Below are 144,179 nucleotides of genomic sequence, written 5' to 3'. Positions count from 1 at the left end.
TGCCCAGTTTGGTTTGTTGGTCTTAGCTGCCTAGGTTAGGCTACACTAGTCAGGCTCATCTTTTTAAGTTACACTTTATTATCTTATTGCATGTTGTTTCTTTTTTTATTATTTTATTTTGTATAATTTGTTTTTGTGTTGCATTTCATTTTAATTTTTAGCTAGTTTATTCTTTCATTGAATTTTATTTTTTATTTTTTTAGATTATTTTCTTTTTTCTTTTCTTATTTCCTTTAACTATTTTTATTGCATTTTAGTTTTCCTTCATGCAGTCTGCTGTGAGTGCTCCATTTTCATGCATTTTCTCTTTCTCCATTTTCATTTTATCTTATTTTATAAAAAAATGTATTCTCTTGTTGCATTTTATTTCCCATTTTTTAAATTATTTTATTTTCATATTGCATTTTATTTCCCTATTTTTATTTTATTCTCATCTTGCATTTTATTTTCTTATGTTTTTAATTATTTTATTTTTGTATTGCATTGTATTTTTGTTACTTCACTGTTATTGCATTTTATTTTCTTATTTTTATTTTTTAGATTATTTTCTTTTTCTTTTCTTATTTCCTTTAACTATTTTTATTGCATTTTAGTTTTCCTTCATGCAGTCTGCTGTGAGTGCTCCATTTTCATGCATTTTCTCTTTCTCCATTTTCATTTTATCTTATTTTATAAAAAAATGTATTCTCTTGTTGCATTTTATTTCCCATTTTTAAATTATTTTATTTTCATATTGCATTTTATTTCCTATTTTTATTTTATTCTCATCTTGCATTTTATTTTCTTATGTTTTTAATTATTTTATTTTTGTATTGCATTGTATTTTTTGTTACTTCACTGTTATTGCATTTTATTTTTTTTTTTTTTTCTTATTGCATGTTATTTCCTCATTTAATTAATTGATTTCATTTTCATATTGCAATTTTATTTTCTAATTTTAAATTATTTTATTCTCTAATTGAATTTTATTTTATAATTTATCATTTTATTTTTGTATTGCATCTTTTTTTGTGACTTCACACTTTTTGTTATTGCATTTTATTTTATTTTATTTTTCATTATTTCTTTTTTATTGCATGTAAGATTTATTTTCTCATTTTTAAATTATTTTATTCTCGTATTGCATTTTAAATTATTTTCATATTGCATTTCATTTTCTTATTTTTTTTTTATTATTTTTGCATTGCATTGCATTTTCTTAATTAGTTATTTCATTCTCTTATTGCACATTTTCTTTTTTTTATTTAATTTTCATGTTGTGTTTTATTTTCTCTTTTTTTGTTATTTCATTCTCTTAATGCATTTTATTTTCTCCATTAGTTTCTCCATTTTCATTTTGTTTTTTTATTTGATTTTCTTATTGGTTTTTATTTTGCTTCATGCAGTCTGCTGAGCTACTCCATTCGGCCCGGTCTTTTTAAGTGCCCGCTGTACAACACAATGGCAGGAAGTGTTAATAAAAAGCTGCATGGATTGACCAAACTCGGTAAGGACGCTCATGTGGGCTCCCCGCCGTGCTCGGAGCTCTGTGTCTTGGCACGTCATGTGTCCATTCACTATCTACGCCACTCCACTTTGATTCATATGTTTGGCTGCGGATCCATTCTGCCGGACTGGACAAAGAAAGGAAACTGGGCTGACATTAGGCAATCCGTTATACATCCTTCTGAGGCTTTTGGGACTCTAGCATGTCTTGCCTTTCCCAAACTGTGGGTCTTTAAATCTGAATCAAAGGTTATCAGCCTGGCAGAGTACAGTAAACGCCTGTGCCTTTCTATTCCGGTAATTACCTCGGCGGGAGTCTACCACAATGTATGTGAGAGCTGTTTCAATACCAAGACAATGCCATCATATCGCTCTTGCCTTTCTCTATGTGTTTCTCACCGTTCATTGTTTTGCAATCTCTTTCTGACAGCTTTGAGAGGTCAGCTAAAGCACAACACTCTTAGGTTTAAAACAAAGTATTTGAAGGACTTTGTATTGAATTTGGTTCTCTTTGATGTCAGATTTTAGTTTGTGCAAAGCAGGGTTGTGTGCTGTCCAGATTTAAGATTTAAAAAAAATGCCCAGTTTGGTTTATTGGTCTTAGCTAGGCCTAGGTTAGGCCACACCGGTCAGGCTGATCTCTCATTGCATTTTATTTTCTTACTCCTTGTTATATTTCATTTTCTTTTTGGCCGTTGCATTTTATTGTCTTATTTTTAAGTTATATATTATTCTCTTCATGCATTTTATTTTCGTATTCTTTGCTGTTTTATTATTTTATGACATTTTATTGTCTTGTTTTTAAGTTATTTTTTTCTCATTGAATTTTTCTTTGCTTATTGTATTTTATTTCCTGATTTTTAAATTATTTAATGTTTGTCATTTTATTTTCTTATTTTTTATTTTATTCTCTTGTTTTTTTTTAGATATTTTATTCTCTTACTGTCTAATATTTAAGGTATATATTTATTTCTCTTAATAATAAAAAAGAAAATTAAATCTCTTGGGAGTTTTGTTTTTAGATATTTTATTATTTATTTTCTATTTTTACTTATTTTATTTTCTATTTTTACTTATTTTATTTTCTTATTTCATCAATCAATTTTTTGTATTGCATTTTATGTTCTTTTTTTTTTTTTGCTATATTTTATTCTTTTATTACATTTTATATTCTCATTCTTTTAGTTCTATTTTGTTTTCTTCTTCATAATGTTGTATGACAGCACTTCTCGAACACACTTTTAAAAAGTGCTATAGAAATGAAGCTTTACTTAATGGGAAACATGCAGGTAGCCAAACCTCAGGTTGGTTTAATCCAGTCTTTCAGCAGTGTAATGCTTCTAATTCTCCATTTTTGGCAGTCAGTATGTTCATATTAACACGTGGCTCTCTCTGGCTCCTCTGTTCATTGTCCTATTGAGGTGAGGTGAACATATTTTTAAGGGTTACTAATGGGTCAATGCGTTTGAAATGAAATAAGTAACTGAGTTTATTAGTCCCAATATATTTCTCTGGCTGTATGTGGAGCTGTACAGCGCAGAAACATAAACCTGACAAAAGCAAAACCACTCTATCACTGCAAAAAACAAAAGCTCCTAGATTTGAGTGTAGTGGAGGATCTCCAGTGCATAATTTAGCTTTGTTTAGATCTAATATCCTGATGGATAGGGATGGAAAACGCAGTCAGAATCGCGGAATTCACTGTATCATGTGGAATGTCACGGAATTTGTAGGTCTGTACACTTAAATCAAATATGGACTTGTGTCTGTGAATATATAACCACAAAATGACTGTTAAAATTTGAATCCTGCATGTTCTGCGTGTCTCTGTGTGAATGAATGGCACAGACATGCGGTTTCATTTACACAAACTGAAGCATGTCATATATTATTATTATTATTATTATTGATTAGACATGCTTTTGAATTATTAAAATGTAATTAAACCATCAAAATTGAATCCAGAAAAATTAAAACGGAAAATACAGAATTTGGAAAATATAAAGGGGAATTTGAGGAAAAATAAAACATATTTTATAGGGACCTAAACATGTATTTTTTGTTGAATTCTTGTTGTTAAATTGTATGAGTTTCATGATTTCAATTAATCAGACATGCTTGTTGACTACTAAAATTTAATCTAACCATTAAAACGAAGTCCAGAAAAATTAAAAAGAAAAAAAATGGAATTTGAAAAAAAAAAAAAAAAAAATGAAACTTGGGGGACAAATTAAATGGAATTTGGGAAAAGATAAAACAGATTTCATAGGGCCCTACATGATGGAGCTTGAGTCAACAGGCCGTTTCATGCGCCACGTTATCTGATCTGTATGTTTTCTAATGTATAGTCATTTAGAAACCAGAACAAAACAGAAGGAAGTTTCAGGGCCCCAGAAGACTTTCCAAAACACTACGATTCTTTCCAAAACAGCGTTTTTTCATTTCACACAGCTCACACACAGATACATGAAAGTGTCTCGCACGCTGCCGTCTCTCTGGGTTTGGGTTTGTGTGTGTGTGTGTGTTGGCTTGCTGTGGTTTACCACTCCTTGTGTTACACTGCATTACTTCGCTTCAACAATACGTTCAAGGCCAGGCCTCCTTTCTCTCTATAGACCCGTCACAAAACACTGAGCGAGTCGCAGGGAAACTCGATCCCGACTCCACCCTCGAAATTATACGCTACCAGCCACGACAACAATAACAGCCAGTGTGTTTTTCTGTCTTTAACGAGATCTGCGCGTCAGACCTGTGGCCGCCACATACGAGCGGGGGCAGTGTTTGTGTTTTTGTGTGTTCGAGTCACATGACTGGACTGTTTACTTGGCGTCTTTCAAAAAAGAGGAATCGGTGGTTATTTAGGTTGAAGGAAGACCAAAAATTACAATTCGGTCATTTTCTATTTTAGTGTCGTTTACGCTTGTAGATTACCAGTGAGTAATGACTTAACCAATGACATGAGCTCTGAATTTGTACTGAGGCAGCAAACAGAAAATTTAAATATAAAGAATTAGAATTTAAATGAACTGGAATTTAAAGGGAGTCAGAGAAGCAAAGTTTGCAAGACAGTCTTTACACGTTGACATGACAAATCATTTTTGGCGATTGAAAGTTTTGAAAAAAGTTTTAAACAGACAAAGAAAGAAATAGATTTTAAAGAAATAGAAATAGATTTGTTTGTATATATTTCAATAGATAGTTTAGTTAGTTATTTCAGCAGACAGGCAGTCACATGGACAGAGAGCGATAGATAGATAGATAGATAGATAGATAGAAAGATAGATAGATAGATAGATAGATAGATAGATAGATAGATAGATAGATAGATAGATAGATAGATAGATAGATAGAAAGATAGATAGATAGATAGATAGAATTTAAAAAAATTCTAAAACAAATACATATATATATATATATATATATATATATATATATAAAGTAATAATAACAAATATATTCTCTGCATTTCTTTTCTTCTCCAGTTTGCTTCCTAATCTAGTTGTGTATTACAACTATTGTTGGCTCTTTGACAAATTTATTTATTCCTCTTTTGTAAATTGTTTTAAATAAATGTGTGTATTATATGCATAAATAAAATTGTACAGTTCAGTAGATTCCTTTTCCTGTCTTTCCCATTCCAACTGCAGTTCAGCTTCCTGTGTCTTGTGGACAGATTCAGTTCAAATTCACTCTCCTGAACTTCTTCAACGCTGCCTGAAATATCAAAGTTCGTGTCGGCCAATCAGAACGGAGTAAAGCTGATGACATGCATTTGGGGATGTTGTATGAGAGAATGTGATGATGTGGTAAAAAGCTTCAGACTTTATGACCCAGGCGAGTCCACCGAGAGAAGCCCTAATGGCAGGGTACATGCAGGGGGCTGTGGTGTGTGTGTGTGTGTGTGTGTGTGTGCGTGCGTGCGTGTGCGTGTGTGGAGGGGGTTGATGAGCCACAGTGGAGCCACTCTGGAGAAGTGAAATCACTGTAATAAGAGGGTAGTGGTTTGGCAAAGTCACACACACACACACACACACACAAGTGCGAGGTGAGGCAGGATCTTTGCCCTCTGCTCTGTTTAATTCTCACTACAGTCTTCTGACTCATTTTGGCGGGTGTTTCTGGAGTCACGCCTGAGATCATCAACTTGCAAACACTGGTTTATGAGCTGTAGCTGAGAGGAAGATTTTTATTTTTCCTTTAAAAATCTTCACAAACATGTCCTGTATTCATTTATTTGTTTTTAGATTTTTGGTTATATAATTTAGCTATTTATTCCTTAGTTTGTTGTGTAATTTGATTATTTCATAGATAATTAGTTATATAATTTAGCTATTTATTCCTTAGTTATTTAAAGTTAATTTCATAGTTACAGTAGTTATATATTTTTATTTATTTCATAGGTAGTTAGTTGTTGTATAATTTATTTCATAGGTAGTTAGTTGTTGTATAATTTATTTCATAGGTAGTTAGATGTTATATAATTTATTTCATAGATAGTTATATAATGTGTTTATTTCATAGAGAGCTACTGTATATAATATATTTTATAGATGGACAGTTATATAGTTTATTTCATAGATAATTAGTTATATAATTTATTTCATGGATAGTTATATAATGTATTACTTATTTTATAGTTAGTTATATAATGTGTTTATTTCATAGTTAGTTATATAATGTGTTTATTTCATAGAGAGCTACTGTATATAATATATTTTATAGATGGACAGTTATATAGTTTATTTCATAGAGAGCTACAGTGGGTACGGAAAGTATTCAGACCCTCTTAAATTTTTCACTCTTTTTATATTGCAGCCATTTGCTAAAATCATTTAAGTTCATTTTTTCCTCATTAATGTACACACAGCACCCCATATTGACAGAAAAACACAGAATTGTTGACATTTTTGCAGATTTATTAAAAAGAAAAACTGTAATATCACATGGTCCTAAGTATTCAGACCCTCTTAAATTTTTCACTCTTTTATATTGCAGCCATTTGCTAAAATCATTTAAGTTCATTTTTTCCTCATTAATGTACACACAGCACCCCATATTGACAGAAAAACACAGAATTGTTGACATTTTTGCAGATTTATTAAAAAGAAAAACTGTAATATCACATGGTCCTAAGTATTCAGACCCTCTTAAATTTTTCACTCTTTTATATTGCAGCCATTTGCTAAAATCATTTAAGTTCATTTTTTCCTCATTAATGTACACACAGCACCCCATATTGACAGAAAAACACAGAATTGTTGACATTTTTGCAGATTTATTAAAAAGAAAAACTGTAATATCACATGGTCCTAAGTATTCAGACCCTCTTAAATTTTTCACTCTTTTATATTGCAGCCATTTGCTAAAATCATTTAAGTTCATTTTTTCCTCATTAATGTACACACAGCACCCCATATTGACAGAAAAACACAGAATTGTTGACATTTTTGCAGATTTATTAAAAAGAAAAACTGTAATATCACATGGTCCTAAGTATTCAGACCCTCTTAAATTTTTCACTCTTTTTATATTGCAGCCATTTGCTAAAATCATTTAAGTTCATTTTTTCCTCATTAATGTACACACAGCACCCCATATTGACAGAAAAACACAGAATTGTTGACATTTTTGCAGATTTATTAAAAAGAAAAACTGTAATATCACATGGTCCTAAGTATTCAGACCCTCTTAAATTTTTCACTCTTTTATATTGCAGCCATTTGCTAAAATCATTTAAGTTCATTTTTTCCTCATTAATGTACACACAGCACCCCATATTGACAGAAAAACACAGAATTGTTGACATTTTTGCAGATTTATTAAAAAGAAAAACTGTAATATCACATGGTCCTAAGTATTCAGACCCTCTTAAATTTTTCACTCTTTTATATTGCAGCCATTTGCTAAAATCATTTAAGTTCATTTTTTCCTCATTAATGTACACACAGCACCCCATATTGACAGAAAAACACAGAATTGTTGACATTTTTGCAGATTTATTAAAAAGAAAAACTGTAATATCACATGGTCCTAAGTATTCAGACCCTCTTAAATTTTTCACTCTTTTTATATTGCAGCCATTTGCTAAAATCATTTAAGTTCATTTTTTCCTCATTAATGTACACACAGCACCCCATATTGACAGAAAAACACAGAATTGTTGACATTTTTGCAGATTTATTAAAAAGAAAAACTGTAATATCACATGGTCCTAAGTATTCAGACCCTTTGCTCAGTATTTAGTAGAAGCACCCTTTGATCTAATACAGCCATGAGTCTTTTTGGGAAAGATGCAACAAGTTTTCACACCTGGATTTGGGATCCTCTGCCATTCCTCCTTGCAGATCCTCTCCAGTTCTGTCAGGTTGGATGGTAAACGTTGGTGGACAGCCATTTTAGGTCTCTCCAGAGATGCTCAATTGGGTTTAAGTCAGGGCTCTGGCTGGGCCATTCAAGAACAGTCACGGAGTTGTTGTGAAGCCACTCCTTCGTTATTTTAGCTGTGTGCTTAGGGTCATTGTCTAGTTGGAAGGTAAACCTTCGGCCCAGTCTGAGGTCCTGAGCACTCTGGAGAAGGTTTTTGTCCAGGATATCCCTGTACTTGGCCGCATTCATCTTTCCCTCGATTGCAACCAGTCGTCCTGTCCCTGCAGCTGAAAACACCCCACAGCATGATGCTGCCACCACCATGCTTCACTGTTGGGACTGTATTGGACAGGTGATGAGCAGTGCCTGGTTTTCTCCACACATACCGCTTAGAACTTTTTGGCTTTAATTCTATCTTGGTCTCATCAGACCAGAGAATCTTATACAGGTGTCTTTTAGCAAACTCCATGCGGGCTTTCATGTGTCTTGCACTGAAGAGAGGCTTCCATCGGGCCACTCTGCCATAAAGCCCCGACTGGTGGAGGGCTGCAGTGATGGTTGACTTTCTACAACTTTCTCCCATCTCCCGACTGCATCTCTGGAGCTCAGCCACAGTGATCTTTGGGTTCTTCTTTACCTCTCTCACCAAGGCTCTTCTCCCCCGATAGCTCAGTTTGGCCGGACGGCCAGCTCTAGGAAGGGTTCTGGTCGTCCCAAACGTCTTCCATTTAAGGATTATGGAGGCCACTGTGCTCTTAGGAACCTTAAGTGCAGCAGAAATTTTTTTGTAACCTTGGTCAGATCTGTGCCTTGCCACAATTCTGTCTCTGAGCTCTTCAGGCAGTTCCTTTGACCTCATGATTCTCATTTGCTCTGACATGCACTGTGAGCTGTAAGGTCTTATATAGACAGGTGTGTGGCTTTCCTAATCAAGTCCAATCAGTATAATCAAACACAGCTGGACTCAAATGAAGGTGTAGAACCATCTCAAGGATGATCAGAAGAAATGGACAGCACCTGAGGGTCTGAATACTTAGGACCATGTGATATTTCAGTTTTTCTTTTTTAATAAATCTGCAAAAATGTCAACAATTCTGTGTTTTTCTGTCAATATGGGGTGCTGTGTGTACATTAATGAGGAAAAAAAATGAACTTAAATGATTTTAGCAAATGGCTGCAATATAACAAAGAGTGAAAAATTTAAGGGGGTCTGAATACTTTCCGTACCCACTGTATATAATATATTTTATAGATGGACAGTTATATAGTTTATTTCATAGATATATAGTTATGTAATTTATTTAATAAATAGATAGTTCCCTATCGAATGGGAACTCGCACTGCGTCCCCTAGAGGACACTTTGGGGAACACCCTCAGCGGGACCGGTGTCTGAAGTGCATGTGCAACACGACAATGAACTTGACATTGGCCTATGACGTGTTACTAGTGCGACCATGAGTATAAAAGGGCACCTGTAGAACACGTCATCAGCTTCTTGTCTTCAGGAGCCGTTTGTTTGTGTGCTGTGTGGAGCAGAACTTGAGAAAAGAGAACGAAAAGTGATGAGTGAGCGCAGTTTTAAAAGATGTGTCCCACCGTGCGAAAGGTACATCACACCTAGCGACTCACATGAGCTTTGTGTAGTGTGCCTGGGGGCGCAGCATGCACGGTCGGCTCTTGAGGGGGCCGGCTGTGCTCACTGTGCTCGTTTCACAGTGAAGCAGCTGCGCTCCCGCTTGGCTCTGTTTACAGAGGACGGAAGCCAAGCGTCTGCGCCTCGTGGTGCTGGACCCGCTGCTGCCGAGGCAGAGCGCCGTCTGCACTCATGGGGCTCGCAGTTAGATCTGGCCGATGAGCTTGGGACGGGTCTCTCCCTATCCCAATCCTCGGTCGCCAGCTCTGTTGCTCTCGAACCGAATCTGGAAGCCCGGTCCGCGGTTTCTTCCGATCTGGCAGAGAGCATGTTACTCGGCTGGTCCAGCTCCGAGGAGATAGACGTGACAGGAGTCGAGGCGGACGCTACATCACAAACCGCCTCCTCCTCGTCACCCGCGTATGGGGAACTCCTGGACGTCATGGCCCGCGCAACTGCCAGGTTAACCCTGGACTGGTCAGCGGAGGTGCAGGAAAGCGCGTCTACTAGCCGTCTGGATGAGCGCTTCCTAGCGGGTCATAAACGCTCCGCCCCCCCGAGCCTTCCGTTCCTCCCTGAGCTTCACAGCGAGCTGCTGAGGTCATGGAGGAATCCCTTTTCTGCCCGCATCTTTCCCCCTAGCAAGTCCAACTACGCTAATGTGAAGGGGTTGGAAGACAGCGGGTACACGAAGATGCCTCGGATGGAGGAGTCCCTTGCGGGTTATCTCGCTGCTCTCCTGGCATCTTCGTGGACGGCTCCTACTTTGCCTCCGAAGCCGTGCCAGTTTACGTCTAGGCTCGTCGGTAAGGCATACGCGGCGGCTGGGCAGGCGGACAGTATCCTACATACTATTTCGGTATTGCAGGCTTACCAGGCGGATCTGCTAAGGGACGCTGATGCGGCGGGGGGTGTGGCTCCTGTTGAAATCGAGGAGCTCCGCCGCTCATGTGACCTTGCCCTCCGTGCGACCAAGCAAGCGGCTCGCGCCATCGGCCGCTCCCTTGCGGCGCTCGTTGTCACAGAGAGGCATTTGTGGCTTAACCTGTCGGGGCTAAAGGAGAAGGACAGGTCTTTTCTCCTTGATGCCCCGGTTTCGCCTGCCGGGCTTTTCGGAGCTGCTGTCGAGACAGTGGTCCGTAAGTTCAGGGAGGCGAAGGTTAAGTCAGCTGCGTTTGAGCACTACATCCCTCGCCGTAAGCGGCGTCCGTCCGGGCAACCACCTGAAGCTGAGCTGGCCGCCGGGCCCAGCTGGCGGTAGAGTCAAAAGGCGAGCGTAGCTGCAAGAGCACCGCCCCCGAGGGGTCGGGGCACTAAGCAGCAACCTCGCGTAAGGCAGAGACAGGACCTCAGGGACGTTATCGATGCCAAGAAAGGCAATTCGAGGCCTTGAGTCCAGGGCTGTGTTTATTTACTGTAAAAAAAGAAAAAAAGAAAAGCAAAACCTTTGTTAATAAAGCCCCTTAGTCCTAGCCTTAGTTGAATACTTATTTTCTTCGTTACTTTATTTTTATCCTGTAGTAGGAATCAGTCCCTAATTTCAATTCGTAGTTTTCCCGGTACAATGGCGGTTTCCCGTTGTATCGGTGTTAGGTTATGAGATGTGCTGAGGAACGTGGGCTATTCCGCGAATCGCGTCCCACTTCCTCAGTTATTCTTCTCTTTGTTATACGAATTGTGTTATGGGTTTAGAAAGTAAGATGTGTTGAGAAGGGGGGCAGTATTGCAGTTTGCATTTCCCACTTCTTATCTGTTACACTATAAGCCTCTGTATTACGCTTAACATTGTGAGAGGTATGCAGAGACGGTGGGCTATCCCGCGGCTCGCGTCCCACTTCCTCGGCTCTAATCCTCTCAATATTATATGATGGGCAGTATCGCTTCTCGCGTTCCCACTTCTTGTATTTACCGTGCGATACGCACCGATGTGAGAGGTATTCAGAGATGGTGGGCTATTCCGTGGCTCGCGTCCCACTTCCTCGGCTCTAATCCTCACAATATTATATGATTTAAAGTAGATGGGCAGTATCGCTTCTCGCGTTCCCACTTCTTGTATTTACCGTGCGATACGCACTGATGTGAGAGGTTTCAGAGATGGTGGGCTATTCCGTGGCTCGTGTCCCACTTCCTCGGCTCTAATCCTCACAATATTATATGATTTAAAATAGATGGGCAGTATCGCTTCTCGCGTTCCCACTTCTTTTTATGTACCGTATGATATCGCGCGGTTTTCCTCCGTTTGCACTCAGAGATGAGAGGTATGCGAAGTTAGTGGGCTTTCCGCGACTCGCGTCCCACCCCTGCTGTAACCTTCCAGATACTACGGTTAGGAAGAGGGGGCAATTCCTAGCACTGTTGTGCAATAAGGCCTTCTCATTTCACTTAGGGTCGTGGATAGAGAAGCTGGCCCGCTTCAACTCTGACCCTTACAGTGTGTTGGCTGTTGCTGGTGTATTTCTGGGGATGAGAACCTCTTAGAGTTCCTGGCTTGTGCCTGCTGATAAGGCACTCGTTCCTTCAGCATGGCAGCGTGGGTATTCGTTCCCCAAAGTGTCCTCTAGGGGACGCAGTGCGAGTTCCCATTCGATAGGGAACGTCTCAGGTTACCCATGTAACCATGGTTCCCTGAGAAGGGGAACGAGACACTGCGTCCCCTTGCCATGCTTCAGGCATTCTTGTGCACGTCTCCTTCAGACAAGAAGCTGATGACGTGTTCTACAGGTGCCTTTTTATACTCATGGTCGCACCAGTAACACGTCATAGGCCAATGTCAAGTTCATTGTCGTGTTCTACATGCACTTCAGACACCGGTCCCGCTGAGGGTGTTCCCCAAAGTGTCCTCTAGGGGACGCAGTGTCTCGTTCCCCTTCTCAGGGAACCATGGTTACATGGGTAACCTGAGACGTTATATCATTTATTTGTTTGATAGATAGATTTGTATGTATATATTTCAATAGGTAGTTAGTTATTTCGACAGACAGAGACAGACAGACAGACAGAAATGGACGGATGGACAGAGACAGACAGACGGACGGACATACAGACAGACAGAGACGGACGGACAGGCGGATAGACAGAGACGGACGGACAGGCAGACGGACAGACAGAGACGGACGGACGGACAGACAGACAGACAGACAGACAGACAGAGACGGACAGACAGACAGACAGAGACGGACGGACGGACGGACAGACGGAATGACGGACAGACAGACAGACAGACAGACAGAGACGGACGGACGGACAGACAGAGACGGACGGACGGACAGACAGACAGAGACGGACGGACAGACAGACAGAGATGGATGGACGGATGGACAGACAGAGACGGATGGACGGACAGACAGAGACGGACAGACAGAAAGACAGACAGAGACGGACGGAGGGACGGACAGGCAGACAAATAGACACAGGGCCGGAGTGGGATTCATTTTCAGCCCTGGAGTTTCATGCCTTAGTCCATGCCCACTTTAGTTCATGACTGACTATATTAAATAATGTAATTAAAACCTCAGTAAATACTGTAAGTCTGCAATAGTGCACTGTTCTCTACAGCCTTGTAATTCATTGTATTTTTCTAGAGATTTTGTTTTGATGTAAAAATCTGCACTCTGCGAGTAGGGCTGCGAGAAAATTATAAATAAAAAGATTGGGACTGATGTGAGTGCAGTCCAACAATCCTCCCAGTGCTCCTGATTAGCCAATCCGGGCCTAGATAGATAGATAGATAGATAGATAGATAGATAGATAGATAGATAGATAGATAGATAGATAGATAGATAGATAGATAGATAGATAGATAGATAGATAGATAGATAGACAGTAGGTTAGTGGATTTATTTATTGAACTGTATTCATTCAGGTTTAAATATTTGCATATCTGCTCTGGTTTGTGAGCTTCAGTGAAGGGGAAGATTCTTCACAAACATGTCCTGTATAGTGTTTGTGCTGAACGTTTAGAGGACGTGTTTTTATTTGAGTGTGATCAGCAGCGTGAGTGTTGGCTTCAGGTGTTGTTGTTACTGTCTGCAGGTTAATGGACTTGTGCTGTCTGACAGTATTAAGGAAACCCCAGGACTCACTGTCTATTATATACTCAGACAATTACGCGCCAGACAGAAAGCGCTTGCCAAATGGACGACTTCACTTATTGTTTACGCTTGTTGGCTTGTAAAGGAGTTTTGTTCCCTAATTGTACAGCGCGGGGTAAAATGCAGTGGTGCCTGTGCGCTTAATTCATCCTGGCATTGTCGGGCTGGGCTGTTAATTTGGCTGAACTGGCACGCGCCCAAAGTTCACCAGGTTCACAGACACTCGAGGCAGGAGAGGGAAGCAGCGCTCTCAAAAGCCTCCTAAAGTTTTCCTGTTTGCTGATTCAGCACAATGAGAAGTGAAGCTGTGCTCTGAAAGCTCTCTAAGTTCTGTTTAGTCATCAATACAGGAACCCAGATGTAATCCGTACAGTACTTCAGCTGGAGGGAGAAAGTTTGAGGAAGCATGTGTTTATGAAAAGAATTGGTTAGAGCTGCTTAAGTCATAATAACATATTAGTTTAATTTTTAACATTAATATTAATAATATAAACAGAAACGTGACGATTGTTTCACATATTTTGCATTGTATATGAGATTATTATTTATATTATTACTATTAATTTTTACATTAATTTAACATATTGACCAAGCATTACTTAAAGATAGATAGACAGACAGACAGACAGACAGACAGACAGACAGACAGATAGATAGATAGATAGATAGATAGATAGATAGATAGATAGATAGATAGATAGATAGATAGATAGATAGATAGATAGATAGATAGATAGATAGATAGATAGATAGATAGATTGATCTTAATTGTCTAAGTATTTATGTTAGCTCTCTAGATATGTAATTACTTAAGTGTTACACTTATTAAAAATCTCTGATGATTTAAATAATAATCTTATTTAAAAAGTAATTTGAGATATAGATGTGTAATATACATATTTATATAATTAAAACAATTATATATTTATATGTAATGGAAAATTAAATTATGTAATACAATATATGTTATGTTTGTATAATTGTCGGACTTTAATTATATATTATAAAATTATATTAAAATGTTTTTATTAAGAGTAATATTTAGGTAATTATAGATTTAGAAATCAAATAAAAATACTTAGAAAATTAAGAGTTATTGTACTCTTAAAATTAAGAAATATATAATAATGTGTAGTATTATATTTGCACTATATTGCATATAATATTAATAATATTACATACATAATACTCAGATTATTATACAAATTCATAATTATTGTATGTATGAATGTATAATATGTATTTCCCTTTCTCTCTCTTTAAAAATAAATTATGTGATAAATGCAATATTTTTGGATAAAGTTAATAAGCATAATGTGCACTTTATAAATCAAATGAATTATAATCCCACTCTTCGAGAGCTTTAAATATCCTGATGATTAGATCATCCTTTAAATCGTTCGTGATCTGTCATTATACGTGTCAATAGCTAATGCGTTTAAAGCTCCAGTCAGCCCTTTCTCTGGATGGCAAGCTCATTTCGGGTCACCAGGAATGGCTGGAATCGCATCTTTTCCGTCAGAGCCCTGGAGATTTGATTTCTCATTCCCCTGATTTTCCAATTTGAAAAGCATTCGATCGTTAAGAGCACAAATCTGCCATTGTCGTTAATTCCCGGGTTTGAGTGCATTGTTTGGGAGAATGTTCTTGGAAATAATATTCCCGTTGTGGTTTTGTCCTGGTCAGCGTGTACCTAATGGAGATAATGACATGCAGGTATACATATTATAATAGCAGAAGTCTTGACACAACAGGCACAATAGGTTCGTTTGTCCGAGTTCCTCGGTGGCACGCAAAAACAGCACATTACTGCACACTGGTGGAAACACTAATGCAGCCTGTAAACCAGACACTTATACGACTCCACAGTAAAAGGTAATTGTAGAACATAATGGCCTAATGGCTGTTTCGCTTCCACGGGGCCAAATGATTGAATCCACCCTTCATCATGCTTAACCAACACACACCTGATCCTTTGTTAGTTGGGATTTTTTGACTAAGATAAGCCAAGACAGACTTGTTAGTTGTGCTGTGTGTTTGTATTATATGCAACATACAAAGTAGTTTTTGAGATCTAATTCACCAGGGACTGTTGTTAGTTAATAATTGAGTAACTGGCCCATTAAATTAACTTAAATGTTCTATTAAAGGAGTAGTTCAACCGAAAATGACAAATGCTGAAAACTTACTCACCCTCAGGCCAGCCAAGATTAGGATGAGTTTGTTTCTTCATCAGATTTGGAGAAATGTAGCATTGCATCACTTGCTCACCAGTGAATCCTCTGCAGTGAATGGGTGCCGTCAAAATAAAAGACCAAACAGCTGATAAAAACATCACAATAATCCACAAGTAATCCACACCACTCCAGTCCATCAGTTAATATCCTGTGAAGTGAAAAGCTGCATGTTTGTAAGTTATGTAATGTTACATTTCTCCAAATCTCATGAAGAAACAAGCTCATTTACATATCAGATGACCTGAGGGTGCGGACATTGTAAGCAAAGTTTCATTTTTGTGTGAATCAATGTATTGGTTTGTGTAGTACTATTCCAATGTTGCCAGGTCTTACTGGGGTCATGTTATACATGCAACATTCAGAAATGTCAGGAAAAAATGGCATTGGCTAATAGTGTATGCATCTCAGCCATCATTTGTAGTTGCATATGAAGCATTAATTAATTTGAGGGATATTATTTCATTGGCAAGACTATTTTTTTTTAGATTTAGTGATCACCATACAGTGTGTTTGCACTCCAAGTAGGCAACACAAGGCATGCAATAACCATATACGTTGTGCAATGTCGTGCATCAATTAGGAAGTCACCAGACCATCTGTTTCAGATTATGCTTCCTCTCATATAGAGATAAATGCTACCTGGGGAACTTCTTAAGGAGGCCTTGTTCAGTCTTGTTCAGTTGACCCATAACATGCGCATAAGTTGCATAAGGACTGTGGTGTTTCCTTACAGCATATCTGAGTGCACTAACAATGCTTTATTGCAACATCTTAATGCTAACTTGGATTGTCGTCTGTTTAGTTATGTTTAGCATGTGCTGGGTTTTATAATTCTTTTATATATTTTTTTATAAATTATTATTTTTTATATTTGTTATATAGCATATATAGATATTAAAGCATATAGATAGATAGATAGATAGATAGATCATTCATACATATCTATTTATAGATCTTTTAGAAATATATCTATATACATTGTTATATATGTTATATATATAGTAAACAAATTTAATGTATATAAATTATTTGTTCAGTTTTTATATTTTTTATATTACAGCAGATACATACATGTATGTATATCTTTATTTGTTTATTCTTTTTGTTGCAGTACTTTAGTTTGTCAGCTTTAGCAGTTTAAACATAAAAATCACTGTCTCATCCCCACTTTTCTTTTGTACGTTTCCCACAGCTCACAATCCTGAAATCATCTCGTCTGAGACTCACTCTGTCTCTTTGTCTCTCTCTCTTTCTTTCTCCGCTGAATTGCCATCACCTTGTTTTACGTCCTTTGTTAAATTGCCCTCGTCCCCTAATTGTCTTAATTAATGTGGTGCATTTTACATGGCTGCGCAGTTTTCCCATCCCGCGGTTGTTTTTTCAGTCGCATTCCTTCGTCAGTTTGTGGCAAACAGACAAAGAGGAGCTTGTTGGGGAAGTTCTATTAGTTATGAGGGTCCGTGAGAAAGAGACACTCACCAAAACCTGCTTTGGACTGAAACATGCTCTATGCAACTATGTGGATCCAAATGCAACCACATCGCCACAAGAGGCACTATAGCAAGCTTTAGCATAAACTCTTCTTCTACAGTTTACAAATGTCATAAACATCTGAACAGGATAGTTAATATTAGTTTAGCTGTTGGCTTCTTTATAGCAGCTACCTGATTGATAAGCACAGAAATTTTAACATTTTTTTCAGCACCTTAAATATGTATTACTTTTTATCGCTAAAGCAATGCAAGAATGCATGATCTAGTGCTGTTATCTAGTTAATGGTAAGTTCCCTTGATAGAATGAAAAACCTATGTAATTTTGCAGTAAATTGATACTTATATTTATACTGTTAAATGTAAAGTTTTTCGAAGTGAAAAGGAACAAGTTTTTTTAATTTTAACAATTTAAAATTGACATTGCCGAAATTCTTTGTGATATATCACATTTGATGTTTTTTCACTGAAATAATCATTTCTTCTTAGTACATATTTAAATGTTATGTTTAATGTTGCATTATGTAATGGAATATGCACTAATTTGCATACATTTCCGAAACATAAATCTGAACATTGGATAAAGCCAGATTTGAATGCTTGTTTCATTTTGATGATTTTTGATATCTTTTTATCACTGGATAAATCTGAAAATACTATCAAAAGACAGAAGAAAAAAAACATCGTTTTTAGGAATAAAAAGTTGCATAAAATCAGGTGAATGATATATGGACAATTCCCTCTACAAAAACCTTCAGAATATAAATATTAATAAAACTGTACATTTTGGTGTATGTAAATGCTGCTGAAGTGCGGAAACAAATTCATTTTGAGAAAACCTCCTTTAAAGTTGTGTATTATAATTAAAATCAACAGATGTAAATAGATAAAGTGCAATAAAATAAAAAATCAGGTGAATGATATATGAACAAACCCTTCTATAAAAATCTTCAGAATATAGATATGAATAAAACTGTAAAATGTGGTGTATGTAAGTGCTGCTGAAGTGGAGAAACAAACTCATTTTGCGAAAATGGCCTTTAAAGCTTTTTATTGTAATTCAAAGCTACAGATGTAAAAACCAGGTGAATTATATATGGACAAACCCCTTGATACAAACCTTCAGAATATAAATATTAATAAAACTGTACATTTTGGTGTATGTAAATGCTGCTGAAGTGCGGAAACAAATTCATTTTGAGAAAACCTCCTTTAAAGTTGTGTATTATAATTAAAATCAACAGATGTAAATAGATAAAGTGCAATAAAATAAAAAATCAGGTGAATGATATATGAACAAACCCTTCTATAAAAATCTTCAGAATATAGATATGAATAAAACTGTAAAATGTGGTGTATGTAAGTGCTGCTGAAGTGGAGAAACAAACTCATTTTTAAAAAGAAAAAAAAGAACACCTTTAAAGATGTGTGTTATGATTGAAATCAGCAGACGTAAATAGATAAAGTGCAATAAAATAAAAAATCAGGAGAATGATATATGAACAAACCCCTCTATATAAATCTTCAGAATATAGACATGAATAAAACTGCTTAGTTTGGTGTATGTAAGTGCTGCTGAAGTGGAGAAAAAACTGTATTTTGATAAAACAGCCTTTAAAGATATGTATTGTGTATTTATATATACAGCTGTAAATACATAAAGTGCAATAAAATAAAGCCAAATAACCCAAAATCTCCAAAAAATTTTTTTATTGTTTTACTAAAAACTCAAGTTCAAAGTAAAACTTAAAATGTTGCTACTGTATTATTTTTATTTATTTAGCTTTATTTTTATTTTATATTTTTCAAGTACAGCTACTGTTTTTCATCTGTAAATTTCACCGATTGTTTTTTTTTTTTTTTACAGTGTTGTTTCAGACGTTATTGATGCAGATTGCACTTTGACTGCATCAGATGGCAAAGCCTTTGTCCCCGTTTCTGTCAACACAAAGCCTAAAAGCAATCCGATTGTAAGAGAAAGAGAAACCTAAGGCATACCTGAAATGCAAGCTGCATAAAAACATTTCTCAAGCGATTGTGTGTGCATGCGAGAACGAGCGTGCGTGGCCCCTCCGCGGGGGAAAGCCTGCTAATATCGGCCCTAAACGCAGGTTATTATCCGTCCAAACACGGGCCGGCTGGCGTCTTATCTCCTCAGCTGAGTGAGTCCAGTGCCGGCGCTCCAGCAGCTGACAGCTGGACCCTGCATCGCGCATCAGATAAGCGCTAACTGATCGCAGAGCACTCATTTCTGCATGCTAATGTCAGCTGTGGAAACTGGATTCCTCTCTGTTGCACAATGCTATCACGCTCCGCACCACAGCGCCGGGGGCCGCTGGAGGTCCTCATGCTCTCTGGGCCTCTGAGACGGCCAGGGTCACGTTTCTCCGTGGCACGCCGCAGGCACTCTATCTCTATCCCATCAAACACTGGGGCGCAGGAGCTGTCAGTGGGCCCCCTTGGCGAGCGCACTAAGTAGTGCCGGATAGAGTTACAGCAGTATGTCTGTCAAAGCCCCTTCCCGCCAATTTGGCCTCGCTGTTTTGGTGCACTTTCGCTCTTTAACTGTTATTAAGCAGGTGATTCTGTCATATTTCACTAGAGAAACAATTATAGCTCTGTTCATTCTGAACTTCATGAGGTGCATCCCAGGATGCTTTTAAGAATTACTAAAGGAGTGTGTGTGATGAGCACTTGATGATGCTTTTCCTTCACTCTCCATGTAAGCACAATTTATTGTGCTTTTTCAAAATTATTGTAAACATTTGAGCAGAACTCTTTAGATCAAAAGGAAAACCAAAAATCAGTTTGTTTCAGAATTCATACTAATATATTATATACAGTGTAGATATTTGTATATTGTTTCTATACTGATATGATTTGTTATTTAACTTTTACTCTGTCAAGTACCTGGAGAAGCTGCCTTAAAATGTGCTTTATAATAATAATAATAATAATAATTATTATTATTATTATTATGTATTTTATAATAAATCCATAATAATAATAATAATAATAATAATAATATTTATCTATTCATCTTTATAACTGTTATAATTGTATGATTCTATAATAATAACAATAATAATTTACTTTATACATGATTTGTTTACTCATATATTTATCTTAATAGCTGTTATTTTATTATAAATCTATATTATTGTTATATTAAAAGTAGTAGTAATTGTAGTATTTGTTTGTTTGTTTATATTCATAATTGTTACAATTGTATGCATATTATTATGAGTAATACAATTAATTCATATTTATTTATTTATTTATTTAACTGTTATAATTTTATGATTCTTTAATAACTAACAATAACAGCAGTTATAACTTGTTTATTTATTTGTTTATTCATTTTAGAACCGTTATCGTTTTATAATGGTTATTATAATACATATTATTGTAATAATGATTATTATTTTTATTATTATTAAATATGTATGTCCTGTGTGAATGGGGATTACCCCATGTCCCCACTTTTCAAAACGCTTATAAATCACACAGAATGGAGTGTATTGAAAATCTAAAATAGCACAAAGTTTCCTGTAAGGGGTAGGTTTAGGTGTAGGGTTGGTGTAGGACAATAGCACATACAGTTTGTACAGTAAACCATTACGCCTATAGGATGTCCCCACTTTTCACAATAACAGACGTGTGTGTGTGTGTGTGTGTGTGTGTGTGTGTGTGTGTGTGTGTGTCAGGTAGCTGAATCATTTCCTTGTTCTGTGTTTTTGGAATTGCCACTCTGGCATTCTTACAAGACACAATGTTCCAGGTGCAGCTGAACACACACACACACACACACACTGTACATTCTGCCACGTATGGATGTTCATGCATGTATTTAAATGGGCTTACTGAAATATGATATGTGAACATCCTTAAATCCCAGTAAGAAATTAACATTTATCATTTGGTACTTTATTATTGTCCTGTTTGTCATGATTGCAAGTGTAGTTAAGGTTCAGATTTGTTTCATGTGATTTATATGTAAAAAAAAAAAAAAAAAAAAAATGAAATACGTAGTATCTCATTAAACTGCATTGCTAGTCAAAAGTTTGGAAACATTTGATTGAATTTATTTGAATTCATTTGACTTTTTGAAAAAAAAATTTTTGTAAATTGTGTGTACATATGATTTTTTTAAATGATTTTTTTAATATTTGTAAAAAGAATAATAATAATAATTTTATTTATTTTAAAATGTATGAGTTGGAGCAGATAGTGAAGTAAAAGCATCAACGTGTGCTGAATACATGTTCCTCTTTCAATATTGTTTAAAAATAGCAATTAACATCTGAGTTTTTAAATGATGACATTAATGATTAAAATTATTTATTTATTTTTAGTAAAGTCTGAGTTTCACAGGAATTAACTTTTTTCTCTTGCTTCCTCGTGGTAGTAGAGTGATACTTATCATACTTGTTTTGAATGTATTTAAACCAGTTTGACCATTTATGATGAGAATCTATACATTTGACTTTCAGTTTAGCACCTCTGGTGTGTGCAAATTTCCTTGGTGCTTTAAACACACTCAAGCAAAAATGCATATATACAAAGCAACTCATCATTACAGCTGTTACGTGAGATCTTATGTTCTGTGTGCTTTTAATTACAGTTAATGAGGCCGTTGCTCATCACAAATGAATCTCCACCTCAACTTTGTCACTGATCCAGCCGGTTATTATTATTGTACATCCTAACGACTGAACGACAATCAAACGGCATCACATACCTGTCACATGCTACAATTAACGGCAGATTGATTTGTCTGTTGAAAATAGAAAAATGTTAAATTTGGGTGTTGGATAGTTGGGTGGTTGCTAGCATTTTTTCTGTGGTTGTTGGGGTGTTTGGGGTAATTGTTAGTTTTTGTGTGATTGTTAGGGTTTTGTGGGTGGTTGCTGGGGTTGTATGGGTGGTCGCTAGGGTATTCTGGGTAGTTGTTAGGGTGTAGGGTGGTTTCTAGGGAGTTTGTTTGGCTGCTAGAGTGTTGTGAGTGGTTGTTAGGGTGTTCTATGTGCTTGTGAGTGTGTTCTGGGTAGTTGCTATGGTTTTTGGGTGGTTGTTTAAGTTGATGCTGTGGTTGCTAGGTGTTTTTGGTAGTTGCTAGGTTTTTAGGTGGTTGTTTGGTAGGATGGGTTGTTGTTAGGGTGTTCTATGTAGTTGTTAGGGTGTTCCGGGTGGTTACTAGGGAGTTTGGGGGTTTTCTAGGGTTTTCTAGGTGGTTGCTACAGTGTTATGAGTGGTTTTTAGGGTTGTTTGGGTGGTTGCTAGGATGTTCTGGGCACTTGTTAGGGTGTTGGGTGGTTGCTAGGGAGTTTGGGTGGCTGTTAGGGTTTTGGGTAGTTGTTAGGGTGCTCTATGTACTTGTGAGTGTGTTCTGGATAGTTGCTAGGGTTTGTGGGTGGTTGTTATGGTGATGCTGTGGTCGTTAGGTGTTTTGGGTAGTTTCTAGGGTGTTGGGTGGTTGCTATGGAGTATGGGTAGTTGCTAGGGTGTTCCGGGTGGTTGCTAAGGTGTTTGGGTGGTTGTTAGGGTTTTCTAGTTGGTTGCTAGTGTATTCTGGGTAGTTGCTAGGTGTTTGCTAGTTAAAAAACCCGACTCTACCAATTATTGTTCACTGGCTATGTTCAAATCCCCAGCTCTAAGTCTGAGTTATGATAACTGTAAGGACCAGCTGCACTGCAGTACACTTGAATTGTGTTCAGATTTACGGTGACAGTGGTCCAGTGTGGGAGGCTTTGGTCCGGACCCACATCCATCTGTCAGATAACTGTCTGAAGGAGGTCCTGACTCCCCCCCCCCCCCCCACCACCATCCCATTTGTGCTGTATTTTCAACAGTTAGCTGTTTTGTTTAAGAAGCAGCTCGACGCTTATCGCTATGAAAACAAACCTGCTTCATATACGTCAACAGGCCCCCGCTCTCCCTCCTCGAAGATTTGACCTTCGCTACCATTTAATTTGACAAAACCATCTCCGAGTTCATCCACGAACTATAGGGGTGTGCGATATCAACAAAGAAAGGTATCACTATCTATATATATATATATATATATATATTTTTTTTTTTTTTTTTTTGTGATAATGATAATTAAGTGATATTTTGCTGAGTATGTTTTCATGCTGGTACATTAGCTGATTTAGGCCTGTCATTGGCAAATAAATGACACTAAAACTGCCAGTAGGTGGCATCAAGTGAGGCAATCTTAATGAGTGATTCATTGAATCATTCATTTGAATGATTCGTTCAAAAACAGATTCATTCAGGAATTAAACACTGCAGTGCTGCTCTGGGACGCACAAATGTCCCGCTCTGGCTTTGTTTGAATCTATTTCCGTTGGCGAAACAAGAAAAAAAAAAGACAATATTGTCTAAAATTAAATTCACTCAATATTAACAGTAAGTGGCAACAAGTGTCTACAACAAGAGTGATTAATCATTTGTTCAAACAATTTGTTCAAAACAGCTGATTCATTTAGAAACAAATCAAGTAACTGTCTTTATGAATGGATCATTGAATCATTGACTCAAATGATTCATTCAAAAACAGATTCATTCTGATGGCAATGTTGCTCTGTTATGCACAAATGTTCTGTTACGGTTTTGTTTATTTTTGTTCATAACTTGAATTATGTTTGGACTTCATCACACAGTGAATGCAAGATGTGTTATTGGTTGTTTTTTGCAATGTGAGTGACCTTCTCCATAATGTCAGCTTACAAATTATTGTTAAAACAACAATTACTTTATTAATCGTAGACAATAAATATCGCACACCCCTACCACGAACATGAGCAAAACTCCCACGGAAACCCAAATGCCGTTTTGTGGCACGGGAAGCGGCGAGGCACGTGCCTCTGGAGGCAGCTGTTGGTTTTGGACGCCCTCCGTGTCGGAGCCTGGCCGGGGCGGGATCGAATGGATCTGGAGCCGGCGGGAATGGTGCTGCTGTTTTCCTGGTGAAGGTTTGCACAGCTGTGGAAAGCGATCCCTCCCCGGTGTGCCTGGCGGTCTCATCGGCCCTCAGAAGCCGGCTCCAAACATCACAGAAGAAGAGCGAGTCGCTTCCACCGTCCGTCCGTCCGTCCCGATGCCCTGAGAAAACAGACTTGAAAGTCTGGCCTTCTGACGGGCCGTATGTATTTCGTTCAGCTCATAGAGATGTTATTTATGTCTCTCTGAAGCGGGTGGAGGGTCTGCGCAGCTCCTGTTGTAGCGCTGGCCTCCTCTGCAGCACATGTGCAGGTTTTCTCTCAGAGAGGCAGCTGGGGACGGTCTGGCTTCGTGTTGTTTGCCAAACTGAGGACTAACCAGCCATCAGCGGACATCCATCATGCTGTTTGTACAAATCCCCTCTGGTTTACGATATTCCCAAACTGGAGTTTGCACTTTTTCTGAAGAAAAAGTGAGTGCAAATCTCACTGCCAACGTGACACAGTGGGTGGTAGTTAGAGCGTTATGTGGTTAAGTTTAAGTCTGAGTTTTAAAGTGTTGTTAAAATTTGAATTTTATTTTATTATTGTATTTTATGTTTTATTTAATTTAATTATTATTCATTTATTTTTTATTTTTTAATTATTAAATAATTATGTGTAAATATTTATAAATAAATAGAATAAAAATTACATTTTATTTTATAATTATTGTAATTATTAATTAAATTATTATTAATTATTATTTTATTTTAATTTTATTTTAAATAATTAAAATGATTTAGAATAATGTATTTAATAATTATTACTTAATTATTATCAATTAATTTTTATTCTTTTAAATTATAACAATTATATATAAATATTTATAAATACATGGAATATTTACTTTAAAATATAATTTGTTTTGTTTGTTTTAGTTTATTTAGTTAGTTAGTTAGTCCAGTAGGTTGTCTGATAGCAATCACATATGCACTATGCAGTTGTATTGTAGTTGTACTGTGTATTGTAAAGGGGCAGGGGCATTCCTGTTTCTAAATTTAATACTGTTATGAACTATGGTATTGTTTTATTCTATGTTACATACTATGGTATATTATATTCTAAATTAAACTTAAAAATACACTCTAAATTAAAGTTAAATTTCATTTTAACTGTACTGACTTGTAAAACTATGCAATGCAACTAAATAAAACTTGAATTTGAATAGTAAAAATTTTAATTATATGTATTTAAATGATAGCATACTAAATAATATAATTTGTAACAATAAATATTTACATTTCTAAACTATTTTAAATATAATTTATCATATTTATTTATTTAATCTTAATAATTTAGATTGTGTGTGTGTGCTCTATCTTTTCTTATGTTCACATTATTTTACATAATATAATTTTCTAAATAATTATTATTTAAAGTCATCAAATAATATATATAAATATATATAGTATAAACATACACACTCTATTTATATGGTACTATTTAACGTTTCCAGGCTGTTTCGAATGCACCGTGCTCTGGTTTTCGTGCTTCCAAACAGTGCAGCATCTGTAAAACGAATTATCAGTGTGTGAAACCAATGGGAAGTGGGCAACTCTCGCTCTCTCTCTTCCTTCTCTTCTTTTCGAGCTCATTATTGTCTGCCAGCGCTCACCAGATGTGCAAGTCTACTTTATTTTGCCGTGTAAGATGCATACTTAGCATTTTGCAAGCGGCACTGATGACTTTGCAGGCTGTGAACGCCTGGAAAAAGGAAAATGGTTCTGTCTATGGGTTCCCCAGGTGTGCGGGTCCTCAGGGAAACACGGAGCGCGTTGGACTCATACAGGCAGACCTCTATGTTTTCAGCAGACTTTATCTCAGATGTTCTCGTCTTTTGTCTTTATAGAGTTATTCTGACACTATTCTTAGCCAGACTTCTGACTTACGGCGTAAATCCTGGTCCACACTGCAGCTTATTATGAAGGGCCTACTAAGCTGTTGATAGCAAAGTCAGACTTTGACGTGGCTCCAGTCTGCCCTGACTCTTTTTAATTAAACCCCTGATGTTAAAGGCTCGTGGAAAACCCCACATGAAAAAACACACTCATAAACTCAATATTCATATATTTACTTCACATAGACCAGGTGCTGCATGCACACATAATAACAAAACAACGCTGTTTTCCACTTCTGTTCATTTCATACAGGAACAGGTAAATAACAGGGAAGAGCGGGAGACGGAAATATGTCTCTTAAAGGAGTAGATCGCCTAAAAATAAAAATTCCACCATCATTTTTATAGCCAGTATGACTTGGTACATACTGTATCACACAAGTTACGTATGGACTATTTTTGTCATACTTTTATGGTACTTCATGATGGTTTTTGTTTAAAATCATATGGGTTTATGTGAAACATGTTCTTGTTTATAATTTTAAACTGTCATAAGTATCGAACAAATAAATAAAACAATCATAATTTACACATCGATTTCTATTTTCCTTGTTTTTGCCATGTATTTGTGACAGGACTATCATCTATAGACTATTTTTAAGATGCTTTATGGTACTTCATGATGGTTTTTGTTTAAAATGATATGGGTTTATGAGTGAAACATGTAAATGTTTATCATTTAAAACAGTAATAAATAAAAGAGCACTTAAAAGAGTCATAATTTTGACATTGTATTTATGTATTTATGACTGGAGCATCACATGTAGTCATATAAACTACTTTTATGGCAGTTTATGATGTTTTTTGTTTAAATTAATATCAGTTTATGGCTAAAACATGTTCTTGTTTAGCATTTAAAACAGTCATGTAGAATAAATAAATAAATAAAGCAGCACCTGAAATTGTCACAATTCAGACATTAATGTCCATTTGAACTACTTATATGATACCTTTACGATGGTTTTGTTTAAAATATGGCATTTATGAGCAAAACATGTTCATGTTTATCATTTAAAACAGTCTTCATTAAAATAAATAAATAAATAAATAAATAGAACAGCACTTAAAACAGTCATAATTTTGATGTTAATATCCATTTTCCAGGTTATTTCCTTATATTTATGATTGGACTATCACCTATAATCATATTAAATATGATACTTTCATGCTACGTCATGATGATTTTTGTTTCATGTTCATATTTAATCGTTTAAAACAGTCACGTATTTATGACTGGACTTCCACCTACATTCTACTTTTATGATACTTTTATGGTGTTTTTTTAATCATGTGGATTTAGAACGACATGACAAAGAATAAAAAAAAAAAAAATTTTTTTTTTTTTTGATGAACTATCCCTTTAAGATACATCTGTTGTGCACTACCTGTATGAAACTGAGTGCTTGTTAATTCTGGAAGCTCTTTTTGTGCTTGTATTTTTTTTTTTTTTTTTACCAGTCTTGCCCGGGCTGGTTTGAGTGATTCTAGCTTGTACCGTCCAAGTGTTTCAAATGAAAGACATGTGGCAATTATGCGTGTTAATCCATCATAAGACATTAGATAATGATACATTTATGTAGCTTAATACACTTGTGCCTTGATATTAAATGGTAAGCATCATTGGCATGGAAATTCATCTGTAGATATGCCACTATAAAATATCAGATGGCAGCGCTGCCGGGTTCAGATCCGTTCAGTCAGGCTCTGTTTGTTTTTGTGTTTGGATTGCGATCTCTCCGGGCTCATAGTTGTTCTTCCATATGTTTGCTTGTCTCCATGTGATGCTGTTGGATGTATTTACACAACTCCTTTCTGTTTGACTTCTATTCTCAGACCGGAATAAATGTCCATTTTTAGGCACTTCTTGTTTAGACACTTGAGTATCCTTTTTTGACATTCCAGGACCTCAGCTTAAGATGTGGGGTTAAACAGGCAATTATTTTTCCAATTATTCCATTTTATTAAATTACATTTCTTTGCTTTTTATCTATTCCACTCCAATTCAGTCCTTTCTATATTCTGCTCAATTGTATCTGTTATATTTATTTCCATTCCATTTCATTATATCTTATTTATTCCCAGCTATAAGATTTTTAATTGTGTAAAAAAAAAATACAGCTGTGCTGTAATTGGACAGAATGTTGCCACACAGGTTTGTGGTTCTTATTGAGTTTTGATTGGGTGAAAAAGCACTGCTGTGCTGTGATTGGACGGAATGTTGTCACACAGATTTGTGGTTCTTATTGAGTTTTGATTGGGTGAAAAAGCACTGCTGTGCTGTGATTGGACGGAATGTTGTCACACAGACTTGGCTATTTTGAAACCCCACAAAAGAGAACTTTGTTTACACAATAAACCTCAGGAGACATTAGACGGTGCCACCCATCCATAAACACTCCTGTTGTATATACAATTGGCTCCAAATGTCTGAGACCACATTGAAAATCTAGATTTGTTTTTATTTTCATCTTGAAAATACAAAGTTTTGCAAATGTCAAACGAAAAAGTTGATACAAAATGAATAAGAAATGCTCACTATATCTAAGTGACCAAGCAAATAATGAGACCCTTTGTACAGACGTTTTTTTATTTCCACTGAAGGTCAAGATGCCCTTTGGATCATCTCTAATCATACTGAAGAATGGGTTAAGTTCATGTCTACATCACAAATAATGAAAATTGTTGTTTTAAATGAGAAAATAATGCATTTTTTAAAGCATTTGTTACTTGTCTCAGAGTTTGGATGCATACATGTTGTTGTTGTTTATTAATTAAATTAATGCTTTTAGTTAGAAGTGGTACATTAAACTGGTTAAAAGTGACAATAAAGACTTATATAATGTTACAAAAGATTTCTATTTCAAGTAAATACTGTTCTTTTGAACTTTCTGTTCGTCAAAGAATCCTGAAAAGAAAAATGTATCAAGGTTTTCACAAAACACGAAGCTGCACAACAATTTTGTTTTTTAAACATTGATAATAATATACTAATCAGCATATTAGAATGATTTCTGAAGGATCACTGAAGAATGAAGATCACTGAAGCAATGATGCTGAAAATTCAGCTTTGATCACAGGAATAAATTACATTTAAAAAAAATATTACAATTGAAAAGAGTTATTTTAAATTGTAATAATATTTCACAATATTACTGTTTTTACTGTATTTTTAATCAAATAAATGCAGCCTTGTTGAGCACAAGAGACTTCTTAAAAAAAAAAAAATCTTACTGACCCAAACCTGTCTACAGTAGTGTATAACTGTATTTCTGCTGTTTCTGTGTCATATTTATTTTATCATTTATTTTTCCACCAAGGTTTGCGCACTCAAAACTGCCATAATTTAGCAGTTAATGACCATTTTACAGATATTTATATCTAGACAATCTTAATTGACCAAACCCTAACCACACGAACAAGATCTTCATTTTGTGTCTTGTTATTTTATTCTCAATCATGAGATTCCAGCTCGCTCTGGGACGTCACGTCCGGCATACACCCGTCCCTGAGACCCACCGGAGCGTCTCGCTCTTCCACAGCCATCCAAAATAGAAACCTCTGAATTCTCCCTTGAAAGCGTTACCTGTATTTATTTCCTTGTGACTCTATTTCTGTCACACTGAGTCAACAGGCACCGGTGCTAAAAGAGGCCTGTGATTTGCCCCTGACTGTGTTCTTTCAGAGCTGAAGGGGAGGGAAGGTTAGACAGGCGCTGCTCGTGTTTACCCACAATCTAAAAATACCAAGCTGGGCCGACAGAGCGACAGTCCCTGGATTGGAAATGGACAAAGAAGGACCGGAGACAGGAGTGTCACACTGAGCAGGAAGGCTTTGTTTGTAGGTTTACTGTCACCTGTGTCGCCCTGTCAGTGTGTTCGCTGAGAGAAATGTGACAGAGGTCATGTTGAAGTTTACAATCTGTTAAATTGCCTTTGTTACTTTATTAACTTCGGTAATGTAATGTATTTCCGAATAAAACCGAATATTCAGTAGGACTCGAGTACAGAATCTGTGTATCATATTCACTGCTGTTCAGATGTGTAGGGTCAGTAAGACTTTATAATGTTTTTAAAGAAAACTCTTCTGCTCACCGTGGCTGCATTTATTTGATTAAAAATACAGTAAAAACAGTAAAATTGTCAAATATTATTACAAATCAAAATAACTGTCTTCTCTTGCATTATATTTTAAACTGTAATTTATTTCTGTGATCAAAGCTGAATTTTCAGCATCATTACTCCAGTCTACAGTGTCACATGATCCTTCAGAAATCATTCTAATATGCTGATTTGCTGCTCAAGAAACATTTCTGATTATTAGAAATATTGAAAACAGTTGTGCAGCTTCGTATTTTTGGGGAAACCGTGATGCATTTTATTTTTCAGGATTCTTTGGTGAGTAGAAAGTTCAAAAGAGCAGCTTAGACATCTTTGGTAACATTATAAATGTCTTTACTGTCACTTTTGATCTTTCCTGGATTGACATACTAATTTCTCAAAAAAAATTAATAAATAAATAAATACGGATCCGAAAATCTACATTTTATGTTTATGGTTTACAATTATTGTCAGAATGATGTCCAATTTTTTGCATGTATATTAGTAATAATTTTCTTAAAGCAGATTAAAGTTGTGATTAAATCAAAATAAATCCTATTTTTTTCTAATACATGTTAATTGTCTTATTCTGAAAAAAAAAAAAAAACACTAATTTATTTATTTGCTTGCTTCACAGTCTTTAATGAAAATTTCATAATTTTTTCTGCCCTATGTTTTTTACCTGTTTGATAGCCGATTCACTCTTAAATACATCACAATATAGTGATAAAGTATTTTATATTTACATGAAACAAATAAACATTAACTGAAATAAAATAAGATATAAAAAAAACTTGAACATATTTTTTTATTTAAGCTTGTTGCCAAGACAGCATTTCTCATTTTCATGCAACTTACTTAAGTAAAATAACTAAAATTAAAATTAAAATGAATAGAAAATATTGAAAAATAATTTAAAAAATAACAAAACACTACAAAGTGACTAAAACGTTAACTTAGATTCAATTGAAAGCAAATTCAAAATATTAACAAAAACGGTAACAGCAATGATACAGAAAGAACACTGACGTGTTACTAGATTCATTCGTTTGCTGTTTATGAACTCGTGTGAATGGCCACAATGCAGTTCACTGAGAAAAGCTGACAGGAAGGCGTCAGGATGTAAATAAATAAGAAGAAAGGATGAACCCGTGGGAGAAAGCAACGCTGAAATGTGAAACTCAATCACCTCTGGTCACGTTTCATTCATCTGTATTCTGTTCTCATGCCATACTATCCACGCTTACAGTAAGAGCACGTATGGCGGCTCATCTTCATCTTTTCCCATGACATATTTAAATAATCCGCTGACATCATTTCCCATCATCTGAGCTGACAGAGGCTAGGTCTGTTTTCAGGTGGAGGGATCACAGAGTGAAGTACAGTGTTTCTCTGGAAGCTGATCGTGAATGAATGCAAACACAGATTGTTTGTGATCTAAAGATGAAATAGTTTCATGTTTCTGACGGTTATCGGCAGGGAAATTCCACACATTCAAAGGAAGGTGACATCAACCGCAGGAATCTGAATTCCAGCTTTGTGACTTTTCATATAGACCGGTTTACCATTATCCTGACCTTCATGGGTTCATTCATGTTGTACGGGTTGGTTTTTTATGCACTTACTTCACATTCTTTTCTGCTCACCAAGGCTACAGTAAAAACAGTAATATTGTGAAATGTTATTACAATTTAAAGTAACCCAAAATAAGCCCATTTCTGCCACAGAATAAAAAAAAATAAAGGTAAATGCAAATTTTTTTTGCAAAAAATAAACTCAGAATTGTGAGAAATGGACTCTGAGATTTGCGAGATATAATCTCACAATTGCGAGAAAAATTCAGGATTGTAAGATAAAAAGCCATAATTACCTTTTTTTATATGTGACAGAGACAAAAAAAAAGAATTGTGAGATGTAAACTCAGAATTCTGAGGAAAAAAATTAGGATTTTGAAATATAAACTCAGTTCTGGGGGGTCAGAATTTCGAAATACAAACATAGAATTATGAGAAAAAAGTCTAAATTTTAAAATATAAACAGTTTTGAGGAAAAAAAGTCAGAATTTTGAAATATAAACTCAGAATTAACTCAGAAAGGTCCAAATTGTGAGACTAAAAAGTCCCAATTACCTTTATTTTATTATTGTTATTATTATTTTTTAATTCTGCAAACAGGATTCCATAGCTTACTATATGAATGTTTTAAAACATAATTTATTCCTGTGATCAAAGCTACATTTTCAGCATCATTACTTCAGTCTTCAGTGTCACATGATCCTTCAGAAATCATTCTAATATGCTCATTTGCTGCTCAAGAAATATTTCTGATTATTATTAACGTTGAAAACAGTTGTGCTGCGGTGATACGTTTTATTTTTCAGGATTCTTTGATGAACAGACAGTTCAAAAGAACAGCATTTACTTGAAATAGAAATTGTTTGCAACATTATAAATGTCTCTACTGTCACTTTTGATCAATTTAATGCATCTTTGCTGAGTAAAAGTATTAATTTCTTTCAAAAATGTTAATATACAACTTTAAATGATAAAGTTTTGTGTCAGTATTTATTAAATAAATGCTATTGTTAGCTCATGTTAGCTACTCAGTTTGACGTCTTGAGAAATGATCGGCTGAGGTTCACGATGGTCATGACTGGAATGCTGAAATACCGCATTCATACAACGTTTGATTTTCCGTTCACATGATGACGGGCACCTTCTCACACGCGGCTCGGCTTCTGCCAGCCGTTTCTCAGCTGTCAAACACCTGCACAAACAGGGCCTTACAGTAATTCAGTTTCCTTTTGCTCTGTCTGGGTCTTTTAGTTGTTAACTTACAGTAAATGAGTCGGACTGTGGTTTCAGGGCACTGCATTTGAGGATCATCACTGCTGCCGTGGACGTATATGGAGGTGCTGTTAGCTCTTTGTTGGACAGTTGTGGTAATTAGAGAGTGTTGCTTTAATGAGGACTTCACAGAAGGTTTAATTGAGGAGCTGGGCGGGTGGAGGGCGGAGTTGAGTGTGTGGGTGTGGTTTAACAGCTGTCACTCCATAAAGAAACAAGTGTTCAGTCAACAAGCCCCCACAGGCACAAAATACTGCATCTGTCCCCACACACTCACGTTTATGTGACACTTGTGCTCCTGCGTGCGTGTGTGTGTGTGTGTGTGTGTGAGAGAGAGAGAGAGGGAAGGAAAATGCCTTTTTTGGCTTTTAGTGAATGAATCAATCTCACAAAGCATCACAAATCAGTACTTCACAAGAAATAAATTATATTTTGAAAAAAAAAAAGTTTTATATTTGTATTTCTTTATATTTTGTTTTATATATATATATATATATATATATATGAAGAGTAAAAACAGATAACTTTAACAATAAAAAAAATACAGCTAACTAACACAATAAAACACCATAAAAACATGATTTAAAAAAAAAAAAAAAAACGGGTTATCTGTTTTTTCAAATAAACTCTTCATATATATGTTATAATATATTATTAATATATTATATATATTATCTTTTAGTTAGAGGTTTTGCAATGTAATATTTTTTATTATGCCTGTTTGCATATTTGCCCCAAATTATGATAACACTATATTTACTGTTTCAAAATTAATATATAAATATACAACATGTTCATGTTTATTTTTAATTAATTTTATATAATACATTTTAATACATTTTTAATTTTTATTATATTTTTACATTTATATTTTATATAAAGCATATGAAATATTTTAGAAGAGATTATTTTTATGTTGATATGGTACATATATTGATTTTAATGGTTTTAAAATATTACAAATATTTATGTACAAATTTCTATTTTTTTAATTATTGAGAATTTATATGCTTAATTGTCATAACATTGCTGTTCTTAAAAACAGTTTTCTGATTTTCTTCATGCAAAATGCAATTGTTTTTAATTGTTTGATGAAATGTAGTAGATAGTAATAGATAGATAGATAAAATATTTTTAATTCATTGTAATTCATTTTACATTTATTATCATTTTTGTACAGTCATGAGAATTAGATTTTTTGAGAATTGATGGTGAAAATGTGCTTAATTGTCATGAACAAGTATTGCAACAACAACAAAAAAAATTGTACTGTTCCTAAAACAGGATTTTTTTTTTATGCAAAATAATTAGATATATACATTTTCTACAATGAAATGTAATTTCAAAAACAATATTAATTTTCATAAACGATAAATTACCCAGCTTTCCAGTCGAAAGCTCATATGTGCACAATAGTGAGCAGATCTGGCTTCATCTTTATCTAGCCATGTGGACACATTTCAGAGGTGACTGTGTAAATAAAGCAGTGTTTCAGAGGCCAGAAACACACACACACACACACACACCTTCGCCCCATACCGAGTGTATGAAAGGGGGTCTGTGACCACGCCTGCCCTCGGCCTCCATCAGGGACCATTAAAGAGAGGCGCTCAGCTGTCTGTCTGCGCAAATGTTTAAAGGGCCAACTGGCCCCATGTTTACTGGCCCCTTTAAACAGACCCTAAGATCCTTTCAGATTATGTTAATCAACTACAAACCCAAATGAATCTAAAGACTGAAATATGTCAGCAGAGAAGGAAGATTTACTGGTGAATATATTCTACCAGGAGAAGCAGCTCTGTTTTGTTGCCATCGAAAATCTTTTTGTGGGACGGAGCGCATGGAGAAACGTTCAGCCAAATGTGACAGAGAATCAGGCCAAGTTCAATTTACTCTCGTCATTTTGAACCATTTTTATTGCAGGTCTCAGCTATAAAACTTAAACTGAATATATTCTGCCTGATATAAGCACCTTATTTTTATGCTGCGTTTTTAGGTTCAGTTTGCGGTTAAATATATTCCAGTATTTATTGTGCTTTTTAATGACTTTGTGTTTTTCTTTTATGACTATTGGTGCTTAAATCATAATGAAATAGAAATTTGTTGTTTTTAATGGAACAGTTCATCCAAAATTCATTTCATAGTCGCCCTCATGTCGTTCCAAATCTGCACTGTAAAAAAATTATTTTTCAATTTGTAAGTGAAACAAAGCTTATTGAAGTTGCTTTTACAAGGAAATACTGCTTCATTCTTTCTACTTCAACATTTTGATGTTTATTAATAGTTATTTGTGAAATTTATTAGCAATTAAATTGTAACGCTGTATGACCGTCTTGCATCCATGAAACACAAAAGAAGATATTTTGCAGAATGTTCATGTGGCTCTTTTCCATATAAAGTAAATGGTGACCAATGGCAAAATTAATAATAAATAAATAAATAACACAAAAGGATGATAACCTCAATCTATAGGATTCTGTACTATGATGTTTAAAAATACAAAAAAAAGTCTAACATTTAAAAAATACTTAAATTTAAAAAAAGAATTAATGAAAAAGTCGTTATTTACAGAATATCACAGCAAACATCGATTCTTGTGTTGATTCTTGTCACATTTGCATTCAAATGTGATGCAATTTTATATATGCCAATATATAACTATATATAACTCCACCCCCCTCAAAGCTTTGTGTTGCACAAATTGTGTTGGAACGGCTATTTTAAATTTTTAGGTGAACTCTTCCTTCAACAACTGATCTGTATTTTGTAGGTCATGAAGTTGCTCGTCACCCTTCCATCTTCTGTCCTCTCATCTGTTTGTTTTCACTCTGTCTGTCCTTTGTGGGAATGATAACAGTGTCCATGTGAAGCCGGGTGTGTGGTGTACGGTAGAGCGAGCGGACCTGAGCTGTCCTGCGAGTGTGTGAATGAGAGGCGTTTGTTCTGCTGGAGATTGTCGCTCCTCACGAGTGAAACAGAGAAACAAAAGTAGCTTTGAGAGATTAGGCTGCGCCGCGGCCCCCTGGAACGCTTCTGGCTGCCGTGTAGCGGCACGTGGCAAAGACCTTGATACTTATCATGTGCGTCAGGTGCTGCTGATTCACTTCCTGCTCTAGAAAACAGGCCTCCCTCCTTTCTTCATTTTTTCATTCTTTGACCTTCTTTCGTTCAGGGACGAGGCCAAAAACTTGTGAAATTTGCCACATTTATTAGTGGGTGTGTCATGGTGCCCTGATTCTTTCTTTCTTTCTTCATCTGTTTTTTGTTGTTGTTGTTTTGCTATAAATTGAATGTTGAGCTAAACAAGTTTGAAGGTTTATAGGTCTTATGGATTCAGAGTTAAATAGATCTATCCGTCCGTCCGTCCGTCATTCCTTCCATCCATCTATCCATCATCTATCTATCTATCTATCTATCTATCTATCTATCTATCTATCTATCTATCTATCTATCTATCTATCTATCTATCTATCTATCTATCTATCTATCTATCTATATGTCTGTCTGTCTGTCTGTCTGTCTGTCTGTCTGTCTGTCTGTCTGTCTGTCCGTCTGTCCGTCCGTCCTTCCCTTCATCCATCCATCCTTCCATCCATCCTTCCATCCATCCATCATTCCTTCTATCCATCCATCCATCCATCCATCCATCCATCCATCCATCCATCCATCTATCTATCTATCTATCTATGTCTGTCTGTCTGTCTGTCTGTCCGTCTGCCCTTCCTTCCATCCATCCATCCATCCATCCATCCATCCTTCCTTCCATCCTTCCATCCTTCCATCCATCCATCATTCCTTCTATCCATCCATCCATCCATCCATCCATCCATCCATCTATCTATCTATCTATCTATCTATCTATGTCTGTCTGTCTGTCTGTCTGTCTGTCCGTCCTTCCTTCCATCCATCCATCCATCCATCCATCCATCCATCCATCCTTCCTTCCATCCATCCATCCATCCATCCATCCATCCTTCCTTCCATCCTTCCATCCTTCCATCCATCCATCCATCCATCCTTCTGTCCATCCATCCATCCATCCATCCATCCGTCCGTCCATCCATCCTTCTATCCATCCTTCCATCCATCCATCCATCCTGAATATTCATAGTCTGTCTAAGAAAATGACATTTAAATAAATTTCTCTAAATTCAATTCAAATTCAAATTTAAATCCTTTCATATTCAGGAATTGAACTGCAATTTGAACGGAATTCTTAATTCTCAACTCTGAATGATGCACAACCCTGCTGGCCATTACATGTGTGGTTTGTTTTAAGCTATTCATTATATTGTTGTGAAAAAACACATGAATATGAGTCCAGTGACTTGTAGCTCAAAGGACAGATGAAGTGCATGCACGCTGGGGTGTTTAGTGATGTCAGGTGTGTAGTCTGGGGTCCCTGCATGTGTTGGGGACAGCTGTCCTCGTATCACATGTCTTCACACACCACAGCCCTCCATACAGGCAGAAAAACATGTTCATGTCTGACCAGCCGTCACGTGTCACACTCTTGAGCTCAAAGTTACACACTTTCAGCATTGAAAATACTTCATCTGAACAAACTTCCAACTCTAAGCAGTAAAGTTCAGTGTGTGCATCGTCCTGGAGTCTGTCATCATGGTGGAAATTTTGCTTTATAAAAATGTAAAAACGAGAGTGTGATTGAGCACACGATTCATTCTGCACACATTTATCATCCGTCCAGCACAGGTTGAGGTGTGTTGATCTGATTCGTGTGAAGTGCTGAATGTGAGTTTTAGTGACCTGAGCGAGTGCACAGAAACGCCCTTTAGCCAAGATGAATGAGTCTGTTTAAGCTTGGCAGATACAGTATGTTCTTTGTGTTTGAAAAAAGAAAAAAGAAAAAACACAGAAAGACTGTAGAGAGAGAGAGAGAGAGAGAGAGAGAAAGTAATGTTGTAAGATGGTTGAATGCAGAGAAAGAAGTGAAAAAAGATAAATGAAACAAGTAAAGCACAGGGATTTGGTTGAATCAACAATGAAAGTGGGTAGAAAGAAAGAAAGAAAGAAAAAGAAAGAAAGAAGAATGAATGAATGTATGAATGAATGAAAACAAAAATACATAAATGAATACAAACAAAAACAACAGAATAAATGAAACAAAAACAAACCAAAGAATGAAAGAGAGAATGAATAAATGAAAGTAAAGCAACAAAGAATATGAGTAGACAGAAAAAACTTAAAGGGGTCATATAATGCCATTTTTGTACAAGCTAATATGATTCTTTAGGGTCTAAATTGAAAGTTTGTAATATACTTTAATTAAAAATTCTCATTAGTATTGTAAGAAAACACTCATTTTACCTGCTCAAAAACAGCTCTGTTTTCAGCACACAGTTTTAGTGCGTGTGTTTTTAAATGCTAATGAGCTTTGCTCGCCCCGCCCCTCTGTTCTGTGGGGCGTTTTGACCTAACACACGTGGAGTGTTGCCTTGACAACAGTTGAGGGTATATTTTGAAGAATGGCAGCGGGAGTCTCTGAGGATACTGTGCAACCGTATCAATTCGAACCGGAGTCGGACCCGGAACAGGATGACGGCCCCGAAGAAGACATCAATTAGAGTATTTATAGTCTTGGATCATATGCATTTGCAGGATGTAAACAGTATTTTGCAGGTATTGTGTTACCATTCATTTTCATGCAGTTATAACTGTTTTTTATTTATTTAAATTTTTTACATTACTTCTTAACAGACACCGTTATAAACCATCTACAAAAGTAAGCTTAGTGTAGTGTTATCATGTTAACTTTAATACCTGCGTACACAGTTTGTAATAACACAATAACCATAACGTTTTGTTCATTATAAACGTGGGATTATTAATTATATTGAGAACGTCAGAATAGAAAACATGCATGTACCCTGAATGTAAACATTAGCCACATACATCGTGAAGCGTGCTAGCGATTTGCAAAGATTAATATAAAGATTAATATAAAGGTTAATTAAACGTTACACTCACTTCTTCTGGAGGTTCAGCAGGAACACGAATAGTTGGTACCGATTCTTTTTTCAGGAGCAGCTTCTTAGCAAAACCAGCTTTATACTGACCTTCATTTATAAAGCAGTCTGGTGAAAAATGATTCGCGCAAACATGAAAACATTGACGTTGCTCGTGGGGAATATTCCCTTCAAAAGCAAAACTCAGCCACTGTGTCTTCAGCGGTTCGGACTTAGGAACATCAAAATGACTGCTGTGTTCATTATTGCACCCGAGAACAGAACACCACAATCGCTTAGACGCCATTCTGCTCATAGACAGCTCCAGCGTATATCAACAATGACGCGGACTATGATTGACAGCTCGCTCACGAGCAAGGGCGGGTCTGTGTTGAAACACTGCTGTCAATCAACCATCGTGGGAGGCGTCCGACCGTGTGGCGTCACGGTCGAGCGGCTTGATTTGAGACAGGGTAAAACAAATAAGGAGATTAAAAAAACACTGGATGGATTTTTATCATTTTATGATGGTTGTGTACAGGCACTGCTAACACACATTTCAGTACAATCAACTTGTAAAAGTGCATGTACCATTATATGACCCCTTTAAAGAAAAATTAATTAATTAATTAAAAAATAACAAATAACAAAATGAGACAAATGAAGGAAAAAAATAATAAAAGAAAGCACAAGCAGAGGTCAGACTACACTCTATTTGACAGATAGATAGATAGATAGATAGACAGACAGACAGACAGACAGATAGATAGACAGATAGACAGATAGATAGATAGATAGATAGATAGATAGATAGATAGATAGATAGATAGATAGATAGATAGATAGATAGATAGATAGACAGATAGATAGATAGATAGATAGATAGATAGATAGATAGATCTGATCTGAATTTTGCACGACACTACAACACATTTTAATGTGTCTCGTGAATGAAACAGCTGCTTTGAGACTCCAACCAAAACACAGTTTATCTTGGTTGCTAACAGTTTCTTCAGGCATTTTTGCAATCTAAAAGCTTTGGCTACACTCCAGCCTCCAGTCTGACATGTGAAGACGCAGCAGAGACGGCGAGCAGTCAAGTCGATTCAAAACAAGCCAACGCTTCATCAGCGGCTGGAGAACCCCAGAGCTCTTATCAGCACAATGAAGGAACGGAGCGTGTTGTTTTTCACCGAGCTCATAAAGATAAAATTCTTCTTTTTGGGGAGATGATTATTTACTTAACCATGATAGATAGTCTGCTTAAAGGAAGCAAAGTCTTTCTGCTGTTTTGCATTTCATCTTCAGGAGGAGAAGATCCAGTTGGCAAAACTCAGACAGAAACTCTACTATTTAGCTGAGCAAAGCGCAAGTATTCAAGGAGCTGCTGTTGTTGAGAGGTGTTATTTCTTTTCTAAATGTTCAGATTTTGTATATGGTGGACAGTAAATTGAACTATAACAAGAAAGTTTTTTTTTTTTTTTTTTGACGACTTCTACTTTTAAAACATCCTTAAATGAATAGTTGTTTCTTCATCAGATTTGGAGAAATGTAGCATTACATCACTTGCTCACCAATGGATGCTCTGCAGTGAATGGGTGCCGTCAGAATGAGAGTCCAAACAGCTGATTAAAACATCACAATAATCCACAAGTAATCCACACCACTCCAGTCCAGCAGTTAACATCTTGTGCAGTAAAAAGCTGCGTGTTTGTAAGAAACTAATCTGTCATCAAGATGTTTTAAACTTCAAACCATTGCTTCTGGCCAAAATACGAGTCCATAATCCATAATAACACTTCCTCCAGTGAAAAAATCCATCTCCGGTTGTCTTTTCACATCAAAATCCTCTCACATACACTACCAGTCAAAAGTTTTGAACAGTAAGATTTTTAATGTTTTTATAGACGTCTCTTCTGCTCACCAAGTCTGTATTTATTTGATCAAAAGTACAGCAAAACCATTAAAATTCTGAAATATTTTTTACTATTTAAAATAACTGTTTTCTTTTTGAATATGTTTTAAAATGTATTTTATTCCTCTGATTTCAAAGCTGAATTTTAGCAGCATTTCAGTCACATGAGCCTTCAGAAGTCTCACGCTCAAAAAACATTTGTTTTATTATTATTATGTTGAAAACAGCCGAGTAGAATTTTTTCAGATTTCTTTGATGAATAGAAAGTTCAGAAGAACAGCATTTATCTGAAATAGAAATCTTTTGTAACACGATAAATGTCTTTATAATCACTTTTGAACAATTTAAAGCATCCTGGCTAAATAAAAGTATTAATTTCTATAATTTCTTTCCCAAAATTATACTGACTCCAAGCTTTTGAATGGTATAGTGAATAATGTTACAAAAGCTTTTTATTTCAGATAAATGCTGATTTGATGAAATTTCTATTCATCAAAGAATCCTGAAAATTTTTTACTGTTTTAAATATTAATAATAATAATCAGAAATGTTTCTTGAGCAGCAAATCAGCATATTAGAATGATTTCTGAAGGATCATGTGACACTGAAGACTGGAGTAATGATGCTGAAAATTCAGCTTTGATCATAGAAATAAATTACATTTTTAAAAATATTCAAATAGAAAGCCATAATTTTAAATAGTAAAAATATTTCACAATATTACTGCTTTTGCTGTATTTTGGATCAAATAAAGCTTGGTGAGCAGAAGAGAATTCTTTAAAAAACATTAAGAATCTTACCGTTCAGAAACTTTTGACTGGTAGTGTACTTGTTTAGAGCTGCTTTGCACTGTCTTGGCTGGTAAACAGTGCTTGATCTGTACATATTTTTCTCCTGATTCAGATCAGACAACGTTTTCTCTGGAGGAAGCGTTAATATGGATTACAGATTCATATTTTAGCCAGAAGCAATGGTTTGAAGTTAAAAACGTCTTGATGGATTTGTTTCTTACAAACACAGCTTTTCCCTTCTCAAGATGTTCACTGATGGACTGGAGTGGTGTGGATTATTGTGATGTTTTGATCAGCTGTTTGGACTCTCATTCTGACGGCACCCATTCACTGCAGAGCATCCATTGCTGAGACAGTGATGCAATGCTACATTTCTCCAAATCTGATGAAGAAACAAACTCATCCTAATCTTGGATGGCCTGAGGGTGAGTACATTTTCAGCAAATTCTCATTTTTTTGGGTGAACTATTCCTTTAATAACTAATTAATAGGTACACTTTACTGCTTTTCTGCACTTGAAATATCAGTTCTGCTCCAGACTCCAAGAAAACAAGTACCTTTGCTGTTCGTTCTTGCTTCCATTGGTGGTGATTTGGGCATAAAACATCAATCCCGCCTGTTCTCAGAGCAGTTTATCAAACACTAAAGTTTGCGAGGTGAATTTGCAGTCCAAGCACAATTTCTGTGGCTGTTTTAGAGTTGTTTTTCCAGGGGTCTCCGCGGGTCAACGTGCTCCGGCTCCACAGACCAGAGGAATTCCTAATCTGAGCGCAGCGCCTCGCTTGGGAATGCAGATAATGCCGTAGATTATCAATGACATGTTTATGGTTCAGATTTATATTTCCCCTCTAACAGGCAGTGAATGCTCCTTCTCTTTATGAAAATATATTTTTGTCGGCTCGCAGTGAAACGGCGCACTGTTGAGCGCAGACCTTCTCGTGGCTTGTGTTGGCGTTTCAGGTTTCTTACGGCCTGTTTTTGTTTTGTGTGTGTGCTGGACGGTTAAATGATGACTAGCGAGGGCTCATAAACTGGGTATTTTAAGTAGCTATCTGAAATGAATGACCCATTCTGAAAGAAAAACACGAATGCATGAAGGGTTGTTTCTGAGAATTTGTGTTAATGTCACATATTGTTTGATGGATGCTGTTCTTGTCACCAATGTTCTGACCTTTTCGCAAAATGCATTTGATTTTGGATTTTCAAGTATTTATTTAAATATACTTAAAGTATCCTGACTGGGTGAATTTTATGAAGCATATCCAGGTCATATTTCACCCCAAAATGGGTCATATCTCTTAAAGGGAAAGTGCTCTTCAAGAGAAAATGCTCTTAAAGTGTTAAATCAGTTGATCTCTGTCCAGTTAGCGTTAGATGACTGTAAAAGTCAAAGTAAATCTTAAAATAGAAAATGAAAAAATAAATAATATGAAAGAAATAATATGAAAGTATAAACGTATTAAAGGTATAGGCAAATGAAATATCTAATATAAGAATGAATGAATAAACAAATAAAAAAATATATAAATAACCAATATGGTGCAAATACAGTGAATCTCATAAGAAATTATTTTGCATTAAGACCATTAAAAATGTTTGCATTGTAATGCAGGGATTTTATAGTTAACTAAAACTATTTAAGACTAAATTTAATTAAAAATGTAAAACTGAAATTTCCTTACTTGAAAAAAAATAAACTTTAACTGATGTAAAATCAAATATAAAAATGTAACTTATTTTATTCCAGCAAGTTACCAGAGCAGCATTTCACATTTTAATTTAACTCAAACTAAAATTTAAATAAAAATTAATACAAACAAATTAAACATTATAAAAAAATTTCAAATGACTACAATTACAAAAAACAACAAAATTATTCAAATTTAAGTAAAATTAAAATGAAAACAGAAAATATGTATTTATTTATTTATTTGTACACATCTATGTAGTAATTGTTGTATACTAATTTAAATTAAAAAAAATATTACAATGAAAAAGTAATGTCAAATGTCATAGTGCAAAGTTAATTAAATAAATAAATTATTTTATTATATTATATATAGAAATATGACCATAAGATCGCTTAATTTACTTCAAACTGTCTTTTTAATGCTTTTTCATGCAGTAATATGCGCCTTTAGAGTAAACAATAATATTTTGTTAGAAATAATCTTAACACACATCTCTGAGTGGACTTTAGCCTGATTTTCTTACTGTAAGGGTTAAACAATCTGAGGTTAAGTGCATTACTGGAGCACAATGGTGATTGTTCATGGATTAACCCCTCGCACAGCCTTTTTAGTCAGTAGCCCTCTACAGCGCAATACCCAAAATCCAGCAAAACGGCTTCATTTCTCAGATCAATGTCTCTTTGTTTGTAGGTGCTTCAGATGGACGTGAAGTTGGAGAACGTCCTGAAGATCCTGACGGAGCATTTCCAGCCCAAACCAGAGCTGCTGCAGAAACCCAGCCAGTACAGCTCTCGCGTCACCGTCATGAAGCGGCTGGGCGTCAGCATGGACGAGAGCCAGTGACCCGCTCGCCACCAGAACTCACGCTATGCATTGTGGGAAACGCGGTCCGAGAGGAAGAACTTGCTTTTCCCGTTTCTGTCTAGGATGTGAACAGGCGAAGAAGAAGACCTGGATGTCCCTCAGAATCTCCTAAACTGTCCGTCTCTAGTCATTCGATTGGTTTTGTGGTCACCGAGGGCCTCGAGCGGTGGCGTTTCGAGTCTGTGGGACCCGTTTCGGAAGGTTTTCGCAAACCCAAAACAAAGGTTGAAATCATAAATCACATTTCCAACCACAACACAATCCAGAGCCCGCAGGAACATGAACACAGTGAGCATGTGCTCGGGGAATGAACACTGCCGTTGATGTATGGCTGTGGTAGGGCTTATCAAAATAGCAAAACACCCATGATAGATTCTAATGAAGTTTAATAGCGCGCTGAGAAAGGAGGCCATTCACGGCTGTTGGCGTTTAGACGAGAGCCAAGATTCCCAACAGCCAATCTGTCAGGACTCCGGTCGCGTTTTTTCCCTCCGTTCGTTTGAGTGAATCTCTGATTATTTTTCTCATCCGAGATAATTAAATGTCGAAAGGCGAGGTGAGTTGACGGAAAAAGCGGTTCATTTCCAGAAACCACAAAGCCATTTTGAGGAAGGATCTGGCGTGAATCCGTTCATCCTGGATTTTTTCACCAAACATGTTCGTCTGTTGGCCATTTGCCTAGTGCTGAATTAACACTGAGGTTTTTTTTATTGTAAAGCAAAAAGCCACATAGTATGTTACAGTGATGCACAGTAAGGCGTGTTTTTACTCCTAAAACCATGGTAAAATCACTGCAGCTTCAAGTGGCTTATTGCTTTTATGAAATGCCGATGACAGCAATATGGAAAAAAATATGGAAATACTCAATATATAGTTGATAAATAACAGAATAACCATTTTCTTATACACTACAATTCAAAAGCTTGGAGTTTGTAAGATTTTTTAAATGTTTTGAAAGTCTTTTATGCTCAGCAAGGCTGCATCTATTCAATCAAAAATACAGTAAAAATTGTCAAAATATTATTATAATTTAAAAGACTATTTTCCGTTTTAATATATTTTAAAATTAAATTTATACAATTTTCTGCATCATTACCCCAGTCTTCAGTGTCACATGATCAGAGTTGGGTATAACGCGTTACTGTATTATAATTACTTTTCCTGGTAACGCAGTAATATAATGCCTTACATTTTAAATTTATGTAATTTGATTACAGTTGCTAATGTCAATAAAATTACGTTACTTAAGTTACAAATGCAGTGTTAAAAAATATGAAGTAAAAATCATGTTTTGCGCGTCAGTATGCCCTTTAATAAATCACCGGAGAATGCGAGCTAAAATGCAGACGAGTCCTACAACATTTAGATGCAATGAAATCATATTTCAAAATGTTGCACTCGATTTCACATATTTTAGTTTGGCATTATAGTTTGGGAAAAGTTCAACAAGTGAATGTGTACACGTTTATGTCACAGTAACACTAATATAAGTAAAAATAAATGACTCATCAGAATGAGATTCTCCGCTGGATTAAGCCGCATCGCATTCTTCTTCTGAGGTAAATTCAAGGCTTATTGCTCACAGCGTGTCTTCTTCCAAAAACGAAAAGTAGCCGAGATGAACTTGAATCCTTATTTGTTTACAGAGGTGACGTGGGCGTTCACATGTTCGTGCGTCTCAAGCCTGGTTTCACGTAGATGATTAACGTATAGCGCGTGATGTGTGTGGGCATGATCACATTATAAGTGACCTCAGACAGTAAAGACTGTACCTCGCGTTGGTTTCATACTGATTATTTTATCAGAGAATATTTGTTTTCGACATGATTTACTTAATTTAAAAATAGACACTTCAAGCCTTCATTAGATATATTTCTCATGTCATTTTCATTCATTTTAGTGACTCGTTTCAGGAAGATCTTCGTGGAGACTGAGAATGCAGAAAGCGCACCCTGTTTGTTTTCTTTATTTTACAAAACCAAAAAAAAAAAATGTTGTTGATATTGCGAGTGTATACAAATAATACTTACGTAATTTTTCAGTCAATATTAAATTAATGAAAGAACTATGAGTTTCACAGTATTTTTAGGTTTGATCATTTGAAAAGTAAACTTGAAAGTAACTTGAAAGTAAAGTAATTAGTAATCTGATTACTTTTTAAATGCAGTAATCAGTAATGTAATCAAATTACAATTTTAAAGAAGTAATTAGTTATTTGTGATGGATTACTTTTTTTGAGTAACTTACCCAACACTGCACATGGTCCTTCAGAAATCATTCTAATACGCTGATTTGCTGCTCAGGAAACATTTCTGATTATTATTGATGTTGAAAACACGTTTTTTTGTGGAAATCAGGTTATATTTTGTTGTTAGGATTCTTTGATGAGTAGAACATTTAAACTAACAGCATTTATTTGAAATATGCATCCTTTGTAACATTAAAAATGTCACCTTTGATCAATTCAATACACCCTTGCTGAATAAAATCATTCATTTCTTGAAAAAAAAATCTTACTGACCCAGTTTTTTGAACGGTAGTGTAATTAACATATATTTAATAATAATATTTCTATATTATATAAAACATTTTTAAAATTTTAATGTAACATTACTGTTATAAATATTATATATAGTAAGCATTTATACATAATAAAAATTCTTCCAACCAATAAAAAATATATAATGCATAATATGCGGTCATGGGTGTCTATTTAATTATTAAAATATATTTTAACACTTACCCTTAATTGTTCTACACAACAGGAGCTGAAAACCCGAAGAAAAGGGAATTTTAATGGCTAGAAAGTCAAGCACTGTAAACTCAAAGACAAGCACTGTATCTGAGAAAATGAGCTCTACGCCTGCTGCTGACACGACTGTACAGTTTTATAAAGAAAAAGCCATGTAAATATTGTAGCAATGCCTTATATTTCTGTCCATGTAGTGCTGATGGTTTGGATTCATATTCTGCTGGAATGATAAAATGTGATCTGTTGTAATCATTCACTCCAGAAAACTGTGGTGTAAATAAAATTGAATTCTGTATCGTGTTGCATTCTGGCATCACACGAGAGTACCTGTCACACGTCATGTGTTAACAATTAAAGTCTGGAGACTCAAACGTGGTGGAGAAAGTGAAAATGACATGTTTCCACTGGCTTACTTCTCTTCATTTCTCCACACCTACTCCTCATTCGAAGGCCAAAATATACAGTCTGGTTACAGGCCGTGAAGATCTGTACGTTTGCTTTTGTCTCGCTGTTTTCGCTCGCTGACGGGACCTTGAAAGAGAAGTGGAGTCGTCTACAGGCCCAGCTGTGTACAAGAGAGACACTGTCAGCCTTTCATCTGAGAGTCTGTATGCTTTGAGAAGGCCGTTTGATGTCGGAGAGCTCGATCGTCCGCTATTGGAAAAGCATTAGGGATGCAAACGGCGAGGTTCACTGCTCCAGAGCAAACCGGCACAAAGCACATGGGCTCAGCTGATGATTGATTCACCGTTCTGCCTGCTTAACATCTTTCAAGGCTAAAAACATACTCATATTTCCTTCTTTCTCACTCAAAGGTCTAAGAATATACTGTGATCATTGCATGCCTGCAAGCATTTGGTGTAGGATTTACTTCTTCATTCAGAAATTGCTTGTACATTTCACAAAGAAACAGCAAGTAGCATTGAATTAAAGGCAAAATTGTACTGAAATAGTATTTTGTTGTAAAACATACTTCAGTAATCTTTATTTATAACTCATTTTAAAAAGTCTATGAACCAACTTTTAACAATTATTGCTAGAAAATCTGCTAAAAATATTTCAGGTATCTTTTCTATGGTTTTAGTTTTTATAATATTTAAAACTTTTTTATAATGTTTTTATGATATATTTAATATTTATATATATATATATATATATATATATATATATAAAACTTTAATTTTAGTAAAATGTGAAATTTAGTTGTTTTATCATTTTATTATTTTCTTTTAAATGTCAATATAATTCTTATTAATTTCTGTTTCTATTTTAGTTCTTTTAGTACGTCAAGTTAAACTAAAATGAAATGATAAATGATGGCTTGCAACTAGCTGAAATAAAATCATTTTAAGATTTTTGATATTTTTTTAGTTTATTTTATTTCAAGTATAATTTTCTATGGTTTTAGTATTTTTATACTATAAAAAAACTTTTTTTTAATTTTTTTTTAATAATATATTTAGAAAAATCTTTTAATTTTTAATTTTATTATATATTTTATCTTTTGTTTTAGTTAACGATAATAACACTGCTACTATGTCAGGTTTTCCACTCCTGTAGGCTGATTGTTAAAACAGAATTTCACAAAAAACCCAGCCACCTCCTCCATAACGGGGCCTGTTTGACCTGATGACAGGCCTGAGCCGTGTGCCCATTACTGGGGGGCCACCTGTGGCCCCAGGGCCCCGTGAGGAGCAGTGGTGCCCTATGAAAGCAGATATTGGTATGAACAGGTGTGCGGCGGGGGACGCGGGCAGCTGCACCTCGTGGCTTCTAGAAATAGCAGCGAGCAGCAAACAGTTGCATCGGCGGCTGTTGTGTTTGACGGAGGGGCAGTGACCAGTCCATCAGTCCAGAGTTTACATTTATATATATTCATTTAGCAGACACTTTATCTAAAGCGACTCACAAATGAGGAATACAACAGATTCATCATAAAGAGGCAAACAAACACAAGAAGTGCTCATAAGACAAAGTTTTTTGTTGAGTTGCTGTCCCTCTTTCTTGAAAGATAAAGTGCCAATTTTAAATGACTAAATTCAAAGCCTGATTTGTTCTTAGAACTGAAAATTTAAAAAGAAATTATATATCAATTTAAAAAAGTAAAAAAAGTGTATATAAAATAAAGTATGCAATTTTATACATCTCTATATAAAAAGAAAAAGAAAGAATATATTTAATATATAAATTATACAATTTTATACAAATTGTATATAAATGTAAATGTGTGTGCGTGTATATATATAGGAGGAAAGAGCAAAAATATATAATAGATTTTTGTTTGAGAAAAACAGGCCTAAATTAATTTATTTTTATTTTGCTGTCTTCAATTGTTTTTTATTTTATTTTATTTTTCAGGCTTTTTTAGGCTTCCATCCATATAATTTCTATGTGAATTTTGGGGTAGGCCTATTGCATATAAAATATGCTGGACGGAAACACCAAGATGCAAATAAATTTTCCACAATGCTCATAAAATATATACATCTTCATTTTAGGTGGAGTAATGTGCATTAATCAATTTATTTTTGCAAGATTATAAATAAGCCGAAAGTCTGATGTCTTTAAATGTGCTATATCAATAAATACACTAGACTAGACTAGAATGAAAGTGAAAAGCACATTTATAAATTCCTAGATCCGTGTCAAAAAAGTCATGTGACTGCCTCAACAGGTCATGTGACTGATGATTGGCATGAAGATCAGGGTCAAGTTCAGGGTAATTTTTTTTTTTTTTTTGTAATTTATTATATATAACTACAATTTCCATTTCTGTTTGCACTAAATTTTTTCTGAATTTCTCTTAACACGCTATTGGCTATATAAAAAATAGCTATTTTCTGCATTAGTAAGAATGGCCTAAAATATCATAGCAGCGACGACCAGCCAGGGGTGCATTTCCCAAAAGTATCCTTAGCTAACTATGGTCATTAGTTCCATTGAACTCTATTGGTAACGACGGAACTTGCGACCATAGTTGTTTTTGTCTGCTGTCTGCGGACCGTGTCTGTCCTCATGCCAGACCTGCTGTAGCTCTACCAGCTGCGGGAATGCGGATTGAAGCACATTGTGTTGTTATTGAGCAAACGTCTGGGCTCGGACACACACACACACACACACCAGAGCGTGCATGTGCATGTCCAGCTGCTGCTGTTAAAGCCCTTTAAATCTCGATGAGAAGGCCGATCATCAGCTCCTGAAGGACATGATATAGCTAAAGTCCTAAACATCACAGATTAGAGCTGCTAAAAAGTAAAATAGGCTACTTTAGGGATGGGAATCAACAACTGGTTGGTATCCATTGCTGTTTTTACTGCTTTGGAAAGTCGTGAAAACAATAAATAAATCTATATATGATTTATTCATTATATAAATATTCATTTATTTATTGAAATTAATATATTTTGTTTATTGTATGATATATTTATCATACATATTATAAATATATATATTACATATAAATATTTTTACAATATATATTCAGCAATATAATATAAATCTATCAAATATAATAAGATTTAATATAATAATTAAATTTTAAACAATATAAGAAATATTAATTTTATATTAGAAGTATTCACATCATAATATATAATTACTAATTTTATTTTTATATATTATTTATATTAAAAAGTTGCTGTGTGTGTGTGTGTGTTAGAAAAATAATCATTTATTTAATGATGTATACAAATGATAAATATATATTATATATAAACATTTAAAATAGTCATTTAAAACAATATTATTAAAAATGGTAATAGTAAAATAAGTAGAATATAGTAAAATATGTTATATATTTAGAAGTAAATAGTTTAATAGGTGAATAATTATTGTTTAATAATAAATATGTGATTACAAATTATATAAATATATTTATTCCTTTAAAAGAATTTATTATTTTTACGATTAAAATTATTTCTATTTTATATTTATAATTTATTATTGGTGGAAATGTCATCATAGTCTGTGAAATGCATCCAATAAATTTATTAAAAATATAGAATATAGCATTAAATGTAGGTAACGCTAGATAGTCATATTATATGATAGGCTACTTATATTAATCTTATTTAAATATGTGTCCATGTGTAAACTTTTATTTATTTATTTTTGCAAAGAAGTTTTTATAAAATGTCAATCACGCTAGATATTATACGCACTGTCTGAACCAAACTCATCTGAGTGACATTAATATTTTCTTTGGAATGTCCAATGAAAAGTCTTCATTAACATGTCATCTGGGCGTAATGAGGTTTTGAAGGTATCAGCAGCCCTCACGCATAGCTGAGCAGATTAGCGCAGGTCGGATAATGAAGGCCGTTCAGAGCCGAGCTCGGGCTCCAGGTTTGGGCCTGCACGCTTCAGGAACGCGAGCTGATAAAAGCCTTTGACTGGCTGCAGGTGCTCGTCTAATGAACGCTGCGACATCTGTGGCCCAGTGCCGCTGCTATCTGTAGATATGAGATGTGGTGTGATTACTTAGCGCTCGATTCTGTTTTAGTTTAAATGTATGTCATAACTTTTATGTGAAGCGAAACACAGTTTTAGCCACTAAAAGCCTTAAATGGAAATATATGTATAATATTCGAATATTGTTTGTATGCAGCCAGTGACAGATATTCTCTGTCAAATATTGTAAACTGCCATATTTTCTACTTCCAACATAGGCAACTGCCTTCTAAGGATCCGTTTACTCAAAACACGTTTCACGCATGACACTGGATAATAAAAAGTCGATGCACAAGTTAAAAGTAGGCTGTTTTTAAAAGTGTTTTATACACTGCCTTGTGTTTTAAATGCAAAAAAAAAAAAACGTGTTTTATCTTGCACTGTTTTTCTATAGTTTTTCTGTGTAAACGTGCTAGATGGACGTCTTTGCACTTGTGTTTTGCTTCTTTTGCAGGGTCTCGTGTCTGCGCACCATGTTTTTTAAGCTGAAAAATAGTTCAGCTTTTAAAAAATGTGTCTAGACTTTGTTTTCTTTCCTTCTGCTGCCATGCATCTCACGTTTTTAAATGCAAAAACATGTCTTACCAACCTGATCTCACGACTAATTCATAAGAATTCGTATGACCTCACTAATTTTTTGCTAAATTGAGCGTATTTTACGAGTTCCCCAATTCGTATGAATTCATACGAATGACCCTACCTGGTCTCATGGCATTTACGTACCTGGGTGCACTTTTTAGCGTGACATGAAATACGTACCAATAAGTACATATCACTGCAGTTTCCAAAATGAATGAACACTTTCACACAAATTTACAGAGTTGCGATTAATAAAGCGTAATTTTCGCACAATTACTTGAAGAATATCCTGCTATGACTTCAAAACGTTTTAAATCGTGTCTCTAGACCTTGCATTTTTAAAATTTGCATAACTCTGCGCACCCTGTTCGCGCAGACATATGTCATCAGCGCGTTCATCGCACTATTGCAGAACGAGCGAGAATGAAGGCTGTTATTATTGTAATAATTTGCACTGTAATGTTTTCTCACAACTTTGCATTCAACCCTCCACCAATCCCATCTCACCAAGCCTGTGCGTAGTCATGTGTTTTGGAGGAGGCGTGGCTTTGGAGAGTGATTTGCAGGGAGGGTGGGATCTTATGCTTTCAAAGCTAACTTGCTATTGCTAATCTCTCCGAAATCACCTACCCTACTTTTAATATTTTGTATTATATTTTTTCTAATAACTTTCTTCACTAACTAAATTAAACTAAATTAAATTTGTCAACTAGCTGAAATAGGTTTTCTATCTATTTATCTATCTATCTATCTATCTATCTATCTATAATTTTAATGTTTAAGTAATGAAAATGTTTTTTGTGGTTTTAGTTTTAGTTAACGATAATAACACTGGTCTTGTGTTATTAACCGCAAAATTGTGTTCTGTCCTGCAATGCTTTCCCATTGTTTATTTTAAATACGTGGTACTCCTGTTAAACAAAGTTCAACTTATGATACCTTTTTTTCCCCTCATTCCACTGCCCGCGTCTCTTTTTTTTTCAGCATAAAAGCACATTCTGTCTGTGAATGGCCCCTAAATCAGTATGCTAATATATATTCACTTAGCGTACTGTCTTCTAAGTGACTTCCTATGGCACAAAGTTGTTGCCTATGTAGAGCAAAGTGCAATGGAGGCTTGACTCACTATTAATTTCAATGGAGTTTAATGTAAACACATTGCAACATCTTGTTGAGCATTAAAATACATGACACACAAACTTATTTTTCAATGCAAAAACACTCATCTTTGATGCATTTTTTGAGCTTGTTGTAGTGCATACTGGGATTATATTATTCCACATTTACTTGTCTTTTTAATGAATGATTTTCTTTGTGCATGTTACAGTACATGTCTGGTCCTGTAATAGTGCTTTTGATGTGGACTTGCCATCTTGTGGCCTTTACTTGTGCACGTCCTGTCCTCACGAGCGCCACCTGTAGGACCGTGGTACCTCCTCGATGTGGCTGTATTTCACACCAAACTGCCACCCATCAGTCTTCACTGCGTTACTTCCTCAAAATGTGACCCGTAAGACTCGAGAGCGGCATGTGTTACAGGACCTACGTCACTTCTGTAACCGAAATTGATGTGTTTCAGCAGAGCCGCTGCATTGCTTTGGCCTGAATCCTCTTCACAACTGTCCATCTCTATAGTTTGCCAGCCGTCTGAGGTCACACGCAAGTCGTTTATTGAGAATTTCATCTAATGACGTGCATTGCGGTCGTGGGAGGAAACCAAACGGGGAAGCTCAGAGATTTCAATGAACTGCACAAGCCCTTGTTTACAGGAAAGGGTACGAGACCTGTGGTTTGCATGAATATGAAGCATTTTTAGTCAAAAAATTTAGTTGGTGGGTGTGTTTTTCTCTTTAAATCTCCAAAGGTTTGATTAGACTGTATTTGTTGTAGTCTGAATGCAACATATAGGACGTATATAAACTATGAAAACTATTTTCATTCATTGCCAAAGGGCCCGACGGTGGAATGAACTGTGACTAGGTTAAGGTTTGGTGTTTCCTGTCCTTAAACAAGTGAAATGCAGAGGGCTTTAATAGGAAATCAGATAATATACCTGAGTATTTCCTGTAGTTTGTGTGGATGGACCTGAAAGCTCGTTCACCCGCATGAATTAAAGGAAAAAGGTATTATTCTCAGAATTCTTGGCTGGTTTTCTGATAGGCATTGAGCAGAAGTGCTGTAAAATGTCACTGAATGATGCTTTTATTGGGTACAAACACTGAGAGTTTAAATGCGTCTTATAAGGTCATGTAAATATTTAAATTATGTTTTTTTATTGGGGGAAGGCCAAAGAGAAAATATTTTAAGCAAATTACTGCTTCTACATAATGTTTTTTTTTTCCTTTTATCCAACTTTGTGAGCTGTTTTGCAAGTACAGTTAGATTATCATAAACTTAAATTGTTTTAATTATCTCATGTTTACCAAACAGTCACATTTATAACATACTAGCAGGTAATTTTAGGGAAGTTGAACAATAGATTTAAAGACCTGTTTAGGTTCAAGTGAAGCTGTCGTTGAGGTTAAATATGGAAGCACATTTCTGCCATACAGGTAAAACAAAAATATTTTAGTAATTCATAACTATGACATACAGGGGGAGCTGGGCAATTAATAGTAAATATGACTAAAACATGTTGTTGTTGTTATTATTATTTTTTTATATGAATAATAAAATCGCTATATAGGCGCATTTCAAATGTTTATGAGGAGTGGGAATATTATCGCGCTTAGTCTACTGGGTGCGTTCGCGCAATAATTTTATTTTATTTTATTTTTTCCTGAGGAATGAGCTTAAAATACTCCTGTCATTTTTGGATGTGCTTTCTGTCATCTCATGCAGTCTCCGTGAATGGAGCGCTCACAACAATGAACCAGTTCACAGACATAAGAAATAAATTTGCAGAAATCTTGAAAACCTATTAAAAAATTATTTTTTTAAATCTTCTCTGATTATGTAGTATAGGTGCATTTTAGGCTTGCTGCAACGATGTTGGCGGTGATACCGGTGTTAAGCACCGTCCCTCACCGTCATTTTGATTTTTTTTAATAGTGATAAAAATACTTTAGTTCAGTTTAGAGAACAGACAACAATTAGAACTAAACGCGGCTGCTCAATGCAGCACACCGAACGAACGACAGTCGCGCATCACAGATCAGATTTAATTTATCACGTGAGGAGAGTCGAGTCGAGCTGACTGACATGAAGAGTGAGGTGAGACAGACAAGAGAATCGCGGAAGTCTTTCAAAACGAAATGTAAAAGCGCCTGTTTTAAAAATATTTAGCCATTTAGCCTAAGGTGATATTGGAAGATTTTTTTTTTTTTTTTTGTAACATTCGTTTCTCATTTATTTGGTTCCACAGTATTTGCTGATTTTTATTTTATTTAAACTGTGTGATTTTTCCCCCCCATTATTTTACATCAAGGTGTATGCAGTCCGTGCTCCCAAACTTTCTTAATCGTTTTGCTAATTCTACGTTTTTATAATTATTTGTTACTCAGTCTTTACTGATTTTCAGTTTTGTATACCTATTTAAAATTTGTATGTGATTTTACAAGCTATTTAAGCAAAAGAAAGTGGGAAAACTCAAATGAACTAAAAACACAACTGCTTGATGCCGAATTGCCGCAAATTTGAAAGTGAAAGTAAAATGTGCACGGAGCTTAATAAATAATTGAAATGTCTTCTTTTTCCCGATGCATTCATAATCATTACTTTAGCCGGTGCTTTGCGGCAAGCTTTATGCGTGCGCTTGAGCGCGGAATAGGCTATAATACGCCTAAATGCCTATATTAAAGGATGGTTTAGGTTATTATTAAATCAATTTAATATAAATGTGCGACTAGTTGACTAGAAAAATCTTTAGTCGGGGGCAGGCCTACTTGGCACAATTGAACCAATCCATTTTTAAAATAAAATGCTGACACGCAAATCACGTCACGTTGTAGCCTATTGCATTGCAGTAGTTACGCATGAGTCAAATGTTTTTATTTTATTTCATTTTTTTATGGGGGTGCTATGGGGGTGCTTTGGTTTTTCTTGGGGGTGCTGGAGCACCTGCTAGCCCCTCCCTAGCACCGCCCATGATGACATAAAATGTCAAAATGTTGATATAGTAAGTCACTGTTATGAGATAAAATGTAGAAATTATGACACATGTTGGACTTCGGAGAGAAAACTTATGAGATAAAGTCATAATTATGACATAAAAAGTCACAGTTTATAACAAAAATGTGAACTTTTCTTTTTAATTAGGACATATCAAAACTTGAATTTTTATGCATAACCACTTAAGAAAAAAATTACTATGAAATAAAATGTCAAACATTTTGAGATAGTAAGTCATTATTATAAAATAAAATGTATTAAGTCATAATTATATATTAAGATAAAAAAGTAGAAATTATGACACAACTTGGACTTAGGAGAAAACTTATGAGATAAAGTCATTATAATAAAAATTATCATGTCATAATAGACATCAAAAGTTTAATTTTTGTTAAGCACAACCACATATGGAAAATTTTTTTGACATGTTTGACAATATCAACATAAAATGTTAATATTTTGAGGTAGTAAGTCATAATTATGAGATAAAAAGTATAAATTATGACAAGTTGGACTGGAGAGAAACTTATGAGATAAAGTCATTATGGCATGAAAAGTCATAATTCTAACAAAAATGTAAACTTTTATATAATAATAATAATAACAATAATAATAATAAATATCAAAAGTTGAACTTTTATTGAGCACAACCACATAAGAAAAAAAATGCTTTGGTAATTCATAACTATGACATAAAATGTTGATATTTTGAAATAGTAAGCCATTATTATGAGATAAAATGTCATAATTGAGAGAAAAGTGGACTTGAGAGAAACTTGAGACAAAGTCATAAATATGCAATAAAAAGGCTTTATTTTAACAAAAAAAATTTGATATGTCATAATTGACATCAAAAGTTGAAATTTTTGATGTCAATTAGAAAAAAATGCTACGACGTCGAAATGTTGAGATAGTAAATTATTAATATGAGATAAAATGTAGAAATTATGACAAATCAAGCTGGACTTAGAGAAATTTATGACAAATTCATAATTATAACAAATATTTTGACTTTTGATGTAATAATTATGACATCAAAAGTTAATTTATTTATTTATTTTTTGTCATAATCATGTTTTATCTCATAATTTTGATTGTCATAATTATAATTTCCTTATTTTTATTTCATTTTACTTTGTTGTTGTTATGTGGCTGAAATGGACCTCCATAGTTAATAGTTGTTAAGTCAACTAAGATGGAACCAAAATGAGATCAGAGCTGCAATTATGTTTGATTTACTAATGAATTATTTATTCCAGAGTCATTTTGCATAAAGATGAGATCTTCATTGATACTGACTGTTAAATATTAGTTAAATGACAGAATGAACAAAGCATCACACAAAATATAATGATGCATTTCTGTCATTTTTGGAGCTGTACAGAAGATCTGCTCAGAAATTGTGTAAAATAACTCATAATTCATAGTTGCATAGAAGAAAGAAGGAACAACATGAGGGTGAGTAAATGATGATGAATTTAATTTTAAACGAAGTTTCATTTTAACTGGGAAGTTACGATGTTTCTAATGAAGAAATATTATTGAACTGTAATGTATATATTATAATTATAATATAGGCCTATTATTATATGTCACTGTTTATTTCATGTAATATATATTTATACGCGCACACACACACACACATATACATATATAAAATCATATATGTAATATATATTAGATGTTAAATGTAATGTTACTGTTTCAATTACATTTATTTGTAAAATCTATCGTACATTACTGTTCATATATTTTATTAAAATAAATCTTTATTTTCTAATAAAAAAATTATACTAGTTATATAGTTATACGTAATAGTAGTGTTTACTTTAGTATTACAAAGACAGACAATGTGTCATTGTGTGCTAATTCCCCATCAACCTTTAAAGAACGTTTAGTTGTTTAATGTCACACGCTTACACTATTATTTTACTTTTCAGCTCTTCACGTTTCATAATGATCGACTCCAAAACCACTGAAACTGAAATGAATGGAGAAGCACAGACATTTTATTTTCTCTTTCTGACCGTTTCCTCCCCGTTTGGCCCGAGACTCAATGGACTCCCTGCAGTTCAAGTCCCGTCCATGGAACAATGAAGAGGAAATTTACGTTTTGCCCATCAAAGCCCATTGAACGAGGCTGGAGTGTTTTTCTGCTCTGCAGTGTTGACTTTCCCCACAGCCGATTGGACGAGGTCAGGACAGTCAAAGCCTACATGACTAACGTCCCTTCTCTGTGTTTTTGTCCAAGTGAGAGTCCCAGACACAACAGAACAGCATTCTAACCTCTCGACAGCGAAGAGCACAGCACAAAAACGGCTGAGGTCACACACCTGCGACTCACGAGACCGCAAAGCGCCCGTGCAGGTGTCTTCCTGTTTTTATTATGTGCATTTAATCCCTGTTTGCTTTTGTTGTTTTGAAATGTCTGATTGTATTGGTATATGCATTCATTTTGGTGGAACCAGTTCACATGTAAATATTGGCTTGGCCTTTTAAAAACTGCACATTTTATCCCATATGGCAATTGTTTTTTAAATTTATTAAAAAAAATAAATTAATTAAAAAAAAGAAAAATATTTTTTTTAATTATTTGTTTCAAAATACACAAAAACTATATTTTCTAAAATGTATCTCAGAATATATACATAAATGTATTTTCTAAAAATGTATTTTTGGCCTTTTTTGTATATTTTTGAAAATATATTTAAAAAATGTAATTTGTTAAAGCATTTAACAATATATTTTGCACTTTATACATCAACTTTAAAAATATTTTATCCCATATGGCAAAAAATATATTTTTCAAAATGTTCTAAAATATATTGCAAAAATATACCAAAAAAAAGATCTAAAATATATTTACATATATTTTCTACCGATATATTTTTATGCATTTTGTGTGTGTGTGTATATATATATATATATATATATATATATATATTTATATTAGTGCTGCCAAACGATTAATCATGATTAATCGTATCCAAAATAAAAGTTTTTGTTTACACAATATATGTGTGTGTACTTAGTTTATTTATTATGTATATATAAATACACACACATACAGTATATATTTTTGAAAATATTTAAACGTATATACATTTATATTATTATATTTTATATTATATATATTTTGATTCTGATTCTGATATTATATATAAATATATTTAATACATAAACATAACATATTTTTCCTAAATATATGCGTTCATGTGTTTCTATTTATATATACATAATAAATATACACGGTACACACTCATATATTATGTAAACAAAAACTTTTATTTTGGATGCAATTAATCGCGATTAATCTTATATATATATATATATATATATTTTTTTTTTTTTTTTTATACATTTTTAAAAATATATTTTGTCATGTATTTCAATCTAAGAAAATGCATTCACATATATCACATTAAATACATTTTGAAATATAATTTGGTATATGTAGGTTGAAGTTAAATATATTTTCATTGAGGTTCACTGTTCACTGTTCACAAAAAATATTTTAGCCAAAAAAAAAAAAAAAATCAAAATGGGATTGCTTAGATTTTCTCAAACATTTCCCCCCGTAAAAATAGAAATAAGCAGCGAATTGTTAGAAAAAAATAGTAGGACTGTAGAGCTAATAGCGTCTGTGAAAGTATTTAATAAGGAATGTTTGAGATGGCAGACTTTGGTGTCTTGAAGCATCTTACAATACTTGCTTGATTTTTACAGGAGGAAGGTGAGGAATGAAGAGCTGTAATCTGCGGTTTGTGTTTCTCATGGGACAGCCCCACCGTTTTGGCACTGAGCTCTAAACCCATCAGTTTCTAATTGCATTTCATAAAGGTCAAATCGTAACGTCCGTAATCGGATTGGAAACTCCGTGAAATTCCCTCTGTCTTTCCAAAAGAGCTGTTTCTTGCTTGTCCCTGATCTGTGCGGTTAAGACGCTCTTGGGCAGATCGACTGATACCACGTGAATAAACACACATCCTGCTATGGTTGGCACATTCAAACCAGCAATTAAAAGATCACTGTGGCTTTATTCTCACTCCTTCTGGCAAGAATCAGAACGACATCATGGATTTGCAAGAGTCGAGTGAAGGGCGACGAACTGGTGACAATCCAGACTCATCTGTAGTGCAAATCAAATTTGACATTTGGCAACTGTGATTTCAGATTTGATGTGAAATGATTGAATGAAAATTTGTTTCTTCATCAGATTTGGAGAAATGTAGCATTCCATCACTTGCTCACTGCAGTGAATGGGTGCCGTCAGAATGAGAGTCCAAACAGCTGATAAAAACATCACAAGTAATCCACACCAGTTAACACCCATCAGTTAACATCTCGAGAAGGGAAAAGCTGCGTTTGTAAGAAACAAACCCATCAAGACATTTTTAACTTCAAACCGTTGCTTCTGGCCAAAATTTGAGTCCATAATCTATAATATTGCCTTCTCCAGTGAAAAGTGGTCTGGTCTGAATCAGGAGAGAAATATGCACAGATCAAGCACCGTTTACAAACCAAAACAGCTCTAAACAAATATGTGGGTGGATTTTGATATCAGGAGATGGACTTTTTCACTGGAGGAAGTGTTATTATGGATTATGGACTCGTATTTTGACCAGAAATGATGCTGTAAAGTTAAAAATGAATGATGAATTTGTTTCTCTCCTCAAGATGTTAACTGATGGACTGGAGTGGTGTGGATTATTGTGATGTTTTTATCAGCTGTTTGGACTCTCATTCTGACGGCACCCATTCACTGCAGAGCATCCATTGCTGAGCAAGTAATGTAATGCTACATTTCTCCAAATCTGATGAAGAAACAAACTCACCCACATCTTGGGTGGCCTGAGGATGAGTATATTTTCAGCAAATTTACATTTTTGGGTGAAATATTCCTTTAAATCAAACAAATTGCATTTCTGTATATTCTATTTGACAGCAAGTATTTGTAGTTAGATTTGTAGCATAAAGTATTTGTAGTTAGATGAAGTCAAAAATGAAACGTTTGCAGGTCAATGCAGTACAAAACACAAGTGGGATGACAAACTAGCACCTGTGCCGGATCACCACACCCACTGTCAGTTTGTGTTTGAGTCACGGCTGTGACTAACCGTCGGCATGCGTGCTTCATTCAGACGGGTAAATGACACGAACGACTGCTTGCCAAAGCTGGTCAAGAAAGGTAAAGCAAGGATGTGAAGTCAGTGTTCACATTGTTTTCTTGCATAAGCCAAAGATTGTTTTAGTCACTGGAATGACTAAAAATATATGCAGTATATATTTTCACTGTAGTGTTATGGACGACAAGTAACATTTCGTGCATTTTTAACAGCTCAGAAAATTACACCGTTCGTTTTCTTAACTGTAGCTTTAAATGTGCATTTATTGCAGGGATCGTGAATGTTTAAATGTCTTGCACAGGTTGCATTTTTGAAGGATTGCATTGACAATTTATTGTGTGATGTTCAAATAAAACATTTGAGTTGTAATAATTTATGTGCATTTAATCCTGGTTTGTTTGAAAATGTGTTTTTGGGTTTTGGTGGTGGTGGAAACACTTAATGTGCAACTGAGAATGCAAATGTCGGTTTAGCCTTTTAATCACACAATATTTTATATGAATCTTTTAACATGAATTTTTTCCAGATATATTTTAATATATATATATATATATATAAAATACATACAGGCCAAAAATATATTTTCTAAAATATATTTTAAAATACATTTACATAAATACCTGTATATATGCGTAACAGCAATTTTGTAAGATTTTGAAAATATATTTTTAAACAATGTTTTTTTTAAAGCTTTTAAAAATGTTTTGCCATCATATATATATATTTAGAATTTGGATGTAAATATTGGTTTGGCCTTTTATTTTTAGCATAAAAAGGTAATAAAACATTTTTAACAATTTATTTTTAAATATATTTCTCTCTCTCTCTATATATATATATGAAAATTATATATATATATATATATATATATATAAATAAAAGTTTATTTTAGGCTGTTTTGTGTAGATTTTTTGAAAATATATTTTAAAAAGCATTTAAAAATATATTTTACCCTCACTTTTCTTCAAACTTGGATGCAAATATCGGTTTGGCCTTTTAATTTTTAATATATGTTTGGCTATTATTTATAGATTTTTGGAAACGGATTCTAAAAAATTAAATACATATTTTTTAAAAGTATTTAAAAATATATTTTGCCTAAGAATTTGGATGCGATTTTCGATTTAGCCTTTTAATCACTTTTAAAAATTGCCGAATGATGGTTTAAAACTTTTAAATGTGCATTTTTTTGCAGTAATTGTGAATATTTTAATGTCTTGCACAGGTTGCATATTTGAAGGTCTGAAAAGACAATATATAAATGTTCAAATAAGACAGATGTGGGTTGAAATAATTTAATTGTCTTTTAATTGATTGCAGCATGTTGTATAACCACACAGGACAAAAAAAGCACTTTTCAAATAGTTTAATCAGGCTCAGTTTGCAACCTCTTACAAATTGTTAAAATAATATTTTAAAAAATCAGAAAAAAGAACCACCAAAAAAAAAAAAGCATTTACAAAAATAATGACTCAAACCTTGACCAAAAACCCATTTTTAATTTCCAAAAAAAAAAAAAGGAAAAAAAAGCTTGACATAAATAAGTTAGTTTTAATTTCTCAGTGTTTTTACAAAGTTATGTACACAGGTACATTTCAAAGTTTACACAAATACACAGGCAGTGAAAATTGTTCAAATATTAATATTTACTTTATAAATACAGTTATGCATCAGGTTTCACCACAGAATCTATTTGTCGAGTGTTTTAGATGCATACAGTTGGTGGGGCGAAACGCCCGCTTACGCAAGAAAATAAGGCTAAATCAAGGGTGACTGAGTCGAACAAAAGTGAAACGAAAAAATATTATCAGTAGAAAATTTCACGCAAATTACAGATGATCAAGAGAAATAATTTAAGAGGGTGAGAGACGTTTCTCCTCCACGGAAGTGCCTGATACTGGTAATACTGGTCGATGCTACAAGGTTTGACCTCAGAGTTTCAACTTTTACATCACCTTCAAAAACAAAAGAGGCTGAGATGTTCAGATCCAACCGGATCCATTCAGAGAACTGCTATTTTGTGTACCTCATCTGAAGAAAAAAAAAATGTTTTACACAGCCAATATATAAACAGGCCTTCAAAACGTGAAATAAACATGAACAGCATTTCGGAAATAATCTACACGGCAACGGTGGCTCTTCAAGTCAAACCAAACTCACACCTCAAAAAAAAAGAAAAAAAAAAAAAAAAAAAAAAAGGCAAAAAAAAAATAAAAATAGAATTTTTCCAACATAATACTAATTATGTGCTACATATGAAAAGGAACAAATATATATTTATATACACAGGTAGTAAGAAAAACAAAAATGAGCAAAAAAGGAAATTCAACCTAATTGCACACTGCTACATACACTGCTTTACGAGGCAGTTGCTTTTTTTTCTTGAGTGCCAGAACTTTAGTGTTTGTTTCAGTGCTTGAACACACTCTTAGAGTTGATATGTTTTATTTTCCACTCGTTCCTCCATTCGCTCGTCCGTTTTTCCCCCCAAAAAAATCTTTCGTTCAGCAAGCACTGAGGTCATCAAACCCACAACGTCAACTTCAGCCCTGTCAGGAAATACGAGAGAATTAGTCAACAGAAACATGCTTTTAATGAAAACAGCATCTTTATTACACATTTCACAGCAGAACTGCATTGGTATTCATGCAACAACTATTATGAAAGCATGGAATAAAAAGCTAATTGCGAATTTATTCTCACAGACTTTTTTTTTCTTGCAATTCTGAGGAAAAAAGGCACAAACTCAGAATTCAGACTCTTGCAAGAAAATATATATTTTGAAATTACAAGTTTCACTTTTTTCCTCTGAATTCATTTCGTCTTAATTGTGATTTTTTTTCCCCCAAAACACAAACAAAAAATAATGGTTATTGTGACTTTTTAAAATCACACAAATTGTGAGTTTAAGAGTTTATATCTAGCAATTTTGCTTTTTTTTGTTTTTGACACACTAAATAAAAACTTATAGGTAACTGCTAATTTTTAAATCACACAATTCTGACTTTTGTTCTCGCAGTTGCAAGTTTTTATTTAACAATTCAGATTTCTCAGAATTCCGAGTTAATATCTTGCAATTCTAGTTTTTTCTCGTTAATTCTTCTGACAAATCTCGCAAATTTGTTTTTTGTTGTTTCCGACACATAATAATAAAAAAACAAAACAACGGTAACAGTGACTTTAAGCACACAATTCTGAATTTTTTTCTGTTTACATCTCGCAATTGTTTCAAACACACAATCAATAAAAAATAAACGTATTTTAATCTCACAATTCTAACTTTTAATTTGAGTTTATATCTTGCAATTCAGACTTTTTCCTCGCTGATTCTTCTGACAAATCTCGCAAATTTGTTTTTGTTGTTGTTGTGCACATAATAAATAAAATTTAAAAAAATAATGGTAACAGCACACAATTCTGACTTTTTTCCTCCGTTTACATCACGCAATTGTTTCCAACACACAATCAATAAAAAATCAAAATATTTCAATCTCACAATTCTGACTCTGAATTTGAGTTTACATCTTGCAATCCTGACTTTTTTTCCCTCACATTTGCAAGAAACTCTGAATTGGTAGATATCGGCTCAGAATTGCAAGAAAAAGCCCAAATTGTGAAAAAAAAAGTTGCCTGTTTATTTTTTATCCCGTGGTGGAAACAAGCTTGCATATTTTAGTGTCATTATTCACCTTGTTTATTTTCTACACTATGCATACTGTAAATATTTTTACATGCCATATTGTAAGCGTGAACAATCATGGCAATAAAACCCTGTTGACTCTAACGCAGAGATAAGTACGTGAGTCACAGCACACCACACCACAAAACAGACGAGCAGCAGAACCCGCAAAAAACTGAATGAATGACCAAAAAAAAAAAAAACACTCTGGAAAATGCGATCATGAAACGTTTTGAGTCCCACCAAAGCAAAACACTCTTCATTACTAATGTTATGACTTTACAAATGTGCCGCGACCGGCTGTTATTTGCTCATTGACTAGCAGCCCGGTGACATATTGATTTGGCAGGACGTTTCCTCACATGACTAACTGAGGTAACACGAACACGCAGTTACATCAGATTTGTGGACTCAGTCTACAATCAATCGATTTAGACATTTAAATAGAACGCCTTTTAAGTTTTTAAATGCAATTCTGAGGTGTTGCATTTCAATGCACTGAGCAAATCCACACGGTTTTACATGCGTGGAAATGTGCACGTATAATAAACGAGGGCCGGTTCTGTTCAGGTGTAAATACAGCAGAAAATGAGTGAGCACACTGCTGACGTGTAAAATGTTTTTCACTCTGAAGGAAACTCGAGCTCTCGTAGTAAACCCACCGTATTAACCCTTTCACGGACTCTAAGACTGCTCTTCAGTTACACACTGAAGCAAAACGTGAAGTAGAAAGAAATTGCAAGTAACTTTAACAAATAAGCAAAAGTAATGCATTACATTAAGTGAAATCAAAAAAAAAAAATTTTTTTTTTTTACAGTGCACTTCAAATAAAACACCCATGTTTAACATCTATATCAGATGAAAATTTTAACAAAGGAAAATAAAGGTATACTGGGTACTAATGCAATATGATTAAAATGAACTTAACTTGCTATTCTACATCTCTCTACATTTATGTGCAAACTGAAAACAGTATTTCTTCTGTGTAAATGAATGCAAATGTGTACAAAGAAATCGAGTTGTGCTCACCTCATGGGGTTTATGTGGGAGTCGAGCTGGGGTGTTTTCTGGGATTTTTGGACTTTCTGGGCGTCCGGGTCACTTCATCCACGCAGATGTGTGAGCGTTTGCTTTGACACGACGAGTCTGACACAAACAAAACATCCCACATGGGTTAAAAATAAAATAAAATACATTTAAGAAACACATCAATTTAAGAGCATTTCAAATCAAATGCAACTGTTGCAATGCTTCTTTTCTTTGTAATGTACACATTTCGCACATCAAAATGCATAACAGTTTATAACATTACATCTACATTTATTAAAATTTTGGGCTCAACAAGGATAAATCAAAATGCAATTGCATGCAGATAGATAGATATTACAAAATGAAAATTCATATACACAGGCTAAGCAGATGTGCGACCCTGGAGCACAAAAGCAGTCATAAGCAGCACGGGGTATATTTGTAGCAATAGCCAACAATACATTGTATCGGTCAAAATTATCAATTTTTCTTTTATGCCAAAAAATCCATGAAGAAATGTTCCATGAAGATATTTTGTAAATTTCCTAGCATAAATATCTCAAAATGTAATTTTTGATTGGTAATATGCATAGCTAAGAACTTCATTTGGACAACTTTAAAGGCGATTTTCTCAATATTTCGATTTTTTTTGCACCTTCAAAGATTCCAAATTTTTAAATAGCTGCATCTCAGCCAAATATAGTCCTATCATAACAAACCACACATCAATGGAAAGCGTATTAAGCCAGCTAGATGATATAAATATATAAACGTGTAAAACTCAATTACAAAAAAATTGACCCTTATGACTGGTTTTGAGATCCAGGGTCACATATAATTTTCAATAGACTGGAAAAAGCTATCTGAAATTCGCGATAGAGTAATGAGATAATTCCGCACATACCGAGACAGGAGCTTCTTTTCCTCTGCTCTCGGTCTTTTTCGGGCGTCTCCGCGCTCTGCTCCGTTACCCGACAGTCGTGATTGCCGTTAACATCCACGCTATTGTCGTTATTATTCCCAGAGGAGCAAGTGTGAAGATCGGAGCCCTTGCCCCGCACGGACCTGCTGTAGAAACCGGGCACCGAGCGAATATCCAGCGCTTCCCACTGGTATCTGCCGTCGGTGCGCGGCGTGTGTGGAGAAGTCGAAGTTCCACGCGTCAGACGACGCGTCCTCCATCGCCTTCAGCTGCCGCTGGAAGTCCTTCTTTAGCTCTTCATGATCCACCGGACCGAACAGGTTCCGACACGCCGACGGCTTCGGCTGGTCTGACGGTCGCGCCTCCATCCGCTCCAGCGTCGGGCTGCCGTTAGACAAGCGAACGTTAGACATTTTAAGGCGTTCAAGTCGAAAACAAAACCCCACAGCTGTTACAGAGCGTTCCCTCCTGCGTTAACGCGATCCAAAGCGACGGGCGTAAAGGCAAACTCGCCGCATGAGCGAAAAACACGGACGCGCGACGATCATCAAAACAAAAGCAGCGTTCGCGATGGCCGCTCCTGTCAACTGCGCGTCGTAGTAAAAAAGGGGAAGAGAAATAATAAGGCGAGGCTTTACGGCACCCAATATGGCGATGAAAAAAACGCGTGATTGACACAAAGAGCTCTTTAAACGACGAGAGGAACGCCGCGGATTGGTGCATCGGAGATCCGCCTTCTCTCGGCGCACATCCCCCCACTCACAGACCCAGAGAAAGAAAATCAACAAAAACACCCTCGACGAGCCTCCGAGTTCTGACGGGAGCGAGTCGATTCGTTCGAATGAATCGTTTTCGAATCGGTTCACTAAATGATCCGTTGTTTCGTTTCACTCAAGGTAAGTGGCATGGACGGATGGACGCCTAATCGGTATTATAAAACCCATTTCGTTTAATTAATAAAAAAATAATCTGAGCACATCATAAGATTAAATCGGGCCAGATTTTACATTTCTTCAGCACGAAATAAAAATGACTTCAACATCACCATATGGTTTATAAAATATGACATTTATTCACAGATATTAAAAAAAAAAAAAAAAAAAGAGTAGGATATCAGTATGTTAATTTCTTACCACTGAAGTGTACAGTTTGTACAGCGGGACATTAGCGACCACTGAACGTGTTTATTTGTTTAACGCAGCTAATGCTGTTACGTTTTCGAATAAATTGCTTTAAAAACTTGTTTTGTAATGTATTTACTTTACGTGTATGTGCTCCATGTTGACTAAATGTTTTTGTTTTGTTTTTCTGCTGGTTTTCCTACAGGCGAGTGATTCACTTCGGTTCGACTGAATCATTTATAAGATTCACTTCAAATGAACGAGTCGTTCTCATATCACAATCGAACGCTTCGTGACGTTGAACGTCAAGTTCTGAAACAGTAAAAAAGGAACAATGGGTTCTTGTGCAAATGCTAAGAAATCGCCGTGAAATCGAAACTAAAAGCTTGCAGAACAACTTTATTAGGAAATTTATGATTATTCTAAAAATTGTGCAATAAATCACATGAGGATAGAGAAAGAAAATCAATAAAAACACCCTCGACGAGCCTCTGAGTTCTGACTGGAACGAGTCGTTTCGTTCGAATGGATCATTTTCGAATCGGTTCACTACATGATCCGCTGATTCGTTTCACTCAAGGTAGCGACCACAGAACGTGTTTATTTGTTTAAACGCTGCTAATATCGTTACGTTTTCGAATAAATAAATAAATAATAAAAAATAAAATAAAGTTTTCAATTGTATTGACAATGTTATTTTTTGCTGGCTCAAAAAACGTTATGCAGATGTCATAATGTTTTCCGACAGGCGAGTGATTCACATCGGTTCGACTGAATCATTTATAAGATTCACTTCAAATGAACGATTCATTCGCGAATCACACCGAACGCTTCGATGCTGAATGTCAAGTTCTGAAACAAGAACAATGGAATCTTGTACAAATGCAAATGCAAAAAAAAAAAAATCGCTGTGAAACCGAAACTAAAAGCAGTAGAACAATTTTATCTGGAAATGTATGATTGTTCTAAATATTGTGCAAGAAATCACATGAGAATATATCATTTTCTGCTTAAAAACCTATGCAAAAAAACAAAAAAACAACGACTGAGTAATGAAATGAATGAATACATAAGGAAAGAGAGAACCTTGACTAAGATGTACTGTCAAAATAATTTAAGTCTAGACTTGATCTAAGAGTTATTAACAGTGTGGTCATAGCCTAACAATTGAATATGGATGGTTCCTCAATATTGTTCTTGAAATTCCATGAGAATAAATTATGTTCAAAACGTAGTAACTCTAAAAATAATTAATAAAACTTAAAATATATATATTTTTTAACCTTCACAAGTCTAACACTTCCTATGTGATGAAACAAATGATTCATGAACTAAGATATGCATTTAAGATGGTTAGGTTTCATTACCTGTAATGTGTTAGTGTCTGAAGATGATGTTTAAACTTGAGACACTAAAATCACAAAATGTAGAAGTACAACAAGAGATTCACTATAAGTTTAATTAGTTCCTAGAAGTGAGAAGCTGTAGTTGCCAAAACATTTCCAGGAACAGCACTGCCCCGATCAGACCTCGCAATAGTCCTGACAAGAACTGCGACTCACTTGAGTCTGTATGGGTTCATGTGGGCGTCACAAACCTGCAGTTTTCAGAAGTGTCTTCAGCTACTGAGACCGACGCTTTCTAAACTGACAACTGTTTACGCATGGCTTATAATGATGACATGCCTGTTTGCCAGTATCTCTTTTCCTGTCAACACACCAAACGTCTGTCAGTTTAAGAAAGCTCAATACAAACTTACATGCTTTTTACCTAAACTTAAATTCTTAAACATCTGACAGGGTTTTTTTAGGCTGTTCAAAGGCTGTTTAATAATGGTTGTATATGCCATGGTTTGACTGAATACTCGATTCTGATTGGCTGGCAGGTGTTGATTAATAAACACTGATGTTGATTTCCTATAAACATTGGTAATGGATAGTAACATACAGTTAAATATAGTAATACAGACGAAAATAACCGTCATTTTTATCGTTCCGGTCAAATATTGCAATAAGCCCGTTTCCACCACTGAAAAAAAACAAAAAAACAACACTTTTTCTCTCACAATTTTCAATCCGTTTCTCCAATCTCAAAATTGTGTGATATAAACACAGAATTGCAAGGTATAAACTCTTTTTTCCCCTCGCAATTCTATTTTTTGGTTTGTTTCCGCCATGAAATAAAAGATAAAAAAGGTAATTGCAATTAATTGCAAGTTTTTTCCCCTCACAAAACTTATAATGACAGCAAGCTTATAGCTTGTAATTCTGACTACTCCTAGATATTCTGAGAAAAAAAAGGCAGAATTGTGAGAAACTGAGAAAAAAAACAACTGAATTGCGAGATATGAACTCAGAATTGCAAGAAAAAAGTAAAAAAAGAGTTAATATCACAATTCTGACTTTTTTCTCAGAATTGTGAGAATCACTCTCCACATTGTGAGATAAAAAGTTGCAACTTTTTTTGTTTTTTTCTGTGACAGAAATGGGTTTCCACTCCTAGTATTTCTGTAAAAAAAGAAAACATTTATACTCTTATTTAGCTTTCTAAAATGATTTAATTTTGTATATATTTCATTTTCTTGATCGTACAACACATTTACTGTTTTTAAAATGCGCTTTACTTGAACTTCAACTGTATAAATTAAGTCATATTTAGTTTCATTTATGTATACTGCTTCACACTCATGTGAGCTTCACCTCAGAAGCCGAACTGGAAAAAAAAACATTACAATTTCACATAATATGCTTAATTAAAGAGTTGAACGGAACCCAGTTTTCCAGTGTGATTTAAAATCAGGAGCGTATTCACACATCAAACCGTGTAATTTGTCCAAATAAACCAGGCACAAACAAGACAAAATCTGTTCTCACGTCTTTGATATAATCCACAGACATTCTCATGGGGTTTCTCAACAGCACAATTCAATTCAACATATAATTTCAAAGTCTTTGATAAACTCAAGCAGACAGAGCACAGGTTACCGTCCTGAAACAAAACAGACCTCTACTGACCACTGCTGGCGAGCGCTGGGATTTTCCACAGTGATGCGCAGTTTGTTTTGAATGCAAAAATGCATTTTTATATGTATTTACAAATCCTGAAGAGTCTGGGATGGAGGTCGGTTTGTCTATGGAACAAAAATGTGTATTTCCAAAGTTGGTGATTCACATACTAAGCCACTTCAGGATGTAAAAGTTCCTCTTTCCCACTCGGATCAGGCTGAGTCCGTTAGAGAGAATGTGCTGACCCAGAACCAGAACTTGCTCGGGGTTTGCTGCCCTCTGGTGGTTGATCCAAACTCCACCGTCCTTGATCATCTGATACCTGCTCATACAGGAATGATGAAAATAAACTAGTAAATAACATGGAAGCAAAAAGGCGTCAATGCATTTTAAAATTAAATAAGGTATCAAAAACCACTCCTTCATTTGTTTTTCTTAATTGTTTAAGACTGAGCCAGTTTCAAATAGTAAGTCACTTGAAAGTGATACAAAGTAACAGAACTGTAACTCATAGGCTGAATAAAAAGTAACAATGTAACAAAATGTGTCGAGAGTGTGTGTTACATTTAAATCGAACATTCCAAAACACTACTGGTAAGATTCCCACGTCTCACCCACGTGGTCCCTCAGGAATGGCTTGCGCTCTCCTGCAGGCGTCCAACACCGTCGTTCCTGGATCCAGGAAAAACTCGTGGAACGGAGCCTCTCGGAAAAGCTCCTGGAGTTCAGTGTCACTCATCTGCTCCAGAGCCTCAATATTACTGTGGTACAGAGCATTGGTGCACCTGTGTGACAGATGGATGGAAAGATAGATCTATATTTAATTAGAATGTTATTATTTAATATTATTATTTATCTAGATTTAAAGGTGTGTGAGTGTGTGTATATATATATATATATATATATATATATATATATATATATATAGGTGTGTGTGTGGACTTTAATATAATATTAATATAACAAGATTAAATTTTATTTATTATTTAAAATGTTATTGTTATAAATATTATTTAATCAAATAATAAAATTTAAGTCAATAAAGGAATTAATACTTCAATAATACTTTTAAATTTTAAAATATTTTATAATAATTTTTATTTTTATAATAATAATAATGCTTAAATATTTAAATAATACTTATATAAAATAATAATAATAATAATAATAATAACAATTGTTACTATTATTATAATTGTTGATATTATTACTACTATCAAAATACTAATTAAAACAACATTTTGGCACACCTGCGTATGGCCAGTGACAGGAGGAAAATTATTGACCATAAATATTTTTACCGGACATGAAACTCTATGTGCATTATTTCATAAAAAACAAAACAAAAAAAAAACAGGCGGAACAAATTGGGGAAAAATCTAATTGCAATTTTTGTTATTATTAGTAATATTTATTATTATTATTATTATTTAAACAAATAATGAAAATGAAATCAATAAAGGAAATATCATTATAATACTATTAAACTGTAAAGTATTTTATTTGATAATTGCACCAAACCATATCACATTGTTACAGTTAATAGAAAAGTTGCTAGAATTTCATATACTCGCCGACACTGATTTTTACTCACAGCTGGCACTTGGTGAGTGTTAATTTTATGCTCTGTATACATATCAGTAAATAAGAATGGCAGAAAATCCCCAAATGCATGTGTGCAAAGCTTGTCGTATCATACCCAAAAAGACTTGAGGTTGTAATCACTGCCAAAGGTGCTTCAAGTAAGCAAATACTGAATACTAGGCTCAATTTTGATTTCATGCTGCTGACTTCAGAAACTGAGTATCTTGCCTTTTGGCGCTTTCTAAGCCCTCTTTCCCGTGGACCAGCTTGGTGACTTCAGCGGCCAGGCGTTTGTGGGCGATGCGTTTGCCCGGATCCTGCTTCTGCTGCTCCATCACCTTCTCCACCTCAGCCAGAGACAGGAAGGTGAAGAGCTTCAGGTACCTGGAGGGACAAAAGGGTTTCTGAATAGGCATTATTTTGAATAATTCTTTTTATTTGGGATTAAGAAAATATATTTTTTTGAATGAAATTAACACTTTTATTCAGCAAGGATGTATTAAATTGATCAAAAGTGACAATGCATACATTTAAAAGATTTCCATTTCAAATAAATGCAGTTTTTTTTTGTTTCTATTCAGTAAAAAAATCCTGAAAACAATGCGTCATGGTTTCCACCAAAATATGAAGAAGCACAACTATTTTCACTATTTTCTTGAGCAGCAAATCAGCATATTAGAATTATTTCTGAAGGATCACGTGACACTGAAGACTGAAGTAATGATGCTGAAAATTCAGCATTGCATCACAGGAATAAATTACACTTTACAATATATTCTCATAGAAAATAGTTACTTTGAATTGTAATAATATTTCACAATTTTTACAGTATTTTTTAAAACCCATGTTGAGTATGACGTGACGCTCTGTGGTTGGTAACTCACCCCTCTACGCTGTTATCTGGCAAGCGGAGGAAGTACTGGTAGAAGTCGAAGGGCGATGTTTTATCTCTGTTCAGCCACACAGCGTTGCCGGCCGTCTTCCCCAGTTTATCGCCCATCGAGGTGGTGACGAGAGGAACCGTCAGGCCGTACACTTCCTCTCCCGTCTTTCTGCACAAGAGCCCTTATTGTTAACTACAACTTCTAAACAATCCCATTCATTCATTGAAATAAAACTGAAATATAAATATTAGGTGGAAAAACGTGAACATAAAAAACCTTCAATTAAGGCAAAGCAAGGCGAATTTTATTTATAGAGCACAAGTTTAACACAACCGTAGTTGATTTAAAGTGTTTTACAATAAAATTAAAAATACTTTTTAACCTCAAACGCTGAAATTAAAAATGTTGGCAACTATTAGACATAAAAAGTTTAAGTTGAAATATTCAAATGACAAACTAAAAGAAAAATAACGCTAAACAGAAATATTTAAAACAAAAACGAATAAAATGGCAGAAGTACAAAAACAAACAATTTAAAATGAATTTAAAAAAATCTAAATATTAATAAATATTAGTTATCTGTTAGCTTAGTGTTATTATAATAACTGTGGCACAAGAATAACATAAGATCACACTCCTATATAGACACACATGAAGCTAAACATTCATGACATTAGAGATTCTGAAATATTGTTTGCACAAATAAAAACAACAATTTATTTCATGCCGCATTGACTTATTTGTCATTAAATGAAGTTATATGATAATTGCTATAAATCCCAAATGTGCCGCTAAACTCCTTTATTAGCATTTTAGGTTTAATCATCTAGTGCCAATACTGTAATCATATAATGTCAGGTTTTATTTGAACTATATTTAATGTTTTGTGATAATGCTATGGAGATACATATCCAAAAGAAAACATTTTCACTATAGTGCCATGCTTAAAAACAGCTATTTTTCTGTACTGTATATACACCCAGTCCTTCATGGTACATGTCTGAAAATATGCCACTTAATGTATATATACACTACTGTTTAAATGTTTGGGATCAGTGCGATTTTTAAGATTAGTAGTCTCTATTGCTCAGCAAGGCTGCATTTATTTGATCAAAAATACTGTAAACAAAGTATAAATGTGAAATATTAAGATTTAAAAAAAGTTTTCTCTTTGAATATCTGTTAAACTGTAATTTATTTCTGTGATCAAAGCTGAATTTTCAGCATCATTACTCCAGTCTTCAGTGTCACATGATCCTTCAGAAATCATTCTAATATGCTGCTCAAGAAACATTTCTGATTATTATCAATGTTGAAAAACAGCCAAAAATGTGTGTGGAAACTGTGATACATTTTTTCAGAATTTGATGAACAATATTTAATTTTTTTATTTTTTATTACATTAATATATTTAATATATACACACACACACATTACATACAGAGCTGGGTAGATTACTTACAAATTGCAATCAGTTGCTTATTCCAAATCACATGACAAAAACTGTAGTTAGTGTAATGTAATGGATTACGTTACATTTCAGGTAATATCATTTTTGATTACTTTTGACCTGAGCGAAGCATCAGCAGTGAACCCCGTCTGTGATCGATTGCTTCTGTCTTTCAGTATTCAGTGTGTTCCGATGAGCAGAAGAAACAGTTCCAACCTACACAATTATTCACTAACACGGTCTATTTTCCCACTTAGAAGCTTATTTTATGCACCGAATATCTTGCAAAATAGAATGGTTAAAAATGCACTTTAGATTCGATATTTTTTATGAGGATCCATCCTTTCGATACAACTTTCAGGATCGATTCCTAGGGGTGTTTAGTCCTAACGTTACCTGTGGATGAGCTCGTGTCCGCTCATGATGTTTCCCAGTTGATCGGTTCCGCCCAGCTGGATCCTGCAGCCGTGCAGCTGATGCAGACGGTAGAAGTCAAACGCCTGGAAGATCTGGTAGGAGAACTCGGTGAAGCTCATGCCCTCCGCGCCTTTAAGCCGAGACTGAACGCTGTGGCGGCTGAGCATCGTTCCCATCCGAAAACTCCTGCCGACCTCCGAGAGGAACTCCAGCACGCTCCAGTCCTTGTACCAGCTGCGGTTATTGAGCACCGTGAGCCGGCCTAACTTACTCGAGTCCGGGCAGAAGTACAGCTCGTGGTGGGTGAAGATCCGGTGGAGGCTCTCCAGAATACCGCGGGAGTTCTGCTCCACCGCAGCCGGCGAGAGGCGCTCTCTCTCGGCAGACCTCCCGCTCGGATCCCCGATCTGCGCCGTGGCTCCGCCGAGCAGCGCGATGATGTCGTGCCCCGCGGCTCTGAAGTGCAGCAGGCCGATGATGGCGAGCAGGTTCCCGGCGTGCAGGCTGTCCGCGGTCGGGTCGAAGCCGCAGTAGACGGTCTGCGGAGCGGACCGGAGCAGATCCGGGAGTTCCGCTTGCGCCGCGTGCTCCGGGAACGACTCCTTCAGGAGGCCTCGGTTATGCAGGGATAAGAGCAGCCCGCTTCTGCTAGATGAAGAACAGTGGAATGAAGTTTTTAAGTAATTTGTTTTTCTGAATATGACTCGTGAATGAACTCGACAGCATGACCGCGCAATGGACGCAGCCATGTTTGAACGGCAGTTTTGATGGACGCTTTCGCCAGCTAGTGGACAGATGTGGGAGTGTAGAAATAAAAATGAGTAGAATGGCAGTTAACTGCATTCAAAGTTTAGGTTTTTACATATTGTAACGATACTATTACAAAAGGCACTGAAAAAGCTGTAAAATAAAATATCAAATTATTAGAACTAGTATTTTCAGCAGCTAAAAAATGGGTTTAAGTCAGTTATTTCTATCTTTTGCTGTAGTGTGTCAGTAGGAAATATCAGTTTACATTTCCAAACATTAATTTTGCCTGCAAAGCTACAGTACTGTTTTAGGCACTTGTGTAAAAATGCTGTAAAATGAGGATGCTGTCAAGAATAATGTCATAAATAGATTTTCTTTATCAATTAACTTCTATTAACTAAATTAAATCAACATTTGGTGTGACCATCCTTTGCGTTTAAAGCAGATTTTGCCCTCGGTGCACTTGCACATAGTTTTTCAGGTAGGTTTCTTGTAGCATCTTGGAGACGTTGCCACAGTTCTTCTGGATTTAGTCTGTCTGTTTGTTTTGTTTCTTCATGTCATTCCAGACAGACTGGATGATGATTTTCTGAAGACAAGTAAACACTCAGTGATTAAATAAGAATAAGAAACTAATTACAAGCAACAGGACAAAAAAAAACTACAGTAGAACAAATAAATAAGAAATGCTACATACATTGTATAGAGTAATCAAATGTATAAAAACACTGCATATTCTTCACTGTGTAAAGAGCAGTGAGAGATTTTCTCTCTTTTGTTGTTGGACTAACATGAACGTCGGACACCAGGAATATTAGACTGCTGTCACTTTAAGAGCTACCCGGGTCCAATATACTGTTACATGTTTTCTTTCTCAGCTGTTTGCTTTCACTTAAGACCTAATTTACTGTGTTTACGAGGATACTTGCGAGTATTTTGACACAGTTCAAGTCCTATAAAACGGCAAAAATAACTCTCTCACAGCGCACACATATAGCTAAATTAGTTCTCTTTCGCTGCTGATTGCGTTTCAACGGCTTAAAATCACTTGTTTTTAAAACGCAATGCTTAAAAACTTGTGTAAACTATAAGTTTTCTTCACCACGTTGCACAGCAATGTCACCTGAGCGTGTAACCGCGATAGAGACGACAGTCGAAAATCTTTACCGGTTGACAAATTTCTACATTATGACATTTCTCTGTTATAAAAATGTCTTATTTAAAGCAAAAATAACTATATGATGTATATTGTTACTGTGAAATAAAATTACTCATTTTGTGAGATAAGATTTTGGTCATATCGCCCACCCCAAATTTCTAAATTCACCAGTTAATTAGCAGTGTATTACCTTTCAGCTAATTAGTTAAGCCTCATATCGCCCACCCCTAATAGAAATCTCACTATTTTAAGTACAATACAGTTAACTTCAAGGTGGTATCTTTATTTCAGTGCACCTTGATATGGCGACGCCCATCATCCGTCTTCAAAACCCCACTGCTCCAGAGGATCGTCAACAGGCCCTGTTGGTGGCGACAAATGAGGCCTGTGCCTACAGAGACAGACAGAAGACTTTTCCTCTCCCCCCTGCACAGCTGCTGAATGAGTCCACTGCCGTAGCCCATGCTGAAAGGGCACTTCATGCTGAAGGGATCCCTGCACCGTCACGACAGCAGTGCCTGGGGAAGCTGGTCCTGCCATTTGGCCAGTATCTCAATGCCCCGTTTCACTGGCTTGTGGCAAACGATGTGGGCTACATGAAATAGTAAGCATATTCAACTTACAAAGTTTTTATTTATGCTTAAAAAGATGCTGATAGTAAATAATCTCCAACTCCATGGCTGTTATCACTGTGTAGCCTTTTACCTTTTTGTTTTTGCATAGTTTCAATCTTAATTTTGCAGTTGATGCATGTAATTGCAGTTTGGTTGACAAGCACAGAGAAGAACTCTCTAACAAACCTGGAAAGGGGAAGATCCAACATCACTGGATAAAAGACTACCTGGCAGAGTACGCAGAGAGCTTTCCACAAGTCTCAATTGTCCTGGAGGCCAATGTCCACCAATGCATTTATGGACAGAAAGGGTTCGAGTACCATACCTTTCAGGAGATGTGGGAGCTCTACAACCAGTATTCTGCCCAGAAGGACACGCCAGAGGATTTTAGTATGATCCAAAAAGCGTACAGCTCTGTAAGCCAGTGGCTACACACGCCTGTGACCCATATTGCCAGCGTGCAGATGAAAAGGTTTAGGAAGTACATTTACGACAAGAAAGATCAAGTGAGTTTTGTGATCCACAAACCATCTTACCGCAGCTTTAAATGAATGTTTACAAGTTATTACCATTTCAGCATATTGCTTCTTTTATGATAATAACAAAATTGTTAATCAGAATGTTATGACTTATGTTTGTTACAAAGATGTCAAGGTCTTCCATCAGTGATCCCTCGTGGCTGGATGACACTCACTTATTAGAAGTGATCAAAACAGAGTCCACAGCTTCCACAACATCATCCACAGTCACCTGCACGCCAGCGTCTTCATCCATGGCCATCTACACGCCAGCATCTTCATCCACGACCATTTACACCCCAGCATCTTCATCCACAGCCATCTGCACGCCAACATGCTCATCCACGGCCATCTACACCCCAGCATCTTCATCCACAGCCATCTGCACGCCAGCATCTTCATCCACAACCATTTACACCCCAACATCTTCATCCACAGCCATCTGCACGCCAACATCCTCATCCATGACCATCTACACCCCAGTGTCTCCATCCACAGCCATCTACACGCCAGCGTCTTCATCCATGGCCATCTACACGCCAGCGTCTTCATCCATGGCCATCTACACGCCAGCATCTTCATCCACGGCCATCTACACCCCAGTGTCTCCATCCACAGCCATCTGCACACCAACATCCTCATCCACGGCCAGCTACACCCCAGCATCTTCATCCACGACCATTTACACCCCAGCATCTTCATCCACGGCCATCTGCACACCAACATCCTCATCCATGACCATCTACACCCCAGCATCTTCATCCACAGCCATTTACACGCCAGCATCTTCATCCACAGCCATCTGCACGCCAACATCCTCATCCACGGCCATCTACACCCCAGCATCTTCATCCACAGCCATCTACACGCCAGCATCTTCATCCACAACCATTTACACGCCAGCATCCTCATCCACAACCATTTACACCCCAACATCTTCATCCACAACCATTTACACCCCAACATCTTCATCCACAGCCATCTGCACGCCAACATCCTCATCCACGGCCATCTACACCCCAGCATCTTCATCCACAGCCATCTACACGCCAGCATCTTCATCCACAACCATTTACACGCCAGCATCCTCATCCACAACCATTTACACCCCAACATCTTCATCCACAGCCATCTGCACGCCAACATCCTCATCCACGGCCATCTACACCCCAGCATCTCCATCCACAGCCATCTACACGCCAGCATCTTCATCCACAGCCATTTACACGCCAGCATCTTCATCCACGACCATTTACACCCCAGCATCTTCATCCACAGCCATCTGCACGCCAACATCCTCATCCACGGCCAGCTACACCCCAGCATCTTCATCCACAGCCATCTACACGCCAGCATCCTCATCCACAGCCATCTACGCCAGCATCCTCATCCACAACCATTTACACCCCAGCATCTTCATCCACGACCATCTACACCCCAGCATCTTCATCCACGGCCATCTGCACACCAACATCCTCATCCACGACCATCTACACCCCAGCATCTTCATCCACGGCCATCTACACGCCAGCGTCTTCATCCACGGCCATCTGCACACCAACATCCTCATCCATGACCATCTACACCCCAGCATCTTCATCCACGGCCATCTACACGCCAGCATCCTCATCCACAGCCATCTACACGCCAGCATCCTCATCCACAGCCACATACACACAGGCATCAAAGTCCTCATCCACAGCCATAAGTCACGTTTCCTCTGCAGAACCATGTGACTCCCCAGTGAGTAATATTTACATATGCAAATGTATTAACCATAAATGATTATAATTGGCATGAAATTATGCTTATGTATTATTTTGTAATTACGTTTTCTGTTTTGACATGGTTCAGGTTGAGCTGGAAGGTTGGGTGCAACTTTGGGAAAATCCCAATGGTATCCCACCAGCTGACCTCTCCTGGGTGAAGGACGACACCGAACGAGGACTCTTTGGCCCCATTCAGGTGTATCGTGACAACACCGGAGTATTGAAGAGGAGTCGAGTACTAAAATCTGACCGGATGTGGTTTTACCCTCCAGAACCTCCAGGCTACATTAGTGGTACTCTGCCAACTCCGCATATCTTTTTTCGAAGTCGCGTCTTTGTGTGGCAGCCTGTTGGAGTATGGAAATACTTACTGAAGTGTCCTCGGGGTGCAGAATGTGTGGGTCAAGGAAAGGCTGTGTACCTCTACAAGTCGGGCTACCACACCAGGGTATTCATTAATTCTATTAATATTAAGATTCATTAATATTACAGTTGCTTGAAATGCAACAATTTTATGATTTGTTTTTATACAAATACACCTACAGATTAAATCAAACAATGCATTGTTGTTTTTAATAGCATATTAAACTTTTTTTTTTTTTTAATACTGCAGGTTTGTCACATTTGCGATGTATCCAGCTGGTATTGTATGCTGACAGAGGTCCTGTGCTGTGGACAGTGCACCAAAGCAGCCAGGGGTCATGGCAGTGGCAAGGTGGGGCATTGGTTGGCATGGGATCCTGTTATCCTGCGCCAACTCAGTGAGGCCCACCAAGCCATGTTCCCTGCTGTCCTCACAGACACGTGAGTACACTAAAGATCGGTGTAAACTTAACATGCCTTGAATTAGCCACTGTCGAATGGTGGCCGAGAGAGCTCAATGCGCTGCAAATGGAAAAGAAAAAAAAACACATGCAAATTAAGAAACAATCTTCATCAATTTGACAACACACGTGCTGCAAATACTCACAACGCAACAAAATACAGAAACGCGCTGCAAATACAACAAAACCAAATACAGGAATGCGCTGCAAAAACAGAAACACGCTGCAAATACTCACAACACAACTAAATACAGAAGCACACTGCAAATACTCACAACACAACCAAATACAGAAACGCGCAGCAAATATTCCCAGCAAAACCAAATACAAAAACGCGCTGCAAATACTCACAACGCGAACAACTAGAAAAACACGCTGCAAATACTCACAACACAACCAAATATAGAAATGCACTTAAAAAACAGAAACGCTCTGCAAATACTGTCAACACAACCAAATACAGAGACGTGCTGCAAATACTCACAACACAACCAAATACAGAAACGCTCTGCAAATACTCACAACACAACCAAATACAGAAACGCGCCACAAATACGCACAGACCACATCGGAAATGTTTAAGGGAACTGCAACAAGTGACGAACCTGGGACATGCTTATCAATGTCTACTCTGAAAGGTGAGATTTTTGCTTATTTTAACATTCTGATCATATGATTCCTTAGCTTTTTTGGATATTATTAGCCTAAATAAGCAGACAATATACACAATTACTGTAACTGTGAAACATTATGTAAACGTTATGTAAGCTGGCTAACTTACTTTTCAGCTTCCCTTACAAAAATGAACCATGGTTTTATTACAAAAAATATATATCTATTTATTTGTTAGTTTGTTTATTTATTTATTTGCCTATTTACATTTGTATAACCGCAGTTTTACTACAAATTAACTTGTGGTTACCATGGTTTAACTGTAGTAACCATGGTTTTTTTGTTGTTGTTTTTTTTGTAGTAAAACCATGGTTAATTTCCATAAGGGTTCTGTTGTGGTCTGTACGTATTTGCAGCGCATTTCTGTATTTGGTTGTGTTGCGAGTATTTGCAGCGCGTTTCTATTTTTGCAGCACATTTTTATATTTGGTTGTATTGTGAGTATTTTCCGCGCGTTTTTGTATTTGGTTGTGTTGCGAGTATTTGTCGCGTTTCCGTTTTTGCAGCGTATTTTTTGTATTTGGTTGTGTTGCGGAGCACTTTCAGCGCGTTTTCGTATTTGGTTGTGTTGTATTTGTAGCACGTTTCTGTTTTTGCTGCGTGATTTTGTATTTGCTTGTGTTGTGAGTATTTGCAGTGCTTCTGTATTTGCAGCGCGTTTCTATTTTGCAACACATTTTATATTTGGTTGTATTGTGAGTATTTTCCGCGCGTTTTTGTATTTGGTTGTGTTGCGAGTATTTGTCGCGTTTCCGTTTTTGCAGCGTATTTTTTGTATTTGGTTGTGTTGCGGAGCACTTTCAGCGCGTTTTCGTATTTGGTTGTGTTGTATTTGTAGCACGTTTCTGTTTTTGCTGCGTGATTTTGTATTTGCTTGTGTTGTGAGTATTTGCAGTGCGTTTCTGTATTTGCAGCGCGTTTCAGTTTTTGGTTGTGTTGCGAGTATTTTCAGCACATGTGCTGTCAAACTAATGAAGATGCTTTCTTAATTTGATGGTGCTTTTTCTATTTGCTTGTGTTTTCTATTTGCTTTCTCAGCCAATGTACTGCCGGCTTATTAATCATAACATTTTACAGGCGTGGTGTGGACAAAAACGTGGTGTGCCTTCTGCGACACTGGACTGAAGGGAACACCATGGTGAAGGTGTGGCGACAAATCCAGGAGAATCACTTTGAGGAGTATCTCCACAGGAAAGACCTGTACACCACACTCCTCATGACTATTACGAAGCCTGGGGGGATCGTGTCAGCCTTAGGACACAAGTTTGAGGCTCCACCTCCTCCAAGAGAGCTGCCCTCTGCTCATCTTCTTCGTCATGCCTCCCTGCTTGCAGAGGCCAACAACGTACAGGACTACAGGAACCAGATTCTCTCCACTTTTGGCACAGTGCTAAAAATGGACTCCACTAAAAAGGTACGTACAAAATAGCGTAAAGCATGCCTGATAAATACCATTTATCTTTATACTTTTATGTTATTTCAGACCTGTATGACTTTGTTTTTATTAGTTGAATACAAAAGAAGTGCATAGAGTGTATTAGTAGTACTCTGTAATAATTTTGGTAAATACCCAGTAACATGAACACTGGGGGGGGGGGTACTAGTATGACTTACTAGTATGACTAGTAAGTCATACAAGTTTAAAGTAATATTAGGTAATATTAAGTTGGGGTGTGCGATATATATTGTCTGCGATAATTACAAATGTGTTTTTTTTTTTTTTTTTTTTTTTACAGCAGTTCAATAAACAAGAAGTTAATTAAGAGACTTATGTTTTATACACTATATTGCCTGTTTTTGCTTTATTTCGCCAACAAAAATAAATCCAAACAAAGCCACAGCACTGTTTTGCGTCTCTGAGCAACAATGAATGTAGCTTCTGAATGAATCAACCTTTTAAATGATTCGGTTCAATCGCAATGACTCGCTTATTAACAGTGACTTGCTGCCACCTACTGGTGGTTTTAATATAAGTTTAATCGACATGGTCATCCCCAATAAAAATCTCAGTCTGGAAATATCAGAGTCTCAGATTTGTTCCATTTTGCAGGTGGTGAAGAAGCTGTCTGGGGAGGGTAAAGACTCAGCTAAGTGGTTTACCAGTATAGGCAATGAGAATTCCCAGATTGTCTCGTTTGTTCTCACGTGTGTGGAGCCCATCGAGTGCCTGGAGCCCATGTGTCGTGGAGTAATAGACAGGTTCCAGCAGGCCAATCAACCTGTGCCTAAAATCCTGTACGTTGACCGTGGGTGTTGCCGTGCACAAGGCCGAGCTGCCGTGGAGACCTTGTTCCTAGATTGGGTAGATAATGGTATGGTTGTGCGTCTGGACATATTTCATTGGATCCATCATTTTGATGCGGCCATTTGCACTCACAGCCATTCTAAGTATGCAGTGTTCAAGTCTGCCCTAGTAGGAGCAGTGCTAGCATACAATCGCACTGACGTAGAGCTGCTCATCAAAGCAGTCAAAGCAAAGGACCCAGGAACTTTTAACTCTGTCACTGATGAAGATATGGTGCGACTCTATGTGTCAAAAGAACAACTGAAGCACCACGTCCGCAGAGTTACACTTGGGGCTCAGGAGACATTCCGGCTAGTCCAGATAGCCATTGATGAACTCAAAGGTCCTGCTGGGCTAGACGAAAGCGGAGTCAGCCTCTTCAAGAGTCCAGGTATATAATGTGATGTAGACATAGAAAATGTAATACACTGCTGTTCAAAAGTTGGGAATCAGATGGAGTCTCTTATGCTCATCAAGGCTGTATTTATTTGATCAAAAATACAGAAAAAAAACACTAATATTGTGAAATATTATTGCAGTTTCTAATATTGGTTTCCTACTTTGATATACTTTAAAATATAATTTATTTCTGACGCAGCGCTGAATTTATCAGCCACATGTCACATGATCCTTCAGAAATCATTCTAATATGCTGATTTATTATCAGTGTTGAAACTTAATATTTTTTGGAACCTGTGATGCTTTTTTTCTTTAATTCTTTGATGAATAAAATAATTTAATTTAATTAATTGAAAAAAAATTGAATTGATTCAAAATAGAAATCTTTAGAAATCTTTACTATCACTTTTTATTCATTTAACACATCCTTGCTGAATAAAAGTGTTAATTTCTTAAAAAAAAAAAAAAAAAAAAATTGACTACTTTTGAATAGTAGCGTATATTGTAACACAAAAGTTCCATTTTGAATAAACACTGTTCTTTTTAACTTTTTATTTATCAAAGAATCCTGAAAAAAGCATCACAGATCCCAAAAATATTAAGCAGCACAACTGTTTCCAACAGCATATTAGAATGATTTCTGAAGGATCACGCGACACTGAAGACTGGAGTAATAGATTACGAAAACACAGGAACAAATTATATTTTAAAGTATATTAAAATAGAAAACTGTTATTTTGAATTGCAATAATATTTTACAAAATTACAAAATTTTACAAAAGTTTTTTTCTGTATTTTTGATCAAATAGATACAGCCTCGATGTTAAAAATCCCAAACTTTTGAAGGCAGTTTGTATATATATTTCCGATTATTCCCTTGAAATTATAATTGCGATTGTTAATTACGATGATCACAATTTACGTTGAATGATGTTTATACCATTGTTTAAAGAAACGGCATGCCAAATTTTTATATGACAATAAACAAGCGGAAAATACTCTATCTAAAAACTTGTATTGCTTTTCTATTGCATTGAGCCTCAAATGTCAATTTGGATTGCATTACATTGGATTGGTTTCTTCTTTAAATAAAAACAAGTAAAAATATGCATGGTATTATAATGTTATACTAAAACTAAAATAACACAATGGAAAAACCCTTTTCCAGAATTTATTTGTTTATTTATATACATATGGTTTATTTACAGAGGCCATAGACAATGTGTGGAAAAGCCAGCAGCGACACTTAGAGTGCATTCAGGATCCTCCGGACATGAATATGTACAGATTGGCTCGAACCACTACCATCAATGGCATCGACGTCCCTTATTACAAATGTCTCCGTGGAAGCAACAGCCTGGAGGGATTCCACAAAGCTTTGCCCAACATGATTCCAGGTACAAGTTGAATTGCAGCAAGTTAATAAATAAATGAGTTTCCATCATCTGCATATTGCTCATAAATGCTACATCTGTGATGGCACTTACTCAAGATATTATTTTGTGTATCATTGTTATCTTTGCTATATGGGTGAATTCAGTTATTTGTAATCATGACTTTAATATAATTGCATTTATTTATTTTTTTAAGGTCCCCACTGTGCAGCACGTCCCTATCAGGTTTACCTGATTACCGGAATTGCTCGCTGGAATTCAGGCCGCAGTTCTGATGCTGTGTTCGGTGGCAAAGGTCGACGCCACAGAGCGTACTCGGCTCCTCTGATTCAGCGCCTCAACACCCGATGTCAGCAGCTGTTTGGAGAGACTGTAGAGGAGAATATCCACGCACCTGCTAATGTAATGTCGAATGAGTTGCTTGGTTTGGAATACCTCTTCAGCCAAAGCACAGGAGAATATGGTCCTTTCTCCCTCAGTGACCTCTCCGAGGATGGACCCAGTCCAGAGGAAGAGGTGATCCAGGCTGGCCATTCTGACCCAGATGAGGACGATGAGGCGAACCAGAGTGACCCAGAGGCAGATAACGACATAGTGCCTGCCATCCCAGCCCACATCACCCTTACTACTGACGAGACCACTGCAGCTCACTCTCCAGCCTTTGTAAGTAACTTAGTGTTTACTAGGGGTATAACGGTTCTCGGTAAAAAATAGTTCCGTACCGTTCTGCACCCACGGTTCGGCACGCTCTTGCACACCGCGGTTCAGTTCAGAACTTAGATCTGACAGCGCATCTGTTATATGGTTTGTTAAAAATAATAACATAAAACAGACAGAGTTCGGCTAATGTATGTTTTTGTTGATGGATACACATTCTGGCTTGATACACGTGAGACACATTGCTATCTGTGTTTAAACTTAACTCAAATAATCCTTGCCAGTTTAAACATTCAAGAACAAGAAGATGTGACTGAGAACTCACATGAGCAGTGAGAAGATTTGTGTGTATGCTCATGTGGTGTGGTGTGCTCTAATTGGCCAGCTATCCAGTGCGTTGTGATTGGCCGAATACCTCAATCGTGAGACGGAAATGTTACGCCCCTTACTGTATTGTGATGCCGTGTCCCGGCGCAACGAGACTAAAACAATAAAACCCATTACTAACGAGGCATTTGTTGTATCCAGTGGGGACATAATTACTGATTATAATGACTTATACTGTGTTTTTACGCATCGCGTTGCATCGAGCCGCGTAAACATTACCATGTCTGCATTTGTGATCGTACAATCAACAAACAGCCTTTGAGCAGCTGGCAGGCTACTCTCAGGTTCTGGAAATAGTCCGTAAAATGCGCTGCACACACTCTAATATTTGGGTTGAACTGTTCTGGAACAGTGTTGTAAATACAACTTAACCACTGATTTCTAGTTGTGTCCTCTTTTGGAAGCCCAAACAAAGTACTTTCGCTTTTACAATGAAACACAGCGTCTCCAGGACATGGCGCTGGCGGCAGCAACAACACTACAGCGAGAATAAAAATCACGCCCTCTTTCTTTGCGTAAATATTTGTGCGGTGTTTTGCAAATCTTCTCACACCGTGACGTTGACGTGTTTAAATGAGCCGTTTTAGGAAGGCGTGGTAGAGTCTTAACTTTTATAAAGAATATCTCTTTGGTTTTGAGACTTTAGTCTTTGCAACTTCAGAGATCTTATCTATGCACAAACAGCTCGTAACACTCCAAAGAGAAAGGAAAACTTGAAATCGCATTATATGACCGCTTTAATCAGGAAATAATCTTTAATTTATACAGTTATATATGCATTGTTATTTTACATTTGATTACTTTATTAAATTTCTGTACCTAAAAACACTGTTAGACCTACCTAAAAAACCTGAAAAGCACTGTTTATTTTATTTGTGCTGTTGCTTGTAATTAGAGTATTTGTTACTATTTTCTTTATTTTTATTTGACAGTATAGTTGAAAAATGTAGTGGAGGACACAGAAGTGAGCTGCTGCAGAGAAAGTGCATGAACCAATTTGTTCTAAACATGTGACAAACTTTATATGAAGGGCTTTAAAAACTTTTAAGATATAGTATAGTGTATCCACCTTTTTCCTACGCCCCATGACGCTTTGGGCAAATTATAGGAGTAACTTCCATTTACACTGTAAACAATCAGCAAAAGGTTTGGTCTATGAACGCAATAAGCCTTTTCAAAAACTGGGTACCAAGGTTATTATAGTTTTGCATTTTTAAATTCTTTTATTTTAATATAGTTTTCAAATTTCAGTTTAGTTTTTATTAGTTTCATTCATAATTTTATGAGTTTTAGTTTAGTTTTTTTTTTGTGAACACATTTCTGTTAGTTTTTATATGGTTTAGTTTCAGTTTTAGATTTAATTTGATTAAAGTTTAGCAGAATATTATTTACGCTGTCATTTGCAGGGTCGGGTTGGGTACAGAATTAAATTAGTGCTGCTGTCAGATAACGGTGAGCGTGATTTCACCAAGTACAACATGTTCCTGGATCAACATCTTTGTTGATCCTGGAACGTCATTCCAATCAACCAATCAGAATTGAGGGATAACTTTTCAGGAAATGTAAGTTTTAGGCTTATGATCAGGGTTAGGTGCTTCGACACCCTTGTTAATCAGCTATCATTTCTCACTGATTTTAGGAATAAATTATGGGTAGGGTTAGGTTTAGGGGTAGAGATTGGGTTAAGTCTATATTTTTGGACAATAATGTTGATCCAGGATCAACAAAAGATGTTGATCCAGGAACATGTCTTACTTGGCAAAATCACGGCGACCGTCAGATAACGGGTCGGTTGTCTTTTTAAGTACTGCAGGTTCAGGTTAATCAAACAGGACCCATGCAGGACTCTGCTTTAAACTGCTTAGTGTCTCTTCGCCAGATAACTTTACGTGCATGATGTGCCATTTACAGGTATTTCGGCCACACAGCTCATATATTTTTTACGCCATGGGGAAATTATTATTTATTTTTGATAACTATTATTTTATTTCAGTTAGCTTTTCAATGACTGTTATTAGTTTCGTTTCGTTTTAGCTTTCGTTTACGAAAATAACCTTGCTGGGTACAATGAGATGACATTATTTTACTCGCCCTTCAACCATCGATCATTAAAAGTAGGGATGCATGATATTATCGGAATCGGCAATATGTAGAAATATGTATAATATGTGACCCTGGACCACAAAACCAGTCATAAGTAGCACAGGTATATTTGTAGCAATAGCCAACAATACATTGTATGGGACAAAATAATAGATTTTTCTTTTACGCCCAAAATCATTAGGATATTAAGTAAAGATCATGTTCCATGAAGATATTTGGTAAATTTCCTACCATAAATATATTAAAACTTAATTTTTAATTAGTAATATGCATTGCTAAGAACTTCATTTGGACAACTTTAAAGGCGATTTTCTCAATATTTAGATTTTTTTTTTTTGCACCCTCAGATTCCAGATTTTCAAATAGCTGTATCTCAGCCAAATATTGGCCTGTCCTACAAACCATACATCAGTGGAAAGCTTATTTATTTAGCTTTCAGATGATGTATAAATCTCAATTTAAAAAAATTGACCCTTATGACTGGTTTTGTGGTCCAGGGTCACATATCTAGATATATACCGTATACCAACACATGAATTTTTGGCCAATTCGACCAGCCCTAGAAGAAAATATGATCATTTTTCTTTTCTTTTTGAGTAAGCACTTTAACTTAATATACAATTTTGTTAAACTTTTCAACAGGAGGATGTTTGTAGTTCCAACCCGCTTCCTGGCTTCCGACAGCTGGAAAAGTTCTGTTCTCTGCTGGTGGAGATTAGTCTGACTGAGGACAAGTTGAGCCTAACAACAGAACAGAGGAACAGGCTCATCGAAGCATGGAGCGCTGTAGAGGAACACGACAAACAACCACCGAAGTTTCACCAACTCTACAAAACACACTGGGGTAATGCGCTTTATTGTCGCACAAAGAGAGACGATCTTGCACTGGCCCAGCAAGACATCAGTTCTCAGCACAACAGGCTGATGTACACACTAGTGAAACTTCTCTGGTTGGGGTCACCGCACAGTACTCCGGCAAGCCCTGAAAAAAACACCATCGCAAAAGCCTATGAGAGACTTCAGCATTGCGTATTGGTAGAGGATCCGGTTCTGAGCAAACTGGGTATACCTTTGCCAAAAATTGACACCAAAACAGTCTGTGATTTTATCCGCCATCTAGAGAGACTCCTCAACCTGCAGTCGACTAAATTGCCATCTGCTACCGTGCTGAAGACCATGTTAATCTCTTCAATAGAGCTACCTCTAGCTCCATGCCAACCGTCCGTTCTCCCTCCACCTGACTTCCCACAGATGGAGTTTGAACACATTTCAAGCAAAGCAGGGACCAAGGTTTTAAAAGGAAGGACAGACACTGCGATGCCAGTTCAAAAGGCTCTGCTGCCAAAGGAGTCTGTGCCAATTCCCAACTTACTACTGCCGGTCAAAGTATCTTGTGTGACTGAAAGAAAAACACCAGTCACTTCCATCATCATCAACCCTCTTGCTAAAATCGCTTCATCTGCCACACGAGTGATCCCAGCTACTTCCACCAACACAACACCAGTGACTACGTCCACCAGCCGAAGTGACACATCACAGAGTATTGACAGCCCTTCAGCCTGGGCCAGGGCTACACTGTATAAACGCAAACATGCAGGCAATCTTACAAATGTTGGAGCCAAGATGTCACATGTACAAAAATTGCCTGTTTGTACACTATGCAGCCAACCAACTCGGGGACACAAAAAATACAAGAAGAAGACTTTTTGCCCTGTGAAAATGATGTCGACCTCAAAAGGGCTTAACAGCAGAGTCTACACCAGTTATGAACATTTTACCTCAGTTGTAGACTCACGGCAGTAAACTTAGTGTTCTTTTTAAAAAAGGAAACATTACATTTGAAAGGTTTACATTGTTTACACTGAAAAGTTTTTTATCAGTTACTGTATTTATATTCTTATTTGATATGTTCCATTTTATGTAACTACATAGTGATCTGTTGCATTGATATAAATATAAAAAAATCGAGTTAGCGATGTCTTTCAAATGATTAAAAAAAAAAAATATATATATTTCTGTAATAACAAATGACTGTGATTGGTCCACACAGACCAGCTCTGAGAAAATTAACTTGTCCCATGTGACAGCCCACTATATCGTCGATCAAGTTCAGTAAGAATTTCGAATTGCTGATGAACTATTTCTAACTGGGCCGAGTACTTATTTAACAGGTCATGAACTGAGAAACCAAAATTCCCTTGATCTTTTGACATATAAGTGGTCACTGTACTAAAAAAACATGCTGAGAGTTTCAGAACTCAAAACTTTCTTGTTGGTCTAAAAACAGCTTATATTGAAGGCAGTCTTCCAAAACGACAGCTTGTGGAATGTTCTACTCTATGATGTAATAGTGTGGATAAGCACCGCCTCCGCAGAAGATGATCAACGCCTGCTTCTACAGCACTGCCTGTTTAGCCCCACCTGCCGATTCCACCCTCAATACCACGACTGAGGTGAGACCCTTGAGCAAGGCACCGAACCCCAAACTGCTCCCCGGGCACCACAGCAATATGGCTTCTCCAGGTGTGTGTTCACTACTGTGTGTGTGCACTTGGATGGGTTAAATGCAGAGCACTAATTCCTAGTATGGGTCACCAAGTCTCAGTTAGTCTAGCACAGGACAGAAAATAGTTTATTACTTCTAAATTGTTTTTTTGACGTAAAAGTCTTGATAACATTATAAGTCGACTTCAGAGAACAGTACAAAATAAAAAACAAAGGCAGTTCATGACCCCTTTAAAAAGTAATACAGAAAAAGACAATAAACTAAGACAGTAAACATTTTAGTAAACAACTATTTTAGATTATTAAATAGATTCTAAATAGTATGATCTATGAAAAAAAGAATTTGTACTAGACAATATAAAATATACAATGCATGTATATTTTGGACTGTACACCACTGGATGGCACTATACAACGAGTCTGCTTTTGTGAAATATTAGGTAAAGTTTGGGAAATTAGAATTGGATTGGTGTCTTTTTCCAAATTACTTGGATTTTGTATATTAAAGACACATTTCTGCATTTGAGTTTTACAAAGATGTCTTTTATTTTGAGACAGGACTAGATATACATTTGTCAAACATTTAAGCCAAAGTACAGCAAAAACGCCACCACTGAGGCCTTTTTTTAATAATCAGCTAGTATAAAGTCACAGATCTGTATCAGCCAGCTTCTTAAAATCAAGCATTTATTAGAAATGATGCTGTCAGAGGCAGAACAGTACTTGACTTTACTGTAACCTGAGCTACAGGGACTAACGGGGAAGACTGAAACAATTCCCTGATACCACATTGTTAAAATCCCTTCTAAATAAAAACACCAAGCACTAGTCAGAAAAGCAAAGCTGCTGACAAGCAACCATTTCATTTTAATCTGAAAAGAAAAGAAAAGAAAAATAATACTTTATGCATATGTTTGCTCAATCAGCAAATATTACAGGACAAAAAATAAAAAAATGGGAACACTATGAAATTGACCAAGGATTATAATGACATTTGATTTGAAACATAGATTTTTTACTCTAAAGTGAATTTCATTCATCCATGCCATAACACTTTATACAGTTTCTTACAATTTGGATCTAAGGCACCAGAAGAGACAAATCAGAATAGCATACTACTTACTGTATACTGCAGAAATAGTATGCATATGATCACTACATTTGCAATATACACCAGCACACTGCATTTCCAGTGTGACTACAGTAGGACTCCGTATGTAGTAAGCTACTGTTTCATTCAGAACTCAAGTGTACTAACAAGTGAACGAGGTGGAGGAATTCAGTACAAACTACATCAAAAACACGATTTTTTTCGACACATTTAAACGTCAAACCACATTAATATAAGCATATGAACTTGTGAAAATAATAGTTGGAAACACAAAACAAGAATGTAAATTGCAGCATGCAAATATATTTACTCATTTCTGAAAATGACAGGATGAAGCAGGGAGTGTATTTTACAACAGTGATGGATAGAGAAAATCTCGCTGGTTTTACAAACCATTTGGCTTGACTTGAGTCACAGGCATTTGTCGATGATCGATATCATCAGTACCTCTATTCTTTACCTGAGACCTCATGGAGCACAGTGCAGTAAGCAGGTGAGGATCCCAAACACTCCGAGATGAGATGGCGATTGGTCGACATGGATCAGCGCAGGGTTTCCAACACCCTGATTTATGGCAAAAATATGGAAGCTTGTTTCCGCCACGAAAAAAAAAAAAAAAAAAGAAGATAATTGCAATTTATCATCTCACAATTTTGACTTTTTTTTTTTCAGATTTACAAGTTTGTCATAATTCTGCCTTCTTTTACCGTTTACATCTCGCAATTCTGACTTTTTGTCTCAGAATTATGAGTATATATCTTGCAAAGGTTGGTCTCCGTAAAGAACATGTCCAGTACTTAAAAAAAATTATATAAAAATATTTAACCAATATTTTGAAGTCTAAAATTGTTATAAAGTCAAAGACATATGTCTAACTATGTTATGTTCCAAATTTGAAGTTGATATCACAAAAATCAAGAATTTTCAGCATCGTACCAAAAATAGCCACCGGGTGACACTCAAATACTTCACTTAATAGCAGTTTTGTTTATAAAATACTGTAGTAAATGTTGCCCGCTAAAAGGATTTAAGGTACTGTTTACATGTGAACGCAATGTCCGATTTCAAAATTTTCAGAGGATGAATTTTGAGTGTTTTATCTTTTGAATGATACAGTTTTTTTTTCCATTTAGGATTATTACAAAAATAGGTAACACTTTATTTTGATAGTCCACTTTAGACATTCTACTAATGTCACATGTCAACTAGCAGTCATTAGAGTATTAGTAGACTGTCAGCTTAATATCTTCTAACACTTTATTTTGATGGGTCCACAACATACAACATGCTGACTATGAGAAAATTTGCAAGTATATGTCAACTTATTCTACTAACCCTAAACCTGCCCTACTGAGAGTTAGTAGACATGTAGCTGCAAATTAATGAGAATTAGTTGACATGTAGTTACAAAGTTACTTATAGTTCGTAGAATGTCTAAAGTGGACTATCGAAATAAAGTGTAACCCAAAAATATGTAATGGGAAACAAAACAAGAAGAAAAAAAGAGTGCCAAGTGTTTTGTTGCAATTACCCTTTTTTATCCCATGACAGAAACAAGCTTCATTAAAAATGATCACTTATGTCATACTAGTCAAGAGGAACAGTCAAGAAGAAGTAAAAATGGATGATTCACCATTAGTAGAACTCATACAACATAATGAAATCTTCAGGATTATGAGCCACTCCATTTATCTTTCCAATCAGGGTGGAAATGTGCAGGCCCTCACGCTGAATTAAAAAGGAATGTGGAATTTACGACATTAATTCCCATGCAAATGTCGTTCCATGACAAATCTTCCCCCATATTTACATTGCACTGCATAAAACTTTAATTTCACAACATCTGCTATATATCTATATATATATATATATATATTTATATTTATTAATAAAGATACCTTTGTTTTAGTATAAAAAGACTACATTTCAATCAACAATATCATAATCTCGGTAGTGCATTATACCTAGATGCATACAACGTCTTAGCCGTTAAAAAGCATATCAAAAAAATCAAACGATATCTGGATCAAGCGTCCGCTATTTACAGGGTTGCAAAGCTTCAGCATTTCCAGTTACAAACATAACCTTACAGTTTAAGTGCATCCCTTTGCAGGAAAGTGGGTTCACGGGTACAGCTGGATGCGTCGTATAAATGTGACACAGGATGTTTAGATTAACAACAATTTGCAGCAACAATACGACCTAAAGTTATTTGTTTTGAATAAGATGTATGTCATTTTTTTGGTGACTGTTGATGAGCAGCTTTCAATTTAATGCAAATGAGATGCGACATGCTGTGGAACGAATAGCAGCCAAGAGACTCGATGACCTCCAGCAGTTTAATCGCTGTCTGTGTGAACGCATTTTTAAAACGAATCACTTGCTTTATTGCAATCCAAGATGCGTTTTCCAAGTACTTACTATAAATCATTACACTTTTTCCCTGATGCAAAAAGTAGCTTTTTTGAAGTGAAAATAGACAATAATAAGTTATTGCTAGTAATTGTTCACAACTTCGGAACAGTAAAGCTGGTGACAAGGAAAACTAAATATTCACATTCACAAGAAATTAACTTAAGGTGTTGTTTTACAGAGCCCGTAAGGGGACATGGTGATGGAAAAAAATGAGATGGGATGACAAATGCTTTTGCCTTCTCTCACAAAAATTTGGCGATCCCCCGAGTAGCTTTGCGTTGACTTGGAAAACATTTGCGCTTTCTAGTAAAACTATTACGTTTCCCCGAGAAACTTTGCAGTCACTCACAAAACTTTTGCGTTCGTTCATTAAAGTATTTTGTTACCTTGAGAAACTTTGCGGTCACTCACAAAACATCTGTGTTCCCCTGAGAAACTTTGCATACTCTCGCAAAAGTACTGCATTTTTTGTTGGAACGCAACATTTCGTGGAGGAACGCAAAAGTTTTGTAATCTATGAATTAACAAACAAACTAATAATTTTACAAACAAATATTTTTTTCTCTCCTATACCATGTTATTTAGCATCGCCATGTCCCTTTAGGGGCTCCATATTATTTCTGGGAATCAAAATTGTAGCTTAATTTTAGAATGGCTCTTTACACAATCTAATCCATCAAAAGCCCCTTTATGTACTATTACACTCTCAGGGCCGGTTCACAGAGTATGTTTTTGTGTTAAAGGGGTCATATGATGCGATTTCTTGTTTTCCTTCGACAGTTTCGACAGTTTTTTGAACCTAGGAGAGTACAAGGTTGGCTGTGTGGAAAGGCTATTTCTTAAAAAAAAAAAAGAAAAGGGTAAATTCCGACATTGCTATGACAATCTGGCGCTTCTGAATCAGTGACTGTAAGTATGTTTTGTTAATAGTTTAAGTATTTGCTATTGACTGTTCAAATGCAGAGTTATGCGCAGTGAAGAGTAACGCATTGTGTGTGTGTGTGTGTGTGTGTGTGTGTGTGTGTGTGTGTGTGTGTGTGAGTGAGTGAGAGAGAGAGCGAGAGAGAGAGACAGGGTCACATCACAGTGAGGCTTGTGTACTGCAAATACATACGAGCATCATCACTGTCTGTCACGCGATTCTGTTCCCCTTTCGGGCTTGAACTGATGGTAAAACTAAGGACATTATTAACTGTCTTTATATTTAATTTGAAAGCTGAAGCTCGCGATTATGGTAAGGGGCGTTACATTTTCAACGTGTACTTGTGGTGTTCGGCCAATCACAATGCACTGTGTCAGCTGGCCAATCAGAGCAGACTGCACTTGTTGGAAGGAGGGACTTTATAGAAAACGATGCGTTTGAGAGAGGCGGGCATAGTGGAACTACAATATGTACAGTATTTGAAAAATAATGTGTTTTTTGAACATTAAAGCATGTCAACATATTCTGTTACACCAAACACACAAAATAATGATCTTTAAAAAAAGCATCATATGACCCCTTTAAAAAAGTGAGAGACAGTGCAGTAGAATGGGAAAAAAAAACGAAAGGTCTCAAAACCTGTTTTGAAAAACTGAACTTGTTTTGACTTGATTGCAGTCTCATGAGAGAGTCGCCATAAAACATGAGAGTGCTGTGGTCAAACATGTCTGTCTAGCGCATGTTTACATAGAAAAATTACGGAAAAGCATCACAGTATAATGCAAAAATGTGAACGGCCACCTTACGCAACAAATTGTTAATGTAGGTAACTACACATAGACTTTACGTTTACAAAAGCCGGTATCAGACAGACATATTTGAATTAGCTTCTGTTCCTGGTTTATATAGGGAAGTAAAAAACAATGAGATGTTTTTCACTGACGTCGAGACTAGGCACTGTGGTTCTGAGAAAATGTAAAGAACGGAGAAGTGTGACAGACTGCTGGAGGGACAGACAGACAAACGGTGTGAAACTTTTCCTTCAGACAGGAAGGAAATTAAAAGCAAGCTAAGCTTTGCATCTGCAGCAAGTGAGCAGCAGCAGCGCATCGCTGCAGTGCAAATGCAACTCCGTGCAGTGATTTCTGGGTCACTGCACTGAATGTTTCCTTTAAAAAACGGCCATATATTATAAAATGGTTACCAGAAATGGGCTCTCTGAGAACTGTTATTGTCATCAAACCAAATTTACATGAGGAAGAACATGCAAATTCTACACAGAATGAAGCTCAAACCTCAAGATTCAGAACAAATTTGTGTTTAACTTGAATCAAGCCCAACAGACACCTGTGTTCAAACAACAGGAGTGTGGTTCACTCAAATATTGAATGTTGCTTCAAAAAAGCCAACATTGCGGAAAAATCCAGTGAAAATGCACTGTTGCAATTTTGCAGTGTCACGCTTGCAGTATAAATGCTGTAACAGGCCTCACTTGTTGTTTCCTCGCTCCTTTAGCCCTTTAAACAGTAGGTTACTGTAAAACTGCACAACCTGGAGCACTTGTGCTCTGTCAGAAGGCATTGGTCGTGAGGGTATTGATCTGCTTTGTATTTGAGCACTGCATTTTATAACTCGAAAACTGCAGTTACGGACTGAGACTAATATTGGGAGTGAGCAGATAAAACTATAAATAATTCATGTTTTTCACAATAACGGGAAAAAGAAGCCACTAAACATTCGCAAACGTTGAAATATGACAGCTGGAAACTGATTAAGAATTCTGTGTCGTTTTTATGTTCTCCCAGGTTAACATTAAAAAAAATTATAATTCGGCAAAATCCCTGTAGCTTTACAAAACGGTCAGTTTCACTAGTTATGGCAGGTCTACGTGGAAGTCACTTGGGTGAAAACTGCGTGTTTAAAGCATACACTATCAAAAGTTACCGTGTCAATATAAAAAAATCATATTGCTGTATGAATAAGTTGGATTTTAGGGTTTCTATTCACAGTATCTGGCCCAAGGATAAGTAAGCCCAAGAAAGCATTTATAAAATATCCAAAAATCCTAAAACCACAGTATGCATTTTAATTGGCATTGTCTTGTTTTTTTTCTCCTTAAACCAATAACCGCAGAAAGCATTGTTTAACTCAACGGTAATGAAGAGCCCTGATGTTCCTGGCGTTTTCATCCAGAAATCCTAAAAATAGTGGTTCACATGACGCCCCTTAAAAAAGATCACAGTGTAGCTGTGGAGGGGACTTGTTTTGAGGGCCCCTGAGAGAAACGGCCCTCTCCGAGCATGTCGTCTTCTAGAAATCAACCAGAAGAAAGAGCCAAAGGCGACTCAGTACATGTCTCTGTAAATCTCCTGCAGTAAGGGATGCAGCGAAGTGTCTTCTGTCTTTTTGATTTCCTGCACTAACTGAGCGTGCTCCGTCACCAGCTGCCGCAGGTCCACTAGTTTCTGCAGGAGTTTAGGGAAGAGGAATCCGTTGTCGGGATGGTTGCTCTTGAGGTGCAGATGAAGCACGTTTACGATGCTCTCCTGCATTCGCTCGATGTGCGGGACGTTCACCAGGCCTGGCCGATCTGAAAGACAAGACCGGGAAGAGCATGAGTCTAAAAAAAATAAAAATAAAATCACTGGCATGCAAAAGCTGATCTATTCTTGTTAATACTTGTCTATTAGAATAAAACAAAAAATGTCCTACAACACAGCACAGATTCCATCTTACGTAGCTAAAAGCGGTTGCGCTATTTAAGCCTATATTAAATTATTATTGCAAAAAGTAAAAAATGTAAATAATAAAATAAAAATGTAACCATACATATGAGATTATATTTACATTTTAAATACATAATATAAATAAATTATTTTTAAAATTAAATATGAACAATTTTAACATCAAATAAAAAAATAAATAAATTATATATATATATATATATATATATATATATATATATAAATCTAAAAATTAATCTATCTGTCTGTCTGTATATAACTAGAAATATACTATATATATATATATATATAAAAATAAGTAAATTAATGAATTAAATATAATATATATCACAACTGAAAAACATTTCAGAAAATATCATTAGCAATATTTTCATTTTTAAATATATAAATGATAATAATAATCATATATATGAAGCTTTCACAATTATATAATAGAATAAGCATCTAAAAATAAAAATATAATGAAAAATATATATTAGTAAAAGTATCTATTTATATACGTATAAATAATACATAAATGACTTAAATATTATATATAAAATAATAAATAGAATTGAAAAACATTTCATAAAAATATCTTAATATTATATTAATAATAATACAAACCCGATTCCAAAAAAGTTGGGACACTGTACAAATTGTGAATAAAAACAGAATGCAATGATGTGGAAGTTTCAAATTTCAATATTTTATTCAGAATACAACATAGATGACATATCAAATGTTTAAACTGAGAAAATGTATCATTTTAAGGGAAAAATAAGTTGATTTTAAATTTCATGGCATCAACACATCTCAAAAAAGTTGGGACAAGGCCATGTTTACCACTGTGTGGCATCCCCTCTTCTTTTTATAACAGTCTGCAAACGTCTGGGGACTGAGGAGACAAGTTGCTCAAGTTTAGGAATAGGAATGTTGTCCCATTCTTGTCTAATACAGGCTTCTAGTTGCTCAACTGTCTTAGGTCTTCTTTGTCACATCTTCCTCTTTATGATGCGCCAAATGTTTTCTATGGGTGAAAGATCTGGACTGCAGGCTGGCCATTTCAGTACCCGGATCCTTCTTCTACGCAGCCATGATGTTGTAATTGATGCAGTATGTGGTCTGGCATTGTCATGTTGGAAAATGCAAGGTCTTCCCTGAAAGAGACGACGTCTGGATGGGAGCATATGTTGTTCTAGAACTTGGATATAGCTTTCAGCATTGATGGTGCCTTTCCAGATGTGTAAGCTGCCCATGCCAGACGCACTCATGCAACCCCATACCATCAGAGATGCAGGCTTCTGAAATGAGCGCTGATAACAACTTGGGTTGTCCTTGTCCTCTTTAGTCCGGATGACATGGCGTCCCAGTTTTCCAAAAAGAACTTCAAATTTTGATTTGTCTGACCACAGAACAGTTTTCCACTTTGCCACAGTCCATTTTAAATGAGCCTTGGCCCAGAGAAAACGCCTGTGCTTCCGGATCATGTTTAGATATGGCTTCTTTTTTGACCTATAGAGTTTTAGCCGGCAACGGCGAATGGCACGGTGGATTGTGTTCACCGACAATGTTTTCTGGAAGTATTCCTGAGCCCATGTTGTGATTTCCATTACAGTAGCATTCCTGTATGTGATGCAGTGCCGTCTAAGGGCCCGAAGATCACGGGCATCCAGTATGGTTTTCCGGCCTTGACCCTTACGCACAGAGATTGTTCCAGATTCTCTGAATCTTTGGATGATATTATGCACTGTAGATGATGATAACTTCAAACTCTTTGCAATTTTTCTCTGAGAAACTCCTTTCTGATATTGCTCCACTATTTTTCGCCGCAGCATTGGGGGAATTGGTGATCCTCTTCCCATCTTGACTTCTGAGAGACACTGCCACTCTGAGAGGCTCTTTTTATACCCAATCATGTTGCCAATTGACCTAATAAGTTGCAAATTGGTCCTCCAGCTGTTCCTTATATGTACATTTAACCTTTCCGGCCTCTTATTGCTACCTGTCCCAACTTTTTGGAATGTGTAGCTCTCATGAAATCCAAAATGAGCCAATATTTGGCATGACATTTCAAAATGTCTCACTTTCAACATTTTATATGTTATCTATATTCTATTGTGAATAAAATACAAGTTTATGAGATTTGTAAATTATTGCATTCCTTTTTTATTCCCAATTTGTAGTGTCCCAGCTTTTTGGAATCGGGTTTGTATGATAATAATAATAATAATAATAATAATAATAACAATAATAATAATAATAATACTATTTTAATAGTATATTATTATTATTATTTAATAATATAATGTAATACAATATATACACATTTTATTTTACTAAAATATTAAACCAAAATACCTCCACAGCAGATGATCGCAGCGACAAACAGTGCAAGGTCACTATCGTCCAGTTCGAGGGAGTTAAACTTCATTGCAAACTGAAACTTGGGCTCCATCATTTCACTGAACGGCCGTCGCAAGCTCTTCAGGAACTCTCTGGTGATGAAGCCGCTGCCGTACGCGACCAGAAGACCGTCTTTATTCATGCATGATGCCAACATGGCGAAGAGAGCCTCATGGACGCCGTACTTTAATAATGTCACCTGTCGGAGAAAACAGGCTGCATTTAATAAAGATGTTTATGCAATATGTGCATATCTGAAGATTTTCACTTTCATGAAGCCTAAAGTGTTTACAGGACGTGGTGCTCATTTTTGGCTCTAACCTGGTCATTTAAGTCCAAGTTTGAGAAGCCAGGCACGGACTTGGCGAATTCAGTCAGTTCAGTCACCGTCTCGACCGAAGTGCACTGGCAGCAGTGGAATATTCGAACCTCCGCGTCTTTACTCAGCAGAGCCCCAGAAGAGCCCACCATCTTGGCCACAAGAGTCTGTTCGGCCAACTGCAGCGTCTCCATATCGTGGATGACAAAAGGCTACAACACAATGAGAATAAAGCTTGAAGATCAAATTAAGAATAAATTGCTGTATAGTGGTCGATAGGTTTTTCAATGGCAGATGACAATATCTAGAGTAAAGGGTGACAGGTGAGCAAAAAAAAAAATTAATTCAATATAATTAAAAAATTAATTAAATTAAAGACGACAAGCCCTTAGACAGTTCTCCCAACAACCTATTTCCATAATCTGAAAAATAAAATAAAATAAAAGTATATATTTGTAACAGATTAAAATACTGGCTATAATATATAATATATAATATAATATAATATAATATAACACAATATAGATAAATAAAATAATAGACAGTAAGAATAAAAATTAAATAAAAGAAATAGTAATTACTAGTGATAATAATAATAATTATTGTGTGTATATGCATATATAACAGCCCCAGCTTCCTGTTTAAATACTTTCTCGAACTTGACAAGACAATTAAATGGTTCAAAAGGACGATACAATACAAAAACCTCAACCTGAAACCGTTCAGATGACGGCATTTGTTTCAAACAGGACTAAAACTCGAAATGCTCCCCGCCTCCGTAAGAGAGGTCAACACGACACCCCGAGAGGCTGGTTTGCGGGCCGTGAGAGAACAAGCGTACTGTGAGAGATGAAAGCCTCGTCTTAATTCAGCTGCTCTCACTCCCAACAGCTGGGCCGTGTCCTGCGGAGCTCAGGCCGAAGAGCACAGCCAACAATCAGGCTAGTGTTACAGATGCGTGAGGGGAAACACGTCTGAGGTGGAAGCCATCCGTACTGATACTCATCCACACCCAAACTCCAAACCCCCGTCCCACTGGGCCCTGTGTCATATCAAGCTTCTTTAATAAAGAGTTCAGCTTTATTGATGGGCTTAGTGCTTTATAAGAAGGTGTAGAGCCACGTGAACATGGTGGAGAAAACGGAAAAGCGTAATCTGATGATGCAGCTTCAGTGCTGAGTAACAGATTACATGTATTCTGGATTATTTAATCAGATGCCAAAAATGAAGTACTTGTAATTAGATTACATTTCAAAATACTTGTAATCAGACTACAGTTACTTTTTATGTATTACATATTTACACAATAGCAATAAATTATTCAGAATTTATTGATTCTCCCTAATTCTTCTTTTAAATTTCCTTTCTAAAATAGCCTACTGTTTATATGCATTAAGAAAGTCTTCCAGATTTTGTAGACATTCACACAAAGACCAGTCCGTTTTAAGAAGCGTCTTCTCAACATTTGAACGCTCAGTTATCACTCAGTGGTTATTTAACCATGTATTCGTTTTTTTCTTTCAAACACATTAAAAAGCACAAATTAATGTTATTTCTTCACGCTTTGCATGTTGCACACATTTGCATGTTCACGGTTCTCTGATGTTGGTCACATGACATGCAGATAACCATAAAACTTTTTTAGTAAGTGTTTTGTTTTGATTACTGTTATTTTAAAATGATTTATTTTACTTTTAAAAATGTTTAGGAGTTCATTAATTATTAGCTTTTCATTCAACTCACAAACCCCCTGCAGTTCATTTTAGTGCTGTCAAACGATTAATCGCATCCAAAATAAACGTTTTTGCTTACATAACGTGGGTGTGTACTGTGTATATTAATTATGTATATATAAATACACACACATGCATGTTTATATTTAAGAAAAATGTTATGTTTATCTATTAAATATATTTATATATAATATAATATAAATTATATGAATATAAATATATACATATAAATACATGTAAATATTTTCAAAAGATATACTCTGTGTGTGTGTATTCATACAAACATAATAAATATACAAAGTACACACACACATATATTATGTAAACAAAAACATTTATTTTGGATGCAATTAATCGCTTGTTTAATGCACTTTGTGTGGTTAATTACAACGAATGGAATATGTGGTTACACTTTATTTTAAGGTGTCCTATAATGTATAAATTTAAGTACTAAGTCATTTTAAATAACTATACATACTATATGGTTAGGGTTAGGATTAGGGTTTGGCTTAGGGTTACTTGCATGTAATTATGCATACTTACTACTTTACTTAGGCCTGTTACTCCAAGGAGGAGCATAGGCCACTGACAATATTTCTCCACCTCGTCCTGTTCTGTGTCAGCTTCTCCAGATCTTGCCATCTGTAGCCAAATCTTTCCATTTCGGCTGTGACACTCCTCCTCCAGGTGTTTCTTGGTCTCCCTCTACCACGTTTGCCCTGTGGGTTCCACTGCAGAGCTTGGCGTGTGATGGAATTCCTCGGTTTCCGCAATGTGTGCCCAATCCATCCCCATTTTCGTTTCTTTATTTCCACTTCTATTGCAGGCTGTTTTGCTCTTCCCCACAGCTCTTTGTTCTTTATTTTATCAGGCCATCTGATGTTAAAAATACGTCTGAGGCAGTGGTTGATGAAGACTTGTAGCTTGTTCAGGAGGTTCTTTGTTGTTTTCCACGTCTCAGATCCGTATGGTTTTTATGCTCGAGTTGAATAGCCGTATTTTGGTCTTGAGTGTGATGTTACGTGCTCTCCATATGGCCCCCATCATGCCAAATGCATCTCTTGCCTTGCCTATTCTACTCTTTACATCTCCTTCTGATCTGCCATCACTCGCAACCTCACTTCCCAGGTAAATGAAGGAGTTGACGTCCTCTAGTGGTTGGTGGTTAACCATCAAGCTGGCCAACGTCTTTGTATTGGCCTTGAGCACTTTGGTCTTCTGTATGCTAATATGAAGATCTGTCTCGGCTGCCTTCTGTTCTACCTCTCTCAATTTCTCTTGCATTTGTTGGTGATTTTGGGAAAGTAATGCGATATCATCTGCGAAGTCTAGGTCATCCAGTTGTATGAACAGGGTCCACTGGATCCCATTGCGCCTGTTGTCCGTGGCTTTCCGCATGATCCAGTCGAATGCTAGGAGGAATAATAATGGGGAAAGTAAGCAGCCTTGCCTTACTCCTGTTGTGATGTGAAAAGCCTCTTCATGTATGATTCTACATTGCATTCCCGAATAGGTGTTCTTGATGATGGTGGTGAACTTCTCTGGTATGCCGTAGTGTCTCATCAGTTGCCAGAGCACTTCCCTATCCAGACTATCGAATGCTTTCTCGAAGTCCAGAAATACTGTATAAAGTGGTGACTTAAACTCTTGTGACTGCTCAAGAATGATTCGCAGGGTTGCTATTTGGTCGGCACATGATCTATTTTGCCTGAATCCCGCTTGGTTGTCTCTAAGTTCTACGTCCACTGCTGCCTTGAGGCGTTGCAAGATTATCCGGTTTAGGAGTTTGCCTAGTACGGATAGAAGCATTATACCCCTGTAGTTGTCGCAGAGGCTTAGGTTGCCTTTCTTGGATATTTTTACCAGATGGCCTGCCTTCCATTCCCCAGGCAGGTCTTCTTCCTTCCAGATCCTACCAAACAGGTCATATAGTATTTGCAAGGATGTTTCTACATCTGCTTTAAGAGCTTCTGTCGGTATATTATCTGGACCTGGTGCCTTGCTGTTCTTGGAGAGATGGCTTTTTTAATCTCTGCTTTGGTTGGCTGTCTGCAGTCAACTGACAGGGGGACTTCTGCAGGTTGTATGTTTGCTCTTACTGCCGGGGATGGTTGGTTCAGTAGGTGCGATAAGTGCTCGACCCACCTCTTCATTTGTTGTTCTTATGTATTCAATGTCCTTCCTCCCTTAACTGGGTGATTCCCTCTCTGGTATTTTTTGGTCAGGAGTCGGATGTTGTCGTAGAGAGCTTTGATGTTGTTCTGCCTTGCAGCTTCCTCCGCTTCCGCTGTAAGCTTGGCTACAAAGTTTCTCTTATCTCTCCTAGCACTCCTTTTTACCTCCCTGTCTGCTCTGCTATATGTTTCCCCAGCGATTTTCTTAGCTGCTCTTGTTTTGCAATTGTTTAATACATCCTTTAGTTTCTTCCTTTCCTCTATTCCATTCATTCATCTCCAAGGCCATGCTTTCCCATCACTTGTTCAAAGCCGGTGTTATTGTTGCCAACTTTTGCATTCATATCCCCCATTAAAATGTTGAGGTCCTTCTCTTTACATTTTCTCCTGGTTTCCTCTAGTTTTTGGTAGAAATCTTCTTTTGCCTCCTCCTCTGCTTCATTTGTGGGGCATAGCACTGGATGATGCTAACGACGATGCGCTTATGTGAGGTCTTGAATTTGGCCATAATGATACTTGGACTCACTGGTTCCCATCCTAAGAGTGTCTTCTGGGCTTCATTTGATAGCATGATTGCTACCCGGTCTGAGTAAGCTGCATTATCTCCCGTGTGCCCGGAGTATATAATTGATTCTCCTGATGAGAGCCATGTTTATCCTGCTTCCTTCCACCTGGCTTCGGCAATTCCAAGTATATGGATGCCATATGTCGTCATTTCATTTACGATGGTCTGCGCTTTTCCTATAATATGCATTGAGCGCACATTCCATGTTCCAATCTTTATGATAGATTTAGGATTAAGAAGTTTCCACCTTGTGGCTTCCTGTTGGCTTTGACCACAAGGCTTTATCCTCCTTCCAGTTGAAGGATGTAATTATGCATAGTTTATTGTTATTATAATAATAATAAGTACATGTAACGTATAACAAGAACACCTTAAAATAAAGTGTTACCAAATATGTTTTCTTTCTCTTGGTATATTTTTATCAATATAGTACAAGTTTATCCTATTTAAATCAATGTGAAGATCAAGTTAGGTCAAAAGTAATCTAAAAGTAGTCTGATCATATTATCTAAAATGTGTAATGTAATTCATTACATTACTAAATACAATTTATGTCATGTAATCTAGAATCAGTAAAAGACTACAGTTTGTAAGTAATCTACCCAGCACTGAGTAGGCTGGATTCAAACCTGTGTCCTCAAACTGCAAAAACAAAAGTCATTTTCAAAATAAAATTAATCAAAACAAACTGATCTTGGCTTGACGTGCTGCCTGAAAACTTCAAAATGTTCCAGATTCAAAATGCTGCTAAGGTGTTCTGAGTGGTTGCTAGGGCTTTACTAAGGTGTTCTCGGTTGTAGCTAGGGTGTTGCTAATTTGTTGCAAGTATGTTGCTACAATTATAGACAAAATAGATCCAGAAAAAGACACACATAAGCTCTAATACATGAAGCACATGGCTGGATGCTCTTACCGGCGTGCTCGTCTTGCCCGTCAGGATGGTCCGTGCTTTGGATTTGTTCATGCTGAAGTTCTTCAGGTAGGCCTCGTAGATCTGCTTGGCCAGGGTTTTCTGATCGGCCAGCTGCGGGTCCTCGACCTCTCGTTCCCCCGTTAGGATCTCCGCCTTCAACCTAAGCTTCTCCGACTGTGGCATTCGCCCAAAGCGGATGGCTGTTCACAGGATACAAACAAGAACCTCAACTTAGAGAATACAAACAAACAAACGTCCCATGTAAGACTTATAATTACTCATTAATTACTCTCCCTCGTGTCATTCCAAACCTGTAAATTTGACCCACAAATTAAGATATTTTTGATGAAATCCAAGAGCTTTCTGACCCTGCATAGACAGCAACGCAAATAGACCTGGCTATACTTCATGCTTCGTGTTCTGTTTCGCCTCGTGCACAGCCGCATCCACGCAGCTTTCAAAATATACTCAACCGCGGATGAGCATGGATAGATGAGTTCGACACATGCGCAGTACCAGCTAGTAAACTCATTCTGTCTCAACAATCACCTTACGCCTGCACTATTGTACGTGGACCGTCCGCATGGTCACAAAAATTGGATTGCATGCAAACAGTGTCTGTGGACATCTGCAGACACTTCTGATGATGAAAACTGCGTCAAGAGGACAGTGTGCGGACAATCACGGAATGTGGAAGTATATTTTGGGCTTTAGTCAACTGAAATTTTATTAGTCAATGAGTCGCAGAAATAAAAAGATCTGTGTTCATGGTGGACAGATCGTTATCGGCTGGTCTTTGAGGTAATTATATCGGGCAGGAAATCAAAACACTCGCCAGTCATTCATCGACCTAGAATATTGCTTATCATTTGATTGTGAAACATAAACAGTAGCAGCTTTACACGGCTGCTCACTCTAACATTAATCTAGATAAATGTGCACTATTAAACGTATGTCCGAGTGTTTGTGCAGAGTGTGGAAGCTATTAGCGTGCTTACTGCAGGACATGAAGGTGCCGGAGCAAATACTGGCATTTTTTCCAGATAACAGCAGAAACAACTTAAAATACGACGTCATTTTTGCTCATACAGATAAGAGTTAATACATCATTCGGAACTGTAAAGGGTCAACTTTTATTTGTGTACACTCACAATAACAACAAAACGTGATTTTGTAAAATAAAGAAAACAGACAGGATGCTCTTTGTGCCGTGAACTGTTGCACGTCACAAAAATGAACAGAAATTCAGTGCATTGGTTACTTACCTTATAGACGTTAGAAATATACAGTATAGAAAACTTGAAATGTCTACTTTCTTTCGGAAAAATACTCTCTGATTATGTTATCCGTATTGAAGGTGCATTTCTCTCTAAAGGCACATCTACTGTGGTGCAGAGGTGGTGAGTCAGCATTGTCAACTTCCTTCAAAACATTTGTTTTTAAATTAATAAATAAAACATATCCTTGCAACACATTCATAGTTATTACTTCTGGAGGTGCTTTGTGACAAACTTTGTGTGTGCACTTGAGTGTGGAATAGGCTATCCACCTTTTTTTCCTGGCCATTTGTTAATTCTATGGGTCTAGCTTCCGGTCTCATCTGTGTCCAGTTATTTTAAGCTGTACAAAACAGTTCGTTTTGCTGCTTGATATTGAAAATTTGTGTGTTTTACCATATTATTTTAATGTATTATCTTGATTATGAACACATTGGTTTGTTGTGCAAACAGTTTTACCGTTTACTGCACATTGTTATTCTTCTCGTTACTTCCCTATAGCATTGGTCTCAAACTCAATTTCTGGAGGGCCACAGCTCTGCAGAGTTATGCTCCAACCCTAATCAAACACACCTGATCCAGCTAATCAAGGTCTTCAGGATTGATAGAAACTTCCAAGCAGGTGTGAGTTGGAGCTGGTTGGAGCTAAACGCTGTAGAGCTGCGGCCCACCAAGAATTGAGTTTGAGACCACCGCTATAGCGGCTAATCAACTGGAAGTCTTGGCCATAGGCTTACTTCCGCATTGAAGAAAAATGAATAATAATTAACAATTCGTTACATTTATACAGCGCTTTTCTGGGTATTCAAAGCACTTTACATGGAAGGGGGAATCTCCTCAACCACCACCAATGTGCAGCATCCACCTGGATTATGTGATGGCAGCCATATTGCACCAGAACGCCCACCACACACCAGCTTAATGGTGGAGAGGAGAAGGAGTGAAGAAGCCCATGAGGATGACTAGGAGGCCATGAAGATGGACAGAGGCCAATGGGTGAATTTTAGCCAGGACGCCGGGGTTACACCCCTACTCTTATTCGAAGGACATCCTGGGATTTTAAAAACCACAGAGAGTCAAGACCTCGGTTTAACGTCTCATCTGAAGGACAGTGCTTTTGACATTATAGTGTCCCCATCACTATACTGGGGCATTAGGACCCACACAGACCACAGGGTGAGCACCCCCTGCTGGCCTCACTAACACCTCTTCCAGCAGCAACCTAGTTTTCACCGGAGGTCTCCCATCCAGATACTGACCAGGCTCAGCCCTGCTTAGCTTTAGTGGGCAACCAGTCTACAGGGGCTACAGGGTGATATGGCTGCCAAAAAGGTGGATAACCTACAGTAAAGGCCCCACAAATACATATTTAAGTAATTAAATTAATATAAACATGCAATTAGTTGACTAATGGCTTAAATGAGTGACTATTAGTCGACTAGAAGAATCTTTAGTCAGTCTTATAATGCTGCGGCCTCTGTAGGAAGCGCTCTATATTTTGGAACAAAACCAATATCTGACTTGCCTCATGAAGTTTCTCCAGTGATATGCAGATAAAATTTGACGTAATCATTCGTGGTTATTTCTTGACAGCATTCCAAGAGTTCAAATCACATAAAAGTTCATCTCTGCTTGACTACTAGCCCTACTGCTGTGTGACTTACTTGGCATAACATTCAGCGTGCTTTTGTTCAATATCCCTATTGATCGTTTGATGCAAGTGTGGATAACATAAAAGCGGACTGTGAGCTGTGTCTGTAAACCTTCACTCTGTGGATTCTCTTGCAAAACAACCACATGCGCTGCTGATCATGGATGATTAATATTTGCTGAAATCCAAGGCCACTATTTACAGATTTTGTCAGATCAGGATGTCTGGTGCCTTAGAAACTTGCCCAGAGGAATTGAGCAACATGAGTTTCAATCTGGACCGTGTTCAAATGCAGTTTCATGGTGTCATTGGACATGCAGAGCAGCGGTAGGTATCATGGTGTCGAACGTTGTTTCAGCATTTCAGAAAATAGATTTATTTAAAACAAAACCAGCAACACTTGTGAAGTGGAGGCATCAAAGTATTCAGAGAATGGAATTGAAAAAAGAAACTTTGTATTTTTTTCCCCATTCCATTCTCTGAATAGTTTGATTTTTCCACTTAACAAGTGTTGCTGGTTTCGTTTAAAAAAAAAATAATACTTTTGATTTCTCCTTCCATGCACACATTGTTGATTGTGTGAAGCTGTACTAGAATATAAACACAACATGTCAGAAACTAGATTTAGCCTGTGGTGGCAATGCAAAACTAACTTTTATGATGCTGAAGTGTTGCTCTAAATGATTTTATGTGGTTGCTAGTGTGTTTTGGATAGTTGCATAGGTCTCTACTGTAAGTAGTATATGGTGCATGCAAATGCAGACATCTTTAAAACCTGAATGCAATCCTAATGCAGACGCCATAATCTCCAACAGCTAATAAGCTTACAGTCCCGGCCTGCAAACCTCCACTGCATGACACACAAATGCATGTTTCGAAAACAAAAAACACTTTTGCATGCACATGTATACATGTAGAAACTAATCTCCACGAATATGTATTGTTATGGCACATTAAGATCACAGTTCATAGATAACCTCAGTTTCAAAACTTTTCCACATTAGATGATCAATTCAGAACACTGTCAGACTTTCTTGTTTTTTGTTTTGTTTTTTACAAACGTCAATATGTCGCATAACATGGTTTTCATGAGATGGTTTTTGAGACTGTGAAGAACATTTACAGATAAACAAGAGTCCAGCAACAGGATTTTTATGTTGAACATGAACACAAAACCACACAGAACAAAGTGAAATAGAAAAAAAAAGAAAAACAATTTGGGGCTTGCAAGGTGTAAAATAGGTCAAAAGGTAGAAAGAAGTCTCTTCTGCTTACCAAAACATTTATTTGATTAAAAATACAGTACAAACAGCAAATTAATGTGAAATATTATTACAATTTAAAATAACCGTTGTCTACTTGAATATATAGTCAAATGTAATTTATTCCAGTGAATTTTCAGCATCATTATTCCAGTCTTCAGTGTCACATGATCCTTCAGAAATCATTCTGATATACTGATTTGAAGCTCAAGAAACATTTCTGATTATTATATGTTGAAAACAGTTGTGTACAATTTTTTCAGGATTCTTTGATGAATATAAAGTTGAAGCACAGCATTTATTTGAAATAGAAATCGTATGTAACATTTTATGTGTCCTTACTGCCACTTTTGATCAATTTAATGCATCCTTGCTAAATAAAAGTATTTCTTTCCAAAAAAGGTTTATGCAACAGGATGAAGGGAGTGGTGAGGATCGCTGGTTTTAACTTTCACTGGGATGAGCAAGTCTGAAGCAGATGCCTATTCTAAAGCAAGCATATGTGTTTATCTCATCTTACGATGTGTGACAACCTGAAAGATAAACCGCTTTAATAAAGAAAAGAATGGAACAACCAATCTCTGTTTATTTAGTAACACAAGTCTCTTTTCCAACACAATTTATACAGACTATTTCTATCAAAATGACCAAAGACCCATAAAAGTTGCTAATTTTAGCAGCTAACCTACATTGCTTTGAGGAATGTTTTCAAGTGTCCACAGTTCAGATTACAGACTTCGACCATAGCGCGATTTCAGCACATGCCTTCGCTGGTCATAAAGCCTGCATAAGATGAGTGCTTCAGCAGGGCTGGACGTGTTAGCGGCCCTATTAAATGATGACCTTTGACTCCAGACTGAAAACAATGAAGAGGTCATCGCAGGAAGTCAATGCACTGATATCTCAAGGACAAAACAACCAAACGCTCTCACGTTAGCTCATTTAGTCAGAGTTTAACCAGAACGTTGCTGCAACATCCCATACATACGCGGTTATATTTTCAGTGGAACATGAAATACATCTGGATATAGGTGTATCTATATATTCTCTGTCTCTGAATTGAGCTTTAATAAGCAAATAATGGCCATGTGTTGTCAAACTACAAACTTGACAAATCACCATAAAAGTAGCTCATCCTACAAATGTGCTATTTTTCAAGACATCTAATGCCAAACAATAGTTTTTGTGAGGAACATTTATTTTGGACCTTGCTACAACTATTTGGATGGTAATTTCTCATAGGGAGTCTGTAAAAATAAAATAAAACTCATGCATTCGAATGGCATTTAATTCATGGTGAAGAAGCAGTAAACAAAATTTCTGTTAAAATTTCTGTTAAAATTATTTGTTTAGACAAATAATACATTCATATTAAATGTAGTAATAGGAAATACCATCCTATTTATTATTTAATTATTTAAATATCCTATTTATAGTTTAAATGGTTTTCTAACTTGCATTTTATCTCTCAAATTGTCATTTTAAAAATGTGTAAATTACATAAGCATACTATTTACATAAAGTAAACTTATGACTCGACTACTAATCAAGGTTATTGTCGTTGACTAAAACTAAAACCATAAAAAAAAATAATAATAAATTCACTACTTGAAATAAAATAAATGTTAATTGAAAAAATAAAATTTACAATCAGGGTGTGAAAACGGAAAAAAAATTCAATCGGTTCACACCGAGCAGAATCGATATTTTAACGTTTCTGTTCCTGCGTTCCTCATGTATTATTATCGTTCCGAAACCGGTTAATACCGGTTAATAATGTTATTTTAAAAAATAATAATAAATATAATATTAATAATAATAATAATAACAATAATAAAGTACAGCATTTTCTTTACCCCCAAAAAGGAAGAAAAAAAACAAAAAAAACACAGAAAATCTGTTATCTTAACCTGCTGCACTTAATCATAGCCAATACAGCATAATCTTTTATAGATTTTAGCCAAATGTAGCCTACTAAACAAAAGAAAAAATCTGCTAACGCTTTAATGACATTAAAGTATTTTATCAAGATATTTAAAAATGTTTGCATTGTTAAACGCTCTTAAAAAATTACGTTTTGAGAGTAAAAAAAAAAAAACATAGGCTAAGTCGCATCTTATGATTACATTCAGAAATAATGTAGGCTAAAATGCCAGTAAAAGCAACATGTTTGCAAACATTATAAACAGTTAAAGTTCCCTTCTCTCCACAACAAATCCTCTAAAGTTAAGGCGATTTAAAGCGTTTAGGCTATATAAATGTAAAGCCAAAAACAAATTAATCTCTCATTCGGCACGAATCCAAATGTTTTCATATTCACGACGTATCTGGATGCTAAAATATTATTATTTATGAAATAGGCTTTGTGCCTCACTCTCATCGATCATCATCCTTCGCATATCAGCATAGTGGTCACGCTGAATGCAACAGTCTGTACAACGGAGCAATGCTACTTATTATATGGTTCTTTAACTGTATTTTGATAATGAATTTTGATAATGAACAGGCTGCAATATCGCAAAAATATGTTGTCTGTGTGCGCGTCAAGCGTTTCGTTTTCGTTCCTTGAACCGATTCAGAGCCCTGTTTACAATAACTTAAATGTATTTTATTTCAGCTATTTGTTAAAGCATCATTTCTCATTTTCATTTGAACTTGAAGTACTATCACTAAACATTACTAAACCTGATTACTAAAAATAAATTTTATAAAAATCTACACAAAAAAAAAAAACTAATAGACATGACAAAAGCACAAAACAAAATTACTAAAACTAACTAAAATCAAAGTGAAAACTGAAAATATAAAAAATAAAATTTAATTACAAATACCAATAAAATTATAATAGCATCTCAGTGATACTAAAATAACACTGTAACTGCAATAAGACTGATTAGTTGTGTTCACTGTAACATGAACAAACATTGAACAATACATTTAATACAGTATTTATTCATATTTGTTAGCATTAGTTAATAAAAATACAGTCGTTCATTGTTAGTCCACATTAGCTCACAGTGAATTAACTAATGTTAACAAACACAACTTGTGATTTTAATAATGCATTAGTAAATGCTGAAATTAACATTAACTAAGATTAATAATCGCTGTAGAAGTATTGTTCATTCTTAGTTCATGTTTACTAATGTTGTTAACTAATGTTAAAGGGGTGGTTTACTGCTTTTTTTCTTTGCTTGATTGTGTTTATGGGGTGCAATATAACATGTCTTCGTGTTTCGTTTGTTAAAAAACGCCTTATTTTTCAAATATTTCACCTTTATTGTAAGCCGCTTTCTCCTCTGTCATCTGAACGACCGGTTGACTTCCTGATTCTATAAACCACTCCCTCAGAAACAGGCGATGGGCTCTGATTGGTTAGTTGGGCCGGTGTGTTGTGATTGGCTAAACTGCGTACTGCACATTGTCCGGAAACTTCACGCCCATCACCTTCACGGGCGACAGTCGCATGTGCTGCGGTCAAATGTAAATAATGGTGTCAGCATTTAACTAACTGGCTACTAAAGCCAGCGTTGGCATTTGTTTACGTCCTTGATAAAACTAAAACATTACGTCTGAAATTATACATGCAAATACATTTAAAATGATGAAATCTTACTTACAGGTCGTGGCCCAACAACTGCTGCCTCTGGTTTTAAAGTTGGAACCGCTCCATGTTTTAGTAATAGTTTCTGTGTGAATCCGGCATTGAACTCGTGTAGATTCTGGAAGCTGTCTTCCGTAAAATGCGCAGCACAGAGAGCTAAATTAGGATTATAATTGTCAGGAACATAATCAAACATAAATTTTAACCATTGTTGACGAACTACAGCGTCCGTAGGAAGCCCGAACACAGAAGACCTGACAGCTGGGTGAAAATAACACCGTTTCGACGGCACGGCTACAACTCTCCACTATAACTCTTCCTCTTCGACAAAGCAGCAGAACATGGCCTTGCCCCTCTTTGCATGTTCCGGAGGAGGGTTGATGCAAATTTATGGGTTTGTTACGTATGCAACCCGGAAGTATCTCGTTGTAGTCCCATATGAGTCGTTTTGTAGGCATTAAACTTCCTGATTTTTAAAAGACGATATCTCCGCTTACTTTGAACTTTCAGCGCAGCAACTTTGCAGATACTGTTCATGCACCAACAGCAACATTACACACTATTTAAAATGAAAAAAGTGAAATCGCAGTAAACCACCCCTTTAACTAATGAACCTTGTTGTAAAGTGCTACCAAAAAAATTATACAATAAATATTTATTAAAACTATAATAATATCCCACTTCATATGATTTTGTGGATTCGGACAGTAATTAAATTACCAAATGACCTTAGTGTTTGTCCAAAAAAATAAAAAAAATAAATGAAAACACTAGCCTCTGCAAATGTTGAAATGAGATGAAAAACAATTAAATGACCATCAGAACTGGGTTTTGTTTGTCACACTCACCATTGTGGGACATGCCCACAGACAGGCACTTCTGAAAGCGACAGTATTGGCACTTGTTTCGGTTCTTCTTTTGGATCTTACAGCGTCGTTCACATTTATCGTACTGCAGCTTGAGGCGAATGGTCCGGCGGAAGAAACCCTACGAGACGGAGAAACAGAACTCTGTTTGAGCTCATTCTGAAAAACCCAGAATAACACACATTTCTACAAGCATTTCCAGACCAACCAGATCAACGTAAGGTCAACGCTAACTTTAAATATCGGTCTCGCTCTGTACTGTACCCCATAAAGACAACGCCTCCTATTTTAAGTTGATATCTCGCTATTAAAAGGGCCAGAAATTCATGTACACAATCTAGACCAGGCGCTTTGGAAATAGCTTGGCAGCACATTCGCAGGTTGTGTTTGTTCTCATTTGTCCTTGGATCCGTCGGGGTTTCCTCTCTTAGAAACACAGCTTCTGCCTTCCAGGCATGGTGACAGAGATTCAAAATAGGAACGAGGCTGACAATGTGACCCACGCTTAACATGAGGAGTGAACGGCATGATCAAAATCTTACATAATGGAAATTATATGCATGGAAGTACAGTCATTCTTGCTGGAGAAGCATAATATTTTTTGTTTTAATTATTAAATAACCATGTGGTAATACCCATTTTTACAAATGGAAAGTACTAAAATTATTATTGCTTTAATAGATTTTAAATGTTTATTTAAATTAATTTAAAGTTAAATGAATGCAAATTATTATTTTAAAATAAAATAAAATTAAATGAATGCAAATGAAATGAAATGAAATGAAATGAAATTTTACTTGTTTTGGACACGCCTTGCTCTGTATTTTTGTGTTTTCTGATGCTCTTACATGTAAATATAGTAAATATATCAGCACAAAATATGCTTTTAAATTAAACAACATTTTAATATTATATTATATGTATTAAATAAGACATTTAAAATTTCAAATAAATGCTGTCCTTTTGAACTTCAAAGAATCCTGAAAAATAAAATGCATCATGGTAATAAAATGTATTCAAAAAAATCTGAAGCAGCACAACTCTTTTCTGACAGTTTTGATGATAATTAAAAATGCTTCGTGAACAGCAAAACAGTATATTAGAATAATTTCTGAAGGATCACAAGACACTGAAAACTGGAGTAACAATGCTGAAAATTCAGCTGCGCATCTCAGGAAGAAATTATATTAGTTATATATTTTAACACATTCAAATAGAAGACAGTTCGTTTTAATTCAAATAATATCTCATAATTTCACTGTATTTTTTATAGTATTTTTGATCAATTGAATGCAGCCATGGTGAACAAAAACACAAAAATCTCTTACCAAACATTACCAAAAAAAAACATTTATATTCAAACTAGCTGACGATGAACTGCTGCTCAAAGCCAAGCCATTTGAAGCCATAAGCTCCAGCTTGATATCAGAGCGTTATTCCCTGGAAAGAATAAACAGTTCCTGAGGTCATAAATGCATCCAAAGCATGAAATCGAGAGTCTTGCACAATCTGGCGAAGCGCTGAAGATGACCAGCGGTTTGCCAGCAGAGCAGAGACTCAAGTGCAGGCTGGCAAGAAGGGACGGGGCTGTAAAAACTAAATCGCTCTTGCTTCACTCATATTGAGCCATTTTGTCCCTAGAAACACTGCGGTTTCGAAAGGGAGATTAGATGAGGAGATACGGAGGGAGATGGAGAGGCACCAGGGACAGGAGGAAGAGGAGGAGAGGTCGAGTCGAGGACAGACACGCCGGGAGTGTCCAAAACATGACTGAGCAGATGGAGACGTTAGGGCTCACAATTCTGATTCCAAAAGCTATTTTTTTTATGTAAATCACATAAATTAAATTCTACATTAATATTAAGGATGGGAATCTTTAGGCACCTGACAATTCAATTGATCTGATTCTGGAGTCACGATTCGATTCCCAAACAATTCTTGATTTAAATTAATGAATTTGTTCAACTACTTTAAATATGTAAATTTATACCATTTTATTTAACTACTTAAAAAAAAATTATAGATTAATAATTACTGTAATTGTTTTAAATTAGCAATTTTCTAAATAGCTTAAAAAAAATATGCTAAATAATTAAATCTTTAATAAAATATTTAGTTTATACCATTTATTTAATTACTTACTATTTAATTATAGGTACTTAAAAAAATTACTGTAATTGTCTAAATTTTCAGCTTCAAAACATAGGCTACAAGCAAAAAGTAAGTAATAAAGAAAAATAAAGAGACATGTTAGAAACAATAAACAATGAGTGCCATATTTTTAGGCCGCTTTAAGTATCTGAAAGTTTCTAGTACTTTATAAAATAATTACAAATGTATAATTTTAGGTAATTTTCTAAATATAGGCCAAACATTTAATTAAGTGTTTAAATTATACAATTTTTATTTAATTGCAAGTACTTTTTAGCAAAAACAATTACAGTAATTATTATTAATTTGTAATTAGGTAATTTTCAAAATATAGTTTCAAAACATAGGCTAAATATTTCAACATTTAATTTATACCATTTGTATTTAATTACTTATTTAATTATAAGTGTTTTTAAATAATTACACATTACTAATAAAAATTACTGTAAATGTTTTAAGTGATTTTCAAAATATAGTTTCAAAACATAGGTTAAACATTTCAATATTTTAAATGTTATTTAATCACTTATTTAACTCTAAGCACTTTTCTTGAATAATTACAAATATGATCTTATCGTTTTATATAAGCCATTTTATAAATACATCTTTAAAACAAAGGCTACAAGCAAATAAAGAACAAAGAAGCATATTATAAGCATATTAAACAAAGAGTGCATTGCATCTCTAAGTGCTGAACATTTCTAGACAAGCACGCTGAAGGATTTTTCTGTTTTTCTAAGCATTATTGCTGATCTGTTTTGACATTTGTGATGTTTTCAGAATCCTTCAAGAGAAAATTGTGAAGCATCAGAGAATCATTTTTTCTCCCACCCCTAATTAATATGCAATGTAAAAATATATTATATTAAATATATATTATTATGTGTGATTTATTTTACTCTCTGATCCACTGTACCGCTCTCACTCCAGCTGGTGTGGTAATAGAAACAGTATTAGAAATGAGTATAAATAAGTATAAGCCTGTATGGATGATAAACACTGCATCGTCATCCTCACATCACACGGGCTGTATTTAACTCTTCTAGAGCGTGTTGACCTCTGCAGCCGTGGCCTGTGACTCGGCTCAAGCAGTCACATAACTTGCAGCCAGACGGGGCGAGGACGCACCTGTCGCTCGTGTTTGAACTTCAAGGTCAAGGCCTACTGTAAGTCGGGTGACAAATGAATAAATAGCTTCCAAATGATTCTTTATGAGCAGAGAGCATTTAAAAGTCAAAGAAATTTGCAAGTGAAGTGAAAAACATATACACAGCAATAAAGATTAAAAATTTACCGAAATATTATGAGAGATGTAATGCAATCTTCGGTTTGATCAATATTCATTAACGATGTTTGCACTTTGGGTATCAGCTACTTAATATCCGGTAAACCTGAACATATTCTGATAATATATGAAAAAATTCCACTTTGTCATCATTGATTTATAATAATAATAATAATAATAATAATAATAGTTACTGTTATTATGTATTTATTATAACAACAATTATAACAATTATTATTTATTTTAACAACAACAACAATTATTTTTAATTATGTTTTTGTTGTTGCTGTTGATATAATAATAAAAACAACAACAACAGTAATAAAAATTAAAAATAATTGTTGTTGTTAAAATAAATAATTGTTATAATTGTTGTTATAATAAATACATAATAACAGTAACTATTATTATTATTGTTGTTGTTGTTGTACATATAAAGTTTTGATTTATGATTATTTAAAACAAAATAAAAAATCTAAACTAAAACATCAGTTCTGCATATCAGGTAATTATTCTGCCAATGTATTAAAACTTCCCACTATGCTATAATCAATTTTTATAATAATAATAATAATAATAATAATAATAATAATAATAATAATAATAATAATAATAATAATAATAATAATAATAATAACAACAATAACAACAACAACTTCTATTATAAACTATTATTTTTATAATTATTGTGCATATTAAGTTGGATTGATTTAGTCTAACGATTATTAAAATTAAACAAATATTATATAATTATAATTACATTAATTACATAATTGTTTAATTGCTGTAGTCTAATGATTATTTATTAAACTAAAACTAAATTACTAAAACATTAGTTCTGCACATTGGTTTTAAAATAAAATGATTACTAAATTACTAAAATAATTGGCTTTGGTATCCATCATAAAATAAAAATTCTCCCAGACAATATTACGGTCTGTCTGGCCTTTAAGTTCGTAAAGCACATAGACATTAAGGAAAAAGCAAACAAACTGTGGTAAGAATTCAGCCAGTGTTCTTGTTGCTCATCTAACAACAATATTATGACTAATGTGTGCAGTCAACAGATGTTCCTCTAGACACAGATATGAGGGCAAAACATCCTCAGTGACCTCAATGAGGCCAGTGTTTGTGTCCTGGGGCTCTGACAGGCCAGCAGTGTGTGTGCGAGATAATATACAGAAACTCTTCAGTCTAATGCCTCTATACATCATACACATATTTTACAGTAAAATTCACAGAAATGTTATCTTCTGCTGTAAATCTCAAAAAGTAGGCAAACAGCTGCTAAAGTGCCATTTCAGCCCTCATTCATTGTGTCTGAAGGCAGGTCAATTATTAAATGAAGGCAGGTCAGTCATTAAAGTGTTTTTCCCGGTAACGCTGTACACAAAGCAGCACTGCACTCACAAACACTGCTTTATCAGACATTACAGGCATGATGAAATAAAAATGAGACCAATCACCGCAGATTATCGTCACGCAAAGGAGGGGTTTGGAAAAATGAATCATTGAGCGAATCATTTGAGAGTCGTTAAGCAAATAAGGTAAAAATAAATGCATATTATAAGACAATGAAAGTGTTTTTTGATATCAGAGCATGCATGTCAACCTGTTGTTGGGGACTCCCAAAACCAAAATATCAACCTTTCATTACCCATGATAGGGGCACTTTAAAGGGCCGGCTCTCACCTTGCAGCCCTCACACGCGTGAACCCCGTAGTGGTATCCTGAGGCGCGGTCCGAACACACGCGGCACTCCAGGTTCAGAGAGGTGCAGGTGAACTCGTCCTGTCCCGCCGGACCGCCGTACACACCTGACGACGGGCTGGACGCGGGAGTCAGCGCATCTGCACAAGAGAGCAAACAAAACCAAACTAATAGATTCTCAATGTCCTTCAACAAAACAAAAATAATTATATAATAAAATAAATGTTCATACTGTAATGATCTAGAACACAATTAGAAAATCACTGTAATAAAATATAAAAATAAAATGATTGTTATTATAATGAATAATAATAATAATAATAATAATAATAATAACAACAATGATAACTATCATTATTGTACATATTAAGTTTTAATTTATGTAGTCTAATGGTTATTTATTAAACTAAAACTAAATTACTAAAACATTAGTTCTGCACATTGGTTCAAATATATATCAAATCATAAATATATATCAAATCATAAATATAAATATATAAATATATATAAATAATATATATATATATATATATATATATATATATATATATATATATATATATATATATATATATATATATATATATATATATATATATATATATATATATATATATATACACATATACATCTCACTTTGCAATCATTGATTTTAAATAATTTTAAATAAATAAATGAATAGTATGTTTAACTGATGAAGTCTAATGATTATTAAATATCTAGAGCACAATTTGTAAAAGTATAAAATACTGTTACTGTTATAATAATGATGATGATGATAATAATAATGTGCATATTACTTTTAACTGATGTATTCTTATGATTCTTTAAAATAAAACAAAACATCAGTTCTGCATATTAGTTTTCATAAATATATATCATAAATTCATCATAAATAATCTGATAATATAAATAAATGAATATCATGTTTATATCATGATTATTAAACATATCTAGTACATAATTTGAATAAAAAATAAGGTAAATAATTCTTATGTTATAAATAATAATAGTTTTAATTTTCTTGTGATTCATTAAAATAAAACAATATTAAAACATCAGTTATGCATATTAGTTATAAGTATATATCATAAATAATAAATTCCATCATAAACAATCTAATGTGAGAAAACATCTCGTTTTGATGTCACTGATTTTAAATAATGTAGTATATTTAAACAATGTAGTCTAATGATTATTAAAAAATATCTAGAACTCAATTAAAACAAAATAATAAAACTTAGAAAGTTCTTATTTCTATTTTTTATCTATCTATCTATCTACACATCCATACATAAACATCTGCATAGTGCATACATACATATGTATACATTTAAAAATATTACAGGTTTTGCAGTGTAATACCAGAGAGTCTTTGGTGTGAAGTTACTTTGAAGTCTTCTAATAATTACTAAAATACTTTCAAAGTCTTCAGATTTCTGCCAAATTATTAAGCCTAAGCTTCTTTAGAAACCTGTTTATTTCAATCCGCTGCTGCCTCAGAAACCTTCCATGATGTCACTTCCTCGTTTCTCAAGTATTTTAACCTCAACAATCCTTTTCTGTCTTTGACTGCCTGATATCTTATTATTCAGCACTGTTATGTGCGTTGTGTGACTGTTATAAGGTGAAACCGCAGGTTGAGATTCTGAAACTAATCACATTTAGGAATATAAAAAGTTTGTTAACAGAATTAATATGGATTCAATTGAGCTTCTAGAAATAACAACTAGGTCAGACATTCCAGAACCACAAGCCACCAAATGAAAACCACTGAAAGGTCTAAAAGGTCAAACACGTCAAGTGACACTTGACGATATGCACTTACATCAAGTCTGATAAATCTGGTGAATATGCGCTGAATGCAATGAAGAACAGTAAATAAATATGAAATTATTGCATTTTTCAACAAATCAAAAATGATTTTCGGACGGATCAGTCCTTAACTTAACATTCTTAACGAAAAAGTTGTCAATCGTTCTTTTCATCTTCTCTCATCATCTCATCATTCTCTCTACATCCACTCTGTTTATCTGACGGGCCTAGGTCACCTCTCTCTGTCTGACTGCAGCACACGCATTTTCAAACGTACACACACACACGTACAGGAATATCTGGACCACGGCCAATCAGAGCGGGGGTCCGCCCTTCCCTATCTCTGATTGGTTTAGACCACGATATGGGCCTAATGTGTGTCTGTTGTTGAACCACAGGGAGACTTTCGCAGAGACTTTTTTTTTTCCTCCTTGAATGGCTGGTCGCACCGGTGCGACCTCAGATTTTTTTTAGTCGCACCATTGAGAAATTAGGTCACTCTAGAGCCCTGCATCAGCATATTAGCATATTAATAAATAAATAAATAAATAATAATAGCAGCTATTATTACCATTACTACTATTATTGTACACATTACATTTTGATTGACAGTCTAATCATTATTTAAAATAATAAAAAATAAAAACATCAGTTCTGAATATTTCTGAAAGAAAAAAAAATTAATACTTTCTTTTGGATATTTCTTGCATGCATTTTCTGTTTTTATCCTATTGGCAAGTCGTTTCTTTTCTTCATAAGCATAAATCTAATCAAATTACATTGCTTACAACATGTCAGCAAAGCATTCACAGCTGCAACGTCTGTAAAGTATGTTTTTGACTTTATACTGAAAAATGCAAACTATGCAAAGTATGGTTTGCATTTTGTGGAACCGGTGTCTTGGGTTCTTAATTCTCATAATGCACAGAGGAAAGGTGTCTTTTCTTTAAAAGTCTGCATGTATTTGAGTGGCAGTGTTTGTGTACCTAACGCAGTGGAGCTCTCCGATCCGGAGCCCAGACCTAACGACTGGTTCTCGGTCACCTCGAAGCTGCTGAGAGCGTCCTCATCGATGGACTGAGAGATGTCCTGAAGGTCTTCCATTCCCCCGATGAAGTCCCTGCACAGAGCACTGTCCAGCACGGAGTCGTCCAGCGGCGACGGGGGGCTGTAGTGCTTCTCCATGTCGACCATGCTGGCGGACAGCGGCAGAGCACCAATCACACATCGGCCTGTGAAACAGAGGAGAGAAACCACATGGAAATATTAACAATCTCTATTGTATATACCTACTGTAAACATTGCATATGGTCATTGGCACACTGGCCATCAAAGGGTCAAGAAACCCCCTGTTTCAGCACTGGTTAGTTCTCACCACAATTGTGACCCTAGACCACAAAACCAGTCAAATTAGTGTTATTTGAATAAATTAATAAATAAGCTTTCCATTGACGTATGGTTCGTTAGGATAGGACAATATTTGAATGAGGTTCAACTATCTGAAAATCTGGAATATGAGGGTGCAAAAAAAAAAAAAAATCTAAATATTGAGAAAATCGCCTTTAAAGTCGTCCAAATGAAGTGCTTAGCAATTTATATTCCTAATCAAAAATTAAGTTTTGATATATTTACAGTAGGAAATTGACTAAATATCTTCATGGAACATGATCTTTACTTAATATTCTAATGATTTTTGGCATAAAAGAAAATGGATAATTTTGACCTATACAATGTATTGTTGGCTTTTGCTACAAATATACCTGTGCTGCTTATGACTGCTTTTGTGCTCCAGGGTCACAATTTTTAAATATGCTGCAAAAGTGGGTGTGGTGCGCTGCGGAGCGAAGGGAAGAGGGGAGACAGACAACGCAGACAACTTCGGTTTCAGACAGTTTCATTTCGCTCCCATCGAGTTAAAAACAAATAAATGCACAGCTATTTGCACTCTTCATAGAACACATATCTATGCACGTGCGCTGTTGCACCTCTGATAACTTTTAAAGGGGTCATCGGATGCCCATTTTCCACAAGATGATATGATTCTTTAGGGTCTTAGTGAAAAGTCTATAACATACTTTGGTTAAAATCTCTCAATGGTAGTGTAAAAAACACCTTTTTTACCCTGTCAGCTCTGTTTTCAGCAAGCCGTTTTTTTGGTGCATGTTGCTTTAAATGCTAATGAGCTCTGCGGACTCCGCCCCTCTCTTCCGTGGGGCGACGAGCAGTACTGTTTACTTCAGCCGCGGAACTGGCTGACTAGCACGTTATTAGGAAAGGTGATTTGCAAAGTTTCATAAAAAACCCTTATACTCCTTCTGTAGGTGAGGCTGGATCACGAATGATTCGGGCGAACATAGACACATTTATGTAGATCGGGATCGGCGCATTCACTTCAAAACGCAAGTAACATTAATCCTCTTCAGCGGCTCAGATGTCGGGAGTAAATGAGGGCTGCTATATTCATTATTACATCCAACAACTAAACACCTCAATCGCTTAATCAGAGACATCTGGTCTTCCCTGCACCGGAGGCGGACAGCTCTCAGCTCACTCAGGGCGGGTCTAAGGTGAGACGGTCTTGTCAATCAACTATCGTGGGAGGGGCCTGTACAGAACTATGTCATTCTGACAGGAATCTCAGAACAGCCTGATTTGAGAAAGGGGATTTAAAAAAAAAAAACACTGGGTAGATTTGTATCATTATAGGATGGATGTGTACACACACTTCCAACACACATTTATGTTCAGACAACTTGTAAAGTGAATTTTGCATCCGATGACCCCTTTAAGGCTTATTCTGCGGTGTTTATATAAGCCTTTTGACGGGTTGTGTCAAGGAGCTGTAAAAACTGTTACACTCACTAAGTGAATGAATCGTGTTTGTGCCGTAGTTTTACTGCAAAGCAAAAACAAACACTCTCCTTCGATCCATGAACGTTTCTCTCAGTTAATGTGCGCGATCTCACAGTCTGTAGCATCTGTCATAGCAAATCAACACATGCTGCTGTGAATAATTAAGCGAAGCGTCTTTTCATATAAGAACACGCAGTCTCATGAATAATTTAATAGACACTGACGCGTCATGTATGTACTACAGTCCTTTGTACAAAATGTAACGTCAACACAATGTCGATTTTAAACCAGGAAGATGAAAAAGCTTAAAATTAACCAGTTATCTCCAACAATTCAAAATAGCGGATGCTAACATTGTCTTCTATGATGTGCAACACAAACACCTCGGCTAAAATCTCAGAAAAAGTAGTCTGGGGTTTCATGACGCTTTAATATTGATAATATTTTATACACTAGTTGCAGTCACACACCAGTGTTAATATTTAAATTGAGCTTTTAATTTAATTTTATTTTATTTTATTTTATTTTTCAATTTAATTTTGGTTTTAGTATATTGGTTATGTGCTTTTTGAAATATTTTTGTAAAACTAATAAATCAAATGTCTCTTTCGCTTTATTTTTTTATTTCAGTTTTAGTTTGAGTAATTTTAGTATCTCAACAAACTTATTTAATTTAGTTGCGAAGGCAAAATTTTATATAATGAATTCTGTGATTATTTTTCACACTAGTTGCAGTTATACATCAGTGTTATTTTAGTATAATTTAATATTATCTATATAGTATGTTAATATTTTAAAATAAGAATTTATTTTTATAATTTCATTTTTTAATTTAGTTTTAGTATTTTGGTTATGTGCTTTTTTAAAATGCATTCTTGTAAAATTAATAAACAATTTCTATTTCGCTATCTCACTTTTTTATTACATATTTTACAGTAGTTTGACTAATTTTAGTATCTCAGCTTAAACTTATTGTATTTCATTTGGTTGCCAAGTCAAAATGTCTCATTTACGATTAAGTTTTTAATATAATATTTATATTTATTTCAGCTTCAATTAATACAATTATTTTAGTTAACAATGACAGCATTATCATAAAACATTTTCAAAACCACTCAACATAAATCACAGTATTGTCTCATTTAATTGAGGCACAACAAATAACAGCTTGTCAGTTACTAGCACTGCTAAAAGCTTTGTGTTGTCTGCCAGCCATAGCAATATTTTTTTATCAGCAGTAAATATGGTTAAGTTCACTCAAAATAGCCTGATCTAAACGTCTGTGTTGCGTCTGTGTGACACAGAGAGAAAATCAGTGAGCAAAACAAGGCTGCAGGAGCTGCGAGCTAAAGAGAGAGATTTTGCGGACACAGTCAATATCTACGAGACGTAGTTAAGCTTTTACTCATATGCCACTATAGGTGTATGTCATGTGAGGTTTCCTGAACTCATGACACAATGCAAGTGTAAAGAGTTCATCTGAAGGTCACTAGATCACATGACTTCAGAGCGAGTTTATAAATGACACAAACAAAAAAGCAAAGCGGTACAGTGACGGTTTCTATAATACAAGTGAACTGAATAAAGCAAACTTGTTACTATAAACTTGAAGATCATAAGAACGCATGTAAAACATATGCTGGAGTACTACCTCAAAGAAGACAATATCTAGGTAAAGTATTTCATAGGCAACTCTATTAAAAGAGTAAACATAATTACATTACATTAAGTGCATTAAGTGCATCTCAATCAAAAGAGTACAAGTAGACCAAATAGGCCTATACTTGGACTTTTCTGTATACTTGTTGTACATTCGTAGAATACTTAATATTTTTCTTAAGTATATCTCGAACAAAAGATTAAGAACAAGTATAGGCCAAAACTCAGACTTTTCTTTATACTTGTCAGCATTAACCAAGTATACTTAAAGTACCTAATAATGCTAGCATACCTTGATCAAAAGATTCAAGTATAGGCCAAATCCTTAGAATACTTAATAATACATATCTCAGTCAAAAGATTTAGTACAAGTATCTAGGTCAACTGCACTTACACTTTTCTATAAACTTGTCAGTATAAGCCAAGTGCACTTAGAATACATAATAATAAAAGCACATCTCAAAAGATCTAGTATAAGTATAGGCCAAATACACTTTTCTTTATACTTGTGAGTATAAGCCAAATATATTTTGAATACCAAATAATTAGTATATCTTGAGTATTAAGTACACATATTGGCCAAATAGACTTTTCTCTATATGTGTCAGAATAAGCCAAGTATATTTAGAATATTTAAGCCCAGTTTCACAGACAGGGCTTAGACTAAGCCAGGATTAAGCCATTGTTCAATTAGGAAATTTAAGTAATTTTTATTAACATGCCTTAGGAAAAACATTGCTGGTGTGCATCTCGAGACGAAACAAAGGCACTGATATATTTTAAGATCAGTCAGTGCAAGTTTCTTTCAATTAAAACAGCTCAGACTTACACTTTAGTCTGGGACTAGGTTTAAGCCTTGTCTGTGAAACCGGGGGATTATATTTTACTTAAGTACAGTCAAACCAAAAATTATTTAGACATCAGATATATATTTTTACTAGTGGGTGCAGGGCACTATAGTTCATTTATGTAAGTGAGGACAGCAAAATAAAGTAAACTGTGACATATTATACCCAAAAATTCTTCATACAGTGGACTACCAGTAAAATTGATACAAATTTGGGACGAAATATTATTCAGACACTTTGACCTGGCCATGTTTTGATTAAGTGCTGTTTCTTTAATTGCTAATGCAACCTTTTTACACCACAGACTGAACACAATTAAGCATTGCTTGGTAATTGGTTGAGCTAAACTGGTTTTATCTAATTGTGTGCTTAAATTTAACAGCTGACAGCTACTCAACCCAATTCATTACATACCTACATATCAAAGCTATCTGACATTATCAAGATCAATTTGTTCTGACACAGTGAGTTCATGTCATATTTTATTACCATTTTCTAAACTACAGCGAATAAACTGTGAAAATGTGAGAAATGTTGAAGGTGTCTGAATAAATTTTGATTTGACTGTATATCTCGATCAAAATATTTAGTACAAGTATAGGCCAAATATACTTAGACTTTTCTATATACTTGTCAGTATAAGCCAAGTATACTTAGAATACCTAATACATAAGTATATCTCAATCAAAAGATTAAGAACTTAAAGGTAGACAGAGCATACGCTCTTATTTTATTTACTTATCAGAGATATATACAAAGTATACAAATAACACACTTTTGTAATGTTAGAGTTTCTGAAGAGATCTCTGCATTTCAAACTGTGCTCAGAGTTGCTCAAAATACCAAAGTCTGGATGGAATCATGTCAGAGATCTCAATATGAACCCAAACATTTCTCATCAAAAGATCTGAGCTGCTCTAGATATTCATTTTACAGCTCTAGACTCTTACCACATGACAACTATTGACTCATTTGGGTCTGTTTTTATCTCTCCCGAGGAATTTTAGGAAACATTTGAGATGAAGTTGACACTGAAAGTCAATTGTCTTCTACTAAACTACAGGTCCAAGAATAAATGGTATTTCCATGGTGTTTTTTGCATCTAAATACAGAGATTTAGACTAAAGGAAAATCTGAGACTGAAGGACCTGGAAGCGACAATCATGTTTGACTGACACGATCGTATGTGACAATGACGAAGACAGAAACAGACAGACAGAAACTCATTCACTCAATGTCACTGAAGAGTGAAGCAAGAAAGAGGGAAAACACTCTGAAGAAGGGAAACAATGAGCCAGAGGAGGAGGAGGACAAATACAGCACATCTTTGTGCTCAGGGGTCAAAGAGGGACACGGCACTCTCAGTCAGAGACATTCAAGGTCATCGATCTACAATGAGGTCAGACATGGACCAAATGTTACAAATATACCAAACTATCAACTCAGAAGAGGCAACGGGCAAAATGTGGACAGAATCATGGCACCTATCATCGAAGTGGATTTTACTGTATAATGCAGAAATTGACAGAACTTGGCAAATTTTTGCATCAATTGATCAAAAGTATCATGATTTTTGATAATACATTTGTATTAAATCATTAAATCATAATTTAAACAGAAGAATATTATGGAAAAATAAAACTTGTTTGAAAAATTTTTTTTTCCTTTTACATTTTTACAAGTTTAATGAATTAAATTGTTTAGCCATGGTTTTTGATTATTCAAATGTAATTAATCTATTAAAACTGAATCCATAAAAAAAAAAAGAAAAGAAAAAGGTAAAAACAGAACTTGGCAAAAATAAAATTGAATTTTACGATTGAAAAACGATTTTCAGGGCCCTAAAAATGTAATATTTTTTAAACTTTCAGTAAATTGTTATATTTTATTAGTTCAATGATTTCAGTTAATTAGACACGCTTTATAATTAAACCATTAAAATGGAATTGAGAAAAATTTAAATGGCAGAACAGAATTTTTTTTTGGAGGCGGGAGGGGGGGTAATTTGAAAAAATAAAAAGACTTTCTTTGGGCCCTGAAAAACAACTTTTTAAAAAAAAAATTTCATAAATTATTAAATTGTATCAGTTTAATGATGTCACTCAATTAGACTTACTTTTTTAATAACTACAATTTCATGTAAAGATACAGTGTACTACTTTTTAAAATTAAGTATGCATTAAGCAATGCTAAATGTTTCAAACAGTCCCGTGCAAACTGTGCTTTCTTTTAAAACTGTGCAACAACATTGTGCAGCATTTAAGTTAAAAAAGTACATATTTTTCTACAATTTAACATAGTTCTGTCCTATTTATACTCACATAGCCTACTACAGAGCACTTGAACACCAGTTGCCTCCATGCATCAAAAAAAAAAAAAAACATTTATCAGCCAACCAATCAGCTGCAGCAGAATAAACACTTCACCGCTGCATGATTACTGTATGTAAGCCTTGTGCAAATAATCAAAGGTCCTGTATGTAATGCGAGCTTGTTGAATGCGTGCCGCTCCATGTTCAGCACCTACTCGTCCCGTGATGACAAGCCACTGAACACGCTGCATCACCCTAGCCAGGACACGCTGTTCCCTGCAAACCCGTCTCGGCCTGAGACAGAGCATGGCAGGAGATGGAGAGAGGGCGGCCAATGGTCATAGACCGCGGGCGATACGCCAGGGCATTTCCAATGCGCCCTGGCAGCCGCGGGAAGTACATGTGTACGGTATTCAACGAGCTGGACAGTGCATGTACAGTTCTCCAGGGGCTATTCTCGATCAGTGAATGCTCTCATAACCTTTCTGTGTCACTTACTTTCATCTAGCACTTATCGATTATGAGACTATCAGATGATAACCGTTTCTGCTTGGATAATTAACAGAAGTGTAAGCTTCTCCTTGTATCAATTAAAAAAAAAAAAAAAAAAAAATTATAATAGTAATATAATAGTAAATAATAATAAATTATATTTAATTTTTAAATTCTAAATATTTTTTAAACAGTAAATAATCAAATATTAAATTGTGTTAATTACATCTACTTTTCAGTATCAGCCTCAGCTACTGTAAGAAAAATGAATAATTATGAATAAATAATGAATAATAATAAATAATGAATAACAAATAATATTATATTTAAAATAATAATAATTATAATACACATGTAATCATAAAGGTACAGTAGAAAACTCAGCCATAAATAATAATAGTACTAAAATAACAATTAAACATAATAATATTAATAAATATATTTGACAATGAAAATGCAAGTTTCAGAGTTTGCACTTTCATTTTAATTTAGCTGAAATAAAATAAGTTAATGGGTTTTTGTTTAAATTTTATTTTATTTTAACATTTATTTTATTTTATTTCAAGTAAGAAAATGTTTTTATGCTTGTAGTTTTAGTTAACTATAATCTCTGCACAAGATCAAGGAAAACCTGTTTTTAATGGCACAATCCCTCTAAATGCCATATTCATGATAAGTTTGGCACTATGACCAACAAATATGAGGAGTTAGTTATGAGGATTAGCTATTAGCTTCAGGACAGATTCTTGGATGGCCAAGGACGATCTTAGTGAATCAATGACAACTCCTGCCTACAGCATTACTAACAGAGCAGATTAAAATTGAGTTACAAGGCGGCACAGACAGTAACTACATACTATAGTGTGTGTGAATGAAAAATCCTAGTCATCAAGTCATCAATGCATGAAAGTTTTCACGACTTCAATCAAAGAGCTTTTGATGTCACTAGCTGAATATAGGCAAACAATAAAAATACAAAACAAATGAGCTTCATTCCTAGTAGGATTAAAGTCAGAACAGCATGTGCAAAACCACAACAAAACCACACCTCCCTCTTGAGTTTATACACGTGATATGATTTAATGTTTGTGTGTCTATACACATGGAAAGTACTAATAGTCCAGAAGGGTTTAGTGGCGAATGCTTCCCGCGCCTGCCGTGTCTTGTTTCAAGTTGCAATTTAACACACAGCGTGACCTCCAACACAGGTTGGGGGTGGATGAGGGGCCGACACTGTCAACAAAACAAGACACCAAAAGCCAGTGACCTCAGGATGACACACTTCTCACGGTAACATTATCATGGTAACATTAAGAACATCGGCACGTCAGAGTCATTCTTGGATAGTTTAAAAGTGCTGAAAAAATACATCACATTACAGAAGTATAAAGCATTATGAATGCAGATTCATGTTGTGTTTAAAAAGAACTGACCCCTGATATGCACCTTATGCTGAAAAATAAACCAAATCAATTATTTACGCTTCAGAAAACCTGCCAACAAATAAATAGTGAAGAAGAGCAAACATAAATCTGGAGGAAAAAGTATTTCTGTTGTGTACTGTATATTACGAAGTCTGTTTTGATTTGGACCAGTAAGCAACCATCTAGTAACCAGCACCCCAGAAACCACTCAGCAACTGCCTAGCAACCACTCATAACACCCCAGCAATCACCCAACATCCACCCAGCCACTGGTCGGCAACCACTCTTAACACCCCAACAACCACCTAGCAACCACTTATAACACCCCAGTAACTGCCCAGCAACCACTCATAACACACAGAAACCACCCAGCAACTAGGGTTGGGCCGACAGACGATGCCATTGTCCATCGCCGATGGCTAACAGACATCACGATGTTGAGCCGGCATCGTGCCCCCTTTCACTTTCACTTTCAAGATTCGCGATTGCACGTACTCTGTTTATACTATGGAGTGGCAGAACTTACCACACATTTTACAAGATTAGATGTTTGTCAGTGGTGCTTAGGATCTGCAAATCATTCGCCATCGTCCTCAGTCATCTCTCTTTACTCCGTTTATGTGGTAAGTGAAATTGTATGTACTGTAATGTAACAGGCAACCGTTAGCAATTGTTACTTGTTTTCCGTGCCTTTCTGAATACGGATTCACGCTTTGGGCACACCCCCTAACTACAACGATTCTCATTGTGTGAGAATCACAATTTTTTTTGTCACAAATGGAGATCATGATTCTGAACTTAAAGTCCGTGTAAAGTCAATTCTGGGAATTGTTTGTAAACATATTATAAATGTTAGAAATGCATTGCTGAAACATGTTACAAAGACTGTGAACTATGTAGTACTTAATTGTTGAGTTAGACCGTTAAACAGTTTTTCACCATTTTCGTGATCATGATTTTTTGCGCAGGGCTATATCATGACTCGATGACGCAATCGAGCCACAGAGCATGGCCCCTTTCCCAACACGTGTGTTCGACTTGAAGCAACGCTGCAGACCGATCGGTGTGAAACATCAAAGTACAGTGAGAGCTACAGAGAGCAGACGCTCCTGATGCTTTCGAATCAGTTACTGGGTGTCATTAACGTTAGGTACAGCCTACAGTTTGCTAGCTAGCTATGCCTTCGTCACGTAAATGCATAATACCTGGTTGTGATCATTTACAAAACAGCTCGTTCTCCTTATTAAATAAGCTGTTAGAGGAACACAACTCAGAGACGGCAGCTTTCCCGCGAGTGGGTGTGGTTTCAGCGCCGCCAGTGGACACACCCCCAGCGTTTGAGAGCAGAGAATACTGCTTATTTTTTCAAGATTTTGATACCTTATTTTATTTACTTGGCGGTTTTTTTAGCATTCAAATTTCGTTGGGTGGTTAACATTTTTCTGTGGTGTGACAAACTCAGAACACATTTAATATTGACTTTACATGGACTTTAACAAAATAATGTGTAATTTACTAGAGGCTGTGGCAAAATATTAATTGCTGCAGTCTTCAGTATTTAAAACCAGAGATGGGAATAACGGCGTTATAAATAAACGGCGTTACTAACGGCATTATTTTTTTTTCAGTAACGAGTAATCAAATGAATTACTGTTTCCCCCGTTACAACGCAGTTACCGTTACTGACAATAAAATGTGCCGTTACTATATTATATTATTAGAATTTAATTTTTCAGTTCATTTGAATGGATGCGCAGTGTAGCTGTATTTGACGTACCATAAACTCTAGTGTGAAGCGCACGACTCGCCGCCGCTTTCTCTCACATACACGCACGCAAAGAAAGACAGAGCGAGAATCTTTCATAACATGCAGAATTGACGCGCTACATGTAAACAATATTCTTTGTTGTATTTTCCTGTCAAAATAACGGAGTTCATTTCGAATTCTTCAGCTTTTGAGAACTGCGGGTTTCTCTGGTAGTGGGCGGGGCTAATGCACAAACAACAATCTCATTGGCTGGCGCTCACCTATTATCGTCCCTGTTTTGATTTCAGCAAATCGATTCGAGCGAATGCAGACAACGTGATTAATATTCATGAACCCAGCAGCTCATTAATCCTTATTGCATTTTATATTGATGACAAATATGCATTCATACTTGGTTATTCTAATTACAAAAGTTCTATCATCATATAATATTAAATTATCATAACATTATATTATAATGCTTGACTGACTGATACTAAGTGTCAGTAGATACATAGTGTAGATTAATGTACAATGTTTTATAATAATAATTTATTCTCTTTAGTGTCCATTTCATTAATTGAACATATTTAATATTGGGGGCATCCAAAGTTAATTGACATTTGAACATTTTTTTTAAAAGTAACGCAATAGTTACTTTCCCTGGTAATTAGTTACTTTTATAATGATGTAACTCAGTTACTATTTGTGAGAAATAACTAGTAACTATAACCAATTACTTTTTTAAAGTAATGTGCCCAACACTGTTTAAAAGTGATTAATTAATTTGCATTAATTATTACAAATTTAAATATATAATATATCTACATATATTTAAAATATATTTAATAAACCAATTTTTCATTCATAATTAAAATTATGAAAAATTGTTTTAAATGAATGATTCAATGACTCACTCATAAATACTTTGCTTGTTTCATTACTGGATGAATCAGCGTTTTTAAACCTATCTTTTGAATGAATGATTCAATGACAAATACATTTTTTTTAATAGTCAATTGTATTACCAACAATGTAATCAGCATGAACATTATTTGAAGCACCAATTACTTTCAAAAGGTGATTTGCTCTATTTTGATCGCTACCATACATCAATGTTTATATCTGAACTATAAACTTTCACCCCAGTATTTCTGTGATAATATGAATGATTGTAAGACGGAAATGTTTGTGAAGCTGCTTCTTACATAAACATGTTAACTGCTCTCTCCGTGTCAGCGGCAGCACGAACACATATTTCAATGTTCCGGTATGATTTTTTTTCAAAGATTTAATAGACACGGGGGAATCAGTCATTTAGAAATGAGATCACGTGGGTGTTTGAATCGAGATTGCGATCTTTTAACGATTACTCGTGCAGCTCTACCAGCAACCAGTCATAACACCCCAGCAACTGCATAGCAACGTCCTGGCAACCACAGTGGCACAGAGGCTAAAAAAATTCACATTATCAGTTAAGCAAACATGACAACTAGGTTGTGCAGTACACAAAACCTCATTTACTGAGTGAAACTGACAGTCGTTAAAGTTACATTAACACAATTTTGTCAACAATGCTGTTGTAGCAAGCTCTACTGGGTAAAGAAACGCACCTGCAGGCCTCAGCAGAGACTCCTGGATCATTAACTCACAATCTCTCCTGAGCTGCTTATGGTTTGTCTGTCTCTGACATGGTCATTTAGTGTGATGGACGTTTAGAGATGGACTTAAGCGGTGAACACAACTTCAGTATTGTCTGTCAGGACAGAAGCTTCTGAGATTAAAACTGCAGCGAGACAACAGCAGATCAGGTCAAAGCGCAGGAAGTGACACGTTTAAAACTGCCTGTGTTGGCTTAAAGTGAAATTCCCCTCAGGGATCAATTAAGAAAGTCTGTCTTTCCGTCTGTCGGTGGGTTTACAGATACCAGCCTTGTAAACCAGAATGTGGCTTTCCAAATTTTCAACAGGTCTCTTCAAACACAATGTGCTGATGCTGCAATAAATGCACAAAATATATACATGCACGGCTATGTTTATACAGAGTGATAAACTCAGTACGAAAACATTCTGGGGGAGGAAGAAGCAGTCTGTGTACTTTTTCACTGTAAACATTATGTAAAAATGTGTCCATGCATTCATAAGTGCTCAAAATGCATTGGTAAATGCAGAATTATCAAGAAAAACTAAGTTTTTAAAGTGGATACTGCAGTCACCCGGATCCAGTCCGCATCCAGCCCAGATGGTGGATCAGCACCTAGAGATGACCTCTACACCCCTGAATTTCAGCGGAGACCAGGACAACTAGATGAGCCCCAGAGACAGACCCCCAGTGAAGACCTCGTCACCCAGATGGCCATCGGGACAAGACCCCGGGAACCAGATGAGTCCTCTGCACAATCTAACTTTGCTGCAGCCTGGAATTAAACTGCGGGTTTCGTCTAGCCAAAAGAGAACTGGCCCCCCGACTGAGCCTGGTTTCTCCCAAGGTTTTTTTTCTCCATTCTGTCACCGATGGAGTTTTGGTTCCTTGCCGCTATCGCCTCTGGCTTGCTTAGTTGGGGACACTTAATTTCCAGCGATATCGCTGACTTGATTGCACAGATACTATTTAAACTGAACTGAGCTGGACGATGACATCACTGAATTCAATGATGAACTGCCTTTAACTGAAAATTGAGTGTTTACTATTGTCCTTCTGCATTATTGACACACTATTTTCCTATCTGATAATGTAAAGCTACTTTGACACAATCTGTATTGTTAAAAGCGCTATATAAATAAAGGTGACTTGACTTTACTTGATACTGATTTGTAAAGTAAAAAACACAAATATATCATAAAAACAACCTATGTGACTAACTATATGAATTATATTCACTATAAAGACTTCTGGTGTCAAATGATTTGAGTTTTGCGAGAAACATGCCCAAATTTAAGTCGTTATGTGTGAAAAATCTTCCTTTCAAATCTCCTTAATCAGATCACTATACCTTTTTTGTACGGAAGACCAAAGCATGGACGTTCTATCTAGCATCTTTTGGTTTTTGAAAACTCCGAAATCCTGATGATAATATCATGACTTTTTATGTAGAACATACATTACCGTTCAAAGTTTGGGGTCGGTAAGATTTTTTTAATGTTTTTGAAGGAAGGTTCTTCTGCTCACCAAGGATGCATTTATTTGATCAAAAATACAGTAAAAACAGTAAAATTGTGAAATATTATAATATAAAATAACTGTTTTCCTATTTGAGTATATAGTAAAATGTCATTTATTCCTGTGGTCAAAGTTGAATTTTCAGCATCATTACTCCTGTCTACAGTGTCACATGATCCTTTAGAAATCATTCTAATATGCAGATTTGCTGCTCAAGAAACATTTCTGATTGTTATTAATGTTGAAAACAGTTGTGCTGATTCATATTTTTGTAGAAACCATGATACTTTTCAGGATTCTTTGATGAATAGAAAGTTGAAATAAACAGCATTTATTTGAAACAGAAATGCTTTGTATCATAATAAATGTATTTTCTGTCACTTTTGATCAATTTAATGCATCCTAACTGAACCAAACCTCTGAATAGTAGTGTACATGTTCTGCCTGAAAGCCGTTGAGATGTTAACATTTAAGGAGACACAGACAGGTGGTTAGGACAGAAAAACTGGTCAGCCCGACCTGAAAATCCTGTTTTAGGAAAATAAACAGTGGGGAAACGGATAGAGCAAGAAAAATTACCATTCTCTTACTGAATAACTAAGCAAGAAGGGTCTGATTAGCAGTCTCAGATTCCAAATGAGTCGGACAAAGAGCCTGAGAAAGACACAGAGAGACGTGTCGGAGAGTCGTTAGCATTTTGCTAAAACTTTTGAGAGTGAGAAAACATTGCAGAGAAGCAGACAGAAGCAGCACAACATGTTCTGACACGAGAGGAAATTTGTGATAATTACTCAAATTAATATGTAACTGTACTAATGGAGGCCAATTTGGCTTTCCTTGTTCCTTATTATGTGGCTTTTCTGAAAAACGTGATTCACACATTGTGGAGTAAAATATTTTTGCATATTCACTGCTAAACTAACCTAGACAAGCGATATATCTGTGTATTTTGCATCACTTTGAATTTTCTTTCTTCTCCGATAATAAACCTAAACTCAAATCAATAGTTCACATCCGTGTTTTGACTTATTTTGCAAGCAAAAGTACAATAAGCAGGATCATTTACAGTCAGTTGGTCATTTTGCGCAATATAACTCCTTCAGAGTAATAACCCTTCCACATTGCGTTTATTTAGCGATTATGACCGTCTGTATATTATCTCTTACACGTTTGACACTGCAACCAGAGTTACTAATTAATCCTGGTTGGTCAGTTTTGAGTTTCACACTGCACATTGGTAAACCCTGGGTTAACGTTCTTATTTGTATGTAGATTAAAACATCAATGGTTTATTGATGGTTTCTACACATTCAAACTAGCGCGTTGCATTAAGTTACGTCACATGCGAGAGCTTAAAAATTCCATGGAATAACATACGGGTGAGTAAGTAATGATGGAATTTTCAGAGTGTTTTCTGTAAATACAGTTTGCAAAGACTACAGTTACAAAACACTAAAAAACTCCACTGATATCATGACAGATACAGTCGAAGACCTACAGCAACATGCAGGTCAACACAACTATGAAAACACAAGGTGAACTCAAGACCCTTGCAGAACATCCGGTTAGGCAACTTCATGGGGGGTTGGTGCTGCGAGCAGTGTGTCTGCTTGAGTAATTTAAGCACGGGCCCCGCAGCGAGAATAGGACAGTCTGGTTTGTGTCCAGGGGCCTGTTGCATTAGCAATGCATTGCAAGTTACAGCTTAACCTAGGTGTAGCAGAAATGACAAATAATGCAGCATGTTGGAATCACCGCAATTACAAGTTTCTGATTTGCTCATGTCTTTATCGAACTCGTTTGGTCACATCTTTGTCAAACTCAATTAGAACATTGCGACAAAGTAAAAAGCATTGTATTAAGCAACTACGTGGAAGTTTTTAAAGAGCTTAGCACTTTTTTATTCACTAAGTCTTGCATAAGGAATAAACAGAGCAATCAATCTACGTACAGACTAAGTAGTTTCTAAATCCCAATGTGAACCGATAAGAAATGCAAAATGAAAATTGTCCGAAATAAAATATAAGATGAAAATCTTGATGAACAGCAGAAAAAAATATAATAATAATAATTAAATAAATAAATAAAATAAAAATCCACGTTTAACTGTACAGTCACATAATCTGAGGGAAATCTGAATTAGTACTAGTTTACAGAGAGATTAGGATTTACTAGAGAAGTCTTGCATAAATAACGAATTTAGCATAAAAACATAAGACTAAAATCTTGGTGAAGAGCAATTTTGACGGAAAAAATAAAAAATAAATATATAAATATATATAATATATAATTCCGATTTCTTTAGACAGTGATTTTCGGGTAACAGTCCGTGGATATAAACGCACTCATCCAAATGCAACTGCAATAATTCATCATTTGTAACAGCAAATTATCATTAATATTATTTAGGCTACATTTATAACAACAACCTTTTTTAAAGTGCAATATAAAATAGGCTTTTTTCAGATTTGTTTTTTGTTTTTTCAAAGTGCAACATAAAAAGGGAACATCAGGCTATAGCTTCTAGTCAAGTGTACAAGTGTTCGGCTGTTGTACAACTGCTGGGCCGCTTAAGTGAATCGGCAAGTCCTGCTGCTTTATTTTTCGGTCTTCATGTTTCCTGCCAGGAAAACCAACATGTTCACTTTGTCTGGTTTCAGCGAGGATCTTAACGGAGTGACAATGTTGCCAGCCGCACTTAAAGGAACACTCCACTTTTTTTGGAAATAGGCTCATTCTCCAACTCCCCCAGAGTTAAGAAGTTGAGTTTTACTGACTTGACTCTTCTGTAGTTATATAGGTATTACTAAGACCAGCGGAAAATGAAAAGTTGCGATTTTCTAGGCTGATATGATTAAGAACTATACTCTCATTCCGGCGTAATAATCAAGGAACTTTGCTGCCGTACCATGGCTGCAGCAGGCGCAGTGATATTACGCAGCGCCTGAAAGTAGTCCCCAGCTAGGTACCTAGTTATAATATAGCTGGGGACTACTTTCAGGCTACATAATATCACTGCGCCATGGTATGGCAGCAAAGTTCCTTGATTATTACGCCGGAATGAGAGTATAGTTCCTAGCCAAATCGGCCTAGAAAATCGCAACTTTTCATTTTCTGCCGGTCTTAGTACACGATATAACTACAGAAGAGTCAAGTTTTAAATAGGAAAACTATCGAAACTCTTTGGTCATTTTTGAACGCGATGCTACTGGTCTAATAGGATTCAATGATCTATGCTAAGCTATGCTAAAAGTGCTATCGCCAGATCCAGAGATCGGCTGAATGGATTCCAAAACGGTAAAACTCAACTTATTAACTCTGGGGGAGTTGGAGAATGAGCCTATTTCCAAAAAAAGTGGAGTGTTCCTTTAATACACGCTCCGAAGGAGAGCTCGTAGCGCATAATAGTCATATATTTCCTACCTTGTTACACTTTTGATGTTCCTGGTCAAAAAAAATCCCTAGAATGCTGTTTTATCACCAAATAGCTTTTTATTAACTTTCTTGCAATGAGCACTGCTTTTGCATTTATTTTTGGAACTGATTGATCACAGGCCTCACTAATCTGAGTTTATGCACCTCAGATGACAAAGTTACATACATCCACAAATAAAGGGTTCTCACTCAAAAACTGAGGAGAATATAGTGCATGCGTTTAATGGACTACTATTGTTGAGAACCTGAAGAACTGGTAGTGCAACCCATCCCAGATTTCTATGATCAGAACATTGAATCATTATAAACTGAGATGGAAAACCCCCATCAATATTTATGTAGTTGGTGAATCTGAGACAGGCACTGCAAGATCTGGGTCAAATTACAGAGAGTCGTGGTAATGCACGCCGTGTGTGTGTGTGTGTGTGTGTGTGTGTGTGAGAGAGATCTCATGTCCAGCGACGTGCCCCTATCTGCTGATAGTACTAGTTTCACTGTCAAAACAGCCTAATGATTCGAGTTTATTAGGGCTCGAGAACTTTCAAAACCGCAGATCTATTCCTGACCGCACTACTTTTGCTTGCCAGGGCTTGAGGCAATAAAAACAGGTGGACGAATAAATGAAGACGTTCTGATTTAGGCCAATGCTTACTATTAGTAGAGCAATCATCACTTCATTTGGGTTAGGATCAAAAAAATCCCACTTACATTGAACAAGAGACCAAAGCCACGTATCACAGCGACTATCTATGATATCTAAACCTTAACGAATCAGTCCATGGCCATTTATTACGCAATAAATTCTCTTTTGCAGCTCTGCAAACACATTAAAAGCATAAGCAACCTGTCAGATAACACTGCAAACCGCTTTATCTCGTTGACTATTTGAAGGCGGCGCCCTTAACATTGCAGATGTGCTGTGAAAGAGCAGTTCAGAGTAAATTACACCAGGCTCGGGAGAAAAAAACTGCGCAGTAAATACAGATTAGAGGAAGCCTGCGGGATGCGGAGATGGTCTTGTAAATGCATGCTCAACTAACATAGCAAAAAGTGGCCACTTTGTAGCAAAAATAGGATTAAATAACAATATTAAGTACTAAATTATCACATGGTGTCTGATATGATATAACGGGACATTATAAAAAAGTACTGTGGTGGTACCATTAATGGTATGTGATGGTAATTCCACAGGAATTTGAATCTCATATTACCAGACGCATATATCATGGTATTTACATAATATTCCAAGGTAGTCAAAGAATGCAACAGCAACCAATGGAAAAAAAAAAAAAACCTACATTGAAAAAAAAAATTGGTAGAAATGATTTTCACTCAGAAACTGCTAATAAATTTTACAATAAATTACAAAGGAATGGCAAGTAACACATTGAGTTAATTTTGAAGTAGAAAGGACTGTTATTTTAGTATCGTTGAGATACTACGGTATTATACTTTTCATTAATATTCTGAAAAAATTTTTAGTTTTATATTTTCTGATTTGATTTAAATGATTGATTTTAAATGTCTAGATATTGTTTTTTATTTCAGTTTTAGTTTTACTTATTTTAGTACTTCAAGTTAAACTAAATGAAAATGAGAAATGTTGCCTTGGCAACTAGCCAAAATAAAATGAGTTTTTAATAGGTTTTCTTATATTTTATTTTAAAGTATAATTTATTTCAAGCAATGAAAATGCTTTTTGTCATGGTTTTAATTTTAGTTAAAGACTGTAAAATGTACTCCAATAATCTGAGGTTTTTTTTATTTATTTATTTACAGCTTCAAAAAATATTCAAAATAATAATAATAATATAAATAAAATAATAATGAATAATACTACAATTTTAATTGCACTTAAAATAGGCTACATAGTCTTTATGATACAATTACTATTGATTATTTATTTATTTATTTATTTATTATTATCTTTTTTTTTTTTGAGTGATGTGTGACTTTTTGTCATGAACCTACAATTAAGCACAGATTAACCTACAAATTTAAACAGTCTGGTTGACAAAATCGTCTTGTTTTCACTTGTTCTCTACTAATATTAGTATTAATTAATTAATTAATTAATTAATTACTATTATTAATAATGCCATATGAAAGTTTATAGTACTCAGTAGTCAACGCATACCATGGAATTAACATGTTAAAAATCCACAATTCCAGAAACTGATTAAGACTCAAACAATGTCATACTGAGCTGCTACAGCAGTTTAATGGACACACAGTAACTACACCTGTGATATTATGTAACTCTCTTTCACCACAGGAGCAAAAATCTCTTCTCTTCTCAAACACAGAAGGCAAAATGTCAACAAAACCATCTGATGTGCTCAGAAAAGCCTGGTCAGTGTTGGAGAACTGCCGTGTGATTTTAGTCAGACAGAGAAATCAAGCTCTGGTCAGTCACAGCATGTGAAGCTCTGTAAATCTATAACCACATGATCTAAAACTACATACCACAACCACAAAACCACCAGGCATGAAAGACACTGGGACAAATCAAATCCTGCATAATTATCTCTACACCTGCTCATAAATATCATATTCTAAAATAACAAAAGAAATAGTAAAACTTATTATTATTATATAATATACAATATAAAATATACCACAATAAATATAAGAAAATGCATAGATTTAATAGATTAAAACACACATACAGAGTTACAGAGCAAACTAGAATAGGACATAAAGCAAAAAGGAACATTAAACAACTGAGAATAGAACAGAATAGAACAGAATAGAACAGAATAGAACAGAATAGAATAGAATAGAATAGAGCAGTATGAGGGAGTGCAGGATGTGATCTTCAGTTCACACAACAACACTGACTCTGACAAACACAAACACCGAGTCACCTTCAAGCGCAGCAGCCAGCGCTCGCCAAACATCGCGCGTCGAGGCGTCAGTGAGCCGATGGCGGTGCTGTCAGCGCGATCACTGCAGCGAAAGAGCATTTATATCATTTCTATAAACACATAATCTCCGCCGAGACTCGTCGCGCACCTCCGCCGCTGTCAAACTGCAGCTGCAGCTCTCGCGCGCCGCCCGGAAACGGCGTCATGACGCACAGATGATCATGCGGACGCACGAACACACCCCCCCGACACACCTCAGCGCTCGGCCAATCAGCGCGCAGGACACGCCCCCTGACGGGAACGCTGATAAAGTCTTTAGTACGTGAAGAGGACGGATCGTCTGAATGTCTGTCGACTGCATACAGTAATATTCAGGGCATGCAGTGCACATACTGTACACTTATCATCGCGCCAACATCCAGCTTAAACATAGACCGTTACTGTGCAATGCAATGCTGTACTGAAGAGAATAAAAGCACAAGACAAATGCAAATCAGATCAAAACAGTGATGATTATAATGCAATGCAAATATTTAATTTATAGAAAAAGCAACAATAAAATGGCGACAGAAAGAGTAAATCTGTCGAAAACACAACTACAACCATTTTTCATCAAGAATGTGTGTGTGTGTGTGTGTGTGAGAGAGAGAGAGAGAGAGAGACCCTGGACCTCAAAACCAGTCATAGGGTCATTTAAAAAAAAAAAAAAAGAGATGTATACACCATCTGAAATCTGATAAATAAGCTTTCTATTAATGTATGGCTTGACAAGGTTTGGTCCAGATACAACTATAAATATAAAAATCTGGAATCTGAGGGTGCAATCAAATCTAAATATTGAGAAAATCACCTTTAATGTTGTCCAAAGTTCTTAGCAATGCATATTACTAATCAAAAATGAAGTTTTGATATATTTATGGTAGGAAATTTACAAAATATCTTCATGGAACATGATCTTTACTTAATATACTAATGATTTTTGG

The 144,179-nt window shown here is 35.7% G+C and overlaps 6 protein-coding genes across 11 annotated transcripts in view; 3 read left to right on the top strand and 3 right to left on the bottom strand.

Moving 5' to 3' along the window:
• The window catches only part of kcnq1.2 (potassium voltage-gated channel, KQT-like subfamily, member 1.2), a 195,723-nt gene extending 150,375 nt beyond the window's left edge, over window positions 1-45,348 (top strand). For all 4 annotated transcript variants that reach the window (XM_058767316.1, XM_058767317.1, XM_058767314.1 and 1 more), the window contains one exon: window positions 44,183-45,348. In XM_058767316.1, coding sequence (XP_058623299.1) covers window positions 44,183-44,335 — 153 coding nt within the window. In that variant the 3' untranslated portion in view covers window positions 44,336-45,348. The remainder of the gene's footprint in view (window positions 1-44,182) is intronic.
• Window positions 45,349-62,723: 17,375 nt separating this feature from the next.
• cdkn1bb (cyclin dependent kinase inhibitor 1Bb) lies at window positions 62,724-67,793 on the bottom strand. The gene is given in 4 exon segments (XM_058767324.1): window positions 62,724-63,921; window positions 66,082-66,198; window positions 66,986-67,221; window positions 67,223-67,793. Coding segments are annotated over 3 exon segments (537 nt in total). The 5' UTR covers window positions 67,417-67,793; the 3' UTR covers window positions 62,724-63,921; window positions 66,082-66,091.
• Window positions 67,794-69,508: 1,715 nt separating this feature from the next.
• Window positions 69,509-76,881, bottom strand: yars2 (tyrosyl-tRNA synthetase 2, mitochondrial). 2 transcript variants are annotated; one of them, XM_058767319.1, is made up of 5 exons: window positions 75,444-76,591; window positions 73,598-73,765; window positions 72,942-73,097; window positions 71,744-71,914; window positions 70,577-71,451 (listed from the first exon to the last, which is right to left on the bottom strand). In XM_058767319.1, the coding sequence occupies exons 1-5, from the start codon at window positions 76,211-76,213 to the stop codon at window positions 71,292-71,294; spliced, it is 1,425 nt and encodes a 474-aa protein (XP_058623302.1). In that variant the 5' UTR covers window positions 76,214-76,591; the 3' UTR covers window positions 70,577-71,291. The 2 variants fall into 2 exon arrangements, with proteins under 2 accessions (XP_058623303.1, XP_058623302.1); XM_058767320.1 differs by lacking the exon at window positions 73,598-73,765 and having other exon boundaries at window positions 69,509-71,451; window positions 75,444-76,881.
• Window positions 76,882-77,877: 996 nt separating this feature from the next.
• LOC131534984 (uncharacterized) lies at window positions 77,878-79,243 on the top strand. The gene is made up of 4 exons (XM_058768136.1): window positions 77,878-77,977; window positions 78,117-78,493; window positions 78,634-79,152; window positions 79,199-79,243. The coding sequence occupies exons 2-4, from the start codon at window positions 78,323-78,325 to the stop codon at window positions 79,241-79,243; spliced, it is 735 nt and encodes a 244-aa protein (XP_058624119.1). The 5' UTR covers window positions 77,878-77,977; window positions 78,117-78,322.
• Window position 79,244: 1 nt separating this feature from the next.
• Window positions 79,245-91,934, top strand: LOC131534446 (uncharacterized). The gene is made up of 8 exons (XM_058767313.1): window positions 79,245-80,248; window positions 80,360-80,722; window positions 80,888-81,078; window positions 82,848-83,184; window positions 83,821-84,445; window positions 85,662-85,850; window positions 86,044-86,510; window positions 89,637-91,934. Exons 1-8 carry the CDS (start codon window positions 80,078-80,080, stop codon window positions 90,795-90,797), a joined length of 3,504 nt encoding a protein of 1,167 aa, XP_058623296.1. The 5' UTR covers window positions 79,245-80,077; the 3' UTR covers window positions 90,798-91,934.
• A 1,770-nt stretch (window positions 91,935-93,704) lies between these two features.
• pparab (peroxisome proliferator-activated receptor alpha b) lies at window positions 93,705-143,382 on the bottom strand. 2 transcript variants are annotated; one of them, XM_058767321.1, is made up of 8 exons: window positions 143,197-143,382; window positions 123,388-123,633; window positions 120,569-120,726; window positions 115,423-115,561; window positions 106,781-106,980; window positions 101,398-101,607; window positions 101,032-101,275; window positions 93,705-98,537 (listed from the first exon to the last, which is right to left on the bottom strand). In XM_058767321.1, exons 2-8 carry the CDS (start codon window positions 123,593-123,595, stop codon window positions 98,293-98,295), a joined length of 1,404 nt encoding a protein of 467 aa, XP_058623304.1. In that variant the 5' UTR covers window positions 123,596-123,633; window positions 143,197-143,382; the 3' UTR covers window positions 93,705-98,292. The 2 variants fall into 2 exon arrangements, with proteins under 2 accessions (XP_058623304.1, XP_058623305.1); XM_058767322.1 differs by lacking the exon at window positions 143,197-143,382 and having other exon boundaries at window positions 123,446-123,581.
• Between the last annotated feature and the right edge of the window lie 797 nt (window positions 143,383-144,179).

Source organism: Onychostoma macrolepis, chromosome 25 (genome assembly GCF_012432095.1).
Source record: "Onychostoma macrolepis isolate SWU-2019 chromosome 25, ASM1243209v1, whole genome shotgun sequence".
Lineage (NCBI taxonomy): Eukaryota > Metazoa > Chordata > Actinopteri > Cypriniformes > Cyprinidae > Onychostoma > Onychostoma macrolepis.
This window is presented reverse-complemented; position numbering and strand designations above follow the sequence as displayed.

Excerpts from the sequence above, each read along its gene's own strand:
- yars2 (XM_058767319.1), bottom strand. The coding sequence starts at position 76,213 with ATGGCTGCGTCCATTGCGCGGTCATGCTGTCGAGTTCATTCACGAGTC. Across the intron at positions 71,915-72,941 it reads GGCTTAGAAAGCGCCAAAAG|GTGCACCAATGCTCTGTACC; the intron begins GCAAGATACTCA and ends TCTGTCACACAG. Across the intron at positions 71,452-71,743 it reads ATTCCTGAGGGACCACGTGG|GTATCAGATGATCAAGGACG; the intron begins GTGAGACGTGGG and ends CTGTATGAGCAG.
- LOC131534984 (XM_058768136.1), top strand. The coding sequence starts at position 78,323 with ATGTGGGAGCTCTACAACCAGTATTCTGCCCAGAAGGACACGCCAGAG. Across the intron at positions 78,494-78,633 it reads TTTACGACAAGAAAGATCAA|ATGTCAAGGTCTTCCATCAG; the intron begins GTGAGTTTTGTG and ends TTTGTTACAAAG. Across the intron at positions 79,153-79,198 it reads CACCAACATCCTCATCCACG|CATCTTCATCCACGGCCATC; the intron begins GCCAGCTACACC and ends TTTACACCCCAG.
- LOC131534446 (XM_058767313.1), top strand. The coding sequence starts at position 80,078 with ATGACCATCTACACCCCAGCATCTTCATCCACGGCCATCTACACGCCA. Across the intron at positions 81,079-82,847 it reads CCTGCTGTCCTCACAGACAC|GCGTGGTGTGGACAAAAACG; the intron begins GTGAGTACACTA and ends AACATTTTACAG. Across the intron at positions 85,851-86,043 it reads TTTGCCCAACATGATTCCAG|GTCCCCACTGTGCAGCACGT; the intron begins GTACAAGTTGAA and ends TATTTTTTTAAG.
- pparab (XM_058767321.1), bottom strand. The coding sequence starts at position 123,595 with ATGGTCGACATGGAGAAGCACTACAGCCCCCCGTCGCCGCTGGACGAC. Across the intron at positions 106,981-115,422 it reads TGTGGGCATGTCCCACAATG|CCATCCGCTTTGGGCGAATG; the intron begins GTGAGTGTGACA and ends TCCTGTGAACAG. Across the intron at positions 101,608-106,780 it reads CGGGCAAGACGAGCACGCCG|CCTTTTGTCATCCACGATAT; the intron begins GTAAGAGCATCC and ends ATTGTGTTGTAG.